This window comes from Saccopteryx bilineata, chromosome 1, assembly GCF_036850765.1.
Source record: "Saccopteryx bilineata isolate mSacBil1 chromosome 1, mSacBil1_pri_phased_curated, whole genome shotgun sequence".
NCBI classification, from domain to species: Eukaryota; Metazoa; Chordata; class Mammalia; order Chiroptera; family Emballonuridae; genus Saccopteryx; species Saccopteryx bilineata.
In genome coordinates, this window is record NC_089490.1 from 79429076 (window position 1) to 79568798 (window position 139723).

At 50.4% G+C, this 139723-nt stretch overlaps 3 protein-coding genes and 1 non-coding gene across 20 annotated transcripts; 3 read left to right on the forward strand and 1 right to left on the reverse strand.

The window, feature by feature from the left end:
* Positions 1-1248: 1248 nt before the first annotated feature.
* On the reverse strand, positions 1249-75871 carry PPP6R2 (protein phosphatase 6 regulatory subunit 2). Of its 5 annotated transcripts, XM_066254701.1 has the most exons (25): positions 75635-75871; positions 52740-52817; positions 49679-49807; positions 34926-35168; positions 29258-29444; positions 21157-21294; positions 19064-19129; positions 17484-17596; positions 17009-17122; positions 15302-15428; positions 14206-14358; positions 10617-10820; positions 10136-10200; positions 8409-8524; positions 7193-7278; positions 6818-6898; positions 6399-6496; positions 5683-5740; positions 5389-5513; positions 5111-5265; positions 4578-4740; positions 4403-4491; positions 3407-3569; positions 1672-1899; positions 1249-1583 (listed from the first exon to the last, which is right to left on the reverse strand). In XM_066254701.1, exons 4-25 carry the CDS (start codon positions 35150-35152, stop codon positions 1532-1534), a joined length of 2808 nt encoding a protein of 935 aa, XP_066110798.1. In that variant the 5' UTR covers positions 35153-35168; positions 49679-49807; positions 52740-52817; positions 75635-75871; the 3' UTR covers positions 1249-1531. The 5 variants fall into 5 exon arrangements, with proteins under 5 accessions (XP_066110798.1, XP_066110791.1, XP_066110801.1 ...); XM_066254694.1 differs by lacking the exon at positions 52740-52817; XM_066254704.1 differs by lacking the exons at positions 6818-6898; positions 52740-52817.
* On the forward strand, positions 31419-31494 carry TRNAT-GGU (transfer RNA threonine (anticodon GGU)). The gene has a single exon. It is a non-coding gene; the product is annotated as a tRNA-Thr (tRNA).
* Positions 75872-90521: 14650 nt separating the features above from the next.
* On the forward strand, positions 90522-102688 carry DENND6B (DENN domain containing 6B). 5 transcript variants are annotated; one of them, XM_066254726.1, is made up of 19 exons: positions 90523-90756; positions 95260-95298; positions 95373-95415; positions 95987-96099; positions 96539-96619; positions 97282-97387; positions 97506-97585; positions 97673-97735; positions 98034-98089; positions 98619-98741; positions 98827-98922; positions 99004-99098; positions 99242-99307; positions 99504-99658; positions 99729-99782; positions 100151-100230; positions 100343-100445; positions 100526-100600; positions 100681-102688. In XM_066254726.1, the coding sequence occupies exons 1-19, from the start codon at positions 90535-90537 to the stop codon at positions 100801-100803; spliced, it is 1773 nt and encodes a 590-aa protein (XP_066110823.1). In that variant the 5' UTR covers positions 90523-90534; the 3' UTR covers positions 100804-102688. The 5 variants fall into 5 exon arrangements, with proteins under 5 accessions (XP_066110839.1, XP_066110834.1, XP_066110823.1 ...); XM_066254722.1 differs by having other exon boundaries at positions 90524-90756; positions 100121-100230; XM_066254742.1 differs by lacking the exon at positions 98619-98741 and having other exon boundaries at positions 90522-90756; positions 100121-100230.
* Positions 102689-103759: 1071 nt separating this feature from the next.
* On the forward strand, positions 103760-134799 carry PLXNB2 (plexin B2). 9 transcript variants are annotated; one of them, XM_066254768.1, is made up of 38 exons: positions 103765-103900; positions 117627-117679; positions 121108-122197; positions 122559-122741; positions 122819-122947; positions 123573-123673; positions 123786-123912; positions 124286-124439; positions 125297-125411; positions 125499-125607; positions 125687-125788; positions 126282-126374; positions 126664-126745; positions 126855-127015; positions 127133-127281; positions 127471-127579; positions 127762-127898; positions 128093-128263; positions 128657-128789; positions 128900-129127; positions 129255-129431; positions 129553-129692; positions 129837-129937; positions 130021-130250; positions 130341-130522; positions 130849-130915; positions 131041-131187; positions 131462-131618; positions 131739-131839; positions 131929-132013; positions 132162-132316; positions 132389-132549; positions 132626-132773; positions 133190-133254; positions 133368-133443; positions 133762-133836; positions 133917-134056; positions 134234-134799. In XM_066254768.1, exons 3-37 carry the CDS (start codon positions 121121-121123, stop codon positions 134019-134021), a joined length of 5532 nt encoding a protein of 1843 aa, XP_066110865.1. In that variant the 5' UTR covers positions 103765-103900; positions 117627-117679; positions 121108-121120; the 3' UTR covers positions 134022-134056; positions 134234-134799. The 9 variants fall into 9 exon arrangements, with proteins under 9 accessions (XP_066110868.1, XP_066110865.1, XP_066110845.1 ...); XM_066254754.1 differs by lacking the exon at positions 103765-103900 and adding exons at positions 112717-112853; positions 113534-113797 and having other exon boundaries at positions 133917-134799; XM_066254757.1 differs by lacking the exon at positions 103765-103900 and adding exons at positions 112730-112853; positions 113710-113797 and having other exon boundaries at positions 133917-134799.
* The last annotated feature ends 4924 nt before the right edge of the window (positions 134800-139723 follow it).

The following is a 139723-nucleotide window of genomic DNA, read 5'->3' on the forward strand; positions in this document are numbered from 1 at the left end:
AGAGAGGTTTCATGTGGAGGGCGGGCAAGGGCCTGTGTAGTAGGTGTGATGGGGAGGTTGGTGTTTCCTGATGGCCTTGCTTCTGGGAACTTCTCCACAAGCCTGCCTCTTTCCCATTCAGATATGAGTACCACTGGGCCCAAGGCCTCACATGTGTGTGTTGGGAGGGGGATGCAGCAGGTGGGTGTGGGCATCGCAGAAGCTGAGACTATCCCAGAGTGATCTGGGGTGGGGGTGGGGGGTGGCCACTGGTTCCTGGTCAGAGAGGGCCTAGCCAGTGGTGGCTCATGTTAAGTGGAAGGTAAGCAGGAGGTATGGATACAGGTGCAGGTAGGACCTCTGCTGTCATGGGAATGACACTCAGGTGGTCCACGAGGAGGAACCCAGGTCCTCTAGGCCACCGGGATGGCTGTGGGACCAAGGTTTCCAACACCCAGGAAACCCACAGGCCTGAGTACAGTGCCTGGATTTCATATGGGGGCCATAGGGCTCTTCTTGGCATGAGGAGGGTGGTGAGACTGGAAGTCACAAAGTAGAGGCCCAGGGGGATGCCTGGTAGACCCTACCTTGGCCCTGAGTAGCCAGGGATACACCCTCCTAGGAACAGTGTTACTTCCTCCCACATGACCAGGGAGGGTGGAATGGCCCTCATGTTTGACTTGAGAGCTCCAGGGCAGAGCTTGCTTCACAAGGAGAAAAAGTTCAGTACTTGCTCAGGTGTTGAGACTTGCAGCTGTGAGGCAGGTGGGCCTGGGCAGCATGGCCTGTAGCAGACAGGCTAGTTTGGGGCTCCAGAGCCTGCACCTTAACAATACACAGGTTTATCAGTAAGAATAACACAACTTTATTGGGAGATGGGGTTTTGGGTGCCCTGTCAGGTCATCAGAACATTAAAAATGGACTCAACATCACACAATCCTGGGGGCCCTCCAGGATGACAGCCCTGCCCCCGACAGATACAGATCCCACCCACCCAGTCTCTGCCCTCTGCCCCTCTCCTGCATGCCCACGGCCAGCTCCTGCCAGGTGCCCAAACGCACTGGAGTGCCAGGCCATGAGGGTCTTGGGTTTTTTTAAGGCAGTCAAATTTTGCATCCTGGCTCAAAGGCCAGCTCCTAGGGCCACTGGGCAGCTAAGACCCTGTGTGGCCAGCCCAGCTCCAGACACACATTTGTCCTGAGCTAGGGAAACCCTTCACTGCAGCTAGACACAAAGTGCAAACATGGCTCTTTCTGCATTTGTTAAAAAATCAGTAAAAAGAGGCTGGCAGCCTGTGGCATCTGCGCCCATCACGCCCTCAGTCATGGCACCTCAGGGTCATGGCCCCCAGCTCTGACAGGCAGAGCACACGTCTTGAAGCCTTATTGCTGTGCGTGGGGTCAGGCAGGAGTGACGCAAGCTGGGCCGTCCAACTGGGTCCAACTGCCAGCTTTACCAATGCAGCATTTATTTTAAAATTAAATTAAATTAAAAAAGACAAATTGCATCACCAGGTAGTTTTTTAAGGGTGCGCCATGGTTGGGTGGCAGCATCACACGGGGCCATTGGAGGCAGCTCCTGCAGGTGGTGGTACTTCTGTCTTCCTGTAGGAAGAGGGGTGGGGTTGGAGCCTAATGATCCAAGCATCCCTGTCTGTCCATCCAGTTAGTCCCTGTCCCCTGGCCTGCTCACCTGTCCTTTGTCACCACCCCTAGAATGCCCACCATGGAGATGGCTGGGCTGGCTGTGGCTGTAGTAGTGACAGCCACCATAGGCCCTGGTGGGACTGCTGGGCTGGCTGGGGCAGGACTGGTCTTGCTCATTGCTGTGCTGGCTGCCTCTGGTGGGATAGCTGCAGCCAGGATGGAAGTGGCTTCTGTAGGTGCAGGGCAGGTGGGATCTGGCAGTGTGCTGGCGGTCCTGTGTGGCAGGCATTGGCTTAGTTACTTGGACTGTCTCAAGTTCCCAACATGCCCGAGACAACCTGCCTGCCCACCAAGACCTCCAACCTCTTTCTGGGCAGCACCCATACCCTGTTACGGACCTGTTCCCTGGGACCCTCATTATTGTGGATAACACCTGGCCCCTCTTGCTGTAGCCCAGGAAGGTGAGCACAGGTCTCCCTGACTTGGCCCACACCTGCCCAGGGCTTGCTTCCACTGCATGATGTCAGCTCCAGCCTTATAAGGACCCCTGGGAGCCTACAAGGGCAGGGTCAGGAAGAGGGTCCTAAGGGGTCTTGGGAGGCTTAGGTGTGGTCCAGGCAGCATAAGAAACAGATGACACTGGAGCCTGCAACAACTTGGGAAGGTACAAGCCTAGGTCGGCCAAACAGACCCATGCAGACAGCTCCACAGAAACTAACATGCTTTCAGAATGACATAACCAGCTTTTCAAAGCAGAGTTGGTTTTTAGGAGGGGAGATTAGAAAAAGGTTTAAGAATTGTATCGATTCTTTAAGAACTGAACCCATTCAGAAATCCCAGGTGCCTGACTGGCCCTTGCTTTTCATCATGGCAAAGTGCCCCTCTTTCTACAACCCTGGCCCATGTCATCTGAGGTCTCAGGAATGAGCAAGTTGCAAACCAGAGCTGAACCCCCACCAATGGGATGTACAGAGCTCCACAATCACGTGGAAACTGGGAATGCGTGGGGCCTTGCCAAGTGCCAGCATGCCCCACCTATGGGAGGAAAACTTGGAAGGCTCCATGTTAGAGAACACTGGCCTCCTGTGAGCACTGTCCTGTATCTTCTCCCTGTTCCTTCCTCATGGGGTCTGGCCCTGGCAAGCCTCAGATCCAGCAGCACCTTCTCCCTCATATCCCCACCAGGCCACCTGCCACTCCTTCCCCAGTTTCCAAAACACAGCTCCTGATGCCATCGTCCCCACCCAGCTCAGCCAGAAGGGGTCTATCAATGGATCCCAAAGACCTGGACTTTCTTCCTGAGTGTGGAGATAGGACATATGGGGGTTGAGCTTGCAGGGAGCATACCCCATTGGGGTTCAGTTGCAAAGTCCTAACACACACCCATCCTACTGTATGAGCATGACAGGAATTTCCAAGGTGCCTTGTTTAGGTGGGCATATGTCTGGGTCTTGGCACACTCCCTCCCCACCACCTGGGGCAATCCCAGAGCCTGGGGTGGTGGCTCAGCTGGGCTGGAACTCCACAAACCTGGCCATTTTCTCCAAGGTCGGTCAAAGGTAGGGCAGCCCCATTCCCAGTTGTTGGAGTAGGACATTCAGACCCTCTGCTCTGGCTCAACACCCCTCACCTCAGGGCATCCCCCCTCATAGAGCCCAGCTCCACAGGGCCATCAGGGCCATCAGGGCAGCAAGGTTCAACTGCTCCTGGGTAAGCAGAGTGCAGTAGACAACCAGACCCCTTGTGTGCCTGGGAGCCTACACCCACCCCATCCTGCACACCTGGGGACTGACGTGGGCAGTGAGGGGGCCTCCCAGCTGGGACCCATACTGACAGCCTCTGAGACGACAGCCACCTTCTGCTGGTCCTTATCAGTGTCGGAGGCCACCAAAGGGGAGTCCCTGGAGACACATACATTCCAGGCACAGGGGGAGGCAGGGCCAACTGTAAGATAAGAACCAAGTTACAGGCACTGGCCGGATGGCTCAGTGGTAGAGCGTTGGCCTGGCGTGTGGGGGACCAGGGTTCAATTCCCGGCCAGGGCACATAGGAGAAGCGCCCATTTGCTTCTCCACCCCCCGTCCTCCTTCCTCCCTGTCTCTCTCTTCCCCTCCCGCAGCCAAGGCTCCATTGGAGCAAAGATGGTCCGGGCGCTGGGGATGGCTCCTTGGCCTCTGCCCCAGGCGCTAGAGTGGCTCTGGTCGCGGCAGAGCGATGCCCCGAAGGGGCAGAGCATCGCCCCCTGGTGGACAGAGCGTCGCCCCTGGTGGGCGTGCCGGGTGGATCCCGGTCGGGCGCATGCGGGAGTCTGTCTGACTGTCTCCCCGTTTCCAGCTTCAGAAAAATACAAAATAAAAAAAAAAGAACCAGGTTACACTGGTGAGGGCAAAGGGTCCCCCAAACTCGTGGGCATGCAAGAACTTGAGCCTGAAAAACTGGAACAGAGCATGTCCCTACACTGCCTACCATGGGGGTGTCTGCCCATGAAAGAACTGCCTCCCCTATGGGTTCAAGTTCAATCCCCCACCCCCTGCGTGGTCCTGACACTCTGACTTCCAAGCCTATCTGATGGGCTCAGGGCCAGAGGCTCTGGACAGGCCTCACAACTGCCACTGAGGTGGCATGATACATGTGGCACTAGGAAGGTAGCCAGTGTCCTGGCAGCACAGATGGTGCAGGGGCAGACCTGCACTCCAAGGATGGCTCAAAGGCCTTGCCACCCATCCTAGGCCTGGGCCTCCTCCCGCTTCCCTGCCATCTGAGCTGCTCCGACTCACGGATTCTCTCCGGGCCCTGGCTCAGGCCATCTTGGGCATCACCGTGTCCTGTGTCCACTGGGGAGCTGCACCTGGGCCCCGACTCAGAGCTGTGGACAAAACCAAGGCTGAGGCTGTGCCAAGGAGATGCTGCCCCAGGTAGACAGGGTTGTTCCAGCCTTCCCTGCCTTCTTACCAGCAGAAAGGCTGGAAGTCAGTAAACTTGGCCCAACCTTTCTCCTCCAGAGCCGAGCCACTGGGGGTGCTGGCCGCCCACACACTGGAACCCACATCCATTGCTACTCCTGGGGCTGGAACAGTCAGGTTCACTGGCTCTTCAAACACTGTCCATGTGGCACCTGCCAGGGGAAGGCACAGTGGTCCCAGACCCTTCCTTGATCAGGAATTTGGCTCCATTTGCCCTCAGCGCTCCCTGATACAACCAGGGAGGCTCCATGGAAGTGGTCCAGGGAGGCTCCTCCCCGACGAGACTGATGGAAGATGCTGAGAGTGGCTGCAGAGAATTGAGCCACAGCATCTGCCACCAACCCTGTGTCCTTGCAGTCAGGGGTATGGGGAAGCCACTGCCTTCAGGACCATGTGTTCCAAACAGTGTGCAGACAGGTCAGTGGGTGTCAGACCTGGGAGCACCTGCCAACCATAGGCCAGGGCATCTGATCCTGTCACCCACGTCCCCTGCTGAGCCTCGACTCTGCCTCAAGCACCTACCTTCTGAGCCACCCTCCACATGGGAACCATCCTTCTGGGCGGCAGCTGGAGGAGCTCCTGCCCAAGCTACATCCCTGTCAGCTTCCTTCCCATCCTGTCCTCCACGAGCCAGGCCATTCTGTGGGCAGCTCTCTGAGGCAGGAGGGCCCCCAAACCTGGAGGTGAATTCATAGTCAGACAAGTGGGGCAACACAGCTGGGGCAGGGCTGGGGTGCACATGTGTCCAGATGCCTCTCTGTTCCTTGGAAAAGCTCAGGGAGGGTGGGCGGACCACACACCTGGCTCTGGCCATGCCCCGGGCAGCACAGTGAGTCTCCTTGTCCTCCCAGATGTCATCATCCTCATCGTCATCAAAGGGCTGGATGTGGTCACCACAGCAGGCCTCAAACAGAGCCGCACTGGGCTGCGAGAGCCCACGTGTTCCACACGGCTCCCAAAGGCATGGCCCACAGCCTCACAAGACAGGCGCCCAGCTGGGGAGGGACAGGGCTCCCATGGAGCAGCCCTTCTCAGCTGCCCACCCACTGCCATGTCCCCATCCACCTCCAACAAGCACCAAGCTAGGGACTCACGCTGTCCTCATCGGCATCGATATTGAAGTTTATCTCTGCAATCCTGTCAAATGGAGCACTGAAAGAACAATGCACAGAAGCTCAGCACTCTGATGCATGCAGGGCCACCACCTCAGGAGGGCATGGTGTGCTAGAACATGCCAAGAGGGTCTGAGCTGGAGGCCTGACTGAGACTGTCACCCAGAGCAGATAGAGGTCAATTGAAAGTGCAAGGCCAGGGCTCTGTGGCCAGTCTAGGAGTGTGGCAGTCACCCGGGGTGGGAACCCATTCCCTGTGCTCACTTGCTTTCTCTCTAGCTCTGGGGGGAGTAGCCTGGGGTGACTCTAGCTGGCTGCTGTCCAGCCTGGACAAGTGACAATCAACCTTCCCTGAGGACCTCTGGGGGCTGCAAGGGTCACATTCAACCTAGCTCCTCCCACATGAGGTCCCATCTGGCTCTCAGCTGAGGAAATGGGGGAACAGCCTCTTAGAGCCAGGCAGGGCTGAGCCACAGGCCTGGGACCTGGTGACAATGAGCAGAGTCCAACTCCTTCCTTCCAAAGGGGACTGAGAAATGGGGGGGGGAGGGAGGTGATGGTCTGAATCAGGGTCATGATGTGCAAAGGAGGCAGCCCCAAGTGAAGCAGGATGCCTGCCAAAGACAGGTTGGTGAGGCAAACAGCCAGGTCGCAGTAAAGGTGTGGCCATAGCCCCAGGCATGGCCTGGTGGGCTCACTTGACGCTGTCATCCTGGTCTGCAAACTCCTCGTCATTGAAGCCAAACTGATCCACAAAGGTGGCCGTCATCTGCTGGACCTGATACTCGGAGAAAGCCTGGGAGAGACAGGCATCGCAGAGCAGGCCTCAGACTCGGGCTTTTCCCCACTCCTGACCACTCAGGGTGCATGCTCACAGGTGATCACATCCAAACAGCCTATCTGACTTTTAATTTACCCACCATGTCCCCAAGGGTCCCATCAATATTAGTAGTTCTGGGAGGCCCCTCATCACAGGGTGAGTGAGCAGGGCCAAGTGTGTGGGAGGAGCAGCTCTCCCCTGAGCCATTTCCCATGGCAGTTTTGTGAGACGACACCTAGGACGCCCTTGAGGCCTAACCACTGCCAAGACTGCAGGGAAGAGCCTGGCCACACGCACCTGCTGAAGGGATAGCTCATTAGGGAAAACGCCCTCCATGTCCTCATCCTCACTCGAGGGGTGTAGGTGGTGGGTGCTTACCTGCAACAGCAGAGGGGTGGCCGTGAGCCTGTACCCTGGGGCTAATGCCCAGCCTGCCCCATTTGGTGCAGCCCACATTGGGTCTGGGCACAAGAAGGCCTCCAAGACCACAATAAGGCTCACGACATGACAGGGACGGGACTGAGGGGCCACAGCAGCTTTGCTCAGGGCCTTAGAGGCCTTCGCTCAGAACAGCATAGGCCTGAGGCAGGAGGGTCTGTGTCTGGACAGGGAGCAGAGGCTGCAGCACGCACCCGGCATGCCCACATGCGCACCACTGACAAGCCCCCTCACCAGGTCCACTGCATTCCTGCGGTTGGTCTCCTTCAGAGTCTCCTCCACAAAGCTCTCCCAGCGCCCGCGGCAATCTGCAGGGAGACCTGCAAGGGAAGTGTTGCCTGTCCCAAGTGCCACTATGAAGGATCCTGGAGGGCCCTTGGGGTTACATCTGAGAGCTGCTGGGAGTCCTGCAGGGCCTCGAGTGATTGTGAGGGCATCAGAGCCCTAAGTTTACTTGATACACCCAGACACAGACAAGCCAATGTAGGCTTCTGTGACAAAGCAGTTGATGACATGGCCTCAGCACAAACCCACAGGCCTGTGTCTGTTTTTCTGGGAAGGTCAGAGCCTCTGAAAGAGTCGCACCCTGGAAACAGTGAGGAAGAACACAGCAAAGAGCTTCCCACTTGCCTGTCACCTCCCAACCTTGGCCTTTCTGGAGAGCCTTCCCTGGGCCACCAGCCCTCGTCACGAGTGCCAACGGACAAGGAGGCCTGACCCCAGCCTGGAAGCCATTGACTGAGAATACTCTGCTTCCACCAGGACTTTCTCGGCTCACACTCGCCCTGCAGCCATGTGGGTGCCACAGCTGAGACCACCCGAGGGCAGGACTAGGCAGCCATTCCAGCGAGCCCAGCCCTGCTGTACCTGCTGTATGACTGACTCGACCACCTGCAAGGCTGCTTCCTCAGTAGCAAAACAGGACAAACACCATCACATGCCCTGGACCTGCTTGGGGCTCACAGCACCTGCACCTCAGATAGGACCCTTGTCCACCCCCACGACAGTAGGACTGTCCCGTCACATACCCTCTGTGGGGGCCTTTCCAGACAGTGCTGCTTTGTGCCACACTGTTCACTGAGCATAGCGCCCATCTCACTCTTAGCCAGCTCTGTCCCAAGACCCCCACACGGGGCTAGAATAAGACTGACCTCTAGAGATCAGGTCATCATCGTCCATCTCCCCTCATCACTTTCTGTTAAACCCAGGACCTCCTTGACCCAGGCACACTCCACTTCCTGGCCTTCTCCCAGCTCACCTGCCTGTCTGCCTCTTGCTGTGAACAGATGTTTGCCCAACAGAACAGGTGCTGGGGCACAGGCCCATCCCGAAGGGGAGACCTTTCCTTGTGGGAAGACAGGCTGACTGTCCCAGTACCCACGCAGCTACCACCTCCAGAGGGACAGAAGACAAGGCAGCCTCAGGCAGCCAGACCTGGAATAGGACTCACCTTGGATGACCTCACTGACGGGGGTCTGCATGGGGCCCCTCTCCAGGTTCTGCACCACCGCGTTGGCAATCCGGGTGAGGTGGCCCATGTTCCCACGTCTCATGCCGCCTGCTGCCCTGAAAGTAAAGAGCAGTATAGGGCTGCTCTGGCCCTGGGCCTGCCCCACCATCCTATGCGTCCCTCCTCAAGGCCACGCCTGTAGGACACTGGTGTTGGGAGAGCACCTGCCAATGCTAACCAAAGATGCTGCTCCCACCCCCAATGTACAGACCAGAAGACCAAGGCAGCAAAAAGTGCTTGCACTCCCTACACACCATGCAGCCCTTCACACCAAGGGACCTACTTAGCCTCTGCTGCCGGGCAGCTGTCCAGTACCGCACCCCCTCGCCTGCATTCTGACACCTCTGGCTGTCCTGGCTCCCAGAGTACCTCCCCAGACAGCCTTGAGCCCACTGCACAGGGGAACACACAGTCCAGCAGCAGAAGACATGGCTAGTTAAAATACAAACACACCCCTGAGGCAAGTGCTGACTGAGCACCTCCCAGGCTCTAGGGAAGGGAAAAACGGCTACAGGACCCAGAGTTAGCCTTTCACGGGCTCTCTAGCTCCATAAGCTGCTTTCACTGAGTCCTAAGCACAGGACACTCGTCCATGCTTCTGTCCCCCTTTACATCCCATGCTGCTATGAACACATGGCTTTGCCACACATGACCCAACAGCAGAACCGGTCCTAATGACCCCGCCGATCAAGAGCTTCAGCTGTGGAACACTCACATCCACAAACACAGCCCTTGAATCAGCTTAACAGAGGCTGTTTTGCCCATACTCTCTCCTAAAAGCCGGATGACGCTCAGAAGAAGAAACCAAGATGAGCGAGGGCCTGAGCTGGGAAGCTAGGCTTGGTGGAGAAAGGGGTTAGGAGAGAACAGGAAGGGGACACTGGCCACAGGAAAGCTAAGCCGGGCCTGGAGGCTTGCTGTGCATCCTAGACCCACAGTGACAGCAGGGAGCCCTCCTGACCACAGCGCACATATGCACAAATACATCAACTGTATGAGAGTAGGCTCGGTGCAGTGTCTCACTTGGCACCACATGCACTGGGCCCAGGGAAGGCTGCTGGCCCTGTGCAGTGTGCTGACATTCAAGACCAGACACAAACAGGAATGTTCAGTAAGAGCAGGAGTGAAGGATGAACTCTGGAGGTGAGGCACTGCCCCCAGAAGCACAGTCAGGGCAGGGAGAGGGCACAGCAGTGGGAAGGGGCTGCCCACACTGGACTCTGCAGGCCACTCTGGGGACTTGAGTGTCAAGATGTTCAAACAGGAGTAACACCATCTGTGTGTTTCAGAAAGAGCCCAGCTATTCACACAAGAGGCCAGGTGGGGCAGGGAGGAAACAAGAAGTGTCCCAGACAACTCTAAGGGTTTGAGGGCTCAGAGAGAGAAGTGGCTGGTGCTGGGACAGGGAGACAGGGGATTTGGGACACAATGTAAGAACGGGACAGGCGAGGGTGAGAAAGGACCAGGGAGCTAAGGGTGGGGTGAGGGGCTGAAAGAAGCAGGAGTACAGCCCAGGCCCAGTGACTCTGCTGGTCAGCTCCCTGTGCCCTAGCCTCTCTAGCAGCTGTTTCCTTTAAGTAGGAGGACCCCTTTCTGGAAAGCAAAACTTCCATAGCAGCCCCACTGAGACCTTGGGCACACTTCCTCGAATACACAGGGGTTCTTACTGTGTATGGTCATTGGCTTCCCAGGCCTCCAGGATCCTCTGGACCAGGCAACACTTCTGAAACAGCTGGAAGGGACAGGAAGATTGGTCATGGTCCAAGGGACTGCATGTTCCCCTCCACCCTTCTTGGACCAAGTGAGTTTAGCAGGCAAGCGAGCAGGTGGCCTGGAGGTGAGTAACATGCAAAGAGCTCACAGGTGAATAGGAGAGATGAGAGAAACATCACGTTGAGGATTCACTGCTGTGAATTCAAAAGGTCCAAAATCCCAGAAAGTTTTCTCATGCCCTTTTCCTGTGAATTCCTCTGTCACAGGTGAAAGGAGGGCCGCTCACCCATGCTATGAGGGTTAGAAAAGAAAATGCACAGGGAGGGAGCAGGGCTGGCCTCAGACTGCCCACATCAATATGAATGTCCACATGGTCTGGATGGGGCTTAGCACGCAGCGATACACAGTGACACACCAGACTCTGGCTGCACTTACGTGGGTCACCATGGTATTCTCAGGGTGGTCGGCATCAGGCTGGGAGGTCTCTGGGTCCCCATTACCAGGCAAAGGCTCCACCCCATTCTTGGGTCCACTGGCTTCTGTCCTGTCCTCCCAGGTGGCATGGGAGAGGATAGCGGCTATGCATAGTTCCACTTGGAAGTGCAAAAAGTTATTCCAGGTGTACTTGAAAAACAGGTCCTGGGGAAACAGAGGAAAGTCCTGGCATTGGTTTCTTCCTGATAGGGGAACCACTGGGGTCAGCACACCATTTGTACAGGCAGTGGATAGCTGGGCAGGTGCTGAGGGCATTTGCTTGAGATTGTCCCTCTGTGAGAAACCTTTGCAAATAGCCTAATCTCTGCTCTCGTCTAAACACTAAGGGTCATGCTTTTGTCTCCAAGTTAGAAGCTGAACTCATTTTTAGCCTCTCTCCTTATCCAATGTATTTTTTTAAATTTATTGATTTGAGAGAGAAAGAAAAGGAGGGAAGAAAGGGAAAGGAGGGAGGAAGGGAGAAGGAGGGAAGAAGAGAAAGAGACAGCAACATTCATCTGCTCCTGTATGTGCCCTGACCAGGGGTCAAACCAGCAACCTCTGTACTTTAGGATGATGCTCTAACCAACCTAGCTATCTTGGCAGAAATCCAATGTATTTTTTTTTTTTTTACAGAGACAGAGTCAGACAGAGGGACAGAGGACAGATAGGGAGATAGGAAGGGAGAGAGATGAGAAGCATCAATTCTTCGTTGTGGCACCTTAGTTGTTCATTGATTGCTTTCTCATATGTGCCTTGACTGGGGGGGGGGGTACAGCAAAGCGAGTGACCCCTTGCTCAAGCCAGTGACCTTGGGCTCAAGCCAGTGACCATGGGGTCATGTCTATGATCTCACACTCAAGCCTGCAACTCTGTGCTCAAGGCAGATGAGCCTGCACTTAAGCCAGCAACCTTGGGGTTTCGAACATGGGTTCTCGGTGGCTCAGTCCAACACTCTATCCACTGCACCACCGTCTGGTCAGGCTCTAATGTATTTTTAAAAGGCTGTGTATGTCCTAGTAAAATCCACTTTAGCTATATTCTGTACATTCTACTATGTGAGAATTTTTTTCCCTCTTTGATTCTGTCTTGATCACTGAGTCACTGCAAGTGTGTTAAATTCTTGAACACCCACGACGGATATGAAATTAAAAGGTGCACACGTAGACACTCCCCATAGGAACCCAGAGGGGCCCAAACCTAATCTGTACCAGCTAAAGCCCAGAGGAAGCTGAATGAAGACTTGGTACCCCCTCTCTCACAGCTACTTCCAGATGGGGGTGGGGGGGGCATTAACAGCCTGTCCTGAATCTTTGACCCCTTAAGTTGGTAGAAGGGCGCTGGCAGGGAGAGGTGACACAGGCACACCTAACTGCATCCCCATGGCCACCTCACACAGAAGCAACAGCAGCCTGCAGATATACAGACCAATGAAGAGAACTGAAAGTCAAGAATAAACTTTCACACCTATGGTCAACTGACTTTCAACAGGGTGCCAAATCCATTCAACGGGGAATGGGCAGTCTTTTTGACAGTGTGCTGGTAATACTGGATATCCACAAGCAAAAGAATGACGTTGGACCCCTACAACACACCATGCATACAAATTGAGTAAAAGGATTAAAGACCTGCTAGAGCTCAAATTATAAAACTCTTAGAAGAAAACATGGGTAAATTTCACAATCATGGATTTGGCAATTATTTTTTTGGTTATGACACCAATAGACAAATTGGACTTCATTAAAATTAAAACCTTTTATGTGTCAAAGGACATTATAAACACAGTGAAAAGATAACCCACAGAATGAGAGAAGTTAATTTATCTGATAAAAAATCCAGAATGTGTAAGTAACTCCTATAAATTAATAACCAAAAAAGCCAAACAAATTGATTCAAAATGGACAAAAGACTTGGACAGCTAGCTGTCCAAAGAAGATATCCAGATGGCCAACAAAAACACATGTAAAATGCTCAATATCACTAATCATTAGGGAAATGCAAATCAAAACCACCACGAGATACCACTTCACAATCATTATGATGGCTATTATTTTTAAAAAATGAAAAACATTTTTTGAAAAAAAACCACAAAAAAACATTTTTTAGTGAGGATGTGGAGAAACCGGAACCCTCACACATTGCTAGCAGGAATGTAAAAGAGTGTAGCCACTGTGAGAAACAGTTGGTTTCTCAAAAAGTTAAACACAGAATTACTATATGACCACCCATTTCACTTCCTGGTATATACACCAAAGTAGTGAAAGCAAGGACTCAGATATCTGTGCATCCATGATCAAAGCAATGTTATTCAGAACAGACAAAAGGAGAAAGCAACCTACTTATCTATCACCTAATGAATAAATAAACAAAGCATGGTCCATCTACACAATGGAAGATTATTCAGCTTAAAAAGGAAGAAAATTCTGACACCTGCTAAAACATGGATGGACCTTGAGGACATTATGCTCAGTAAAATAAGGTACTCACAAAAGGACAGATACTTTATGATTCTACTTATATGAGGTCCCTAGAGTAGCCAAACTCAGACAAAAAATGGGATGATGGGTGTCAGGAGCTGGAGAAACAGCATGGGGATTGACTGCTTAATTAATGGTCAGTGTTTCTGTTTGAGAAGATAAAGTTCTGTAAATAGATAGTGGGGATGGTTAATGTACTTAATGTCACTGAATTAATTTTAAACTTTTATTAAGCTGGTAAATTTTATATTACATACTTTTTACAATAAAAGTAAGGGGAGTGAAAAAGAGAAAAAAGGAAAGGAGGTCTTTAATAGCCCCTCTGGGGTTTTCAAATGCTGGAAGAACTTGTAGGGGTCAGCACTCCAGGCCCAGTTTTAAGGCCGAATCCTTCTGGAATTACGATTTAAATGTAAAGAGATTTCAGCTTCCTGGGAGCAGAGGCCCAATGGCAAGGCTGAAAAGCAGCCTAGGAACTGCATCTGCCCATGGTGCACACTCAAAGCAATGCCCCCCTCCAATCAGCACCCCCTTTTTCTTGCCTAACTCTCTCCTCAGACACCTAGGGCATCCTCAGATATCTGATGTCTGCTGAATGGAGGAGCATTCCCACTGACTTTGACAAGAAGTGTGAGGGTGGCCTTGTTGTGGCAAATGACTGTTGCTCCTTTAGGATATTTTATGTCGAATAGCTAAAATCAAAGTTCTCCTATAAAGGCAGAATGTCAGAAAGGAGATGGACATAGTACCCCATTCCCTCAACAGATCAGAAATCTGCCCTCTGCTTTTAGGTCAGTTCTCTGTGAACCCACACAGAGAAATGCCTCACTGTCGCTTGGGGTGTGGTCAAGCCTGTGGTGGGTCCAGAAAAGTTTCTCTAAACAGACTGTGTCTGTTCCAGGACCAAACCAGAGCCTCCCCTCGCATAGACCCACATCCAGATACTGAGGTGAGCTGCCTGCCCCATGGACCCTGCTGGACAGCATTGGCCTAGTCTGTCCACCACTGCAGACCCTGCAAGTTACGTGGACAGACATGCAGGGGAGGGGAGGCTGGCAGCAGTCCCCACTCACCAGCAGTAAGCCCATGGTGTTGAGCCGGCAAAGTTCCTGGTTGATGCTGGGCGTGTTTGTGTGCAGCAGCGCAGCCATGAGGCGGGCGCCATGCAGACGGGCATTCCCTAGGGGCTCCTCCAGCACACCAATGGTGGTCAGGATTGCTTTTTTCTGCAAAAACAGAAGCACCACCCACTGGTACCTTGCAGCCCGGGTGGCCACTGCTCAAAGGGCAAGGGATGCTGCTCCATAATGTGGCACAGCTCAGGGGAAGAGTAGGGGAGTGTGGGGTCTTCTTCAAGGCAGCACTGCCTGCAAGAGGACATGAGCGATCACAGAAAGTAAGTAAAGGGAGTCTACTGTGCCCAGAAGCCTGGGACACTGACTCAGTCTGCCAGCCACAGGAGTGTGTACCTTGGTATATGAGATGTGTGTGCAAGATGGGGCCAGTGCTCTTCAGGGATCCCCATGAACACTCCCAGAAGAAACTAACGACAGAGCAGCCTTGTCAGACTGCGTGTGGGTCTGTTTCTGCACATGCGGCATAACATGTCCACTTTTCATTAAAGAATGTTCCAGGATCCCTGTCCTTGAAAAGCTTACTTTCTAGTGATGAAGGCAGAGGCAGACAATAAGTGAGTTGATAAAATAGTACAGTACATCATGGTGGGTCCTAAGGAGAAGCACCAAGGAGAGAAAAGGGCTGAGACTGGGGGAAGGGCTAAGCTGAGCTGGGGGGGAGGCAGACCTGGGTGGCAGTGAGGGAGAGGGCCTTCAGCGTGATCCAAACACCACTCAGATCTGCTGAGGGCCTCCTCTGGGACGCCTGACCCTTGGCTGGGTGACCCTGGATCAGAGGACAGGCCCATGATGAACTTGGGCTCTCAGAAGATCCTTATTTCAGAACACAGGAGTTATCTGGGGGGCTGAGAAATGTCCAACCCTCAGGCTCCCTCTAAGAGAACTGGCAGACATTCAGCAGAAGGAGGTCTGAAAACAGGCCTTTGGCATCTGCCTGGTAGTTCTCAAGTTAGGATCAGGAATAGCAGTGCTTGGGTGAGTTCACTTGTCCTGGGTAAACCATGGAGTGCTTTGCTTGTCCAAGGTCCCGTACCTTTGGTGGGTGGAGCAGCAGCTGATGGAAGTCCTTCAGACGCGGCTTAATACCATGCAGAATGCTGCCGCTGACAGTGCACAGCCTCTCCAGTCCCTGAGAAAAGGAGTCCACCAAGCCCTCTGTCCTGTGGATGAGGAAGCAAATGGAGACAGGGACACATCCCAGGCCTCTGTTGCATCTCATGCCCCTTCCCAGCATCCCCACTCATCAATGCATGAGTGGTTTGGTGACTGGTCCACAAAGGTACCCAAGGTCCTTAAAAAACTTTGCCAGGTAACAGCCCAGAGTGCCACCACTCAGCCCGAACACTGACGAGTTGGTGGTATCACACTCAGGGAAACCATCTCTGCTTCCTTCCTGCTTTAAAAATATCCACAGTAGCCTGACCAGGCGGTGGCGCAGTGGATAGAGCGTCGGACTAGGATGTCGAGGACCCAGGTTCGAGACCCCGAGGTCACCAGCTTGAATGCAGGCTCATCTGGTTTGAGCAAAGCTCACCAGCTTGTACCCAAGGTCACTGGCTCCAGCAAGGGGTTACTCAGTCTGCTAAAGCCCCACGGTCAAGGCACATATGAGAAAGCCATCAATGAATAACTAAGGTGTCACAACGAGAAACTGATGATTGATGCTTCTCATGTCTCTCTGTTCCTCTCCATCTGTCTGTCCCTATCTATCCCTCTCTCTGATTCTCTGTCTCGGTAAATAAATAAATAAATAAATAAAGGGAATAGAAACTCACTTAAAAAAATATATATCCACAGTTGTCCCCACCTCTCAGTTGAGAAATAGGAGATAAGACCAGCCCACCCGGTCCCTCTGGCTCTTTCAAGATGATTCTTCTGAGATCTTTATTTAAATACTTTTTCCAATTATAAAATAAACAACCATTATAGGAGAAACTTAAATACATGACAGGATAAAAAGCAAAAAGAATCCGCCGGTTCATCAGTCTCCCTCATTTTTATGCTGCCCCTTTATCACATGCAAGGGTGGGCCAGGCCTAGAGCAGCCTGCACTTCCTGTGTTCGTGAAGGTGAAAAACTCAGTATTCTGGTTGCTTAGGTAGAACAAACAATAATAACATCATAATTCTCCTTTTGGGTAAAAAACTAATAAATATGTATTGGGTACCAGAGAAAGAGAGAGAGAGACTGCTAATAATCTCACTATCGAGATTAAGCCAATTTGTCATTTTCTTGTTCTTCTTTTCTTTCCCTTTCTCTCTCTCTCTCTCTCTCTCTCTCTCTCTCTCTCTCTCTTTATAAAAATGTACAGGCTCTCAGTGCTGGGCTATACTGAAGTTCCCTCCAGCACAAGGAAACGAGGGAACTATAGTCACCTTGGGAGAGTCAGACCACTCTCACCACCCATGACGGAACAAAGCAGGCAGCGGCAGCATTTCCCCCTCATCGGACAATCCTTAGGAAACCCACCAGCCACACTTCCTCCACAGATACATCTATAAACACTCTGTCCACAGGTGACAGCAGCACCTTCAGAATGAGGTGGGAAGTGAACGATAGCAAAGGTCAATGGGGTCTTGGCTACAGCCACAGATTTAGCTTTCAACAAGGAGAGTCTATATGATTAGCTGAACAACTGAAAATCAGTTAAGAACACACCAGACTGCTCATTTGAGCCATCTGCCACTAAAGTGTTACACTCAGCTGTCAAGCTATGCTTCCCCTCACGAGAGGCACTCACCCAGCCCGCCTTGCTTCCAACAAAGTCAGTAACACCTGAGTCCCACTGACGAGGCAGCTCTCGGTCTGGTCACCGTCAAACATGTTCCTCAGAAGCTGTTCCACACAGTCCTGCCTGTCAGACACACATGGGGTCATGCCTGGTGGAGCAGACGCACACACAGAAGGGATAGTCTCCCCTCCCCTGGAAGGGCAAGATGCTCAAGCTTCAGGCCAGGTGCCCAGGGTTCTTAGGATGCAACTGCCCCTGCTGGCCTGGACTCGTTGGACCTGCCTGGAGACCCCTCCCATGAGAAACAGGCCCATCAACTGAGTCCAGATTGGAGTGAGCATTTCACATCCAGCTCATCAGAATCTGCATCAGAGGAGGTGGCAATGTTTGTCGGTGTTCAGAGCAGGGCTTGCAGATATCCTCATGACTCAGAAAGATCCCAGCACCCACACACCCGCCAACCAGCACCACGGCCAGCACTCACGACTCTAGCACTGTGAGGAGGGGGTCCGGCTCCAGAGCCTCTGGCAGCTGGCTGCCCTGCTCTCTGCCCAGCCGGATGATGTCACAGAGCGTCTGAGAAGCATTGGACTGCCTCTGGAAAGACAAGGGAAGCAGGGCCAGGAGAAACATCAGCAGAGCCAGCCTGCCGGACAATTGGAGCCAGTTCACTTCTGAGAGCCTGGTCTGCTTTTCCACTGTCACGATGCAGATCTGCCCAGACTTTTGGGAGCACTGAACTTCCTGAGTTCAAAGGGGCTCTCAGTGGTCAAACGATTCTCGCACATATGGCTGCACCCCTCAGGCCCATGTTGAGCTACATTACTGATACTGTATTTTAAATTAACAAGCTACTAATATTCAGAATAAGTCCTGTAAGCTCATGAAAATATAAAAGTTGCTACAGAGAAATCAAGAAACACAACTTTTCAGGGAACCATGAACCCCATGAAAATTTGGAATCTGATTCAGTGTGCTTGCTGACCAGTGAGGGTTTTCTGCAAGGCAGGTGAACAGAGGACATGCAGCCTTGATGTGCATGTTATGGGAATACTGGGCTAAATTTAGGAAGTGCTTGCACCAACCATTTTAGGGAAAAATGAAGCAACCAGGTTGGCTTGTTTGCCTCACACCTGCTGGTGGGACTGGGGACGGGTCAGTCAGCCCACGCTCACACTCGTGGGCAGCATCAGGGGCATAGACACTCTCTCAGGGAATGACAAGAACAAAGAACAGAGTGGCCTGGAAGCAGTTAAGGCTCAGACACTGCTCTCAAAACTGCTGAGGACAGCATGTATCTCTTTTGTCATGTGGAGAAAAGGCCTGTCAGGAAATACCCTAATTGTTCCACAGTGGCTACCACAGGAAGGGCTGGCAGAGGAAACCTAACACCACTCCCATGCTTCTCCACTGGCAGTGGGGCTTCCTCCCAGAGCTCTCTGCCTTGCCACCCATGTCCTCAAGCAAAGCTGGAACTAGCCACTCCCTCCTAGGGAGCAGAACACACCAGAATGAGGACTTTCACTCCTAGATGAGTGTGCAAGAGAAGGATTCTGTCCTGCCCTACTGCAGGGAAGCCAGGAGCCATACTGTGTGAGCTGCCTGTAGAGAGGCCCCTGGGCATGGGGCTGAGAGTGATCCCAGCCAACAGCCCTTAAGGAACCGAGTCCTGCTGAGGCCCAGCGACCCTAGAAGCGAACCCTCCCTCTTCTGAGTCCTGAGATGCCCTGAGTGTTCCTGGACAGAGGACCTACTAAGCTGTGTCCCAATCCCTGACCCACAGAAACTAAGATAAAAACACTTGTTGTTATGAGCAAGTAAGTTTCAGGGTGATATTTTACTCAACTATAGAAAACTAATACAACTGTGTTCAAACTGTTTTTTATAATATGTATGTATTATTTTTTAGTAAAAAAAAAAGTCTAAAAATCAGCACTTGATTAAAGGAAGATGTTTCTGATCTGAGGAAAGGACTGACTTGACTCTCAGACAACAGCAGAGGGCACTATCCCAAAGCCCAAGAGCTGCCTTCTACAGAAGGCGGGTTGTAAGCACTGTACTCACGTCTTCATCTTCACTCGGATGGATCAGCTCCACAAGTCTCTGGATGACTTTTTCTTCATTAAGCCACTGAAAAAGAAGAAGGCCTGTTGATGACGGCTCACATCTAACCACATGGAGAAAAGTCCTTGGTGCAGAAGATTCACGTACCGGGCTCTACGACAGAGACTCTGCCCAATACGTATGCCCACCCAGACCCAGAAAGAACAGCAGTGCTGAATTCTGGAGTGGCCCAAGATTTATAAAGGAGGGAATTACCATTTGTATATCCCAATGGCAAAGAATCTTAAACATATGCCAGCTGTCTTTAAAAAACCACCTGAAGGCCCTGGTTGGTTTGCTTAGTGGTAGAACATCGGCCCAGCGTGTAGATGTGCCAGGTTCGATTCCCGATCAGGGCATACAGGAGAAGCACTCATCTGTTTCTTCACTCCTCCCCCTCTTGCTTCTCTCTCTCTCTCTCTCTCTCCACCTCCTGCAGCCATGGCTCAATTGGAACAAGTTGGCCCTGGGTGCTGAGAATGGCTCCATGGCCTCCACCTCAGGCACTAAGAAAAGCTCAGTTGGAGAAATGGAGCAATGGTCCCAGGGCAGAGCATTACCCCCCAGTAGGCTTGCCAGGTAGATCTTGGTCGGGGTACATGCAGAAGTCTGTCTCTGCCTGACCAGGTGGTGGCGCAGTGGATAGAGCATCAGCCTGGGATGCGGAAGGACCCAGGTTCAAGACCCCAAGGTTGCCAGCTTGAGCGCAGGCTCATCTGGCTTGAGCAAAGAGCTCACCAGCTTAGACCCAAGGTTGCTGGCTCCAGCAGGAGGTTACTCGGTCTGCTGAAGACCCGCGGTCACGGCACATGTGAGAAAGCAATCAATGAACAACTAAGAAGTCTCAACGCGCAATGAGAAAAAAAAGAAGAAGAAGTCTGTCTCTGCCTCCCCTCCTCTCACTAAATTAAAAAAAATTTTTTTTAATTAAAAACAAAACAAAAATAAACACCTGAGCACCTGTGGGATTCTCCCAGTGCTGGCCCAACTCAGCCTCTGCTCCTGAGGTTATCAAGACCTTTCAAAGGTCTGGAGCAAAGGACCCTAGTGAGACTATAGGAGCACCAGGAGGACAAACATGCTGGATACTGCAGGAGGTCCAAAGTGAGGTGGCCCAGGCAGACCTGGGTCACACTCAGCTGCCCACGCCCAGTGCATTCCTCATGCAGAAACGGGACGGCCTGTTTCCAGGAAAGTGCAGTGCAAGGCAATGCAGGCTCCCACTAACTCTGAAGAACAGCTGATGTCTACGCTGCACTAGCTTTGGGATACTGACTGTTGTGACTGATGCAAGTGGGAGGTTCTCCAGAGTGACATGAGTTTCCTAAGACTGAGCACTGCCACCTTGATGACAACTGTCACCTGGTTCAAGGAGCTGGAAAATGGGCAAGAAGGACCAATGGTTTACTTTACTTCATTTTAAATTGCATGGCAAACAAAAAAAACCATGAAACATCAGTGAACGGGTTGCCCAGCATTGCTTTCCTGAACTTGTCTGGGTTGAGAACCCCCACTTTTCTGGGAAAGGCCAGGGGGCACTGTGAACACCAGTCAGAACAGACATGTATGTGCACATGCTCCTGGACAAACCACAGGCCACCACGGTCTCCACCGTTTCCCTGCATGGGGTTTTTGTCAGCGCCTGCTTTCCTCATGACACAGGTCTGTGCCAGGCCACAATGCCACAGCCTTGGGGGAAGGGGCTGGATGGTGAGGGAAGCTCACTTCTGCTTCCTCACAGAGCAGAGGCTGGGAGAGAGAGGTCTGGCATGGAGGGAGGAACCATTCTGCTCTTTGCTTCTGAATGGACTGAGGCAGGACAATGGAAAAGTGCAGAGTCCAATCCCTGCCTTGAGTATAAGCCTTGACAAGGGCCCCAATGATCCCAGAGGAAGAAAAACATGTGGAGTGGGAAGCTGGGAGTGCCAAGCATGCCAGTGCTTTGAGCTCTCGCTCAAGTCCAGCCTCCTTATGTAGGCCGGTACCAGCACTCACAGAATCTGCACACACATGAGACAGGGACAGGACACAGAGGGCAGGGCCCACACACTCACCCGCAGGACTTCCTGCCGGAGCCCAGCTGGCTCCACGCAGCTGACCAAGCGAAGCAGCAAGTCCATGAGGGCCGAGGTGCCAATATGCTTCAGGACCAGGCTGATGAATCTGTCTTTCTTCTTCAGGAACACAATCACCTGAAGTCAAACACCCTGGGGTAAGAAAGTGGGGCAGATCCTAACACCCTGAAACGTTCCCTGAAGAATGTTCATGAGAAAGACTAATCTTCAATTATGTTGAGCAGAAATAATAGGAAGACCTTAGAGAGCTATAAGAAAGACGTCTCCAAGGACAGGCCGAGATTGAACACAGGAAAGTCCTAGGGACAGTGGCAGGGTGGGTGGCAGGCTGACAGAGGTCTGCTTGCAGGTGAGCCTCCGTGAGAACATGACATAAATGGCCCAGTGACACCACACAGGCTACTGTGCACAGCAAATATTTGGGACACACTGATTCAAGTTTTTTCAACAGAAATGACTGGCCTAGACAGAGCTGAGCCAGGAGATGACAGTCACTGCTGACAGCCCTGGACCTCGGGCACCAACCTACAGAACACAGAGCATACAAGACAGCAGTCACTGATAGGTCCTGTAAGTGGTTGAAGGGAACTGGGACTGAGGTTTTAGAAAAGAAGAGGCAGAGGTGTTGGGCTGGCCGGTGGCCAGCATCAACAAGATGAGAGCACCTAAGTATGTTGTATGAAGCCACCAGACAGAGTGGGGCACAGCAACCAGAACTGTGAAATGGGCTGCTCAGGAGATGACTATAGGTGAGCATGCAGGTGGACAACACAGTGTGGGCAGAGTCCTTCTGGGCTGCGAGTCTGCATGTTTAGCTCAGCTCAACCAGGGATGAAGTCCTTGAATATCCAGGTCACTGTGCTAGGCAGACCCAGGATTCCACTGGGAACAACGAGGACATGCAGAAGAACCACCCAGCTAGGGGATGTCAGCCACACTCACACTGAGCCAGAAGGAAGGGGAGGAGGAGGACAAAGGAGGAACAGAAAGGGAACACTAGGAGGAGGAGGAAAGCAAAAGATGTAGGAGGATGGTTCTCTGGAAGGATTAAGCTCCTAGAGAGAAAGATTATTAGGAATAAAACAAGGACATCACTACAGATCCTACAGATATAAACACTATTGTGAAAGGTTATTGGGGATAATTTTATGCCAATTTATATAAATTTAGAAAAAAATTTCCTTGCGCCTGACCAGGCGGTGGCGCAGTGGATAGAGCATCAGACTGGGATGCAGAAGACCCAGGTTCGAGACCCCAAGGTCGCTGGCTTGAACAAGGGGTTGCTCGGTCAAGGCACATATGAGAAAGCAATCAAAGAATAACTAAGGTGTTGCAACGAAAAACTGATGATTGATGCTTCTCATCTCTCTCTGTTCCTGTCTGTCTGTACCTATCTATCCCTCTCTCTGACTCTCTCTCTCTGTCCCCGTAAAAAATAAAAATAAAAAATAAAAATTTCCTTGCAAAATATACTCAACTGACAAGAAAAATGTAAAAATCTGAATAACTCTAGAGCATTGAAAGATACAAAATCTTTTATCTGTTAAGAAAACTCCAGGCTCTAATGGCCTTAGTGAATTCTACCAAATATTTAAAGAGAAACAACCCCAATCCTACATATAGTCTTCCAGGAACATAAAATATGAGAGTATGCCCCATGTCATTATATATGGACATAAAACCTTCATTCTGAAAACCTGGTAAGGGCATTATAAGAAAGGGAAATTATAGCCTGACCAGGCAGTGGCACAGTGGATAGAGTATCGGACTGGGATGCAGAAGACCCAGGTTCGAGACCCCGAAGTTGCCAGCTTGAGCGTGGGCTCATCTGGTTTTGAGCGAAAATTCACCTTGGACCCAAGGTCGCTGGCTCAAGCAAGGGGTTACTCAGTCTGCTGAAGGCCCATGGTCAAGGCACATATGAGAAAGCAATCAATGAACAACTAAAGTGTCGCAATGCACAATGAAAAACTAATGATTGATGCTTCTCATCTCTCCATTCCTGTCTGTCTGTCCCTGTCTATCCTTCACTCTGACTTTCTCTCTGTCTCTGTAAAAAAATAAAATTAAAAAAAAAATTTTTTTTTTAAAGAAAGGGAAATTATAAGCCACTCTCACTAATGATCATAGATGCAAAAATTCAGCACTATGAAAGAAAGCATATCACAATAAAGTTGGGTGTATTCTAAGAAATCAAGGTTGGTTTAACATCAGAAAAGCATTCAGTGAAATTTACCTATTAACAGAATAGAGGAGAAAAATCATACAATCAACTTAATACAGTAAAAAAATTCAATAAATTTGAACAACCATTCATGTTATAAACTAAAAAGACTTAGGAATTAAGAAAATTCCCTTACTCTGATAAAAAAAAAATCTACAAAAACCCCACAACAAACATCATACTTAACAGTAAAATGAAAGCTTTTCCTCCAAGGTAATAGAGCTTTACTGATAATTGCCAAAACCAAAAATCAGCCTAGACAAACAAACTGGGATACTCATATGCCATAAAATACTACCCTGCAATAAAAGGAATGTACTGCCTGGCCTACGGTGGCACAGGGGATAAAGTGTCAACCTGGAATGCTGAGGTTGCGATTCAAAATCCTGGGCTTGCCAGTCAAGGCACATATGGGAGTTGATGCTTCCTGCTACTGCCCCCTTTTCTCTCTCTCTCTCTGTCTCTCACTCCTTTCTCATTAAAATTAAAAAATAAAAAATTATGAAAATATCAACTACCTAACAATAAACCTAATGAAAATGAAAGGTGTGCTAGATCGCCAGCTACCCAAGCCCTGACAACACAGCTGTGTCACTGCAGCACAAAGTCAGCCACAGACAGTAAATAAATAAATGGGAGTGACTGTGTTCTGGTAAATTTCTTTTATAGAAACAAGTAACGGCCCTGGCCGGTTGGCTCAGCGGTAGAGCGTCGGCCTAGCGTGCGGAGGACCCGGGTTCAATTCCCAGCCAGGGCACACAGGAGAAGCGCCCATTTGCTTCTCCACCCCTCCGCCGCGCTTTCTTCTCTGTCTCTCTCTTCCCCTCCCGCAGCCAAGGCTCCATTGGAGCAAAGATGGCCCGGGCACTGGGGATGGCTCCTTGCCTCTGCCTCAGGCGCTAGAGTGGCTCTGGTCGCAACATGGCAACGCCCAGGATGGGCAAAGCATTGCCCCCTGGTGGGCAGAGCGTCGCCCCTGGTGGGCGTGCCGGGTGGATCCCGGTCGGGCGCATGCGGGAGTCTGTCAGACTGTCTCTCCCTGTTTCCAGCTTCAGAAAAATGAAAAAAAAAAAGAAAAAAAAAAAGAAACAAGTAACACGCTGGGTTTGGCCTGTGGGCCATAATTTGCCAACCCTGATCTATAGCCAATACAAGCCTAATCAAAATATCAGCAATTTTGGCCCTGGCCAGGTAGCTCAGTTGGTTAGAGCATTGTTCTGATATGCCAAGGTTGTAGGTTTAATTCCTAGTCAGGGCACATACAAAAATCAACCAATGAATACATAGATAAGTAGAACAACAAATCAGAGTTTCTCTTTCAACTTCCTCTCTCTAAAATCAATAAAGAAATAAAAATTTAAAGAAATATATCAGCAGCTTTTGGGGGGGGAGGGATAGGAGAGAACGTGGAAACTGACAAACATCCTAAAATCTGCTAATTCTAAATTAATGTAAAAAAGCAAAAAATAGTAAAAACAATGTCGAAGAAAAAAACCTGAGAGGACTGTACTGGTGCAACTGTAAATAGAATAACAGTGCCCTGGCCAGTTGGCTCAGTGGTAGAGCGTCGGCCTGGTGTGCAGGAGTCCCGGGTTCAGTTCCCGGCCAGGGCACACAGGAGAAGCGCTCATCTGCTTCTCCACCTCTCCACCTCTCCTTCCTCTCTGTCTCTCTCTTCCCCTCCCACAGCCAAGGCTCCACTGGAGCAAAGTTGGCCCGGGCGCTAAGGATGGCTCCATGGCCTCTGCCTCAGGCGCTAGAATGGCTCTGGTTGCAACAGAGCAACGCCCCAGATGGGCAGAGCATCGCCCCCTGGTGGGCATGCCGGGTGGATTCCGGTCGGGCACATGCGGGAGTCTGTCTGACTGCCTCCCCGTTTCCAACTTCAGGGGGAAAAAAAAAAAGAATAACAGTGCAGAATGAAGTCCAGAAGTGGACACATATATATGTAATTGTATGACTTTTTTTTTTAAGATTTTGTTTTATTGATTTTAGAGGTAGGGAGTAGGGAAGAGGAGCAGGAAACAACGTATTAGTTGCTTGTCATATGTGCCTTGACCAGGCAAGCCCAGGTTTTTGAACCAGCAACCTGAGCATTCCAGGTCTACACTTTACCCAGGTCTAATCTTTACCACAGGTCAGGCTGACGGGTTTTTTTTGAATGAAAGAAAAGAAAGAGAGTGAAAAAGAAGGGAGAGAGAGATAGGAAAGGAGGGAGAGAGGGAGATAGATAGAAGCATCAACTCATTGCTCTACTTAGTTGTATAATGATTGCTTCTTATATGTGCCTTAACCAGGCAACAAACCAGTGACTTTGGATTCAAGTGGAGCCAGCAACCCTTTGCTCAAGCTGGCAACCTTGTGCTCAAGCCAGTGAGCGACCCTGAGATCCTGTCAACAACCCACACTGGACACTCAAGCCAGCAATCTCAGCTTTCTGGGTAAATGCTCTACCCACTATGCCACCATCAGTCAGGCATAATCACTTGATTTATGACAATGGGGGCACTGTAAAGCAATTGAGAAAGAATGGCCTTATCAATAAATGGTGCTGGGTCAACTAGATATGCATATTTTTAAAAAATACTTCCAGGCCCTGGCCGGTTGGCTCAGTGGTAGAGTGTTGGCCCAGTGTGTAGAAGTCCTGGGTTCGACTCCCAGCCAGGGCACAGAGGAGAAGTGCCCATCTGCTTCTCCACCCTTCCCCCTTGCCTCTCTCTCTGTCTCTCTCTTCCCCTCCTGCAGCCAAGGCTCCACTGGAGCAAAGTTGGCCCAGGCGCTGCGGATGGCTCCATAGTGTTGCAAACCAGTCAAGACAAGTATTATTCTGGGGTCTTGAGCGGGAAAAAGTATGAAATTGAATTAAAGATAGACAGAGACTTAAAGATATATATTATACATATAGGATGGGTTTCGGAGGACACCATGGCTTGCCAACAGTCACTACTGTTCCTGAGCCGCAACATGGCTCCCCCAGAAAGACATCCATCTTTATTCCTAGCTAAATGTGAGCAATTAGCAATTCAATTAAGTTTCCAAGGCAACTCAAAGACAACCCCCACCATACTAGTCAAATCTAACTTTACACCAATAAGAAACTAGCTTCCAGCCCTCCTGGGGAATATGGGCTGGATGAGCGAGAATCAAGCACAGACTCCTGTAACTCAATCAGGTAGGTGAGGTAGGGCGTTAGGCCCAACACCTCTGTCCCCTAGATATCTAGACCTCAAAATACTCTGTTTATTTTTCGGTCCCCAACACCACTGCCTCTGCCTCAGGCGCTAGAATGGCTCCGGTTGCAACAATGGAGCCGCAGCTCAAATGAGCAGAGCATCGCCCCCTGGTGGGCATGCCGAGTGGATTCCAGTAGGGCACATGCAGGAGTCTCTCTGCCTCTCCGCTTCTCACTTCAGAAAAATACCAAAAAACAAAACAAAACAAAACTTCCATCATATACCATTTACAAGAATCAATTCCAGGTGGATTGTAAGTTAGCAAAATGAAAGGTAAAACAAAGCTTCTAGAAGATAATATAGAAAAGTATCTACATGACTTTGAGTTAGGCAAAGGTTTCTTAACAGAACAACAACAAAATCCCTACCATAAATAAAAAGAATGATGAAATTGGACTACATGAAAATAAGAATCTCTTGCCTGACCTGTGGTGGCGCAGTGGATAAAGCGTCGACCTGGAATGCTGAGGTCGCTGGTTCAAAACCCTGGGCTTGCCTGGTCAAGGCACATATGGGAGTTGATGCTTCCTGTTCCTCCCCCTGTTCTCTCTCTATCTCTCCCTCCCTCTCTAATAAAAATGAATAAATAAAATCTAAAAAAAGTAAATAAAAATAAAAAAAAAAAGAATCTCTGCTCATTAAAAGAGTAAAGAAAAATAAAAAAGGCAAGCCAGAGTGAAGATGCAGCTTTTATGTGGGTGCAGGATGGCAGTAAGAAAGGCAAACTTTAGATTCTGATACAATTTGAAAAAAAGCAGTCATACAACAAAGCAAAAGAAACACAACAAAGCAAAAGGAAAGTGAAGGGGCCTGGCCAGCGGCTCAGTGGATAGAGTGTAGGCTCAGCATATGGACGTCCTGGGTCCAATTCCCAGATAGGGCACACAGGAGGACCAATCATCTGCTTCTCTTCCCCTCCCTTTCTCCCTTCTTTCCCTCTTCTCCCACAATCAATGGCTCAACTGGTTCGAGACTAGCCCCAAGTGCTGAGTGAGGATGGCTCTGTTGGTCTGAGCACATCAGCCTCACAGTTTGCTAAAAATAGCTTGGTACTCAAGCATTGGCCCCAGATGGGGTTGCCAGGTAGATCTCGGTCAGGGCGCGTGCAAGTAGTCTGCCTCACTATCTACACTACTCTCACCTTTAAAAAAAAAAAAAAAAAAAAAAAAGGAAAGCTGAAATTAATAACAGTAAAGGATGGTTTGATCATTTTAGAAAGAGGTTTAGCTTAAAAAAAAAAGAATAAGAGGAGAAGCAGTTTCTGCTGACCAAGAGGCAACAAATTCTTGTTTAAATTCATATACATGTGTTACATTTGTCACTAAAAAAGTAGTTTTTAAGAGTACAGTTCATATTTTGGGGCACAGGAAGAAGAGGGATGCATTATTCAGACACTGTCTGAAAGGAGCAGAGGAGCACGGTGAACACATGCATTCAGTCACTGGGCTGGAAGGGGGCCCAGGTCAGTTTCTGGAACCCAGCACTACCCTCAGCAGCAATGCTTCTCCTGGGACGGCAACTCCCACTCTTACACCAGAAGCACCACCACTGCTGATACTCTTCATTCATACTCCGCCAATTTCCAGAAAATATTTGCAGTGAGTGAAACAGCCCCTTAGGCCCGCTGAAAATCTAAGATGAATCTATGAAAGGTGACAGTCCACTGAAAATTTACAACATGCCAACAACATCTCCTAATATCAACAATGCTCTGCCCTAGTGCTATACCATGTCAGAGCTCCAGACACACACACAAAGTACTGGTTTGTCCTCTGTCTGGATACTTGATGATACCGAACAATCACAGTTAATATCTTGTGGGTATGATAACGTAATCTGCTCAGCAAAATCCTGCTGTCCCCTCCTAATCTATAGTTATATTTAAAAGAAAAACATCCTTATATTTTAGAGATATGTACTGAAATATTTACAGAAATGATAGGCTATCTGGAAACTGTTCTGAAATAATACACTGGGGATGGTGGGCAGGGAGCTAAAGAGGAAAGACGCTCTGAAGCTGGTGCTGGACATGGGTGTCATTTATCTCTTGCCCTGTTCTGTGTATCTACTGAGTGGGTGGTGCTGAAGCATGTGTCATGAAGAATGAGAGACAGAAGCAAAACGACAGGGACTCGAGGACAATGCTTAGCTCAATGAAATGAAATCGCTCACTACTTTCAGAGAAGTCTATTACTAGAAGTTTTCTTTTACTGGTTTTGAAACAGTAAGTGCCCTAGACACAGACACCTGCCATACACACAGATGGAACAATGGGCTAAGAGGGGTGGATATCCTATAATCCTGCCATGATGGAGGCGTGTCCCTAGACCTCATTACTGTGACTGAAGTCAGGACACACTAGCCTAGTTTAGGGTCCTGCACAGTTCCCAGGGATGGCAGGAAGAGCTATTTATTCCAGAGCCAGCAGCAGAAATACCTCTTGGGAAGCCACTTTCTTACTCACATATCAGTAGCCCACACCACTCCACTGAGTCCCATGACACCACCAGGAACCCTGTCCCCACAGTTTGCTGACATGGTTGCACCATGATGGCTCACGGTAAGCTGTGTGGGCATCTTCCAGGCCGCCAACCCAAACCCACAGTCTTGGCAGATGTTTTACCTGTTCCGTCTTTCTTGCAATGAGATTGCCAATGGTCTTGCTAAAAAAACTGGCGAGCAGAGGATTGAGAGGTGGCTCGTGGTCCAGGAAGTCATAGAGAAGATTTAGCAGAGTCTCGTCCCCACCCAGTCTGTCATTGATCTGCGGCACATCACATGTCAGCAGCTCACAGGCCGTGTTTGGGTACCTAAAAGGCACAACACCAGCAACTGGAGGTGAAATTAGACTTCTCCAACTCTTAGGAAGCTGCTTAAGTAACCTGCCCCTTAGGAAGCAGATCCATGGGTGAGACTGAAATGTTAACAGACTTTGGAACAAAATAAATGTGCTAAGTCTGTGACAAAATGGCATGTCTAACCACTAGAAGGTCAACATTTTTAACCCACCGTCCTCTGGTCACTTGTAACCTGCATCTCTCCAGGCCTCTGTCCTCATGCTCACCTGTCACTCTCTCACCTCCTGTCACCACCACAGTTACTGAGGCCAGGTTCTCCATCATGGTTGTCTTTTCTTCCTCTCCATGCCCTTCCTGTCCCTACATATAAACAAGCACAGGTCCCTAGATGGAAGCTTACAATGCAGTAGTGGTTATGAGGTGTGATGGAGGAGAGTTATTATGTAATACAAACACGTTTAAACAAAGTACTATTCATCTGATAAAAATCACCAGAGCCTGACCAGGTGGTGGCACTGTGGATAGAGCATCAGACTGGGATGTGGAAGACCCAGGTTTGAAACCCCAAGGCCGCTGGCTTGAGCGCGGGCTCATCCAGCTTGAGCACAGGGTCGCTGGCTTGAGACCAAAGGTTGCTGGCTTAAAACCCAAGGTCACTCACTCTGCTGTAGCCCCCCCAGTCAAGGCACATATGAGAAAGCAATCAATGAACAATTAAGGAGCTCCAACAAAGAATTGATGCTTATCATCTCTCTCCCTTCCTGTCTGTCCCTATTTGTCTCTCTGTCTCTGAAAAAAAAAAAAAAAAAAAAAAAAACCACCACCAGATACAAAATAACCCTCACCTCATTATGAGTGTTCCCATGATATTACTGAGCTCTCCTTCCTATGTGACACCAGGGGGCTCACTGCCACCACCCTGGGACACACAAGCCTACCCAAAAACCTGCGGTGTCCAGGCCAGAGCTTGTGAATGCAGTGCCAGTAACAGACAGTAACAATGCCCAGGTATGTGGGTACCTACCTGGGAACACAGGTGAGGGTGCAAGGCCCAGAGAAGGCAGGGTCCCAGTGGGAGCATCCTGTGGGGTTTACTGGTGCAAAACTGGCACGACATGAGACAAGCTGTACAGCCTTAGGCACATAACCCAGCCTCTCTGTGCCTGGGCTCCCTCATCTGAACATGGGAGGTATGAGCACCCACCTCCCACAAGGCTATATATAAAGCCACACAATGTCAAGATCAGTCACTATGACCTCCTGCTCCTGGAATCCATTAACATGGGTCCCAGATGGGCCTGAGCCCAGGTGGTCACCGTGGATCAGCTAGAGAGGCCTGGGTCTGAAACTCTAGAGGAAACAATTGGTGAAGTGTGGAGGGGAACAGGGAAGGACCTTAGTCTGGCTATAGAATGGTATTCCTCATCAGCCTAGATACAGCACCTCCTAGAGCTCAAAGGAAACAGTCTATGTCGCAGCTGGTGTGAGGGACCTGCAGATTCACAGGAGGATATCCAGCAGTGGGCAGTTAACAAGCAGGTCCTGGCTTGAGAGCTTGTCCAGACAGAGGTGTGGTCAGCCTCAAAGGAGGGGTGACCAGTGCTCACCTCAAGGACTGTGACAAGGATCAGATGAAGTGGCTTAGCACTGTGGACATACACTGTGATAATCAGCATGGCGAGGAGTACGTGGCCACCAGGAGCAGAAGGCCAGAGAGAGTGTGGTCGAAGTTCAGGGCAGGAAAGCCACATGAGCAGCACTGAAGGCCAGAGCAAAGCCCCATGTTACTCAGGCAGAGAGGTGTCCACCAGCATCAAAACAAGAAAATATGCACCAAGCACAGAGAAGAGCACAAGTCTCTCCCTCCAGGAAGCTCTTCCAGAGCCAATGGGAAGAACCCAGTTCTATCTGCACACACAAACCAACATGTGCACACATGGGACACTCTCTCAAAGTGACTCAAAAGATGCAAAGAAAAAAAGACAAGCCCTGGCCGGTTGGCTCAGTGGTAGAGCGTCGGCCTGGTGTGCGGAAGTCCCGGGTTCGATTCCCGGCCAGGGCACACAGGAGAGGCGCCCACCCCTCCCCTTCTCCTTCCTCTCTGTATCTCTCTTCCCTCCTGCAGCCGAGGCTCCATTGGAGCAAAAGATGGCCCGGGTGCTGGGGATGGCTCCTTGGCCTCTGCCCCAGGCGCTAGAGTGGCTCTGGTCACAACAGAGCGATGCCCCAGATGGGCAGAGCATCGCCCCCTGGTGGGCATGCCGGGTGGATCCTGGTTGGGCGCATGTGGGAGTCTGTCTGACTGCCTCCCTGTTTCCAGCTTCAGAAAAATACAAAAAAAAAAAAAAAAGAAAAAAAGACAAGAAGTGGCTATGACCCAATGCCTCAAGATGGAAAGTGTTGGCTCAGTGAGTACAGCCTGAAGCCCAGGGAAGTCCAAGCCTCAGCTGGTCACAGAGAGAGAGAGAGCGACAACCAGAACACAAAGCCTGAACAGGGGCAAGGTGGAGGGGCTGCCTGGAAACTTTCAAGAGCAGTACTGCCCTCACATAGGACTCAGAGGTTTATATTCCCTGGAAAAAGTGGACCAGAGCAGTTCCTGACTCAGGCCATCGGGTACAGCTGAAGGAAAATTAGGACACTGTCCAGAAACAGGGCCTGGTACACACAACACGGGGGTGCCCAGCCCCAATTCCTGACTCAGTGTGCTAACAGGCTGACATCCCACAAGGAGGAGCTGGAAAGACTCTTTTCTGGAGAAACCAATGAGATAAAGAGAAAAGTGAACTAGCTGTCATCTAACCAAACAGTAAGCAACCCCACTCAGATGCCACACTCAGTGCAGGCTTTAGTGCCTCCCTCGAAAGGAACACAGCGCTAATCAAACAACCAGAAAACAAGGCACATAGAACAGAGAAAGTGTGTGGAGAACAGAAGGAAACTGCCTAAAAGACTACACATAAGATAGTATCCATGAACACGAACTGGAGACTTATATTTAAAATATCTCCATGTCAGAGCCTTGGCTAACGGTCCACACAAAAAAATAAAAATAAAATATCTGAGAATAAGAAAGACCTCTTAGAGCCTGACCAGGCAGTGGTGCAGTGGATAGAGCATTGGCCTGGGATGCTGAGGACCCAGGTTCAAAACCCCAAGGTTGCTGGCTTGAGTGTGGGGTCACTGGCTTGAATACAAAGGTCAGTGGCTTGAGCCCAAAGGTCTCTGGCTTGAGCCCAAGGTTGCTGGCTTGAGCAAGAAGTCGCCAGCTTGATCCCAAAGGTTGCTGGCTTGAGTAAGGGGTCACTGGCTCAGCTGGAGCCCCAGTCAAGGCACATATAAGAAGCAATCAATGAACAACTAAGGTGCCGCAACTACGAACTGCTGCTTCTCATCTCCCTCCCTTCCTGTCTGTCTGTCCCTGTTTAAATCTCTCTCCCTAAAAAAAAAAAAAAAAAAAAAAAAAACCCTCTTAAAAATTAAAAATGACAGTAGAAATTTTTTAAATCAACAAAAAGCTAGGAAGATAAAATTTGAAGAAACCTCTCAGATGTAGAACACAGAGGCAAAGACAAGTCATAAAGAGTAAAAATAAGAAAAAAATATTAATCTGGGTGGTCTAATACCAATTAGATGTCCTAGGGAAAACTGGAGGAAAAAAAATTATCAAAGAAATAATACCAGTTTCCTGTGCAGAAGGCTACAAATTTACAGACTGAAAGCACCCATGGGGTACCCTAGCACACTGAGTGAGAAACCCAATATCCAGTGTTTACCTTAGCGTGAATAGGTAGTGCATCTACAGCTGGGTTGATCTATTTACTCTGTTTATGTTTGATTACCTACATATTTCTTTCCCTTAGAATTAAGTTTCTCCTTGCTTTGTCTGCTTACCTTTGTACCTACCTATTAGTAATTTCTCCCAGACTCTCAAACTAGAAAACTTTCCTAGCTCACCAATGCCACTCCAGGATCCCTTTGCCTGACCCTGTTCTCCTCCCATCACACCTGTCACCAATGCCCTCTAGACAGAGAGACCACAGAAGTTGTCACCAAAAGGACACATTTGGGAGTGAGAGGGTGAAAAAGATGGGGGCTATAAATGGTGATGCTGAGACCACACACATTGACCAGGAGTATCCTACACACAGTGGTCTCTCTGACCTTCCACAGACTATCATAATGGCTTAAACTCCTTGACTATCCCACCACAGGCACTTCCTGCCACCCTCTCAACTTTACTTAACCATATTTCCCCATGTATAAGACGCTCCCATGTATAAGACACAACTTAATTTTGGGGCCTGAAATTTGGGGAAAAAAATGTATTAAGTAAAGTCATTGAAAAGTTTTATTCATCATAAAATTCATACAACTCATCCGCACAAAAAAGCAGGGAATGTAAGTAAAAAAAAAAACCTACAACCACTGTATAAGACGCACTGTTTTTAGACCTCAAATTTTTCAAAAAAAGAGTATGTCTTATACATGAGAAAATACGGTATCTACACACTTCCTATAAAGGCCAGAGGGTGACAACTTTATGTGGTCTTTGCTACAGCTACCAGGTCTGCCCTCAAAATCACAAATGGCTTAAGTGTACTTTGTGCTCCAACAAAACCAATTCATGAATGTGAATTGGTGTCATTTTCATGTGTAACAACCTTTTAAAAATGCAGACCCTGCCCTTGCTGGATAACTTGGTTGGCTGGAGCATCATTCTGAAGTGCAGAGGTTGCTGGTTCAATCCCAGATCAGGGCACATACAGAAACAGATGTTTGTGTCTCTTTCCTGCTCTTTCCCTTCCTCTCTCTAAGATCAGTAAAATAAACACGCACAAAAAATTAAAACCACAGACCCTTTCTTAGCTTGCAAGTCACACAAAAACAGGATGTGACCTGCAGGCTGTGTTCTGCTGACTCTGTTCTGAGACTTTCCAACACTCACTGTCCAGCTGCCTGTCTGTCCTGAGGAGCCTTTTCAGACCCCAGTGGGTACCTTCAGAACTGGAAGCTGGGTCTGCTCTGTCCCTTCTTGTCACCCAAAGTCCCTTGTCCCCACACTCCTCAGGCCTCACCTCAAGCCCTTGCCACACCACCTTTTCCCTTCTGTCATCTACTAACATCCTAGTCATATGTTGAATGAAACATGTTAGTAAAAACTGAGAATGGTCACTAATAACATGATATTATTTCTGCTGAGCCCAGGACCCCAGAGTGAAGCATTTCCCACGGTCTCTCCTGAGTGGCCACTTTACCAGATAGGAACCAGCCTCCTGCTGGAGATGCAACCACAGTCAGGCCTCATGCTGCAACCCAGTTCTACTGTGGGGTCTGTCTTTCAGCACATTTTCCCTCAAAAGACTCTAACACACTATATAACTCACTATAACTCAGAATGAAAAGTCACCCCACTCCCACAGGAGTGGCCTTGTCACTTGTCCATCAGAAAGCCCTGCCCACTGCATTCCTGCAGCCCTGCCCAGTACATACTTGAAGCGGACCTTCTCTTCCATGTCCAGGGGCGGGTCCTGTGTGATGAGGCTCACCAGCTCCTCCATACACTGTGGCCGGCACAGGAAGTCCAACAGCTTCCGGTTCTGAGCTTTGCACTCCTGCAAGATGTCATCTTCATCCATTAGCTCCCGCAATGTCACATCCTCCTTATCCAACAGCTTGTCAACATGGGACGTGGTGTTCAAGTCAAACTTCCAGAACATGGTGATGGCCACAGAGCTGCAAGCAAAGACAAGAGGGTCACTTCCATCCAGCAATGCTATACCAAATCCAAGAAGTCCATCCCAACATGGGCCTGTGCTAGAGAGGGAGCTCTTCCCAGCAACTGCTCTATGGGTCAGGCTCCCAAGTCAGCAGAGACATTCTAAGTTTGGTTCCCCACTGACTGACCCGCCTGCCTTACTCTCCTTTTGCACCACTGAGTGCTCTCACTCACTCCCTGGCTCCCTTAGGAAATATGTCTCCCGTGTGTCAGACCAAGGTGCCCCTCTACCCCAACCAAGAAAGTTAATGATTCACATTCCCCATCCCCAACGCCTGGTTCCTCCTAAGTGAACTCCGGACATCTCTCCCCAGACATCTCTGTATCATATATACTTTTAATTTTCTGCATATAATGCTTTGAGACTTTACAACATCTTTCTGGCTGAAGAGAGACAGCCACTCTTGGGGTAGATCAATTCTTAGAACGAGCAAAGGGCCCAGCAAGGAGGAGCCCTGTGATCTATCTGCACACTTCCATCCAGAGTGGCTCCTCCCCTACATCCAGTCCTTCCTTCCTCCCCCCTAGGCAATACTCCTGCCTTCATCCCAGAGCCAGGGTCCAGAAAACTAGGGACCAGCCCTGTGGCTTAGAGCCTGTCAAAATTGTTCAAACTAGCCAACCCTACCCTGTTCATGGGCCCTGCCTCTCCTTCCAGTGGAAACAACCATAAGGGCTGTGCCAAAGCACTGCAACATCTGTCCTCTGCCCCCGACACACCTGGGCTCCCCCATGTGGCCCTGCACAAGGACCAGGCCTCCTGACTCTAGGTCCTGTGAGGGTAACAACTGTTTCCCTGAGCCTCTCCTGTGTCTCCTCTCATGGCCGTATCCAACTGACCATCTCATAAAAGAACACAAAACATTTCATAAAATGCAACTTTAGATCCTGGCCCAGTAGCTCAGTTGGTTATAACGTCAACCCGATACAGCAAGGTTGCAGGTTCGGTCAGAGTACATATAAGAATCAACTAATGAATGCATAAATAAGTGGAACAACAATATTTCTCTCTCTTTCTAAAACAAATCAATAAATTAAAAAAAAAAAAAAGAACGCAAGAACGCAACCTCAGCAAGCCAAACTCAAGATAGCTTCTTTAGCTTGACCCTCTGCTCCTCCATCCCCCACCCACACACCAGGCCACTTCTTTCACTGTCCCCATCTTGCTGAATAACACATCCTTGAAGCTACCATGTCCCTCACATACCACTAGACCCTGAGACACTGCTACTGACCCAGTCCTTCCCCTGCATCCCACACTCCTCTCCAGGCTCTTGTCTTTGCCTGGATAATATGAGGTTTGTCCTGCTGAGTGGGCCTCACATGTCAGTCTGTGGGCCTAAGCCCCTGTTCAACACAAAATGAAAAACATAAAGCCTGGATCTTTAACAAAGTAAACATATATATATTTTTAGTAAGCCTGTATTTTGAGATTATAAATCTTTGCAATGTTATAAAAATCATTACTTGCAAAATTATGGTAATAGCAAAAGGACTTCACTACATTTGATTTAGAAGAGTAAAGCCTGCCCACACAATGTGAACCCCGATGGCTGTGTGACAGGCTCCTTGCTGTCTAGCCATCCCCCTGGCAGCCTCTTGTCCCTTCTGCATGATTCTCTTTCCCAAACCATGGCATCTTCCCATTCTTCTCATCTCGCTTCAAAAACTCCAGAACCCAGACACCCTCCACTCACAATACTGCTTGAGCATGGGGTCAACATGATCCCAAGGTCACTAGCTTGAGCTCAAAGGTTGCTGGCTTGAAGCCCAAAGTCACTGGCTTAAGCAAGGGGCCACTGCTCAACTGGAGCCCCCAGTCAAGGCACGTATGAAAGGTAATCAAAGAACTAAAGTGCTGCAACTACGAGTTGATGCTTCCTTCTCATCTCTCTCCAATCCCTCTGCAAAAAATAAAAATAATAAAAAAGGCCCTGGCTGGTTGGCTCAGCGGCAGAGCATCGGCCTGGCATGTGGAAGTCCCAGGTTCGATTCCTGGCTAGGGTACACAGGAGAAGTGCCCATCTACTTCTCCACCCTTCCCCCTCTCCTTTTTTCTCTCTCTCTTCCCCTCCTGCAGCCAAGGCTCCATGGGAGCAAAGTTGGCCCGGGCGCTGAGGATGGCTCCATGGCCTCCGCCTCAGGTGCTAGAATGGATCTGGCTGCAATGGAGAAACACCTCAGATGGGCTGAGCATTGCCCCCTGGTGGGCACGCCGGGTGGATCCTGGTCAGGTGCATGTGGCAGTCTGTCTGCCACCCCCCACTTCTCACTTCGGAAAAATACAAAAATAAAAAAAGTACTGATCATATCTATGGCATCCTTTATAAAGTTCATTACAATGGTACTGCTTTAGCTGTAGCTAATTTTAATGTCAAAAGAACTACTCAGAAAATACTGCTTAGTTCTTTTCTGAACGTTCTTCATATCCCAGCACCCACATACTGCCCTACAGAAATGCTAGCATCTTCTTAGCTGGCCCCACCCACAGGGAAGGCTCATCTCTTTCCCTAGATGACCCAGAGGCCCAGCAATGACACTTGAGAAGGAGTCCTGCCACACCCTGACAGTGCCCCCGGCAGCCCAGTCTCTCTGAATGCCAAGCAAAGTATCACCAACATCTTCTAATCGCTTATCCAACAGCCAACTTGCTGTTTTTCTTCTCTATTTACTTTTTCCAGTTAGCATGATCATCAGACAGAAGGTAGGTTCCAAAGAGAAATGCTGCCACATGATCAGACAGATCCAAATGGACCCTTCACAAAAGAACACTCAGATACAGACTGTTGCTAAGAGAAATTAGAATCTGAAAAGTTTATGATCAAAGTCCTGGATTGTATAATCTGAGGCCAGTTACATGAGCTCTTGTACTTTGGTATCCTCACCTGTAAACTGGGCATAGTGAGCAACCCTGTCCCACAGAGCTGCTGTGAGAATTAAATGAGTTACCCACTTAAAGAGCCTAGAACAGTGGCCCACACCTGTTATCCTCAAAGATCCTGACTGCAAAAGGAGAGAAGAAAAGAGACAGTCACCCTGCTGCGGAGAAAAGGTTTGTGGGGGGTGGAGCAGCACTCATGCTCACAAGAGCTGAGTGTATGCCTCTCCCAAGCTTACCTTCAGTGACATCACACTGATAACTTAAATCAAACATGACAGAAATATTTGCACTAGAAATCAACAAATGTTACAAACCAGGAGAATTTCTTACTCTCTCAAAGAGCCAGTGGTCAAATTTTTACCAACACATCACTGGAATTCTATTTGGCCTGAAAAAAATGATGATGCATGTTTGTGGAGAGCAGTGAATATCTGTACAATCAACTAGTCAACTAACAAGACCACATCTACACTGGAGGAAAAAAGACTTTTTTACAAATGGCCTCTAACCAGGCTCTGGCCATTTTGCTCAGTGGATAGAGCATCAGCCTGGCATATAGACATCCTGGGTTCAATCCCCGGTCAGTGCACACATGAGAAGTGACCCTCTGCTTCTCTCCTTCCCCTCCCACAGCTAGTGGATCCATTGGTTCAAGCGATGGCCACGGATGCTAAGGATAGCTCAGTTAGTCCATGTATTGGCCTCAGGCACTGAGCATAGCTTGGTTGATTCAAGCACTGGTCCCAGATGGGGGCTGTCAGGTAGATCCTGATCAGTGTGCATGCGGGAGTCTGCTTCTATATCTCCCCGCCTCTCACTTAAAAAAAAAAATAATGGCCTAACTGAAACAGATGTATAAAAATCCAAAATCAGAAGTGAAAAATAACCACTAACACAGGTATATTAAAATGATTATAAAACAATAATTTATAATTTACACAAGTCTATGCTTATGCATCCAAAGCAAACCTGAACCATCTAGACCACTGAAAACACACCATCCAAGCCCTGTGCAGAGGCAGAACCAAGCTCTAGAACAAGGCCTGGGCTCCACCTGGATGTCTCCAGCACAGACTGTGAACTCCTTTAGGACAAGGGCTGTTTCTCACAGCTCCTTATAACCCTGGGTCATAGCTTCTGGCTGGACATGTAGCTGACATCCTCTGTGGGTTCGTCCAATCAACCAGTAAATGAACTTGATACAAGTTCTTTTTTTTTTTTTTAATTTTTTTTTTATTTATTCATTTTAGAGAGGGGAGAGAGAGAGAGGGAGAGAGAGAGACAGAGAGAGAGAGAGAGAGAGAGAGACAGGGGGGTGGAGCAGGAAGCATCAACTCCCATATGTGCCTTGACCAGGCAAGCCCAGAGTTTCGAACCGACGACCTCAGCATTTCCAGGTCGACGCTTTATCCACTGCGCCACCACAGGTCAGGCTTGATACAAGTTCTTAAAGGCTGACTCTTTTTCAGACAGTATTGGGGTATAGTGGATGAGCAGGGCAAGGAACCAAGCAGATGGGAGCATAGGACCAGGTTTCACAGCTCCCATCTGAGTGACACAACAGTTGTGAGAGACCCTAGCTGTGCTGAGTTTTCGTTGCCCCTTCAACAGCAACAGAGATTTAGATGGGTACTTGGCCACCTCCTTAAACCTGACTTTCCCAGCCTCCCATTGCAGCCAACTGCAGTCAGGTGACTAAGCTCTGGGCAAAGGGATGGACATGGAGTGACAATGGGACCTCGAGGCCTTACTAGCTATGAATTCCTGGGTCTTTCTGGCCCTTCTATCTCTTGGGAGATGACTAGAAGCAGAGCGACTTTTCTGATTTCACAAGAGAAAGCCAACGGCCAATGCAGGTAGCTACCAGATCACTGCTAGTGAGAGAAAAATGCAGTCCTACCTAGTTTAAGCCACTGCTCTTTGGAGCCTTTTTGTTGTACAACTCAGTCTGCACCTCAATATAATTTGAGCAAGTTTCTTAACCTAAGTGTTAGCTTTTTCTTTTTTTCTTTTTCTTTTTTTTCTGAAGTTGGAAACGGGGAGGCAGTCAGACTCCTGCATGCGCCCGACTGGGATCCACCCAGCATGCCCACCAGGGGGCGATACTCGCCCATCTGGGATGTTGCTCTGTTGCAGCCAGAGCCATTCTAGTGCCTGAGGCAGAGGCCATGGAGCCATCCTCAGCGCCTGGGGCCAACTTTGCTTCAATGGAGCCTTGGCTGCGGGAGGAGAAGAGAGAGACAGAGAGGAAGGAGGGGGGAGGGGTGGAGAAGCAGATGGGCGCTTCTCCTGTATGCCCTGGCCGGGAACCGAACCCAGGACTCCTGCACACCAGGCCGACGCTCTACCACTGAGCCAACCGGCCAGGGCTGCAGCTTTTTCACTTACAAAATGATCACACTTTCTTCAAAAGGTAACAGAAGAGTTAAGTAATACACCTGGCATATAAGTGCTCAACCAATACTTGAATCTACTGAATGAATGAAAAAAGAGAGGTGATATCACTGACGTATTATAAGTTTAATGCGTGTTTGGTTATTCCCTCCCCCAGTCTTTAAAATTTATTTAGAAAGAAGGGAGAAAGAGAAAGAAGAAAGGCGAGACAGAGAGAGAAACATCTGTTTCTGTATGTGCCCTGACTAGGAACTAAACTGGCAACCCTTGTGCATAATGCTCCAACCAAGTGAGTCATCTGGCTAGGGCTCATTCCCTCCTCTTTTAACATGAGGTTTTTGTTTTTTGTGTTGTTATTTTGTGTGTGTGTGTGTGTGTGTGTGTGTGAGAGAGAGAGAGAGAGAGAGAGAGAGAGAGAGAGAGAGTGTCAAGAAGCATCAACTTGTAGTTATGGCAATTTAGTTGTTCACTGATTACTTCCCACACGTGCCTTGACCGGGGACTTTAGCTGAGCCAGTGACCATTAGCTCAAGCCAGCAACCACGGGATCCTGTCAATGATTCTACACTCAAGCTGGCGACCTTGGAGTTTGAACCTAGGACCTCAGCATCCCAGGTCAATGCCCTATCCACCACACCACACCAGTCAGGTTTATTTTAGATTTTTTTAATTTATTGACTTTTAGAGAGAGAAGACAGAGAGAGGAGAGAGAAAGAGTGGGGAGAAGTGGGAAGCATCAACTCGTAGTAGTTGCTTCCCATGCCTTGATCTGGCAAGCCCGGGTTTCAAACCTGCCACCCCATTGTTCCAGGTTGACGCTCTACCCACTGTGCACCACAGGTCAGGATAGTCAGGCTTAACATGAGATTTAATACGTGGTGGAGGACAAGAGCCACCGCTCACCTTAAGCACAGCAAGAGGGGAGGAGATTAAGAAGGCTACATGTTGTGACACCACTGCACAAAGAGCCCCCCACTGCAGGCAGGCTTGGGCTTGGTGCTACCTCGCGCTCCTTCCTGACCACCATTTACTTAACATAAACAGATGCTATTCTTTGGTTTGGAGCTGTATATTTGGGAAAATGTTAGCAACTCAAACAACAAAAAAAACCACACACACACAAAAAGTAAACAAGAGTGGTCAATCCTTTCCAGAAACAGCCGAATGAGACTTCCAAAAGGACTCATGACGAAAGGGCATGCTATTAATAATGAAACCAGCACCACAGGCAAAACCCAGGACTGACCTGGGCAAACCAGGACTGATGGGCACCCTACCAAAACTAAGTACACCAGCAGTCCAAGCTTTTGAAATAACGTCTCAACAAGATCTTTTACCCATAGAATGAAATGGAATTCTTCAAAAATGTCTTGAGTTTTCATGGACCCTTTCATTTTATTTTTTTTTAATGATTTTTTTTTAATTTATTTATTTTATATTTTTATTTATTCATTTTAGAGAGGAGAGGGGGAGAGAGAGAGAGAGAGAGAGAGAGAGAGAGAGAGAGGAGAGACAGAGAGAGAGAGAAGGGGGGGAGGAGCTGGAAGCATCAACTCCCCTATGTGCCTTGACCAGGCAAGCCCAGGGTTTCGAACCGGCAACTTCAGCATTTCCAGGTCGACGCTTTATCCACTGCGCCACCACAGGTCAGGCAACCCTTTCATTTTAAAGTCAGCTTGTCAATTCCAGCCTCTCAAATCCCAAACCCACACACCCCTCTTGGGTTTTTTTATTGAAATAATGATAAATTTCTAGATCAGTTTTGGGAGAACTGGCGCATTTACAACACCGAGTTTTCTGATCCAAAACCAGGGTATATCTGTCTATTTACTCAAGTCTCCTTTAATTTGCAGTATTCTACACAGAGGTTTCCCCTTTTATTAGATTTATTTCTAGGTACTTTTAATTTATAGTGCTACTATATGCACAACTTGTTAACTATAATGTGTTTGTTGATGGTATATGATAATTAATATTTTTATAAGCTGACTTTGTATCCAGCAACTTCCTAAGTGATTTAAGTTATCTGTAGATTGTTTGGGGCTTTCTACATATACAATCATATCATCTATGAATAACAGTTTTGTTTTTTCCATTCAAATTCTTTTATCTTTCTTTCCCATTTTTCCGATTTATTGGTCTGGCTAAAACCTCTTTTATGATTCTCAAAAGAAGTGGTCAGAGCAAACAGCCCCGTCTTCCTCCCACTTTCAGAGGGAGAGCTTTCAATGTATCACCAAGCATAAAGTTGCTAAATGTTTCTTTTGTCAGATTAAAGAAAGTTCTACTCCCTTACCCACTACTTTGGAAGTTGTATCTTGTTTCTATTCTATAGTGGCTTTTTAGAAATTGTAGGTTGTACACTTATTAAAATCTGCAGTGAATCAATGCCTCTCCCCAACCCCAGCTGGTAGAAAGCCCTTGGAGAGCTTTGATCTCTGTTTACCCTCCTCTTTACATGCTATTGCCACATTTTATATTACCCTACCTTGATTTCACTCCATAAGACACTGCTATTATCATTATTATAAACAATTAATGTTCATTTATATTTGCTTCTCATTCCCTTTTGAACCTCAGTTCTTCTACTTGGGGTCACTTTTTCCGCAGATTCTTTAGAACTATCTTTAATAAATGACTGCCAATGACAAACTCTTCAGTTTTTGTTTTTCTAAAAATGTATTTCTTTCTCATTCTTTTCTTTTTTAGAGAGAGAGAGAGAGAAAAGAGAGGAGAGAAAAGAGAGCGCGTGAGAAATACCAACTTGTAACTGCATCACTTTAGCTGCTCACTGATTGTTTCTCATACATGCCTTGATGGGGGGAGGGTATGGGGGGGCTTAAGCAGAGCCAGTGACCCTGCACTCAAGATGGTGTGTCAGCGAGGTTTCAAACCAAGGACCTCAGCGTCCCAGGTCGACACTCTATCCACTGCGCCACCACCAGGTCAGGCTCCTTCTCATTCTTGAAAGACATTTTTGCCTGAGAACCAAAAAGAATGTCTAGAAATAAAGAATACAATACATGAGTTTAATATCAAATCATTTACAGTGAGGAGGAAATCAGTGAACCAAAAAACAGGAAATCACCCAGGATGAAGCCTAGAGATCTGATGGAAACATAGAGCAGAGGTCAGGCAGACTGAAGGGCAGGAGTGAGTTCACAACTGTTTACCCCCAGGGCAGTGAAGAGAGGATCCCACAGCTATTCACTTCTACTGCAGCACTGAAGGAATCAGCATCAATTTCACTGCTGTGCAGATGACAATAATCCATCTTATTTCCTGTTTTTCTTTTTTCTTTTTCTTTTTTTTTATAGAGACAGAAAGAGTCAGAGAGAGGGACAGATAGAAACAGACAGACAGGAATGAAGAGAGATGAGAAGCATCAATCATCAGTTTTTCGTTGCGACACCTTAGTTGTTCATTGATTGCTTTCTCATATGTGCCTTGACCGTGGGCCCTCAGCAGACTGAGTAACCCCTTGCTCGAGCCAGCGACCTTGGGTCCAAGCTGGTGAGTTTTGCTCAAACCAGATGAGCCCACACTCAAGCTGGCGACCTCAGGGTCTCGAACCTGGGTCCTCCACATCCCAGTCCGATGCTCTATCCATTGTGCCACTGCATGGTCAGGCTGCATCTTATTTCTTTGGCTTATTTTCAGATCCATTTTTGTCCTTGGTGCTCTGCATGTTTACTACCTCCTATTATAAATTATCATTTTTACTTATTCTGTTTACGGTTTATTTGTCTCTTTGAATCTGCAGGCTGGGTTTTTTCATCAATTCTTGAAAATCTTTAGCCTTTATCTTTTCAAATAATAAATCTGTTCCAATCCTCACTTCTCCTTATAAAACACCAATTAAACACACATCAGAGACTCTCCCTCCATCCTCCACACTGCCCATCCTCTGCTCTGTGTTTCCATCAGATCTCCAGGCTTCATCCTGGGTGATTTCCCATTTCCTGGCTCACTGATTTCCTCTTCACTGAAAATGATTCGATATTAAACCCACATATAGAAGGGAGCAAAAGGAGGTTTACAGATATTCATACAAAAAATAATACAAGACGTCGGCCTAGCGTGCGGAGGACCCGGGTTCGATTCCCGGCCAGGGCACACAGGAGAAGCGCCCATTTGCTTCTCCACCCCTCCGTCGCGCTTTCCTCTCTGTCTCTCTCTTCCCCTCCCGCAGCCAAGGCTCCATTGGAGCAAAGATGGCCAGGGCGCTGGGGATGGCTCTGTGGCCTCTACCTCAGGCGCTAGAGTGGCTCTGGTCGCAACATGGCGACGCCCAGGATGGGCAGAGCATCGCCCCCTGCTGGGCAGAGCGTCGCCCCTGGTGGGCGTGCCGGGTGGATCCCAGTCGGGCGCATGCGGGAGTCTGTCTGACTGTCTCTCCCCGTTTCCAGCTTCAGAAAAATGAAAAAAAAAAAAAATAATAATACAAGAGGCCCTGGCCGGTTGGCTCAGCGGTAGAGCGTCGGCCTGGCGTGCGGGGGACTTGGGTTCGATTCCTGGCCAGGGCACATAGGAGAAGCGCCCATTTGCTTCTCCACCCCCCCTCCTTCCTCTCTGTCTCTCTCTTCCCCTCCCGCAGCCAAGGCTCCATTGGAGCAAAGATGGCCTGGGCTCTGGTTATGGCAGAGCAATGCCCTGGAGGGGCAGAGCATCGCCCCCTGGTGGGCAGAACGTTGCCCCTGGTGGGCGAGCCGGGTGGATCCCGGTCAGGTGCATGTGGGAGTCTGACTGTCTCTCCCCGTTTCCAGCTTCAGAAAAATACAAAAAAAAAAAAATACAAGAATAAACTCTGTGTTTGCATATTCACGATTATAAACCTACTTTTTGCCCACCTGTACTGTATTCTTTAGACACCTATTTGGTCCTTTGTCAAATATTATAAATCACTTTTTATAGTTTCCTATTGATATTTTATTTCTTTTTTAAATATTAATTGATTTTAGAGAGAGGGAGGAGAAAGAGAAAAGAGAGACAGAGACAGAGAGAAAAAGACATCAATTTGTTTTTCCACTTATTCATGCATTCATTGGTTGATTCTTGTATGTGCCCTGACCAAGGATCAAACCTGCAACCTTGGCATATCAGGACAATGCTCTAACCAACTGAGCTCCCAACCAGGTATTTATTTAAATATTTTATAAGAATAAAAAAATTTTTGCAAGAATAAAAAGCATGCTTGTATTAATAGTCTATAACTGATAACTCCAAAATCTGAAGTATTAGAGGTTCTTTTCTATTGGTTTTCACTCATGGTGCCTTATTTCTTCATGTGCTTGGTCAGTTTTATCTGTATACTAATCAATATCCTTAAAAATATCTGTAAGGGCATGACCAGGCCGTAGCATAGTGGATAGAGCCTCGGACTGGGATGCGGAGGACCAGGTTCGAAACCTGAGGTCTCCAGCTTGAGCATGGGCTCATCTGATTTGAGAAAGGGGTCATTCGCACTGCTGTAGACCCCCGGTAAAAAAGGCACATATGAGAAAACAATCAATAAACTACTAAGGTACCGCAATGAAAAATTGATGCTTCTCATCTCTCTCCCTTCCCGTCTGTCTGTCCCTATCTGTCCCTCTTTCTATCTCTGTCACACACACACACAAAATAAAATCAAAATGCATCTTAGGATGATGGTAACTTCCTGCAGAGAGGCTTTGGTTGTAGGATTCCTAAAAGGCATTATCAAACCAGAAAACTTAAAGTCATGTTTAATTACCCTGAACTACCCAGGCAGTATAAACCTTGGCTATAGAGCTTTATAAAAGCTAACCCAGACTCCTAAGATTTTTCCCCTTTTTCCTATATTTTTCCTGCTACATTTAGTAAAAATATAACTAGGTGGGGGCAGGGATGGAGTGAAGCAGGCATGCCTCTAGTTCACCATAACCTGAGGATACATACTGCTCACAAAAATTAGGGGATATTTCAAAAATGAATAGGAAGCGATAAAAAAAAGCAGCATTTGAATTTTTTTATTAAACAAGAACATCAGAAAAGCAAACAACAAGTCAAAGACAGTTGTTTGATTATGCAAATGAGATGCAAAACCAACTTCTATTTCATTGGTGAAAATGTACTACACAAAAGGCTGAAAGTACTAGAGGAGTATCTGCATGCCCCTGATCCCCTAATTTTTTTTTTTTTTTTTTTTTTTACAGAGGCAGAGATAGACAGGGACAGACAGACAGGAACGGAGAGAGAGATGAGAAGCATCAATCATTAGTTTCTCGTTGTGCGTTGTGACTTCTTAGTTGTTCATTGATTGCTTTCTCATATGTGCCTTGACCGTGGGCCTTCAGCAGACCGAGTAACCCCTTGCTGGAGCCAGAGACCTTGGGTCCAAGCTGGTGAGCTTTTTTGCTCAAGCCAGATGAGCCCGCACTCAAGCTGGTGACCTCGGGGTCTCGAACCTGGGTCCTTCCGCATCCCAGTCTGACGCTCTATCCACTGCGCCACCACCTGGTCAGGCTGATCTCCTAATTTTTGTGAGCAATGTACATACAACCTTTCAGAGCCCTGTTCAGTATAGGATAGTTCCCTTTAGGCTCTCTCACCTTGAGATTTTCTTAAAATTTTTATTGACTTTAGAGAGGAAGGGAGAGAGACAGGAACATCAATCTGTATGTGCCATGACTGGGGCTCTAACTGGAAACCTCTGTGCTTCAGGATGATGCTTTAAAGCAACTGAACTAACTGTCCAGGGCTCACCTTGAGATCTCTTTTTATTTTTAATAGATTTGAGAGAGACAGACAGACCTAGGAAGCAAGAGAGAAAGGGAGGAGAAAGCTCAGAAGCATCAACTCATAGTTGGATCACTTTAGTTGTTCACTGATTGCTTTTCATACATGCCTTGGGGGGAGGGGGGCTCCAGCAGAGCCAGTGACACCTTGTTCAAGCAAGTGACCTTGGGAGCATGTTGATGACACCATGCCCAAGCCAGCGACCCTGTGCTCAAGCCGGCAACCTCAGGGTTTTGAACTGGGGACCTCAGCAATTCTTGTCAACACTATAGACCATTTCCACTGATCAGGCTTGAGACTTTTTTTTTTTTTGGACAGAGAGTCAGAGAGAGGGATAGACAGGGACAGAGAGACAGGAAAAGAGAGAGATGAGAAGCATCAGCTCATAGTTGCATCACTTCAGTTGTTCAATGATTCTTCTCAAACATGCCTTGACCATGGGGCTTCAGCCAAGCCAACGATCCCCTGTTCAAGGCAGAGATCTTGGGCTCAAGCCAGTGACCTTGGGCTTCAAGCCAGTGACCTTTGGGCTCAAGCCAGTGACCATCGGATCATGACAATAATCCCACGCTCAAGCCAGCAAACTTGCACTCAAGCTGGTGAGCCTGTGCTCAAGCTGGTAACCTAGGGATTTTGAACCTGGGTCCTCAGCGTCCCAAGTTGACATTCTCTATCCACAGCACCACCACTGGTCAGGATGAATCCAACAAATTTTTTTTTTTCCGTTTTTCCGAAGCTGGAAACGGGCAGGCAGTCAGACAGACTCCCGCATGCGCCCGACTGGGATCCACCCGGCATGCCCACCAGGGGGCAATGTTCTGCCCCTCTGGGGCGCCGTTCTGTTGCATCCAGAGCCATTGTAGCATCTGAGGCAGAGGCCACAGAGCCATCCCCAGCGCCCGGGCCATCTTTGCTCCAATGGAGCCTTGGCTGCGGGAGGGGAAGAGAGAAACAGAGAGGAAGGAGAGGGGGAGGGGTGGAGAAGCAGATGGGCGCTTCTCCTGTGTGCCCTGGCTGGGAATTGAATCCAGGACTCCTGCACGCCAGGCCGACGCTCTACCACTGAGCCAACCAGCCAGGGCAAATCTAACAATTTTTGTTGCTTTCCATAGTATAGGGCTGAAAGGATAGAGGGTAGTCCAAACAACCTAGCCTAACATTTATCAAGAACATGATATTGCTGTTTTTCTTGCAAACTATAACTGATACACAATTCTATATACTGAAATTTATACTCTCTTATCACTTTGAAGAATTATTCCACTTTCTGTTGGCTTCTATTCATGCAAATGAGACACCTGTTGTCAACAGATGTTCCTTTGTAGGTAATCTACCTTTTACCACTAGCTGAAGATCATTTTGTTTTTCACCCTATACAATTCCAATGGATGAGTGTTTCTTTTTGTTAATACTGCTTTTGACACAGGTGCTTCTATTCTGGGATCCCAACTACACATTTATTACACATTTTTATTCTAACTTCCACTTTCTCCTAATCTCATTTCCATCTCCCGTCTCTCAGGGCTGCATGTTGTGTAACTTCTTCAGATACTTATTCCAGGTCACAATTCTGTCTTCAGCCATGTTTCCTCTTCTAATCCACATACACTGAGTTTTTAATGGCAACCCTGTTTTCATTTCTGAAAGCTGCACTAGGATCATATTGATACGTTGCATTACTAATTTTTATTCTATACATATTTCTTCAAAAGCTTCATATATTATCCACAAACAGCATCTGATTATTCAATATCTACAGGGCTTAGGGCACCTAACTTTGCTAACTCTGCCTCACAATGGTGTGTTTGTTTTCTGATTGTAAATTCAAGTTTCCTTAAATTTTATCTTTAAAGCCCCAAGGGCCTAAATTGTATGTGCTTTCCTCTGAAGAGGATTGATATTTTCTTCAGCAAGGAGCAAAGGAGTGCTGTCATAATGCTCACTATTCCTTTGTTTTTCTCTTTGGCCTTTAGAGCAATATATTATTTTCCATGAACTGAAGTGACCATAAGAAACTATATTTAATGTAACTTATCCAATATCTAATCAGAATGCAATGTGAGCACTTTTCAAGAGCGCCCAACACTGCTGGACGCACAAGTTCTTCCTCACCTTTTTCATCCTCTATGTGAATAGTGTGTTCTGGCACCCATGACAGTACAGAGGCTCTATCACAGGTCCCTCACTACACATGCATGACATGACTGGCCTCATTTTATTTGGATTATACTTTGGCTTGGAGAGACCACGTAACTTTTCCACAACAAAGCAACTCAAACCTAGATTCAGAAGGATCAAAAAACGACCAAAAGACAATAGACTACACCCTTTAAACCTAAATTTCTGTTGTCATCCATTCTTGACCTTCCACTTATACAGTATATTTGCACAAATTACCAGTAAAAAAGAATCAAAAAAGGAAAACCATCTTACCTTCTGTGGAAACTTCCTGTTAAATTTTGTATTCAGGCAAAATACAAAAGCATTTGGGGCTTTTTCTTGGAGTATATGCAACTTTAAGAAAAAATTTTTCATTCAGTAGAAGATTTACAATCTCTTCACCTGAAAAACAAAAGTGAAAAAACTTATTTTAAGTTTTATTTTTGAAAATTAACAAAATGGTAGGAAAAAGGAACATAAAAATCAGTATCCTTACCTAGTAATCATATTATCAGAACATTTCATGATGAAGGAACTAAAAACTCCCTTGTCTGCTTGTTCTAGAGAGCTTGGCACCAATGATACACACTCATCCTATGTCTGGTTAACTAGCTCAATGGTTGGAATGTCACACACAGACTTCAAGGATGTGTGAAGGAACTCTATGAAGTAGTTCAGTTTTGAAACTTTATCACCTCAAGAAACACATATTCCTGGTCACAAAGTGACTGATACCTCATCAAAATGACTAGAAGAAAAGCATCTAACAGTGCTCCAACTGTGACTTCTATCATTTCTAATCAAGTGGTCAGTACTACTTAGTGAAATGACTGGCTCCAAGCTTTACTGCAAAAACATGGACACGTGGAGCCTGGAGCTACTACTCTACTCTGTATTTGCATAAAAGTCATGATTTTATACTTTGGAAATTAGACCTTAGCAATAGAGAGGGGTACTAGTCTAGAACATAAGAGACAATCATCAAAAATAATATTTAGCCCTGGCTGTCTGGCTCAGTGGTAGAGCATCGGCCTGGCGTGCGGGAGTCCCGGGTTTGATTCAAGGCCAGGGCACACAGGAGAAGCGCCCATCTGCTTCTCCACCCTTCCCCCTCTCCTTCCTCTCTGTCTCTCTCTTCCCCTCCTGCAGCCAAGACTCCACTGGAGCAAAGTTGTCCCGGGTGCTGAGGATGGCTCTGTGGCCTCTGCCTCAGGCGCTAGAATGGCTCTGGTTGCAGCAGAGCGAAGCCTCAGATGGGCAGAGCATCGCGCCCTGGTGGGCATGCCGGGTGGATCCCAGTCGGGTGCATGCAGGAGTCTGTCTGACTGCCTCCCCGTTTCCAACTTCAAAAAGATACAAAAAAAAATTAGATCTTTTTGGCTCCAATTAAAACCAATCAAATAGGAAAAGATATTTTTGAAACTACTGGGGAAATCTAAATATGGATTGGTATTAGATGATATTAAGAAATCTCACACACACAAAAAGAAATCACTGTGAATGTCCTTAGTTGTAATAATGGCATGATAGCTAGGTTTTTAAAAATAAAAACTGCCCTTGTCTAACCTGTGGTGGCACAGTGCATAAACTGACCTGGAACACTGAGGTTGCTGGTTGGAATCCCCACACTTGCCTGGTCAAGGCACATAAAAGAAGCAAATACTAGGAGTTGGTGCTTCCGGCCCCTCCCTTCTGGCTCTCTCCCTTTCTCTTTCTCTCTCTCTTTCTGTCTCTCTCTCTCTCTCTCTCCCCTCTGTCCAAAAATAAATAAAATCTTTAAAAATAAAAAGTGTACTTATTAGAAAAAGTAAAATGTTGGTTGGAGCACTATCCCAAAGCACAGAAATTGCCACTTTCATCTATAGTCAGGCACATACAGGAACAGCTGCATGTTCCTGTTTCTGTCTCTCTCTCCCTGCCTCTCTCTCACTAAAAAAGAAAAGAAAAAGTAAAATGACATTATTTCTGGGATTTGTTTTTTAAAAACTCCACCAAAAAACAAGAGCCAAACAAATTTTAAGAGTGTGAGAGGGAAAGGGATGGATGAAAAAAAGAATTGGCAAGATGTTGACCACTGCTGAAGCTGGGTGGTAAATACATGGGTGTTCATTATAATGTGTCCTTTACTTTTGTTTTTAATCTTTATTGAATGTATTGGGGTGACATTGGTATATAAAATTATATAGGTTTCAGGTGTATATTTGTGTGTTTTTAAATTTTATATAAAAATTAAACAAAAAAAGGCAATCAAAATTGTGCTAGTAAACCAGGGATAAGTCAACATTACCATCTAAAATAGGCAAGTCTTCTTACATCTAACACTTTATAATTCAAATTATTAAACTAAATAATTCAAAAACTTGGTTTTTCAGCACTCAATACAGTTTTCAAAATAAGGAAGTATTTCTATATGGTTGGCTTTAGGCCTATGTAGTCTAACTTTCAACCAAGGCTTTTTGGGCTTTTTTTAAGATTTTTTTTTTTTTTTAAGAGAGAGAGAGAAAGGCAGAAAAGAGGAGCAGGAAGCAACTTCAAGTTTCTCCTAACATGAGCCTTGACTGGGCAAGCCCAGGGCTTTGAACCAACAAGCTCAGCATTCCAGGTTGATGCTCCATCTACTGCACCACCACAGGCCAGGCTGAAACAATGCTTTTATAACATACATTATCTTGACAAATTCTACTTAGCATGAGCTAGAACCCTGGTCAGCAAACTGCAGTTCACGAGCCACATGCAGCTCTTTGGCTCCTTAAATGTGGCTCTTCCACAAAACACCATGTGCGGGCACTACCTCAATAAGGAATGTACCTACCTATATAGTTTAAGTTTAAAAAATTTGGCTCTCAAAAGAAATTTCAATCATTGCACTGTTGATATTTGGCCCTGTTGACTAATGAGTTTGCCGACCACTGAGCTAGAAGAATGGGCACCTTGAGCCGCAAACTGCTGGGACATCAGGAGGGACATATAGCCAGGGAATAAGTGTACCTTCACAGTAATGGGCACATATTCTGAGTGTCATCACCCTCTCCCACATCCTCCCACTGTACAGTACAAGCCTTCTGTCACCTGTGTCCTCCAGCCCAGACTCAGTCATCACTAACTGCAGGTTTGTGTTCCTACTGTGCCCTCAGGATCTCACTCTTTAGCCCTGGGTTTTCCTATGAAACCGTTCTTCTAAGCACTATCCCCATCTCCTTCCCTACTACACACATGAATTCCCCTATGGCCACTCGGGAAAAGCCCACCTCTGCTCTCCCTCCCAAGCATCCCAACCAGAAACGGAGACAGCATTCTTGTAGGTTCCATGACTATTTTAAAGACCACCTTATACCTTCCGTTATAAAGCCTGTTTCTGATCCTTTTGCTTCTGGCCAAGATGAAACAACAGGGAGCAGATTTACCTTCCCACCTGAAGCAACAAAAAAAATGAAAGAGTAAAACATATAAAATGGTTTTCAAGACACTAGACAACAGGCAATGAAGAACAGTGGTCTCTGACAGAAAGGAAACAAGAGGTGCCCTTTCACTGCCCAGTTTTGTGCCTGAAGAGTAGTTCTGGGCCACAGGAGAAGAGCCAGGTGGAGTCCAGCAATCTCCTGAGGCCAAGGCGCTGGCATTCACAAGCAGAACATTGGAGGGGACAGAGTGGCACAGAGATATGCAGGCTCCAGCTAAGTGCTGATCAGTGCACGAGTGAGGTAAACATCCAAGCCAGGCAAAGTGACTTTAAAAGTTTAACAGGAACAATTCTCAGAGTTCACATGAAGCCAGGGGACAGTCACTCTTCCAGTCACAGTAGAAACTTCCTAATTCTCAGGGTACTGGACAAAGTACTCAAAAGACTTTTGCCTCAGAGGTAAAATTAGCCCCAGACTAAACATTACTCTGTGGTTTCACCTAACAAGGCTTAAAAGTAAGAGACCACCAGAATCAAACTGTTGCCAAGTAATTTAACCACATTCCATAAAGAAGGTCAAGAATATATTTATAGAAATGCAAAAATACCCAGCATTAAACAAGATAAATTCACAGTGCCTTGACATCTAATCCAAAATTACCTGGCATGCAAGGAAGCAGGAAAACATGAACAATAATGAAGAGAAAAATCTATCAAAACCAACCCAGAAATGACAAAGATAACAGAATCAGTAGACATTTCAACAGTTGTTATAACTGTATCCCATATCTTCAAAAACCTAGACATGAAAGATACATAAAGACACAAATAGTCCCAAAAAAGGAAGAAAAAGAGGAGAAGGGAACAAAGAACATACTGTACTTTTCCTGTAACCCTCTACTCGAGGGCACCTTAAGTGAAACCACCACACAATACAATTTAGGTTCTTTCCTTCTCCCCATCCTTGACTCTCTAATCACACTGACACTTACCACTTCCTAAATACGCTGAGGGTCTCGTATAGCCTGCAATGCCCCTTCTCCTGCCTTCCCTACCTGACAAAAGTCCTGCTGGCTCTTCAATTCAAAACTCAACAACTACTACTCACTTCAAGCTTTCCTGAGCCCTTCCTCCGCACTCACACAAAAGTCTCTTTACACCTCTTTTAGAGTATCACATTATAATAACCTAGTTTAAATATTTTTATTCATTTTAAATTATGAAAAAATATAAAAAGGTCTACAGAAGAGTATGACAAATACTTATATACTGAGATTTAATAAATGTTAACAATTGTTCATGCCTTCAACTTAAAAATAAAATTCTAATACATCGAGGAACATACAACCCATTCCACTCCCTTTCTCCTCAAAGATCATTAACTTGCAGTATCCATAACTGCATCATTTCACTACTAATGTATCTATAAGTAATGCACTGTTTTAAGAATATATTGAGGCCCTGGCCTATTAGCTCAGTTGGTTAGAACATCCTCCCAAAATGCTAAGGTTGAGGGTTCGATCCCTTATCAGGGTGCATAGAGGAAGCAATCAATGAATGAATGCACAACTAAGTGAAACAACAAATAAATGCTTCTCTCTCTCTTCCCTTCCCTTGCTGTCTCTGTTTCTCTAAAACCAAGCAATTAAAAAAAAGAACATATTGAAATATTTCTATAACATATACATGTACTCTCCAATTGTCTTAAGCTTAATTCTATATTTTAGACAATTATCTATATTAATACAGGTAGTTTTAATTCTTTCATTTAAAATATGGTGGGCATTATTCCATTACATAAAAAGGTAATTTCTGCCCTTTCAGGGTGTTTCTGATTTTTTTTTTACAGGGAGAGAGAGAGAGTCAGAGAGAGGGACAGACAGGGACAGACAGACAGGAATGGAGAGAGATGAGAAGCATCAATCATCAGTTTTTCGTTGCGACACCTTAGTTGTTCATTGATTGCCTTCTCATATGTGCCTTGAGTGGGGACCTTCAGCAGATCAAGTAACTCCTTGCTGGAGCCAGCGACCTTGGGTCCAAGCTGGTGTGCTTTTTGCTCAAGCCAGATGAGCCCGCACTCAAGCTGGCGACCTCGGGGTCTCAAACCTGGGTCCTTCCGCATCCCAGTCCGACGCTCTATCCACTGCGCCACCGCCTGGTCAGGCCAGGGTGTTTCTGATTTATCATTATCACTAACAAGACTGCCTGGACATTCTAAACATGCATGTTTGTGCAGTGGGTGTTTCTCTGATTTTATTCTCCTGGATGTAGAACTGCTGGGTCACAGGGCAAACAGCTTCCAGGTCAGCAGTCACGAGCCAATCACCTCCAGAGTGCTTTACTACATCCATGCCCCTGTCCAGTGCAGCTCAGTGAACAAGCAGCTCACCAAAACCCCAGTTCACAGGGGAAAATCACAGGACCAGCCCAGACCAGGTTAGCAAATGTCAGTTCTAGAACTTGAACCCAGGTTGCCTAACAGCAAAGTCCATGTTTTCCATCTCCAAGTGATGCCAGATTCTCCCCCAGTTGATAAAGAGGAAATGGAAGTATCCAAGTAGGTACAGCAGTGGTGAGGGTAGAGGGAGATAACATGAAGGTACTACATAGGGCTGCACAGTCCAGGGAGGGCTACCAGCAGAGCCAAGGGACAGAGCAGGATCTCATAGTCTGGAGGGAAAATGAGGTCCTGGAGAGACAGGTGCAAGTCTTCAAAATGGAGCAACAGTTTCTTTGTGGATGACAACATGTTCTAGAGCAGCGGTTCTCAACCTGTGGGTCGCGACCCCGGCAGGGATCGAACGACCAAAACACAGGGGTCGGAAAATACATATTTATTATACAATACATTTTTAAATAAAATATGTATTTCCGATGGTTTTCTGATGGCTTTAGGCGACCCCTGTGTTTTGGTCGTTCGACCCCCGCCAGGGTCGCGACCCACAGGTTGAGACCGCTGCTCTAGAGTTAGTAGTGATGGCTGCACAAACTTGTATATACACTAGACATCACTGAATTTTACACTTTAAAAACGTGAGTTTTAGGGTATGTGAATTATATCCCAATGAGAAAAAATGAAGCAGTCGATGGGCTGATTGGTGGGAGTCAAATTCCTGAAGAGGATCTCTAAAAGGCTTGACTATCCACAGCAGCCCAGATAGAGACAACCAGGAATGAAGAAAGAATGACAGGAACAGAGCCCCACCCCCAAACTCTTTATCTCTAGCAGAGAAGACAGACCCCCAAAGGACTCCACCAGGGCCACTGTGAGGGAGGTGGCAGGGCAGGCACATAGACCCCGAGCATTCTATCTTCCAACCCCAAGGACAGAACCACCAGTTTCCTATGCCATGGGGCATCCCTGTAGCTAGGGATAAAATACTGAGATCCAAGGGTGGGTAGAAGGGTTAACTAGGGCAAACTTCAGTGCTTGGATCCAGGCCTGCTGCAAGAGTGCCTGGCGTACATTAGCTCTCAAAATGCTTGTGCAATGGAAGGCATGACTTCTACAAAGGTGGTATGCCTGGTGGTTGAAACCTCAATACCAGATGCACTTGCCTGGCCAGAAACTCAGCCCTACCACTTACTGACCTAAATCTATTAAACTCTGTCTCAATCTCCCTGACTATATAAAATATAGATGCATTACATACCTCAAAGGGTCAGTGTGAATATAAAATAAGATAATCTGTATAAAATGCGCTCAATACACACCTGGCAAACAATAAGTGCCTAAATGTTAGTGATTGTTATTAGGGAGCAGGAGGTTGTTGGTCAAAGAAGGCTTCCCTGAGAAAACCTTGCTTGAGTTTCACTCATTTTAAATTAACGACCACAAACCTCAAGTGAACATTAAATATAGCCTAGCAATCCTCTCCAGGAAGCTAGTTCCCCTCTCTTAAGACAAATGTGACAAATTTCAGATGAGCACAAATTCTGTATAGCGCCTTACATCAAGAAGTGAATGAGGGCCTGACCTGTGGTGGCGCAGTGGGATAAAGCGTCGACCTGGAACACTGAGGTTGCCGGTTCGAAACCCTGGGCTTGCCTGGTCAAGGCACATATGGGAGTTGATGCTTCCTGCTCCTCCCCCTTCTCTCTCTCTCCCCTCTCTCTAAAAATCAATTAAAAAATCAATAAATAAAAAATAAAAATAAATAAAAAAGAAGTGAATGAAGCCTGACCTGTGGTAGCGCAGTGGATAAAGCGTCGACCTGGAAATGCTGAGGTCGCCAGTTTGAAACCCTGGGCTTGCCTGGTCAAGGCACATATGGGAGTTGATGCTTCCAGCTCCTCCCCCCTTCTCTCTCTCTGTCTCTCCTCTCTCTCTCTCTGTCTCTGTCTCTCTCTTCTCTAAAATGAATAAATAAAAATTGAAAGAAAAAAAAAGAAGTGAATGAAGTCTATCTGCCCATCCTGTGACCTGCTTAACCACCAGAAGGTGGCAAAATGGGGAGAGAGGGACAGGTGCAGTTCTGAGGCTTAGCTTCAAGTGGCCTCAGCTTCTACCCTCAGCCTGTTGGAATCCTGTGACCAGTGAGTGAAGACCTGTCTAGCCTCCCTAAGGTGACAGGACCCTGCAGAGAGGCCTGAACATCCAGCCAAGGTCCCAGTCATATAAGGAAACAGGAGTCATCCGGCTGAGCCCAACCAGAACTGGGCTCAAACCACAAACTCACACCAGAAACAAAGATTGTTGTTTAAAGCCACTAATCATTGGGATGGTCTGTTGCGATAGATATCTAATAGAACCACCATTTTAGTTCTTTTATTCTTTCCTCCACCCTCCAGGATCCTTACCCCCTGAATTCAAAGAAAGAGCAAAAGGTCTTAACTGGGACCTCTCCCATTCCCTGCCTTCCCTCCTGTTATGATGGAAAAGTATCCTGCTCCCAAATGCCAACCCCCCTCATTCTCTAGTCCCCACCCCTCACATCTTCCCAAGGCTGGTCCTCTGTACTTCTCCCCCCTCTGGAATCTCCAGTGCCCTCCTGTCAGTGTGCACACACACACACACACACACACACACACTCCCTGCCCCAGACATTTCTCCAATCCCTATTTACAGCAAAGCTTCTTCAAGGAACTGTCTGCTCTTACTGTCCCCAATCCCTCTTCTATCTGGCTTCTTTCCCCATCCTGCCACTACAATGTTTTAGTCAAAGAAGCCAGTGAGCAAGGACTACCTCTCAGACCTCACCTCATTCAATATCTCACAGCCTGACATGGTGGAAGTAACAGCTTCTCTTAAGCTCCCTGACACCACACTCTCCTAATATCCTCAGCCCCCATGGCTACCCTTGTCAGCTTTCATTTCCTCTACAAGCAGGCGTGTCTCTACATTCAATCCCAGTCTCTCCCTTCCCTCTGTTAAGCAACTATGATGCAGGCGATAAAAGTCTAGTCTGAGATCTCTGGTTCCAGAAATGGTGGTACAGCTTGCTGATAATAATTATAAACTCTGGACAAAAGATTAAAAACAGCTATTTGAAGGTACTGGAGACCTACTGAAGACATGCAGATATTGGAGGGAACAGAAACATGGGAAGATGAGAACAGAAGCACCAGCTCCACACTAAGGGCACCTATGCTGCTCACAGAGCTAGGCAACAGTGCTTAGATCAGATATTGCTATGCAGTCTTACTGCCTGAGAAATAAGAGGTCAGGGCTAGAGAATGGCTGAAAACTTAAGAGGAAATCCAACAAAGAAGGGGAAATCCCCAAAATCTGCATTAAAATTCCTCTAGAATCCTTGGCTGACTCCTAACCCTAATGGGATGAAATGCCGAGAAACCAAACCAAAAAGAAAGTCGAGCTCATAGAAACAGAGTAGAAAGTAGCTGCCAGGTGGAGGCAGGGGCATAAAGAGGTTAGTGAAAGGCGCAAATGTTCAGCTATGAGATGAATACAGTCTGAGGACCAAATGTGAAGCACGGGGACTGCAGCTGATCACACTGTGCTGTGTAACTGAAAGCTACTAAGCAGGTACAACCTAAATGTCCCCACAAAACAAAATAAACAAATATGTGAGGTGATGGATATGACAATTAACTAGATAGGGAGAATCCTTTCACAATATATACACACATAAAAATACAATGTACTTTGAGTATCTTACAATTTTATTGGTCAGTTACACCTGAATGAAGCTGAGAGAGTGAGTGACCAAGCAGAAAGCAGCTGCTCTGAGGTGAAAGAGATAAGCAAATATTACAGCAGTTGTTCAACACTGGGAGACAGGATTTGGAGTTTAAGTTCTGCCAACTTAGCCTGACCAGGCGGTGGCGCAGTGGATAGAGCGTCAGACTGGGATGCCAAGGACCCAGGTTCGAGACCCTGAGATCGCCAGCTTGAGTGCGGGCTCATCTGGTTTGCTCACCAGCTTGGACCCAAGGTCGCTGGCTCGAGCAAGGGGTTACTCGGTCTGAAGACCCGCGGTCAAGGCATGTATGAGAAAGCAATCAGTGAACAACTAAGGTGTCGCAATGCGCAACGAAAAACTAATGATTGATGCTTCTCATCTCTCCGTTCCTGAGTGTCTGTCCCTGTCTATTCCTCTCTCTGACTCTCTGTCTCTGTAAAAAAAAAAAAAAAAAAAGTTCTGCCAACTTAGAAGGGTCATTCATTAAAACCCCAGAAGGACAATTCCTTAGGAGTAAAAACCATGTCCAGAACTAAGGGCTGAGCCATAAAACTTAAGGCAAAAAAACAAATCCACTCTTGAAAAACTTCTACAGGATCAGGATGCTCTCCAGTACCTTAACAGCCAGCCCTAACAAAACTTAATACAGTGGTACCTTGAGATACGAGCGGACCAACATACATTTTTTTAAAGATATGAGCTGCGACTCGGTCTGTAGTTTTGTTCAAGATCCGAGCAAAATTCCGAGATATGAGTCGTGATTCAGGAAGCTGCCGCTAGTTGGCGCCCGGGTCCAGTATCGGCAGCACAACACCAGCATCTCGTTTTTTCTCACGTTACCCGCAGAATCAAGTTGAATCTTGTGCGCTGTACTCCTTCTTGCATCATTTTTGCATTTTTTTCCCACAGAGATAGAGTCAGAGAGAGGGATAGACAGGGACAAACAGACAGGAACGGAGAGATGAGAAGCATCAATCATTAGTTTTTCGTTGCACGTTGCAACACCTTAATTGTTCATTGATTGCTTTCTCATACGTGCCTTGACCGCAGGCCTTCAGCAGACGGAGTAACCCCTTGCTGGAGCCAGAGACCTTGGGCTCAAGCTGGTGAGCTTTTGCTCATACCAGATGAACCCTTGCTCAAGCTGGTGACCTTGGGGTCTCGAACCTGGATCTTCCGCATCCCAGTCCAACGCTCTATCCACTGCGCCACTGCCCAGTCAGGCCATTTTTGCATTTTTTACTAACGTTTTTGTGTGCTATCATGGAGCCGAAGAAAGTGAGTGTAAAGGACAGTGGTGAGAAGAAGAGAATGATGTCGAGAGAAGTAAAGCAAGAAATGATAGAAAAACATGACCGTGTTGTACGAGTGATTGAACTGGCAAGGCTGTACAACCGCAATACATCTACAATTTGTACCATCCTTAAACAAAAGGATGCCATCAAAAGCACAAATCCAGTGAAAGGAACTACAATTCTGTCCCAATTAAGGACAAATATCCATGAAGAAATGGAGAAGCTTCTGCTGGTGTGGGTGAAAGAGAAAGAGCTGGCAGGAGATACAGTGATGAAGACTGTAATATGCAAAAAGGCACATATTATTTATGGCGACTTGAAGAAGAAAGAACCATCAACTTCAAAAGAGGCAGCAGAAGATACGTTTAAGGAAAGTCATGGCTGGTTTGAAAATTTCAAGAAAAGATCTGGCATCCACTGGGTGGTGAGGCATGGTGAAGCTGCAAGTGCTGATATTAAAGCAGCTAAAGAGCACATTGCACATTTTGCTGCACTTATCACAAAGGAGGCTACATCCCCCAACAAGTGTTCAACTGTGACAAAACAGGATTGTTTTGGGAAGAAATGCCCCGGAGGAGCATTTTTAATCACTGCAGAGGAGAAGAAGCTGCCAGGCCGTAAAAAACCATGAAGGACGTAAAAAACCATGAAGGACCGTCTGACCCTTGCATTGTGTACAAATGCTATCTAGTGGTGACTGTAAAGTAAAGCCACTGCTAGTGTATCATTCCGAAAATCAAGCCTTTAAGACTCATAAGATTCTTGCCTGACCTGTGGTGGCGCAGTGGATAAAGCGTCAACCTGGAAACGCTGAGGTTGCCGGTTCAAAACCCTGGGCTTGCCTGGTCAAGGCATATATGGGAGTTGATGCTTCCTGCTCCTCCCCCCTTCTCTCTCTCTCTCCCCCCTCTCTATAATGAATAAATAAAATCTTAAGAAAAATGGAAAAAAAAAAAGACTCCTAAGATTCTTAAAGAAAAACTGTAGGTTATGTGATGCGCCAATGTTAAGACATGGGTTATGCGGCAGTTTTTTATTGAATGGGTAAATCTCATCTTTGGTCCTGCAGTGAAGAAATATATTCAAGAAAATAAACTCCCAATGAAAGCATTACTAATCCTTGATAATGCTCCAGCCCACCCACCTGGTCTTGAAGATGACATTCTCGATGAGTTCAAATTCGTGAAAGTCCTCTACCTCCCAACCCAACACGACTTCAATCTTGCAATCTATGGATCAGCAGATCATTTCCAACTTTAAAAAGCTTTACACAGCCTGACCAGGTGGTGGCGCAGTGGATAGAGCGTCGGACTGGGATGCGGAAGGACCCAGGTTCGAGACCCCGAGGTGGCCAGCTTGAGCACGGGCTCATATGGCTTGAGCAAAGAGCTCACCAGCTTGGACCCAAGGTCGCTGGCTCCAGCAGGGGGTTAATCAGTCTGCTGAAGGCCCGCGGTCAAGGCACATGTGAGAAAGCAATCAATGAACAACTAAGAAGTCGCAACGCGCAACGAGAAACTGATGATTGATGCTTCTCATCTCTCTCTGTTCCTGTCTGTCTGTCCCTGTCTATCTCTGCCTCTGTAAAAATAAATAAAAAATAAAAAATTTTAAAAAAATAAAAAAATTAAAAAAAAAAAGCTTTACACAAAGCACTTGTTCCACTGCTGCTTTGAGGTGACTGAGAATACAAATCTAACCCTTCGAGAGTTTTGGAAAGATCACTACAACATCGTGATATGTTTACGCATTATTGACTTGGCATGGCAAGAGGTTACAAGAATAACCTTGAACTCGGCATGGAAAAAGTTATGGCCTGATGTTGTTGCAGACAGGGACTTCGAAGGACTCAAACCAGAAACTGAGACCAAAGTAGAAGCGTTACAGGAAATTGTGTCCCTCAGAAAGTCGATGGGTCTGGAGGTAGATGAGGGTGACGTAAACAAGCTCATCGAGGAACATGAGGAGGAACTCTCAACTGAGGAGTTGAAGGAACTACAGATGATGCAACATACAGAGCTTCTGCAAGAGATTAGTAGTGAGGAGGAGGTAGAGGCGGAGGAAGTGATTTCCACAAGTGAAATTAAAGACATGCTGGCAATGTGGGAGAAGCTTTTACATTTCATTGAAAAGAAACACCCAGAAACAGTTTCAACTGGTCCTGCTTCAGCACTTTTTAATGACACTTGTCACATTTCTGTAACATTTTAAAAGGCAGGCAAAAGCAAACCTCTTTGGATAAATTTTTATTCAAAAGTTCTGCAAGTGAAAGTGCTGAAAGTGCAGCCAAAAAGGCAAAAACAGGTGATGATTAAATGAAAAATACGTAATGTTAAGCTTAGGTTAAGTTTAAAGTTAAGAAAGTGCATTTTTTGCCTAACCAGGCGGTGGTGCAGTGGATAGAGCATCGGACTGGGATGTAGAGGACCCAGGTTCGGGACCCCGAGGTTGCCAGCTTGAGTGCGGGCTCACCTGGTTTGAGCAAAGCTCACCAGCTTGGACCCAAGGTCGCTGGCTCGAGCAAGGGGTTACTCGGTCTGCTGAAGGCCCGCAGTCAAGGCACATATGAGAAAGCAATCAATGAACAACTAAGGTGTCGCAATGAGAAACTGATGATTGATGCTTCTCATCTCTCTTCGTTCCTGTGTGTCTGTCCCTGTCTATCCCTCTCTCTGACTCTTTCTGTCTCTGTAAAAAAAAAAGTACATTTTGTACAATTAAGTTTTTGTGGTTTCATTTTAAGTAAAGAAAATGCAGTTTTAGTTTACATTTAGTGTTAAGAAAGTGCAGCTTTAGTTTATGGGTTTACAGAGTCTGCATCCCTTCCTCCCTCCCTCCTCCTCCACCATTTACCTCCGTTAGCCACACTTGTCTGTCTCCAAGGTAAGAATACAGTTACTAAATAACATTTTTTTCTTTTATTTCATATATTTTGTTATACATTGGTAAAGTATACATGTGTTTCTTTTTTTTCTTTTTTTTTTTACAGGAACAGAGATAGAGTCAGAGAGAGGGATAGACAGGGACAGACAGAAAGGAACAAAGAGAGATGAGAAGCATCAACCATCAGTTTTTCACTGCGACACCTTAGTTGCTCATTGACTGCTCTCTCATATGTGCCTTGACCGCGGGCCTCCAGCAGACCAAATAACCCCTTGCTCCAGCCGGCAACCTTGGGTTCAAGCTGGTGAGCTTTTTTCTTTTTTTTTTTTTAACTCAAGCCAGATGAGCCCGCACTCAAGCTGGCAACCTCGGGATCTCGAACCTGGGTCCTCCACATCCCAGTCCGACGCTCCATCCACTGCGCCACCACCTGGTCAGGCCATGTATGTTTCTTAATTAAAAACATGTCTTTTTTCATAATTTAGGATGGTTTGGGGATGCTTCACAGGGCTGGAACGGATTAAATCTATTTCAGTTATTTTAAATAGGAGTAATTTGTTTGATATACGAGTTGACTGACTTACGAGCTCAGTTACAAAACGAATTAAACTAGTATCTCAAGGTACCACTGTATTCTCTAAGACGACCTAAAACAAAGTCTTTACTGTCCACAATGTCCAATATACAGCAATAAATTACTAGACATGCAAAAAAGAAAAATGTGACCCATATCAAGAGAAAAAACAATCTGCAGAACCCACAAATAACCATGTTAGTACTGGCAGATGAGAACTTCAAAACAGCAATTATAAATACGATAAAGAATTTTGGGAAAGGAGAGCAGAAGGGACGAACAGGTGGGAAATTAGCAGAAACTGGCAAACTTAGAAGAAAAACCAAAAGGAAATACTAGAAGTAAAAACACAGTACCTGGAATTAAATGTAACTGAATGGAAATAATAACAGAATGAACACAAAGAAAAGCAATGAATTTACAAAACATACTCATGTAAACAGTGAGAGAAAATAGTTTTTAAAATGCCATGATCAGCACTTGTGGGACAATATCAAACAATCTAAAATAGATGTTACTGGAGTGCCAAGAGGAAAGGAGAATGAGGCAACAGCCAAAAAGTTTCCAAAGTTGATTAAATATGTGAACCCAGAAAGCCAATGGACTAAGTAAATCCTAGGAAGAATAAATATAAAAACATTAAACTTAGAAAATTATCATCAAACTGTAAAAATCTTTTAATAGAAACAGAGAATTGCCTGGCCTGTGTTGGCGCAGTGGATACAGCACTGACTGGAATGTTGAGGTTGCAGGTTTGAAACCCTGGGCTTCCGGGTTCAAGGCACACACAACAAGCAACTAATGAACAGCTGGAGTGAAGCAGCAACTTCTCGTCACCCCCTCCCGCCTCTGTAAAGTCAATAAATAAAATCTTTTTTAAAAGAAAGAGAATTTATTCACTTAATAAATGTTAGTCAAAGAAGTTTATAAATATGATATATATGTTTGCTCGCTTATAGTTTGCATTGGGTGTGGGAGACAGGCTGTAAGCTGGCAAGGTCCTTACAGCCTACGGCTTAGTTTTAAGATTAAGCCTTTCCCAACCTTTTAATACTAAGATCTTTTCAAAACTAAGCTTTTCCCCACACCCTTGATTGTTGCATGATGTGGGGCGGTGCACTGTTATAAGGAATCCCATTTATGCCTCAGATAAGTGGCTTTGTATCAGAGACTTCCTTTTTTGTATATTGACTTAAAGGCTTTAATTTCTACCCTATAAAATAAGGGAGATGGGGGCTCTCTCACTCAGATCCAGCCATTAGCATTGCAGAGGAGAGGCCAGTTTATGCAGAGTTTGTGCAGAGAGAAGATGGGGAACAGAGGTAAATAAGGCTGATGGGGCCTCTGATTCTAGGAATACTCAGATGAGTCGGTGGCTTTGGGAGCCCTGAATGGAAAGGAAAGTGTTTTCCCACTGTGTGTATTTCTCACTCACCATGTGCGAGCTAGGATTAAAGGAAATGGCCCACCAGTTCTTGGCTCTGTTGTTTCATTACCGTCTGTCCGAATCAAATGCAAACCTGCACGGGCCAGGCAGCTGTGATGGTGGCCGTGGCTATTGGCTTTACAATAAAAATAAATAAAATATCTTAAAGATAACAGGAAAAGGTATCAGTGAATAATTAGAGCTGAGCCTGACCAGGTGGTGGTGCAGTGGATAGAGCATCAGCCTGGAATGCTGAGGACCCAGGTTCAAAACCTCAAGGTGGCCTGGCTGGTTGGTGGCGCAGTGGATGGAGTATCAGACTGGAATGCGGAGGACCCAGGTTTGAGACCCCGAGGTCACCAGGTTGAGCACGAGCTCAGCTGGTTTGAGCAAAGCTCACCAGCTGGGACTCAAGGTCGCTGGCTTGAGCAAGGTGTTACTCGGTCTGCTGAAGTCCCATGGTCAAGACACATATGGGAAAGCAATCAATGAACAACTAAGGTGTCGCAACGAAAAACCGATGATTGATGTTTCTCATCTCTGTGCATTCCTGTCTGTCTATCCCTCTCTCTGACTCTGTAAAAAAAAAAAAAAAAGGCAAAACCTCAAGGTGACAGGCTTGAGCCTGGGCTCATCAGGCTTGAACATGGGGTTGCCAGCTTGCGATGGGTTCATAGACATGACCCCATGGTCTCTGGCTTGAGCCCAAAGGTCACTGGCTTGAGCAAGGAGTCACTGGCTTTGGCTGGAGCCCCCTCCTCCCCATCAAGGCACATATGAGAAAGTAATCAATGAACAACTAAGGTGCCACAATGAAGAATTTATGCTTCTCATCTCCCTCCCTTCCTCTGTCTGTTTGTGTGTGTGTGTCTCTCTCTCTTGCAAATAAATTAATTTAATTAAATAAAAAATAAAGGGCAGAAAGAAAAAACTGTCAACCTAGAATTCTATTTCCAGCAAAAATATCCTTCAACACTGAAGGAAAAATAAAAGACCTTTTCAGGCAAACAAAAGCTGAGGGACTCTGTCCCCAACACACCCACAACAGAAGAAATACTGAAGGAAGAGCTTAAAGCTGAGGACAATGATCCCATCTAGAAATGTAATCTGCAAAAACAATAATGTTCCCAATTCATTCTACAGGGTCTGATACCAAAACCAATGATATCATCTGAAAAGAAAGTAATATGCAAGTATCTCTTACAAATATAGATGTAAAAATCCTCAACAAAACACTAGCAAACCAAACCCACCACACATAAAGAAGGATTATACTACACCATGGGGATTTATCCTAAGAATACAAGGTTGCTTTAACATCTGAAAATCAATTAATACAACACATTTTATGGGATAGAAGGACAAAAACCAAATGATTATCTCAATAGATGTAGAAGAGGCTTTAGACAAAATCCAACACCTTTCATGGTAAAAATATTCCACACAACAGGATTAGAATGCAACTTCCTCAACCACTAAAGGCCCCCTATCACATCACCACTCCACCACTCCTATTCAACACTGGATTAAAGGTGCCAGTAAAATAGTGCAAGAAAAAGAAGTAAGAGACATAACAATTTGGGGAGTGGGACTGTCTTTATTTGTAGATAATATGATTATGTAAATAGAAAATCCAAAGGAATATACAAACACACTATGAGAACTGATAAGTGAACTGAGCAAAGTTGCAGAATACATGATCACTACACATAATTGTTTTTGTATATTAACAAATAATTGAAAAACAATATAAAACTATTTTAAATAACAGCAGAAATGTCAAATATCTGAAAAAAGTGTACCATCATCCTGAAAACTACAAAAAATTGCTGTGAGCGTAACAAGTGGTAGTGCAGTGGACCAAGTGTTAAACAGGAAAGTTGAGGTTGCTGATTGGAAACCTGAGGTGGCCAGCTTCAGCACATGGTCACTGCTTTGAGCACAGGATCACTGACATAATCCCAAGGTTGCCAGCTTGAGTAAGGGGTTGCTGGCTCAACCTGAGCCCGAGGTCATAGGTCTGATCCCTGGTTGGAAGCACGTATGGGAAGCAATCAATGCTAAACTAAAGTGAAGCAACAAGTTGATGCTTTTCTCTTTCTCTCTCCCACCTTCCCTCTCTTAAAAACCAAAATTGCACCTGACCTTTGGTGGCGCAGTGGATAAAGCGTCGACCTGGAAATGCTGAGGTCGCCGGTTCGAAACCCTGGGCTTGCCTGGTCAAGGCACATATGGGAATTGATGCTTCCAGCTCCTCCCCCTTCTCTCTCACTGTCTCTCTCTCCTCTCTCTCTCTCTCTCTCTCTCTCCTCTCTAAAAATGATGAATAAATAAATAAAAAATAAAAAAATTAAAAAAAAAAAATTGCTGAGAAAAATTAAAGATTTAAATAAATGGAAAGCCTGACTTATGGTGACGCAATGGATAAAGCCAGTGGTAGTCAACCTGGTCCCTACTGCCCACTAGTGGGCGTTCAGCTTTCATGGTAGGCGGTAGCGGAGCAACCAAAGTATAAATAGAGAGATAGATTTAACTATAGTAAGTTTTTTTTATAAAGATTTATTCTGCCAGGCCTGACCTGTGGTGGCGCAGTGGGATAAAGCGTCGACCTGAAACACTGAGGTTGCCGGTTCAAAACCTTAGGCTTGCCTGGTCAAGGCACATATGAGAGTTGATGCTTCCTGCTCCTCCCCCTTCTCTCTCCCTCTCCCCTCTCTCTAAAAATCAATAAATAAAATATTAAAAAAATATATTCTGCCAAACTCAGCGAAAATCCGACATAAAGTACTTGGTAAGTTATAATTATTATATGCTTTAACTTGCTATAACTCTGCTTTATAAATTTTATAAAATTGCCTGACCAGGCGGTGGCACAGTGGATAGAGCGTCGGACTGGGACGCAGAAGACCCAGGTTCGAGACCCCGAGGTCGCCAGCTTGAGCAAGGGCTCATCTCGTGAGCAAAGCTCACCAGCTTGGACCCAAGGTCGCTGGCTTGAGCAAGGGGTTACTCTGTCTGCTGAAGGCCCACGGTCAAGGCACATATGAGAAAACAATCAATGAACAACTAAGGTGTCGCAATGAAAAACTGATGATTGATGCTTCTCATCTCTCTCCATTCCTGTCTGTCTGTCCCTATCGATCCCTTTCTCTGACTCTCTCTCTGTCTCTGTAAAAAAAAAAAAAAAAGAAATTAAAATCAATAAATAAAATATTTAAAAAGTAAAATAAAATAAGAGAGATATGCCAATGTGCACATATCAGGAAACTCAAAATTAATTCAATTCTAAAATTGATCTATACATTCAATGTAATCCCAAACTCCCAGCAAAAATTCTCGTATGAATAGAAAAGTGTCTTCTAAAACTGGCAAAAAATCTGTAGAGAAATACAAATGAAGGTCTTATACTACCTGATTTCAAGAATTACCATTGTTATACTAATTCAAACAGTGTGGTATTGGCACAGGACAGAAAAACAGCCGGCTTGAGCAAGGCGTCACTGGCTCAGCTTGATGCCCCCGGGTCAAGGCACATATGAGAAAGCAATCAATGAACAACTAAGGTCCTACAACTATGAGTTGATGTTTGTCATCTCTCCACCTATCTGTCCCTCAATCTCTTTCACTCTTTCACTTAAAAAAACAACGCAATTGTCAACAGTTTGGCTCAAATAAACTCATAAAAATCCTTACAGGTTTGAATGTTGTTGGTCAAATAAGTTTAAAAAAAAAACACACACACAACAGAACATAACAGAAAGCCCAGAAATAAGCCTGCACACAAGTCTTCAAGTAATTTATAACAAAGTCTCCAATGCAACTTAATGGAGAAAAGTCTTTTCAACAAACGAGGTTAGAATGATTATATAATCCATATGGAGGAAAAAGTACCCTGATTTCACCTCACCCAAAAAATAAAGCATGATGGGTCATTAGAAGGTAGATCAGTGTTTGCTTGGAGGTGAAGAGGCAGGAAAGGGTGGAAGGGAGGGATACCAAAGGGACACGAGGAAATCTGGACGGTGATGGATATGTACACTATCTCAACTGTGATGACTTTACATGTGTATACATGTATCAAAACTTATCAAACTTTACACTTTAAGTATGTAGTTTAGGCCCTGGCCAGGTAGCTCAGTTGGTTAGAGCATTGTCCTGATACACCAAGGTTGTAGATTCTATTCATGGTCAGGACACATACAAGAATCAACCAATGAACGCATAAATAAGTGGAACAGCAAATTGATATTTCTCTCTCTCAAATCAATTTTAAAACCTTAGAAGAGGCCCTGGCCGGTTGGCTCAGCGGTAGAGCATCGGCCTGGCGTGTGGGGGACCCAGGTTCGATTCCCGGCCAGGGAACATAGGAGAAGCGTCCATTTGCTTCTCCACCCCACCCCTCCTTCCTCTCTGTCTCTCTCTTCCCCTCCCGCAGCCAAGGCTCCACTGGAGCAAAGATGGCCCGGGCGCTGGGGATGGCTCCGTGGCCTCTGCCTCAGGTGCTAGAATGGCTCTGGTCGCAACAGAGCGATGCCCCGGATGGGCAGAGCATCGCCCCCTGGTGGGCGTGCCGGGTGGATCCCGGTCGGGGGCATGCAGGAGTCTGTCTGACTGCCTCCCCGTTTCCAGCTTCAGAAAAATACCAAAAAAAAAAAAAAAAGAATATAGCCCTGGCTGACCTGACCAGGTGGTGGCACAGTGGGACACTGAAGACCGAGGTTCAAAACCCCAAGGTTGGCCTTGGCCGGTTGGCTCAGCGGTAGAGCGTCGGCCTGGTGTGCGGGGGACTGGGGTTCGATTCCTGGCCAGGGCACATAGGAGAGGCGCCCATTTGCTTCTCCACTCCCCCCTTCTCTCTGTCTCTCTCTTCCCCTCCCGCAGCCGAGGCTCCATTGGAGCAAGGATGGCCCAGGCGCTGGGGATGGCTCCTTGGCCTCTGCCCCAGGCGCTGGAGTGGCTCTGGTCACGGCAGAGCGACGCCCCGGAGGGGCAGAGCGTGGCCCCTGGTGGGCGTGCCGGGTGGATCCCAGTTGGGTGCATGCGGGAGTCTGTCTGACTGTCTCTCCCTGTTTCCAGCTTCAGAAAAATACAAAAAAAAAAAAAACACCCCAAGGTCGCCAGCTTGAGGGCAGGCTCATCTGACTTGAGCGCAGGGTCTCCAGCTTGAGCATGGGGTCATAGACTTTAGCATGCTCACCAATTGAGCCCAAAGGTTACTGGCTTGAGTCCAAGGTCTCTGGCTTGAGCAAGGGGTCACTGGCTCAGCTGGAGCCCCCCAGTCAAGACATGTATGAAAAAGCAACTAATGAACAACTAAAGTGCCACAACTACAAGTTGAAGCTTTTCATCTCTCTCTCCTCCTGTCTGTCTGTGCCTCTCCTACAAGAAAAAGAAAACTTACCATGAGATACCACTACAACCTGAATGGCTTTTAAAACACTGACAATACCACATGCTGATGTGGATGTGGAGAAACTGAAACTCTGAATTACTGGCAGGAGTATAAAATGGTACCAGTCTGGAAAACTGGCAGTTTCTAAAGAAGTTAAACATAAATCTAAACTGTAACCCAGCAATCCCACAAAATATTTACCCAAAAGAAGTAAGATTTGTCCACAAAAGATGTGCACAAGAATTTCCGGCCTGACCTGTGGTGGCGCAGTGGATAAAGCGTCGACCTGGAAATGCTGAGGTCGCCGGTTCAAAACCCTGGGCTTGCCTGGTCAAGGCACATATGGGAGTTGATGCTTCCAGCTCCTCCCCCCCTTCTCTCTCTCTGTCTCTCTCTCTGTCTTTCTCTCTCTCTCTGTCTGTCTCTCCCTCTCCTCTCTAAAATGAATAAATAAAAATAAAAAAAATAATAAAAAAAAAAGGCCCTGGCCAGTTGGCTCAGTGGTAGAGCGTCGGCCTGGCGTGCGGGGGACCCGGGTTCGATTCCCGGCCAGGGCACATAGGAGAAGCGCCCATTTGCTTCTCCGCCCCCACCCCCTCCTTCCTCTCTGTCTCTCTCTTCCCCTCCCGCAGCCAAGGCTCCATTGGAGCAAAGATGGCCCAGACGCTGGGGATGGCTCCTTGGCCTCTGCCCCAGGCGCTAGAGTGGCTCTGGTCGCGGCAGAGCGACGCCCCAGAGGGGCAGAGCATCGCCCCCTGGTGGGCAGAGCATCGCCCCTGGTGGGCGTGCCGGGTGGATCCCGGTTGGGCGCATGCGGGAGTCTGTCTGACTGTCTCTCCCTGTTTCCAGCTTCAGAAAAAAAATACAAACAAAAAAAAAACTAAAAAAAAAACAAAAAAAAAGAATTTCCAGTGACTTTAGTCATAAAAGCCAAATGTCCGTCAACAGAAAAAGAGATAAATGATATTTTCATACAAGAAATACTATTGAAATAAAAAGCATAAACTACAGACACAGGCATAAAAATCATTAAATCATGAAAACATTACACTAAGCAAAAGAAGACAGACACAAATGAGCATGTGCTTTACGACTCCATTTACATGAAGTTCAAAAACCTGCAAAATTAGCCTATACCAATAGAAATCAGAAATACAGTTGCCTTGGGATTTTGGGGGCTGAAGTAGTATCTGACAATGGACACAAGGAAACTTTTTAGAGGTGATAGAAATGTTCTATATCTTAGCATGATGATAGATACAATAGTGTACACATTTGTTGTAATTCATCAAGTTTACATACTTAAGATCTGTACAGTACATTGTATAAAATATTCAGTAATTTTTAAATGGTGGAATATTTAAAAAAAAATAAGACTATACAATTGTATATTATATGCTAAAAGGAAGAAGGATGCTTGCTGTATATGGATATGACATGATTCCATAATGAAGCAGATCGCTGAGGGACAGGGTGAGAATGAGACTAACTTCCCAATACAAACTTCCAATCTTTTGAATTGTATTCTGCATTCAAATCACCATGTGCATGACCCACCCATTTATTTACTGTGACCTTGGATTATGTTACTTGTTTTGTGCCTCGGTGTTCTCTTATGAATATTAACATGAATATTAAGAACAACAACATTATATTGTTTTCAGAATTAAATAATTAGAATTTAACAATGGTTTTCTCTCTGGTTTATAATAAATTCTGCACAAGTCACATACCCAATTTATGACAAAATGTTACATCTAGCCTGACCAGTGCTGGCACAGCAGATAAAGCATCAACCTGGGACCCTGAGGCCCAGGTTCAAACCCTGAGGTCACCGGCTTAAGCACGGGCTCATTTGGTTTGAGTGTGGGGTCATTAGCTTGAGCGTGGGATCATAGACATGATTCCATGGTTGCTGGCTTGAGCCCAAAGGTCACTGGCTTAAAAAAAGGTCACTGGCTCAGCTTGAACCCCCCAGTCAAGAACCACATGGTAAGTAATCAATAAACAACTAAAGTGATGCGCCTAACCTGTGGTGGTGCAGTGGATAAAGTGTCAACCTGGACTGCTGAGGTCGCTGGTCTGAAACTCTGGACTTGCCTGGTCAAGGCACATACAGGAAGCACAGTACTATAAGTTAATGCTTCTTGCTTCTCCTACCACCCCCCTTTTTCTCCTCTCTCTCAAAATATCAATAAGTAAAATTTTTAAAAAATTAAAAAACAGCCTGACCAGGCGGTGGCGCTGTGGATAGAGCATCAGACTGGGATGTGGAAGACCCAGGTTCGAGACCCCGAGGTCACCAGCTTGAGCACGGGCTCATCTGGTTTGAGCAAAAGCTCACCAGCTTGGACCCAAGGTTGCTGGCTCGAGCAAGGGGTTACTCAGTCTGCTGAAGGCCTGAGGTCAAGGCATATATGAGAAAGCAATCAATGAACAATTAAGGTGTTGCAATGTGCAATAAAAAACTAATGATTGATGCTTCTCATCTCTTTGTTCCTGTCTGTCTATCCCTGTTTATCCCTCTCTCTGACTCTCTCTCTGTAAAAAAAATAAAAAAACATTAAAGTGACGCAACTACAAATTGATGTTTCTCATCTTTCTCCCTTTCTGTCTTTGTCTGCCCCCCTCTCTCTTTCTAAAAAAAAAAAAAAAAAAAAAAAAAAAAAAAAGTTAAATGAGATGGTATAGGTAATACACTTCAAAAAGTGTCTGGGCCCTGGCCAGGTGGCACAGTGAATAAGTGTTATCCTGGCTCATCGAGGTTATTAGGCTCAACCCGTGTAAGGGATGATTTGAAAAGCAACCAATGAATGCACAACTAAATGGAACAACTAACTGGAATGACTTAATGCTTCTTTCTCTCTCTCACTCTTTCTCTGTTCCCTCCTCTCTTCCTCTCTCTTTCAATCAATGGAAAAATAATAAAAAATAAATAAAGCTTGACTGGAACATGTGAGGATACACACAAAAGTGTCTGGTACATAATCGGCGAATATTATTTAAAAATTTAAAACACGTGCTCACTTCGGCAGCACATATACTAAAAATTTAAAACATCATTTTTTTTTTCTTTTTCATTTTTCTGAAGCTGGAAACAGGGAGAGACAGTCAGACAGACTCCCGCATGCGCCCGACCGGGATCCACCCGGTACACCCACCAGGGGCGACGCTCTGCCCACCAGGGGGCGATGCTCTGCCCATCCTGGGCATCGCCATATTGCGACCAGAGCCACTCTAGCGCCTGGGGCAGAGGCCAAGGAGCCATCCCCAGCGCCCGGGCCATCTTTGCTCCAATGGAGCCTCGGCTGCGGGAGGGGAAGAGAGAGACAGAGAGGAAAGTGCGGCGGAGGGGTGGAGAAGCAAATGGGCGCTTCTCCTGTGTGCCCTGGCCGGGAATCGAACCCGGGTCCTCCGCACGCTAGGCCGACGCTCTACCGCTGAGCCAACCGGCCAGGGCTTAAAACATCATTTTTAAAGTTAGCCTCTTCCTTAACCAAAGTAAGGGAGGGTGCAGGAGGGAAAGCTTTAGTCAACCTGCACAGGGTGCAAATCCTGGCTGTTTGCTGTGGAGCTCCATTTCTTCATCCGTAACGTGGGGCAGTTGTGAGGACTAGGTGAAGTAAGTCACACAAAACACACAATAAATGGTTGATGTCGTGCCCTGTGTTTGTGAGTGAACAGCCATTCCCAGGCTTTCACCACCAGCCCCTACTAGGGTTATGCATGCAGCGTGGTCTCCTGGCCCAGGTTCTTATTCCAGATACCCACTACTGCCAGCCATGAGAAAGCCTGACTTCCCACCTCCCATTGGCAGCACTCCCCTGTACCGGCCACCACCCCAGTGGACAGTGACGTAGCCCACCTACCTGTTCCCTCACCTGAGTCCTCCTCCCCTCAGATCAGCAAGTTCACAGCTCTATCTCCAAAACCTCCCCCAAGTCAACCACCCAGGTCTAAACCTCAGCATACCCACTCCCAGCCCCTCTCTCTCCTGCCTTGTGCTCCTCCCACATGGGCTTGCTGGCACCCCCAACTCCATCTGTGGCCCAGTGCCCCTCAGCACCCAGGGAGGATGGAGGGACATGCAGGCAACAGCACAGAGGGGAGGCCAGTGATCTCACCCTGGCCACAGGCCCTATCTGGGTCCTGGGGGAGGGCCATTGCAAGGCCTTTGCACGTGCTGTCCCCACAACCGGGAAGGCTCTGTCCCCAGCTCCTCTCATCGCAAGCTGCTTCTCAACTTCCAGAGCTTAGCTTACCTGAGTCAGAGAAGCCAACAGGGAAGAGCCACCAGAAAGGAAGGGAGGTAGAGGACAGGGAACAGCTGACAGGGCTGCTGATGCCCAGGAACTGGGAGGCCAAGGGCATGGCAGGAAGAGGCCATGGGGAAGGAGGCAGGTGGGGTGAGAGAGAGCGTTGGGCTAGAAAAGGCCACAGGGACAAGGCAGGTCGGTTCAGGAACAAAGTGGGGAGGGCGTAGTGGCAGGTGACACTTGCCGGGAGTGACAAGATGGGTGAGGGCAAGGGGTCACACACAGCCAGCTGGGAGCCAGTGTTCAGAAACAAGTGGTGGGCAGGGCAGCGCAGGAAGTTAGGGAGCCGGGGAGGGGAGGCAGAGGTGTGTGGGGGACACCCAACGAAGCCAGGAAGGTGCCTGAGGGAAGGTGACAATATGAAAGAAGGGATGAGCGGGGTGGCAGTGACGGGAACAAAGGTAACAGAGCAGGGGCAGGTGACTGGACACTCTCGGAGCCCCACAGGACAGAAAGTGGGGTCGCTGAGCAGGGGAGACGGGAGTGACCCCCTAGGCGGGCCGGGGCCAGGGCGCTGACAGGAAGGGTTTAACAGGGGTGATGGCTGGGCAAGGGGGTGGGCCTGACAGGGCCGGCAGGTACTGGCAAGGGGACGCCGTGAGGGGACACTGAGGGGGCGGAGCTGTGGGGTCACTGACGGGGCGGACAGGACGGGGTGGACACAAACGGCATGTCACTGGAGGAAGGTCACTGACGGGGAGCGGGGTGGGCAATGACAGGGCGCACTGACATAGAGGCGGACACGCCCGGGGCAGTTCAGCGCGGGCGCTGAGGAGCCTGCGAGCGGCCACACTCACCTGCCCCGCGGGCCGGGCGTCGCGGCGGCTCCTCCGAGGCCCAGGAGGAGGCCAGGGTTCTGGCGGAGGTGAAGCCCAGGCGGCCTGGGGCGGGCCGCACGCACATGGGCCCGGCCCGGCGCGGCGCCTACGGACACAGCGCCCACGGACACTGCGCGGGCCGGCCGGCGGCTCGGGACCGGCTGGGGCCGCGGTTGGCTCTAGGGTCGGTCCAAAATGGCGGCTGCGGCGGCCGGGGGGCGCGCACGCCTGGGGGCGTGGTCTCACGGGCGCGCTCGTTTGCGCCTGGGGCGGGCCGCACGGGATGAGCCGCACGCGGCGCGAGCTCACCGGAACGCGCCCGGCGGCTGAGAGGCTTTCAGCGCCTTGGCGGGAGCGCGAGGTTGCGGGGCAGGGATGGGTGACCTTCTCCTTTGCTTTTCCTTCTGAGGTATTGCTAAGTTTCTGTAAAATCGTAATTAACTTGTTATGGGACCCTGCATTTGCAAGAATAAGTTTTCTAATGCGACGTCCGCAATATAACCCCTCCAGAGAGCCACCCACCTGGGCAGGTGTCTCCCTGTTGGGGGGCCTTTGGCTCTGGCTGAAGTCCTCTCCCACTGGGGAAGCTGGGTGTCCTCTGAACTCCGTGGGCGCGTGGCCCGGACACAGCCAAAGCAAGAGTGAATTTGGTCTCCGTCTACGTTTGTTTCCTAACTGGATTGGAGCGCCTGAGCAGCAGCCACCACAGGTGCCCCACAGGTTTAGTGTGTTTTGCACATTAAAATATGTACCCATTTGCCTGACCTGTGGTAGCGCAGTGGATAAAGCATCGACCTGGAAATGCTGAGGTCGCTGGTTCGAAACCCTGGGCTTGCCTGGTCAAGGCACATATGGGAGTTGATGCTTCCAGCTCCTCCCCCCTGTCTCTGTCTCTCTCTGTCCCTCTCTGTCTCCTCTCTAAAATGAATAAATAAAATAAAAAATAAAAAAAATTAAAAAAAATATATGTACCCATTTAACATTTGCTGGAATTTTATAATTCAGTTAAACTAACTGATCTCTAAAATGAGAATTATTATTTCCGGTGTCAGCGTGAACCGTGGGGAAAATGTTGGAAACTGAAATCGAACACTTAAGGAATATCTACCACCCTGGCCCTCCCTGCGAAGGCGGACCTGGACTTCCCTCTGCTGAGCTTGGTCACGAGGGGGCGCGAAAGGGTTTGCTCTGGGCCTCGCTCTGCCGGCTGCAGGCAGCGGCTTGGGTTGCCTGACTTCCAGCGTCCAGCGCCTGCGGCGGGCGCTCCCTGGCACGCCCTCGGGCAGCTAGATAACAGAGTGCCTCTCCCTGAACAGCTTTCCCTAGTATCCTGCAGATTAGATCTCTGGCAGGTGTCTTATGGCGATCTTCCAGGAAGCCGGGGTAAAAAAAAAGCATCAGCTCTACAAATGATAAAGAGAAAAGCCCGCAGAGGCTGAGAGCGCTGTGGTTGAGCGGCATAATGGGGGTTTAGGACCTGGAGGTCCCTTCCTCTGGCAGTGACCCTCCAGCACTCTCTACTGGCAAAGCTTAACATCGTGCCAACTGCTAAAGAGAAGCGCTTAGGGATCATGCTCCGTTATCGCTGGGCGGGCAAAGAGAAGTGGATTTGGAGCTGAGGCAGTAAGTGCACAACAGGAGGAGTCCAGTCCTCTGGATAGTCTGTCTGTATGCCTTCTTTCAAACACACTTGAACTTCCATGACAACGAAACAACCTGTATTTTCACCTAACAAGATACAGCCATCATTATTGCAATTGAAGAAATAAATTATTATTCTTTCTCCAAAATCAGTATATGCACAGTCCCAACAGTCGTCATGTCTACTGCTGGCTACATTAATTATTCCCCAAATTCTGTCACTGTGACACTGAATATTCTTATGTTCTTCTGTTAAAACTAAATAGTGAAGTCAACTTCTAACAACTTACACATTTTAAAAAATGTAAAGGAGAAAGAATAAATGGTTAGTTACTATATACAAACATGTTTATAACATGCACAGCTACTACAAAGCTCGTTTCTGTAATTGGTGACAAGATGTGGGCACTTTTAACAGATTTCCCTTCTAAACTGCCTTGTAGTATGCATTGATACAGACTGTTGCCCTGGCAGGGTAGCTCAGTTGGTTAGGACATCATCCCCTTATACCCCTGGTCGGCTAACTGTGGCTCCACATGCAGCTCTTTGGCCCCTTGAGTGTGGCTCTTCCACAAAATACCACGAGCAGGCGCTGCCTCGATAAGGAATCTATCTACCTATATAGTAGTTTAAGTTTAAAAAAATTTGACTCTCAAAAGAAATTTCAATCATTGTACTGTTGATATTTGACTCTGTTCTCTAATGAGTTTGCTGACCACTGCCATATACCAACATTGAGAGTTTGATCTCTGGTCAGGGCACAGAAAAGAACCAATGAAAAAAAAAAAAAGAATTAACCAATGAATGCATAAATAAGTGGAACAGTAATTGATGTTTCTCTCTCTCTCTCTCTCTCTAAAATTAATAAATTAAAAAAATTTAAAGAAAGAATACCTGCAACTTGATGCAAATGTAATCAGTCAAGAGGCTCTGTAGCAGGAGCTAGGGCTTAATGCAAGTTCTCATACCTCACGTGTAATGGCAAGAACCCTACAGAAAGAACTCTGTGTTTATAATAAAGCTCGATGAAGAAAAAAAAAAGCTCGATGGTTCTAAATTCTACTTCCCTTATCTTCCTTTCCCCTTCTATAAATACCCTTCCATCTTGGCATGCAGGCCAACCAGAGTGTGCATGTGGCTTGCTGAGTCAGTATGCTCTGGGTCGCAACCCTTACTTTTTCTTGAATAAATTCTTTTCAGTGATGAAACACCCAGTCAATATTATTTTTCAGTAAACAACAGAACAGCTAAAAACAAAGCCAAGCCGAATTCAGTGTTTCTGATACAGAAGGACCAAATAAAATTAATGCTATCACTAAGAATACCAGATGCAACACTATTCAGCAATAATAACTGAGGTGAAATGAGTGCTGCCTCTGGAGTGCTGTCAGAGCAGAAGGAACTGTGGCACTCTCCTGTTCTTCTGACTTGAGCCCCCACAGTGCAGCAGGACACAGGCCAGCACAACAGAAGACCACTGCTCCATAAATTCTGGTACAAACACAGGGAGAGCCACACCTGTGTGCACTGTAACCAATCTCCTGGATGTCAGAGACAAAAAGAAAACCATGATAGCAGCAAGAAAAACATGACCCATCACATAAGGTGAACAAGGATACAAGCCAATGGCTGACTTCTTGTCAGAGACAATGGAAGCCGTAATACAGTAACATGGCATATTTTCAGAGCAGAAGAAAAAGTGAAATCGGTCAATAAAAAATTCAGTATCCAGCAATAATATCCTTCAAAAATGGAGGTGGGGGCAGGGGGAAATGAAGGTGAAATAAAGGTGTTCCCAGATAAACAAAACAGAAAGTTATTGCTAGCAGATCTGCCTTACCAGAAATCCTGAAGGCAGTTCTTCAAGCTGAAAGGATATGACTCAGATGTTCATTCAAATCAACAAGAATGAGCCTGACCAGGCAGTGGCACAGTGGATAGAGTATTGGCCTGGGATGCAGAGGACTCCAGCTCAAAACCTCGAATTTGCCAGCTTGAGCGCAGGCTCACTAGATTGAGCGTGGGGTTGCCAGCTTGAGCGTGGGATCATAGATCATGACCCCTGTGGTTGCTGGCTTGAGCCCAAAGGTCGCTGGCTTGAGCAAGGGTCACTCACTCTGCTGTAGTCCCCCCCCCCAGTCAAGGCACAGATGAAAAAGCAATCAATGAACAACTAAGGTGCCATAACAAATAATGCTTCTCATCTCTCTCCCTTCCTGTCTTTCCCTATCTGTCCCTCTCTCTGTCTCTGTCATACACATACAAAAAGAAAACAGGAATAAATTAAGAACGCCTGACCAGGTGATGGCATAGTAGATAGAGCATCGGACTGGGATGCTGAGGCCCAGGTTCGAGACCCTGAGGTCGCCAGCTTGAGCGCGGGCTCATCTGGTTTAAGCAAAAGCTCACCAGCTTGGACCCAAGATCACTGGCTCAAGCAAGGGGTTACTCGGTCTGCTGAAGGCCCGTGGTCAAGGCACATATGAGAAAGCAATCAATGAACAACTAAGGTGTCGCAATACGCAACGAAAAACTAATAATTGATGCTTCTCATCTCTCCTTCCTGTCTGTCTGTCCCTGTCTATCCCTCACTCTGACTCTCTCTCTGTCTCTGTAAAATAAAATTTAAAATAAATAAATAAATGAAGAACAAAATGCAACAATATATAAAAAAGATCATCTACCAAAATTGATGGGGTTTTACCCCAAGAATGCAACTCAATTCAATTACCTCATACACTATATTAACAGAATAGAGGATAAAAACCCCAGGAATGTTACAATAATTGCAGAAAAGGCATCTGATTAAACTTAATGCCTATTAATGATAAATACTCTTGACAAATTAGAAATAGATGGAAAACCTCAAACTTTATAAAAAATATCTAAGAAAAATCTATAGCTAAAATAAAATTTAATGGTGAAAGATTTAATGCTTTTCCACTAAAATTGGAAATGAGGGAAGAATGTCTGCTTTTACCACTTCAGTTCTACAATGTAAGGTTCCTCATGTAAGGACCTTGGAATTCAGCACTGCATATTAACAAGGAAAAAGCAGAACAGCCCTGGCTGGTGGGACAGTGGATTGAGCATTGACTCAGAGCATCAGGATTGCCAGCTCAATCCCAGGGTCACCGGTTTGATTGTGAGGGTGCTGTCTTGATCTTGAGGATGCTAGCTCAACCCTGAGGTTACTGGTTCAAGCACTGGTCAGGGAACATAGGAGAAACAATCAATGGCTCACTGGCACAACTAAATGGAACAATGAGTTGATGCTTCTTTCTCTCTCTTTCTCACTTTCTCAAAAAAAAAAAAAAAGGCAGAACAAATTGAAAAGTCAACAACTCTTATGGAATCTGTAAGAGAAAGGAGGACATAGTGCCAATCCCTGCTCCCAAGACTGGAGAAATAAACAAGTGAACACAAGCCAACACGGGTTCAAAACCCCAGGCTTGCCTGGTCAAGACACATATGGGAGTTGATGCTTCCTGCTGCTCCTCCCCCCTCCTCTCTCTCTCTCTCTCTCTCTCTCTCCCCCTTTTCTCTCTAAAATAAATAAAATATTTAAAAAAGAAAAACTCCGCCCTGGCCAGTTGGCTCAGTGGTGGAGTGTCGGCCTGGCATGCAGGAGTCCCGGGTTTGATTCCCGGCCAGGGCACACAGGACAAGTGCCCATCTGCTTCTCCACCCCTCCCCCTCTCCTTCCTCTCTGTCTCTCTCTTCCCCTCCCGCAGCCAAGGCTCCATTGGAGCAAAGTTGGCCCGGGCTCTGAGGATGGCTCTGTGGCCTCTGCCTCAGGCGCTAGAATGGCTCTGATTGTGGCAGAGCGACACCCCAAGAGGGGCAGAGCATCGCCCCCTGGTGGGCGTGCCGGGTGGATCCCGGTCGGGCGCATGCGGGAGTCTGTCTGACTGCCTCCCTGTTTCCAACTTCGGAAAAATACAAAAAAAAAATACAAAAAACCCACCCCCAAAACAGAGACTATCTAAGGACTATGGATATTCAGTACAGAAAGTTGTGACAGACATGTAATGGGAACACCAGAAAGAGAAGAAAGACAGAAACAGAAGCAATGTTTGAAATGACCCAACATTGTACTGAAGGTTCTAACCTGCCCGATAAGGCAAGAAAACAAAGTCACAAAGATTAGAAACGAAGAAACAAAATCATCTCTGTTTACAAATGACATGATTATCTATTTAGAAATCCTCAAAAAAAAAAAACAAAACCTACTAGAAATAATAAGCTAGTTTAATATGGTCACAGGATACAATATTAACATATAAAATCATCTGGGCTTCCAACAGTTACAGTTCTATGTGCAAACAACAAACAATCCGAAAGTGGAATTAAGAAAAATTTCACTTACAATTTCATCAAAATGAATAGAAGACTTGGGATTCAATGAAACAAAGAAGTGTGTACAGAAAAGGGTTGATACATCAGGGTTACAGCTTACCCTGAAAAACCTGCCTGCAAGGTTAGCCCTTAGAAGCCTGAGTTCAGGATGGTTGCCACCAGTCCCAGAAGTGACCAGAGTGGCTCATTGTGTCTACACTATACAAAAAGTATGATTTATGCTCAACATTTGCTTTCTTTCTGGGTGTCTAGAATTTTGGCAGGCACTGTAGTGGGTTGAATGGCAGTTCCCTTCAAAATGTATACATCTACCCCAAACCTGTGAATGTGACTTTTGGAAAAAGGGTCTTTGCAAATGTATTAAATTAAGGATCTTGGATAGATCTTAAATCCAATGACAAGTGTCCTAATAAAAGGAGAGAAGACACAGAAGAGAGGGTGATGTGAAGACAGAATCAGGGATTGGAATGATACAGTAACCAGCCCTGAAATGCCAAGGATAGTTGGCACAATCACAAGTTTAGCAGAGAGGCTTGGAACAGAGTCTCCCTCAGAGCTACTGGAAGGAACCAACCTTGCTGACACTCATGATTTCGGACTCCTGGTCTCCTGAACTATGAGAGAATAAATGTCTGTTGTTTTAAGCTGCCCAGTTTACACCAATTTGTTACAGCAGGCTTAGGAAAAAACCATAAACTCCTGATAAAAACCATGGGTACTAAGTCTCTAAGGAACTTTCCTGGTTGGCAACATTTCACACATTTGTTACATCTCACCGGGACAATTAAGCATCTCCTATCTGACTCCATTGAGGAAGGATCTTGGAAGGTGGTACCTGGTCTCCCCCAAACTCTTCCAGATGAGTCTTTTCCCTTTGTTGATTTTACTTTGTAGTCTATTATTGTAATAAGTCATGGCCAAAAGAATGACTGTCTGACTAATCCTATGAGCCCTCCTAGCAAATTTAGGAATGGTCTTGCAATTCCCACTCAGTAAAAACTACAAAACAGCCTTGTCCAGATAGCTTGGTTGGTTAGAGCATTATCCCAAAGCGCAAAGGTTGCCAGTTTCCTTTGCGCATCACTGGTCAAGGCACATTCAGGAACAGCTCAATGTTCTTGTCTCTCTCTCTCTCTCTCTCTCTCTCCCTCTCTCTCTTGCTGAAATTAATAAATAAATTTTAAACCTACGAAACAGCCTGACATGTGATGGTGCACTGGATAAAGCATCACCCTGGAATGCTGAGGTTGCCAGTTCAAAACCCCAGGCTTGCCTGGTCAGAGCACAAACAAGAAGCAACTACTAGTTGATTCTTCCTGCTCCTCTCCCCAACCTTTATCTCTCTCTCTCATCTCTCTGCAATGAATAAATAAAATCTTTTTTAAAAAACCTACAAAACATTGCTGAGAAAAATTAGAGAAGACCTAAATAAATGGAGAGACATGACATATTTATGAATTAGAAGATTCAATATTGTGAGGGTGATCAATATATTCAATGCAATACCTGGGAAATTTTCAACAAGAGATCTTGCTTTGGTCAGAGAACATACAAGAATCAATTAACCAATGAATGCATGAATGAGTGGAGAGCAACAAATAGATCTCTCTCTCTCTCATTCTCCCTTCCTCTCTAAAAAGCAATAAAAAATAATACTGGAGCCTGACCTGTGGTGGCGCAGTGGATAAAGTGTCGACCTGGAAATGCTGAGGTTGCCGGTTCGAAACCCTGGGCTTGCCTGGTCAAGGCACATATGGGAGTTGATGCTTCCAGCTCCTCCCCTCTTCTCTCTATCTCTCTCTCCTCTCTCTCCCTCTCTGTCTCTCTTCTCTCTCTCCTCTCTAAAATGAATAAATAAAATTAAAAAAAATTAATAATTAAAAAAAATAATAATAATACTGGAAAAATTGGTTATCCATATGCAAAAATTAAAATGAAAACCCTTATTTCACACCACTCACACAAATTAATTCAAAATGGATAGATCTATATGTGAGAGCTGAAACACTTCTAGAAAAAACACACAAGAGAAATTATTTGAGTTGGGCCTTCGGTTAGAAAAAGATATCTTAGGCCCTGGCCAGTTGGCTCAGTGGTAGAGCGTCGGCCTGGCTTGCAGAAGTTCTGGGTTCGATTCCCGGCCAGGGCATACAGCAGAAGTGCCCATCTGCTTCTCCACCCTTCCCCCTCTCCTTCCTCTCTGTCTCTCTATCTCCCCTCTTCTCACTTAAAAAGGGGGGAAGGTTAATTAAGAAAAATAAAAGACCCTGACTGGTGGTAGCACAGTGGATAGAGCATAGACCTGGGACACTGAGGACTCAGGTTCCAAACCCCAAGGTTGCTGACTTGAACACAGTTCATCTGGCTTGAGTGCCTGCTCACCAGATTGAGCACGGGTCACTAGCTTGAGCATGGAATCATAGACATGACCCCACGGTCACTGGCTTGAGCCCAAAAGTTGCTGGTTTAAGCCCAAGGTTGCTGGCTTGAGTGAAGGGTCACTGGCTTGGCTGGACCCCCCTGGGCAAGGCATGTATGAGAAGCAATCAATGAACAACTAAAGTGCCGCAACTATCAGTTGATGCTTCTCATCTCTCTCCCTTCCTGTCTGTCTGCCTCACTCCCTAAAAAAAAAAAAATTAGGCTACTAAACAATACATTTATTTTCTTACATTTCTAGAAGTCAGAGACCTGTAGTAAGTCTTATGTGGCTGAAGTCAAAGTGTTAGGAGAACTGTTTTCTCAGGAGGCTCTAGGGGACAATCTGTTTCTTTGTGGGGTGCAGCTGTGGAGGTGCTTATATGCCTTGGCTTGTGGTCCCTGCCTCTATCTTCAAAGCCAGCAATGCAGCATCTTCCAATTTCTCTCTCTGTGATTCTGTCATCACATGGCCTTCTCTGACTCTGATCCTGCTGTCTCTTCAAAGGACCCTTACATTGGGCCCACTGGGAGAATCCAGGATAATCTCCCTATCTGCTTCTCTTCTCCTCCCTCTCCTCATTCTCTTTCTCCTCCTCCCTCACAGCCAGATTAAGGATAATCTCCTTAATCACATGTGCAAAGTTCCTTTCCCCTCATGTAAACTAACATGTGTTCACAAGTTCCAGGGATTAGGATGTGAACATCTTTGGAGATCATTATTCAGCCTACTAGTAATACATTGTACATTCCATTTGTAGAGAAATTCTGAAAAAAGGCAAAACTAGAGACAGCTTGCAGGTCAGTAGATGCTAGGACAGCCAGTGTGACAAGGGATTGACTGTAAAGAGGCACAAAGGAACTAGGGGGTTATTATAATTCATTGATTTTAAGATGCACACTTTTTCCACAATTTAACATCTGAAATCAGACTATATCTCACAATTGATGGTATGCAATATACACATGAAAAAAAATACTCAACACCATTATCAAGGAAATTCAAATGAAAGCAACAATTAGATATTACTACCCACCCACTGGACTGGCTAAAATTAGGAAGATTGGCAACACTAAATGTTGGCAAGGATGTGAGGCAAATACACTGCTGTTGGTGGAATAAAAAATGTATGATTTGGCCCTGGCTGGTTGGCTCAGTAGTAGAATGTCAGCCCAGCATGTGGAAATCCTGGGTTCGATTCCTGGCCAGGGCACACAGTAGAAGCGCCCATCTGCTTCTCCACCCTTCCTCCACTCCTTTCTCTCTAACTCTCTCTTCCCCTCCCAAAGCCAAGTCTCCATTGGAGCAAAATTGGCCAGGGTACTGAGGATGGCTCCATGGCGTCCGCCTCAGGCTCTAGAATGGCTCTGGTTGCAATGGAGCAACGCCCCAGATGGGCAGAGCATCGCCCCCCTATTGGGGTTGCTAGGTGGATCCTGGTCGTGCGCATGCGGTAGTTTGTCTCTCTGCCTCCCCGCTTCTCACATCAGAAAAAAAAAAAAGTGTGATTGCTGTAAGTCTGTCAGTTTCTTTAGAAAGTTAAATATATTTCTTTATAAGTATTGCTATGACTCAAGAATTCAGTTCCTAGGTATTTCCCCCCAAGAGAAATAAAAATGTACTTCCCTTCCACAAAGAGTCTGTGCAGGAATCTTCACAGCAATCTTATTTTAATTTTAAAAATTTATTTATTGATTTGAGAAAGAAGAAGAGAGGCAGGGAGAGAGAGAGAAACACTGACTTCTTGTCCCACTTATTTATGCATTCATTGGTTGATTCCTGTATGTGCTCTGACCAGGGATCAAACCTGCAATCCTGGTGTATCAGAACAACACTCTAACCAACTGAGATACCTGGCCAGAGCCATAGCAGTTTTATTTATCCTAACCCAAAACTGGAAAGAGTCCAGATGTCCATTAACAGGATAATGAATAAACAAATTGTGGTATAGTCACAATGTAGAAGAGTCCACAGCAGTAAGAAGAGATAAATTAATGAAACACACCACAAAACAAATCCATATCTCAAAAACAGTATGTGAGAGCCCTGGCCAGATAACTTGGTTGGTTAGAGCATTGTCTGGATATGCAGAGGATGCAGGTTTGATCCTGGGTCAGAGCACATACAAGAACAGATTGAAGTTTGTCACTCTCTCTCCCTCCTCCTTAAAAATCAATAAATAAATTTAAAAAAACATTATGTGAGTAAAAGAAGCCAGATACAAAAGATTACCTATTTTATTTTATTTATTCATTTTAGAGAGGAGAGAGAGAGAAGAGAGAGACAGAGAGAGAGAAGGGGGGGAGGAGCTGGAAGCATCAACTCCCATATGTGCCTTGACCAGGCAAGCCCAGGGTTTCGAACCGGTGACCTCAGCATTTCCAGGTCGACGCTTTATCCACTGCACCACCACAGGTCAGGTCAAAAGATTACCTATTCTATGATTCTATTTTTATGACGTTCTAGAATAGGGTAATCTATGGTGCAAAGAATCAGAATAGTGGGGTATTAGTGTGATGAGTAACTGGATGGAAGTATGAGAGAACTTTCTGGGGTGATGTTCCATACCCTGCTGGTGCTTTTGGGTAACAATTCTGTCCATTCAAGATTCATACATTCCAGGGCCTGGCCAGGTTGGCTCAATGAACACAGCATCAGCCCAGCATGCAGGCATCCCGGGTTCGATTCCCAGTCAGGGCACACATGAGAAGCGACCATCTTCTCTTCTCCTCCCTCTTCCTCTTCTCTCTCTCCTCCTCTCACAGTCAGTGGCTTGAATGGTTTGAGCCTCAGTGTCTAGTGCTTAAGATAGCTCCATTGATTTGAAGATCGGTAACAGAGGGGGGTTGCTGGATGGATTCCAGTGGGGGTGCACGCAAGAGTCTGTCTCACTATCTTCCATTTTCTCACTTAAAAAAAAATCATGGCCTGACCTGTGGTGGCGCAGTGGATAAAGCGTTGACCTGGAAACGCTGAGGTCGCCGGTTCGAAACCCTGGGCTTGCCTGGTCAAGGCACATATGGGAGTTGATGCTTCCAGCTCCTCCCCCCTTCTCTCTCTCTGTCTCTCCTCTCTCTCTCTCTCTCTCTCTCTCTCTCTCTCTCTCTGTCTCTCCCTCTTCTCTCTAAAATGAATAAATAAAAAAATAAATAAATGAACTTTGAAAAAAATTATAAAAAAATGCATTTTAAATAGAGAAAAAATAAAAAGAATTCATATATTTTACTATATATGTTTTACCCCGACAAAAAGAAAAAACTAAAAAAAGTACAGTACTAGCTAATGGTCCACATACTGAAGTATTTAAGGGTGAGCGCATTGATATCTGCAACTGTTTTTGAAGTTAATTAAAAAATAAGATGGCCTGACTAGGCAGTGGCACAGTGGATAGAGCATCGGACTGAGATGCAGAGGACCCAGGTTTGAAACCCCAAGGTTGCCGGCTTGAGCACGGGCTTATCCGGCTTGAGTATGGGCTCATTCGGCTTGAGCATGGGCTCACCAGCTTGAGTGTGGGGTCTCTGGGTTGAGCGTGGGATCATAGGCATGACCCCATGGTCGCTGGCTTGAAGCCCACAGTCGCTGGCTTGAGCAAGGGGTCATTCACTCTGCTGTAGCCCCCAGGTCAAGGCACATACCAGAAAGCAATCAGTGAACAACTAAGGTGCCACAATGAAGAATGGATGCTTCTCATTTTTCTCCCTTCCTGTCTGTCTGTCCCTATCTGTCCCTCTTTCTTTCTCTCTGTCACATACACACACACACACAAAGATAAATTCATGAATGGATAGAAAAAAGGACAAACACAGAGGTAAAAGTTAAAGTAGCCCTCGCTAGATAGCTCGGTTGGTTAGAGCACTGTCTGGGTATGCAGAGGTTGCTGGTTCGATCCTTGGTCAGAGCATGTACAGGAACAGATCAATGTTCCTGTCACTGTCTCTCTCCCTTACTCTCTCTAAAATCAACAAAATAAACATTTAAGAAAACATAACAAAATATTAATTACTGATGTGGATTCTAGGTACTAGGTAAACGGATAATCATTGTATCGTTCATTTATCTTTTCTGTATATTTGGCATTTCATAATAGAATCTTTGAAAACATTTTATTGCTCATCACTGTGTAATTGGTAGCAATTTCTCTACCTTGGTAATTTGTAAAATAATGGAATCTTAAGTTCAATGACACATGGTCATTATAAAGGGTAATAATTTCATGGCTCCCCAAACATCCATGTTCATTTCCCAGGCTTCCTTGAAGTTAGGTTGGGGCCATGTGAATAGTTTTGGCCCACAGGCTGTGACACATACACCATCTATAAGCCAGGGCAATTAAGAGCTAGAAGACCTCATTAATCTCTTTCCCACTGTCAGTGACTCAGGAGGCCCTGAGCTAGTGAAGCAGGCACCTGGCTCTCCCAACTGCCATGGTGACACAGGTTGTTACTGCAACCTAGCCTAGTCCAACTTTCTTGGAGGGGAACGAGGGCTTTCATTTAAATGTTTCCTTTATTTATTTATTTATTTATTTATTTATTTATTTACAGAGACAGAGAGAGGGATAGACAGGGACAGACAGGAACAAAGAGATGAGAAGCATCAATTATCAGTTTTTCGTTGTGACACCTTAGTTGTTCATCGATTGCTTTCTCATATGTGCCTTGACTGCAGGCCTTTAGCAGACTGAGTAACCCCTTGCTCGAGCCAGCGACCTTGGGTCCAAGCTGGTGAGCTGTTTGCTCAAACCAGGTGAGCCTGCGCTCAAGCTGGCGAGCTCGGGGTCTCGAACCTGGGTCCTTGGCATCCCAGTTCGACGCTCTATCCACTGTGCCAGTGCCTGGTCAGGCACGAGGGCTTTCATTTAAAACAAACAAAAGAAAACAACAACAACAAAAAACAGCAGCCCTGGCTGGTTGGCTTAGCAGTAGAGTGTTAGCTCGTGTGTGGAAGTCTTTGGTTCCATTCCCCATCAGGGTACACAAGCAACCACCTGCTTCTCCACCCCCTCCCTTTCTCTCTCTCTCCCTCTCCTGCAGCCATGGCTTGAATGGTTCCAGCAAGTTGGCTCAGATGCCGAGGATGGCTCCATGGCCTCCACCTCAGGTTCTGAAATAGCTCAATTGCCAAGCAATGGAGATGCAGCCCCAGATGCACAGAGCATCCCCCTATAGGGAGGGGGCTTGCTGGGTGGATCCTGGGCAGGGTGCATGCAGGAATCTGTCTCTCTGCCTCTCACTTAATAATAAAAAAAATTTTAAGTAAAATATAGTGTTGGGAAAATAGCTGTTATTAGGCTTGCTCACTTGCACTTTGCATGATTAAGTGCATGAGTACCTGTGTGTATAGCCTATGTAAGGCTACAGGTACTCTCCCTTGACACGGATTTGTTTGTCAGCCACTCAAGGGGCCATTTGGCAGATTGCTTGTCCTCCACTGTGAGAAGCAGTTTTTCCCTGCCTATTCACTCACAGGGTGTTGTGAAAACCTAATATGTAAAGGGAATGGCCCAACGCTTTCTAGCTCTGCTACCATCTGCCTGAATCCAATGTGAACTTGCTTGGGCTCGGCCTCCCGCATTACATATAGCCTGTCAGGTAAGTTACTGTTTCAGTTCCAAATTCGCCCTTTTTCGCAGGTTGTGACACCTGTGGGGTCATGCTTCTCCGCGGTAGAAACTGCAGAGGAGGCTCTCCAGACGCGTGTTTGCGTCCTGGCTGATTTCCGAGGTCGCGCCTGGGAATCAGAGACAAACAGCAGCCTGACTGGCCAGGTACAGAAATAATCGGGGGCGCGGACCAAGGCGCCAGAGGATGGCGTGGGCACGGTCATATGCACGGAGGACCAGGACATGGGAGACTAGGACGGCCCGTGAGCAGGCGCGAAACCAAGCCTGTACAGCTCTACATGACCCATACCCTATGGACGACACCAGGGAGCAGATATGACGGAGACTGGAAGTAGCCAGACTTCGTGTCTAGTGGAATGGGAACACAGGAATGATAAAATCTGGTTGTGGCCCTGGCCAGATGGCTTGGTTGGTTAGAGCATCGTCCTAAAGCACAGAGGTTGCTGGTTCAATCCCTGGTCAGGGCACATACAGGAACAGCTTGATGTTCCTGTCTCTCTTCTGCCCTCTCCTTTCCTCTTTCTAAAATCAATAAAATAAATATTTTTTTAAAAAAATCTGGTTGTGAAAGCAGCCTGGTGGACTCCATATTCGCCACCAAACAGCCGCAGCTCCAACCTCAGCCCGAACCAACTCTCGGTACCCCACACGGGCCCGCAGGAAATCTCGCCGCCGTGTTCCGGGGGCCGCTCTGGCCCTCGTAAGGCCTTCTCGCTGGTGGGCTCGGCGCTTCTCTGATGCACCGCGCTCCTCCAACCGCCAGGAGCGAGCGAGACCACAGAAGGGCCGCTCTGGTCGCTTGACTGCTCCGCGGCGCTGTCTTTACGTGCGCGGATGCCACAGCATCCCGGCTGTTCCCCTGGCAACGCGCGGCCGGCTGCTGCATTCTCCGCCATGGACTCGCTGTCGGGCGTCGGGCCCCGCCAGGCTCGCGAGCGCCTCGGTGCGCGGTCATCCGGAGCGCGGGCTCCGGCGACGCCCTGGGCGCGCTTCTCGGCCTGGCTGGAGTGCGTGTGTGTGGTCACCTTCGACCTGGAGCTGGGCCAGGCGCTGGAGGTGAGCGTGTGGGGGTGTGGGGTGGTGCTGGTGGTGATGAGGCGGGTGTCATCGCGCGGCCGCAAGCCCTCTCCGCGTCGGGTGAAGTCGGGCAGACATCCAGGCGGTCTGTCCCTCCTCCGAAACTCTGCGCCTGTCACCTCAAGAAAGGGGCGCTCTCCAGCAAAGGAACCAAAGGCAGACTTCCCATTGGGTTGGAGGAGATAGGGATCTTGCACTGTGGATAACCAAAACGATACCCTTGACTTTTTTCTCAAGAAAAATATGTCGTTTCCCCTTTCCCCGCACTAGCTGGGGCACCTTGTGTCCTCCGTTGCTGCAGCTAGAATCTCAGGGGTCACCCTGGACTCCTCCCCTCCCCCCACTCTACACCCCATCCGTGGATAAGGCTGACAGTTCCACCGTTAGCAAGGATATCAGATTATTATCTCTGCTGCTGCAACCCCCTCCTTTGTGGCTGTCCTGCTTAAATCCTTCAGCACTTCTTTGTTCACTTAGATTCTAAGTCTTAGAATCAGATCAAGACGCCTGTGGGTGCCATTCCAGCCATACTGGCCATTTTTCTGTTCTCCAGCTGCACCCAGCTGAGGGGCCTGGGGGGTGTTCCCACTGCCTGCAGTGGTCCTCCCCATCCCCAGGGGCAGCTCCTCTTTCTCCAAGTGTAGATGCATCTATGGCAGACTCAGGGAGGGAGGACTTCCTCAAGACTACAGGCCATGACGCAGACCAGGGAGGTGATGATGCAGGGGAGGCTGGATCTAAAACTTCACACTGTCAGGGGGACTTCCTGAAAGCCAGAGAGGCAGTGTACTCTGGGACGGCAGTTGGCCAAGATGAAGCTGCACTGCCATCCTGTGAAGCCGATGGGGTTGAGGGATGTTTTGATGTCAGACTTGGCTGAACTCCACAAGGCCAAGGGAAGCTCAGGTCTTTGAGATGGAAAGTTACTGACTCTTAGTGAGGACTCTTGGGTCGTGGCACTGTGCCCAGCTCTGTTGAGCTCCCATCCACCATACCCATTTCCACCAGGCTGGCATTATTGGGACAGCCTCACCTGATGGAGGGGCCTAAGCACAGAGAGATGAGGTGATTTGTCCAACATCACAGAGCCCACATTTTTACTGTTGCCCAAGTTAAGGCATTCTTATGTATAATTTTCTGGAATGTAACCATTTAAGAAGCTAATTCTAAGCAAGTAGTCTTAAGGGCTCCATGTGCTTGCTGAGCCTGTTGATGAGGCTGCATAGCTCAGGGAGTGTGTGTTGGGAACCCAGGGCCTCTTGGAATCATCAAGTCTGCAGAGATTGGGCCATAGATCCATCGGGCCATGCGACTTCATGACTCTCATCAGGTTTGCCTCTTGTCCTTTCTCACTCTCCTGGAAATTGTGCAGAAGATCAAGGGTCATTTCAGTTGAACCCACAGACTTTCAAGGATCACCTGCCCTGTGCTCAGTTGTTCACAGCTTGGCCTGGTTGAACATTACAAAGGCCCTGGCACTGTGCTGCTGCTTCTGTCACAGACAGAAGACCCAGGGGCTGCCTTCTAGAAGCTCCATGAATAGAAGGAGCCCTGACGAAGGGATGAAGCATGGCCAGATCTTTGCAGATGGGAAGAAGACAGTTGAACCAGGGAGAAGGGTCTGTTTCAGGTAAACCCTCCCCCCAAAAAGCCAGCAAAGGCAAGAAGCTGTCATTCATCCATTCCATAAATCAAGTATTCACCATTGCCACCAGCCAAACCCTGTGGTATGTGTGCCAGACATGGTGACACAGAGTAAATGAGAAGACAAGACCCTGCTCTCCAGGAGTTTATATTCTGTGCCTGAGACAGAGTGAGTAGTTCAGGGACACCCTATTGCACAGCAATGTGTGGGGTTCCTATGCAGATGGGTGCACTAAGCCTGTGGACAAGTCAGTTGTGGGAAGGGCCTGACTCCATTGTCTCTGCTGTTGGAAACACCTCTCAGGATCACCTAACCCAGGAAGCCCATGGAGTGAACTGTGCCTGGAGGTTTGAAGCAGCTCCTTCTCCACTGTGGTGTCCATACCCTCCCAGGCCACAGCTCCAATGCCGAGCCTACTCAGGACTCTGGACAGTCTTTGTAATTACTGAGGACCCCAAAGAACTTTCTGTGTGGATCATATCTATCCATGTTTACTAAACTAGAAATTAAAACTAGTCCTGTCCAGGTGGCTCAATGGAGAAAGCATCGACCCAGCACACCAGAGGTTGCAAGTTTGAACCCCAGTCAGGGCACGTACAAGAAGCAATCGATGAGTACAAAACTAAATGGAACAACTAAGTGAAACAATGATTTAATGCTTTTCTTTCTCCCTTCCCCTCCCCCTCCCCTCCCCCTCCCTCTCTCCCTCTCCCTCTCCTCTTGCATTCCTCAAATCAATGCAAAAAAACCATGTTTTTAAAGAGGAAAAATTTAAAGATTTATTAATCCATTGTAAGATACAAACACCCTATGTATAAGTCTTAATGTTTTCATGAAGACAACCATATTTTCCAAATTAAAATTTGGTGAAAAGACTGGCATTATTTGATACTTGTATAAGTCTTTTTTAATATCTGTCCAATTAGAAAGCAGCTGGATTCTTACATCAGCTTCTGCAGTCAGTGTCCCACAACAGTCTGTGTCTTTTTCAGGGATGACTAGGTTACAAGAGCAGCACTTCATGTGGGCTGGCTCAGGAGGAAAGGATGGGACCCTCCTGGGGTTTGTGGGAGGGGGGTGTCATTGTGCAGCACAGCTCCTCGCTCTCTGCCTCTCTCTGAGGGTCCACTGCATTTCTCCTCTCATCGAGGCATGGATCAGCTTGGTCACCTTATATCTGGCCCCTGTGCCTGGGAGAGGATGCGCCAGCCCCTGAAGGTGGGTCACCTATCAGGTGTTCTGATGGGGTCCCTGGGCATGGATATGGAACCTTCAGGTCAAGATGGCCTTCTCAGAGGCTTCAAGACTCCCAGGGCTATTAGCCCAGATTCAGACTGCTGACCTTAGCACAGAGGGTCCGTCATGGCTTCATCAACTTCTTGGCCTCTACCTCTCCTCAGCCCTGCTGGACACAGACACAAGGGTATATCCTGAATGGTCCGATGGCCCCTCCTATTCATGGAGCCATCCCAAGATGCCTGCCTCTGTGGGACTGTTGGCTTCCCCTCCCTCTTGACCTTTCTTCTTGGTGCCTCCTTAGCTGACAACATCTGGAGGTTTTCATATGACCCCCCTCCCCATTCTATCATATTTCTCAGATGGCACCCTGTACAAATACATATTTGAGGATGTCTGCTCCCTGGCAGGGGCTGGGAGTCAAGAGTGCCTGGGATGCAGTGCCTATCCTCAGGACAGGAGCAGGAGAGGACCACGGCAACAAGTCCAGAGCAAAGGCAGACAAGAAGCTACGTCGTTCCTATAGCTGGAGTTCCAAGGCACAGCACCTCACCCCATCTGGGGACCTGGGGCACACCCAGAAGAAGCACATTTTCAGCCAAAACCCGACTCCTCCTCAGCACAAAACTTGGGCAGATGAAGCAAGGAGGGGACTTGCACATGTAGGCCCTCGACTCCTGGCCTAATGGGTCACAGCCACTTTCTGGGAGAAGTATCCAGGGCATCTGAGAACAAGCAAAGGCAACATTGGAACCCAGGGCATACCAGGTCCCCAGGAGCCACTTCGGGGGCCTGGTGGGAGTGGAGTCTCTGAGGGCTCCTTACGTCATTGGTACTCTATAAGGAAATCGATTCTGGCCTGTGCACAGAGCTTTGGCCTGAGGTCCAGCTGTGACCTGCTGCCTGTCCCAGAGTGTGGCCTGTCTCCAAGGTTAAAGTTGGTCCCAGGGGCTGTATGGCTCATCTAGCTGGACACACTTGACACTGTGGAGCCCAGGGCGAGCTCCTGGACCCCTAACTAATGGGGGTTGGGGTGAAGACACTCAGGTGCTATGGAGAGGCAGTAATGCCACTGTGACGAGTGACTTCTGCATAAAGACAAAATGAGGGGGCTGGCTAGCCCAATCTGAGAGAGCATCCTGGGGGAATGGCATAGTCCAAGACCCTCCAGCTGGGTGGGGTGGGGCTCAGGAAGTAGGGAAGATAGGGAAGGCAAGGCCAGCAGGCCGGGCCCTGTAACTGCTCCAGGTGGGAGAGGAGGCCAAGAGCAGGCTCTGAGACACCTGAAGCTGTGGGGACAGAGGTTTAGGATGGTGGAGGCAAGGAGACCTAACTATAATCTAGGCGAGTGATCTCGAGGACAAGGGGCAAAGAAAGGGAATTAGGGAGTTTACTCAGGTGTGTGCTGGCTAAGACAAGGGGAGTCCATAGTGGCCTTGTGCTGAGAGGGGCCTGGGGAAATTGGGGGAGCCAAAGGTGGAGGAAGGCAGGAATCATCTGAGCCAGTGAGGATGTGCTCTGGGAGGGGTGGAGAGCAACATACCTGCAGCCCAGCACTGTACCTGCCCAGCCGCCACTTGAGTGCTCTGTGTCCCCTGCAGCTGGTGTATCCCAGCGACTTCCGGCTCACAGATAAGGAGGTGGGTCCGGGCCACCTGGGGAGCAGATGTCGCCCAGGAGTGAGCCAGCCCTCACTGGGTTTCATGTGTTTCAGAAAAGCAGCATCTGCTACCTGTCTTTTCCTGACTCCCACTCAGGTAAGTGACTCCAATCTCCCTACCTCTGAGACTGATGGGTGAGAGGAAGAAGGTGGGCAGGTAAGGCTGTCCAGGAGCCTCTGTGGCCCAGGTCAGAGGCATCACAGTCTGTAAGCACCAGCACTACTTCCCTGAGCCCCACAGTGCAGCAGAGGCAGCCAGGTTTCCCTTATTTTTGTAGGAAGAGGGACTGGCGGGGTCTGGTCTTCTTCACCCCACCACTTTGTCTACCAGGAGCTGGCTCTGCTCCTGCCTGAGTCCTAGGTGCTGGGCAGGCTGAACCCACCACACTGCAGTCTTCTTACTGCCCACCTGTGCTTGGATGGTGGGCTGCTGCTAGTGCATCTATGTTTGGACTTTACTCTGAAACTCAGGTGCAGGAGTTAAGAACTTCCTAACACAGGGACTTCCATTAGGAGAACCAGACCCAGCAAGTGGGGCTTTCTCTCTGGGGCCTTCATAGCCCATCAGAAGCCAGACTCACAGCCCTTGCCTCTGTCTCCACCTATGCATGGTGGCAGGAGGGGATCCAACCCTGACATTGAAGTTTTGGGGCTTCCTCCCTTCCCAGGCTGCCTTGGGGACACACAGTTCAGCTTCCGAATTCGTCAGTGTGGAGGGCAGAGGAGCCCCTGGTCCACAGACAACAGGCACTATGACAGCGAGGCTCCCGTGTCATTGCAGGTGAGAGTGGGCTGCCTCTCCAGCCTGCTCCGGCCTCCTCTGCCCACAGGTCAAGTTCAGGCTGGTGTGACAGTCCCTTCAAGATACCTGGGCCCTGTGCATCAGGAGAGGCACTTGCCATCTCCAGCCTCACTGGAGCTGGGCCAACTCTTCTGGGCACTCCCCAGGTCACTGGAGTTCTTTCTGTGTACCATGTCTGCAGCAGAGTAGCTTGGTATGCAGAGGCCAACATAAGCCCTCAGGGGCTCTAGGCCTGTGGGCTGTTCCCCATTGTGTCTGCAGAGATGCTCCTTCTAGAGGTATTGCCCACCTTCTGAGCTGAGGACACCCAGGCCTGACCCTACAACCAGGAAGAACGTGGAGCAGCCTTTGCAGGGCGGTCTGGGTGGGCAGGAGGAGTATGATCAGTGGGCGTAGCCTGGCTGATCACTCCTTCCAGAGGGAGTCGGCACACTACTTTGGCTACGTGTACTTCAGGCAGGTGAAGGACAGCTCCGTGAAGAGGGGCTACTTCCAGAAGGTGAGCCTGTGGCTGCTCTGGGGTGGCACCGCTGTGAGATGGAGGCCAGCAGTCATGGGAGGAGCCGAAGGGTCAGGGGTTTTGAGCCTCCAAGAGTGCTCCTCCTGCAGCCACTTGGCACCAGGTGGAGCATACTGCTGTTGGCCATGTTGGCTGTCTCACCTGGGCAGGGGGTGGGGGTGCCCCTGTGCCCAGCTCTCACTGCAGCCCATCAAGGGAGCGGGCCCCACTGCCCCTTCCTCACCTAACAGCACCCATGGCCTTTCTGTCTCTGAGCCCCAGACATCCCTGCTTCTTACTGCTGGCTAGAGGGGGGCCTGGTCACACTTTCAGGATTAGGACAACTTTGGCCTTAAACTCAGATACCCAAAGCAAAAGCTACTTGACTACTGGGAGATCATCGCAGTTTTGGCCTCATTTGTGTCCTTCTGAAGGCCCAGGGTCCAGCCCCACCCTTATGTCATTCCCTCCCTGTCTGAGGTGGCTTTGGTTTTCTCATCTAATAGCCCTGGGGTCTGAGTTGGGCCATCCTGGGGACAGCTGTCCTTTGGAGTTTGTGGGACGCGTGGCCTTGGGTGGACTCTGGATGAGCCAGGCCTCAGGGGTTCCTGCAGACCCGTGGGAGGCTGAGTGACATCTCACTGGCCCTGTGGGCCCTGCAGTCTCTGGTGCTGGTATCCCGCCTGCCCTTTGTCCGGCTGTTCCAGGCACTGCTGAGCCTGATTGCCCCTGAATACTTTGAAAAGCTCGTGCCCTGCCTGGAAGCAGGTGAGTGGCTGTTAGGCACGGCCTGAAAAGTCTCATCATCTGGTTGTTGAACCCAGTAGCTTTGGTAGGCAGCTTTCACATGGGGCAGACTCCTGACACTGACTGCCTGTATCCACAGTGTGTAATGAGATTGACCAGTGGTCAGCCCCTGTGCCTGGGAAAACTCTGAACCTGCCTGTTATGGGAGTTGTCCTCCAGGTAAGGACTAGCTGGCTGGGGCGGGAAGGCTTCCAAGTACATGGAGGTGCCTATTGCCAGCTGGCAGCTGCTCCCTCCATCCCCCAGGTGCACATCCCATCCAGGATGGACAAGCCTGAATCCAGTCCTCTGAAACAATGTGGCCAAGAGGTAGAGCCCCCTCCTGGGCCAGTGGTATTGCACCTGCATCAACCTTGCCACCTGCCTGGGCCTCCCCATCCCACCTGCTGGAGGCCCTGTGGCATGGGCAGACACCAGGCAAAGCCAAAGGCTTGCTTTGTGTAGAGCTGGTTACCGACCCCTGCCATCCTGTGCTATGGGGTTGGTGGGGGGAGGTATGTGGGCAGGGGCTGCAGTCCCCAGGGCTCTCCTGGGGTGAGAGGTGCTGCTTGGAGCATTCAGGATGGTAGCCTCGCCCTTAGCCTGATGTCATCCACTCTTCTTTCAGGCTCTGATGCCAGCCCCACTTGTCCTCACCAGTGTCCATGAGCTGGACCTGTTCAGGTGAGCACTATAAACCACTGCTCGCTGCCTGTGTAGACAATGAGCAAGCCCACAAGGCTCAGGCCTGGGCCACCAGGGATACGGCCCATCAGGAGTTAACCCTTGGCTACTTCCATGAGGTAGAATGGTATAGAAGAGGAATCCAGTGCCCAGAATCTGCACTCAGAGGAAACAGGCACATTGGGCAGGAAGGTTTCAGAAGGCGGGTGTCAGGAGGGGAAGGCTGTGTTGAGAGGCTTGCTACCTGAGGCTGCCCCACCCTGGGCTAGTCTTCAAGCAAGCCAGGCTTTGGAGACTGTTCGGCCCTAGCTGGGCCCCTTGGGAGCTAGAGCTGCCAGCTCAGGCATGTGGGTGCAGGGTCAGACCAATGTGGGTGGACTTGCAGCGTGTTGGTCGGCCTTGCACACCCTCAACATCTCCAAACCATCTTCCCACTGGGGTGTGCATTCACCCTGTCCCACCTGTGGGTAGAAGCCTCTGCACCTAACCAGCCTCCCTGACCTCCCCAACCTCCCCTGTCCTGCACAAGGTGCTTGCAGCCTGTTCTGACCCATATGCAGATGCTGTGGGAGCTCATGCTCCTTGGGGAGCCCCTGGTGGTGCTGGCACCCTCACCAACCGTGTCCTCTGAGATAGTGCTGGCCTTGACTAGGTAGGCCAGGTTGCGGTGGGAGGGGCGGGGCACACAGTGGGCCCGCCCTGTGCTGCTCACCCGCCTGCTGTGCCCACCCTGGCAGCTGCCTGCAGCCTCTCAAGTTCTGCTGTGACTACCGCCCCTACTTCACCATCCATGACAGCGAGTTCAAGGAGTTCACCACGCGCACGCAGGCCCCGTAAGTGCTGCCCTCTCCCTGCCCCCTCCCTGGTGCTGCCTCCTGGGCCTGCTGCTGCCTCTTCTCTTCCTCTCTCTCTAGACCAAACGTGGTCCTGGGAGTCACAAACCCTTTCTTTATCAAAACACTCCAGCACTGGCCCCACATTCTCCGCGTTGGGGAGCCCAAGATGTCAGGTGAGGCTGGCCTGGCCTCTGCCTGGGGAATCATGGGGAGGTAGGGTGAGGGCTCAGAGCCCCCCCCCCGGGAGGTCCTCAGGTCTGAGCCTGTGGACACTAAGACTGGGCCACCAGTGTTTCCTGTGTTTCCTGTTTCGTAGGGGGCCTTCCTAAACAGGTGAAGCTGAAAAAGCCCTCAAGGCTGAAGACCCTTGACACCAAGCCAGGTGTGTGCCCTTGGGGCAGGAACCCCTCCTCTACTTATAGGACCCAGGCATGGGCTCTATGTCCTGTGGGAGGAGGTTGGGCTAGGACCCAGGTGGGGGTAGGGGCAGGTGTGCTGGCTTAACAAAGGGGGTGAGGCTGTGGGAATGTTCTGGGGAGGCCCCTCAGGACTGGACCTCAGCCCCGCCTTCTCGCCAGGCCTCTACACCGCGTACACCGCACACCTCCGCCGGGACAAGGCACTGCTCAAACGGCTGCTCAAGGGCCTGCAGAAGAAGCGGCCAGCAGGTGTGCTGACTGCGCTGCTGAGGCGGCACCTCCTGGAGCTCACGCAGAGCTTCATCATCCCCCTGGTGAGGCTTAGGGCAGGAGGGTGCTGGGCCACAGTGCTGAGACCCCAGGCTCACTCCCTTTCCCCCACAGGAGCACTATATGGCCAGCCTCATGCCCCTGCAGAAGAGCATCACGCCCTGGAAGGTAGGAGTCCAGGTCCAGCTGGTGGTCCAGGGAGGGGTGGGGAGTGTGGGCTCCTGTCCTAATTCTGAGGAGGGAAGATCTGGGAATAGAGGCAGGGATGAGGTTGTGGATATGCAGAAACCCCTTGGCCTCTGGGCCGTCCCCGTATCTACAAGACAGGGAAAAGGGACCACTCAGAGAGGCTCGAGACCCTGCTATCTGGGATCTGTCCCAGGCAGGGTGGGGGCTCAGGAATGTGCCTGGGAAGTGTCCTGGAGGAGGGTCCTCATAGCCCAGGTGCAGGGCCTGTGGGGCTTATGCCTGCCTAGGCACCAGGGCTCACCTGGCCCCTGTCTCAGACTCCTCCCCAGATCCGCCCCTTTCACCAGGATGACTTCCTATGCAGCCTGGAGCATGCTGGGCCCCAGCTCACCTGTATCCTCAAGGGTGACTGGTTAGGCCTCTACAGGTGGGTATGCCAGTAGGGGACCTCAGACTCCTGCTGCTGGGGGTCAGGGTGCCCATGCCCACCCCATGCCACTCAGGGTGGTGTCCTAGCTACTGCCTCTCATCATCCACAGGCGGTTTTTTAAGTCCCCCAACTTTGATGGCTGGTATCGGCAGCGACGCAAAGAGATGGCCCATAAACTGGAGGCCCTGCACCTGGAGGCCATTTGTGAGGCGGTAAGGGGGAACAGGGGCTGGGGGGGTCTGGCGGCTTGAGAAAGGCCTTGGTGATGGGTGGCCCCATCTTTTCACGGCAGAATATTGAGACCTGGATGCAGGGCAAGTCTGAGGTAGAGGTTGTGGACCTGGTCCTGAAACTTCGAGAGAAGCTGGTGAGATGCCTCCTGCCCTGCCCAGTCTGGGCCAGCTGGACATGGAGGCTGCCTGCCCCTGACCAGAGCTGTCCCTGCAGGTGCGGGCACAGAGCCACCACCTCCCTGTGAAGGAGGAGACGCTTCAGCGGGCCCAGCTATACATCGAGACAGTCATCGGCTCCCTGCCCAAGGACCTGCAGGCTGTACTGCATCCCCCCTAGGACAGGGACAGGGCATGGTCCAGGGACCTTTGTGCCCTTGGTGGCCTGGGTCTGTCAGAGCTCCCTACTCCCCAGTGAGAGGTGGCCCCAGCCAAGCATAAACTCCCCGACCCAGGCTCCCTGCTGTTCCCTGGCCTTGGCCTCCTGCCCAGCACCACTGTTGTCCCAGCAGTAAAGGTTGCTTTTGGAACCACAGCCTGGCCCCTCACTGTTGCAAGATCATGATTGGCCAGAGCCTCACCTCCCCCTGGGCCCCACCTGCCCACTGTTGGGCTGCAAGCTTGGGAGGGCTGTGCTGGCTGTGAGTCCTTGCTGCTCTGGGCCTGAAGCCACCGTCCCCTCCATGCACCCATCTGTCTAAGCCCTGCAGGGGCCCCAGGCATTGCATTTGATGTGTGCTTTAGCTCCACTAGGCTGCCTAGCCAAGGATGGAAAGAGGCAGCTGACAAGCAGACAGCTCTCCTCACACAGCCCACCCACCATCCTACCTGGGGCTGGGGATACCCCACCTATAATCATTGGCTTGGGAGGGGTAAGGAGCTGGGTGGTATAGTTCCTGGTTCCTTGGGTGGCCACAAAGGGGCAGTGTGGGGCTCCACTATTGGCCCCCACCCTCTAGCACATTGTCCCAGGTCTCAGCTCTGGAGCTCCCACAGGGACTATCTTTGTTCCATCTGTCCACCCACCCCACCCATGGCTACTCAGCTGATGGGTGCTCAAGTTACCCTGTGTCCATCCACTCCCATGCATAGCCTGTGAGCCCCCAGCCTAAATCTTCCACAGCTGCAGCAGCCTCTGGGCACTGTGCTCAGAAGTCTCACTGCCCAGCAAGGCCTGGTACTGTCACCAGCACCATCACAACTTAACACAGGGTGACAGGAGCGTCAGCCAGTGAAAGGGTGGGTGTGAGGAGGCATGGACCTCGAGCTGTGGGCCTGTGGGTAAGTTTCCCAACCTGCTACCCTCAGACCCCTTACCCGAGAGCCTGGACAGGACTGCATGGGGCTCTGCCACTCTTGAGTGGGTCCTGGCAGAGTGAGTGGGTGCAGGCCGGGTGGGGGGTTTCTGTCCATTCGGAAGCCTCCACTCAGTCTGTGTCCCTGGATGGAGCCATCACTGACACTTCCACTCCACGACAGCCATGCTGGTCTCCGAGCTTCTGGTGTCAACTAGGCTGGCTCTGACCACAGCCTAGAATAGCCTGTCACTGTCCCCCTTCTATATACACCTGAGCCCAGAATGCAGGAGAGGCAGTAAATCCATTTTTGCAGCAAGAACAAGCTGGAGGCCCTGGAGTGAGAAAGGTTCCACATTAGCCCTAAATACCACTCTGAGAGCCTGCCCCTTCCTGTCTGGTCTTGAGGGGTGGCCTTCTCACTGAGGGTATGGTTTCTAAGGGGTCTGCAAGGACACCAGCACTTTCCTTATGGCTGGCTTTCTGACTGCCACAGGAAAGGGCTGAGGGTGTGGTGGAGGCCCTACCATCAAACCTAATTCTATTCTCTAACCCTAACTCCACTGGCTGGAGACAGTGCCAATCCTGGGCCTAGGCCCCTCACTATAACCTGCAGAGGGTAGGGAGGGTTGAGGGGGTAGATGGGTCAAATGAAGCAGGTCTTCCCCGAGCAAAGCCCCAAAAGCAGAAAGGCTTGGATAAGCAGGAGCCAGTTGGTCCAGTGGGGTGCTGTGCTTGGCCCACAGAGGCCTCCTGAGGTTGAACGGCCTGGTATAGTGGCCTGGGTGGGGGTGGAGCAGATGCAGTCTGCTGGCTGCTCCAGGGACAAGAAGGACAGACGGTTCACCCCCAAGCTTCCTGTGCTCTATTTAAAGATATTCCTTCAGTCTGGGACAGTGCCCTTCCCACAGTTTTGGTATTAAAACGTCTTGTGACCACATGCTTGTGTTTTAACTTCCTTTTTAGATAAAGAGTTGGCATCCCTGTCAGACACTGGTAATTTTGGGGTCTCCTGCAGTGGGGGCTGAGTGAGCATGGTGTGGATGTGGTTCAGAGCTGAAGGAGTGAAGGTCTGGCCTGGTTGGTTGGGGTGGGAGGCAGAGTGACACCGTCCTGTTCTAAACACTTCATCTGGGGGTCAGTCCCAGGGGCTCAGAGCACACAGGAAAGTGATGATTTAGCGTGTGGAGGGGACAGAAGAAAGCAGACTGGCTGCAAGGAGTGGCCTAGTCTGGGTGGAGGGTAAGTCCACAAGGAGGGGAGGAGGTGCCCCAGTGTAGGAGTGCAGGTTAGGGTTTGGAGACTGCCTGTGAGGGGCTAAAAGGAGCATGCACGGTCCCCACCTCTTCTCAAGTCCAGGAGGTCCCAAGCCAGAAGTGGTGCCAGCTTAAGCACTGAGCTGGGAGCCCCAGAAAGGCTCATGCTCACCACCTACTTCTGGGCATTGAAAGACCCTCTGGTGGGTCCTGGGTGTGTGTCTCCAGAGGCTCACTGTGGTGGGGGAAGCAGCTGGGAGCCACAGATTAGTTTGTGAGGACACTTACATGCCCTTTCTTCCCCTGGAGATTTGCGGTGCTGAGACTTTTAGGAGGAACCTCTTAAGGCCCAACAGTCTCCATCCCCAGAAAAGGCAGGGGTATGGCTGGCTTGTTCCCATTCTGAGGGTAGGGGTGTTAAGGGAGAACCGCGAGGGCACTGGGGTCCTTGTTCTGGCCCAGTTCCCTCCCCTAGCGCCTAGACCTGGGCTCCCTGGTGACCCAGGCGCTATCGGGGTGGTGGCCAAGCCAAGGGGTGCTGGCTCCTTGGAGACAACTTGGGCCGGAACCAAGCCAAACTTGCCCTGCGGTGCCACGCACCTACGCACCTACTGCTGTCAGGCAGTGAGAGGGACACGCGCGGATCGGCCAGCCCACGCCACCATCCCCCGCCCTTTCCCCCTCCCTCGCCCCTCTCTCCCCTCCCTCCCACGCTGCGCCCTCTCCCCTTGCTCCCTCCCTCCCCATTGGGGGCGGGGCCGCTGCTCCCGCGCGCTTCGGCCCCTCCTCGGCCACACAAAGGCCCGTCTCCATGGCAGCCGGGCAGGCCGGAGCGCAGCGCCGATCGTGGCCCGGGGGCCATCGAGCCTTGGCGGGGGACGTGCAGGTACCGAGATCGGGGTACAGGGCCCGGGGGCGGGGCGGCCGCGCTGGTCGGGGGACTTCGCCATTGGCGCCGCTGCGCCCAGGCTGCTGCGCTCGGGGCGCAAGGACCCGGGCAGCTGCTGCTCGATGTAGAGCGACTCAGGCCTTGACCCAGGTCCGTGTGTTCATCTGGTTGAGATGGGCCTCTTTCAGGTGGCAGGCCGGAGCTGCGGTGTCCGGGGGAGTGGGCCTGGCTCAGCCCAGGATCCCGGGTGGGGTGCAGCGATCCCTCCTGTCGCTGCGTACATCTGGAGTCTCTCGCTCCCATTCTGGTTCCAGAACCTCCCTCCCTGCCCCTGCCCCCCATCTTTCCAGCCACCAAGATCCGGGCCCAGGGCAGAGGTCGGCCCTGTTGTGCCAGAGCTCCTCTACCCGTCCACCCAGGTTGGACCTGTTGGCAGGCCTTGGAGGCCCCCACACCCTTTGGGACTCCTGTGAGGAGACCTGGGCCAGGCTGGAAGGTGGTGCAGGGTTCTGGGTTGAGACTAGGGTCAGCCCAGCGAGGAGCCTGGAAATCCTGGTGGCCCTGGGCCTGCTTCTTTCCAGGGCCTGCCTGGTTGGACAGTTCCTGTTGTGGTTTGTTGGTGTGGTGCTTGGATGGACATCCTGGGATCCAGAACTAGGCAGGGGTGGGGGGTATGCTCAGTGCTTGGGCCCTGTACCTCTGCATGCCTCTTACTGCAGGAAGCCTTCTCGGATAGGCCCTTCCCACCCCTCTGTGCTCAGGCTGCTTGGCTGATGTGGGGTGTCCCTAAGCTTAAGAGCCTCAGAGCTTCCTGCTATGTCATGGAGTTCCTCTTTCCAGCAACTTGGAAAATGAATGAAGGGGTTTCTCTGTGCCCACCATGGCTTGTAGTGTGGGTCAGGACTGGGGGGTGAAGCTGGGCCTCAAAGCTAGTAGAATATTTTGAGACTTGAGCTGCTCTCTGGGGAGCTCCCCTTTCATGTCTAACTTCAGCTCCTGTGATCCCCCCTCAGGGCTATTTCCTGTGGAGAGTGGAATAGTGTGCAAGCACAGAGGTGGGGGTCTCAGCTCGCCCCCTTTTCCCAGATGTTACCCTAGCTTGGAAGGGAGGGGCATCTGAGGGTCCGAGAGTTGGACAGTGGGTGGGAGGGGCCCCAGGAGGGCGGGGTCAGCATGGGCTAGGCCTGGCCTGCTGGGTATTTTTGTGGTGTAACAGCTTTTAGGAATTCCCAGAGAAGATTGAGCACAAGCAGGTGGACTTGGCAGATCCGAGCCTCCCACCATACCTACCAGGGGCCCAGTCTGAGGGTGGGGGGATGCCTGAGGTCTGGCCAGGGGTTTCTCATCCTGGCAGGGGAGGGAACTTACTGAGAAAAACAGAGTTTGGAATTCGAGTACCCCTCCCCCGCAGGCCGCCTGCCAAGAAGGAATTATTTTGGATTATCCAGCCGTGTCCAGCTACCCAAGGGGGAGGCTGCAGCCTGGGAGAGGGATCTATTTCCTGGGCGATGGGTTGAGAGCCCCAGAAGGAAGAGACCAGCAAGTCTGGGCTGCTCCCTCCGCCCCCAGGCTGTTCAGAGGCTGCTCAGACCGGTCGGGGGCGGGTGGGAGGGGATGCGTCACCCTCTGATTGGAGAGGGTTGGAGAACGCCCAAGGTTGGCCCTAGCAGGGCCTGCTGAGCCTGCCTGGGGGAGGCAGTATGGCAGGAGAAGCCCTGGACCCTGTCCAAAGGGCCCAGTTGGAGGACCCCCTTGATCCCCAGAGGCCCTTGAACCATGGACTTGAGCTGGGCTCAGGGACACACCTTGGATCAGTTACTTGCACTCTGCTACCAAAGTTGATAGGTAGTGGTGCAACTGAGGCTGCTTAGACTGGAGCACTAGGGTCTCCCGTGGGCTCAGGCCACCCACCTGTTCCCTGACTGAATCACTGACCAGCAGCTCACATGCACAGCCTCCCTCCAAGCCCATCTAACAGCCTAGCTCTCAACCCCCTACATATGGCCCCACTTGGATGTGGTACCTGTCAGCCCCTCCCACAGGTGAGGGGGACAGAGGCCATTATGGGTCTCTGCCAGGTGGGCTTCTTGAGTCCGTACTCCCATCAGCCCCTATAGGGACCCCATTGAAGAGTCAGAGCCAGCAGCTGGGGAGAGTGCAGGAAGCCTAGGGGCTGGCCCCAGCCCAGGCGAGTGGAGCAGAAAAGATGGGATTGGAAGGCACTGGGGTGGGCTGGCAGCCTAGGGTGGGTCCATATGGCATAGGCCCCTTTCCCCCAGGACCCAGGCACCTGGAGAGTCATGATGCTTTTGTTCTCTGCCTTGTGATCACATTCTAAGCCCTGAGCCAATGGTCCCCCAAGGACATGGGTGTGGCAGGGATGCCTTGCTGAGGAGAGGCCTAGATCCCAGGTCCTCTGCCACCTGAGTTGTCTTCCTGTGAGCAGGAAGTTCTTACTCATGTCCTGCTTCAGTCCTTCTTGCTGTAGCAACAAGCTCCTGGCTTCCTGGGCTGGGAATGATCTTGTTTTCATTCCTGGGCCAAGAAGCTGCCTTGGAGTAGTGCCAGGAAAGCTGGGGGCCAGCAGAGGGGTAGGGGAGATGGGAGCTGGCTTAGGCCTGGCCCATCAAAAGGGGGAGCAGTCCCCTAGCCTCATCTCCCTCTGAGATGGAGGCAGGTTCAGGGCAAGGCAGGTTGAGCCACTAGCCAGTTGGGGGTGGAGGATGGACAGAGTCCTTCTCTCTGAGGCTAATGGCTCTTTTCATTTGAGGTGGGGCCTCTAACTGTCTTTGGTCTCAAATCACAGGCTGGGGAAGGTGGGACCAGTGGCCTATAACTGAGTGGTGGGAGGCTCAAGGGGAGGTTGCTTCTGTGCTTCCTTTTTCTCTCCAGTTCTTCCCCACAGTGGTTTCATATCCCCTGACAAGCTCCTGGTCATCTGCCTTGGGGGCAATGAGGCAAGAACCCAGCCCTGTCCTAGGTCCCTCTCACCCACAGGTGCAGCTGCCTTCCAGCTCTCCCACACCTCAGCACACCTCAGCAGCACCTGAAGGGTTGGCCATGCCCAGCCTCTGCGGTTCTGCCCCAGGGCCCATCCCAGAGCTCACCTGTATTCAGTCTGCATTACTCTGCTCTGCTTTCACCAGCCAGGTGGCCGAGGATGATGGCCAGGCTGCTCCTGGGGACACCTGCAAGTCTGCCCTGCCCCAGGTGCAACCCCACCTCAATGTCTGTATCAAGGAAGGAGCCCAGACGGACCTGGACCTGGTGTTTCCGTTTTCCCTCGTTGTCACCCTCTCAGCCACCCTTTCCACACACAGATGGCCCACCTACCGCTGCCCTCCATGTGGCTTCCACCCATGTGCCTGGTATCCAGTGTACTGGGCTGGGAATAAGGCTGTCATCCCCTGAGATTGTGTGACTTCCCCACCTGGTCTGGGTGAGGGCTTGGTCCTTTCGGGTGCAGCTTGGGTTTTGACCACAGCTCTGCCATCAGCCCTGCCCCAGACATTTCACTTCTGAGTCCCCGCTGCTTCCCCACACCTGCCGTCCAGTCAGCAGTTCCCACATGGTCTCGCTCTGGGCTGAGAGGCACAGTGGTGTGGCGAGCTCAGATCTCTGTGCCTCAGCTGGGCCCCCTCCTCGGAAAGAGCAAGAAAGAGGAAAAGGGTTTGATGTGGGCCTTACAGGAGGCACCTGTGTCAACACAGCAGTCAGGCAGGGGCTTCTGTTCCCCTGGCAGGGACAGTTCTGGCCACTGGCCCTGTGTAGGGCCTGGGCTCTCTCCCCAGCTGGCCTTGGGCTCTGGTCTGGGGCTGCTGAGCCAGCACGCAGTCTGTGCAGGGCATGGACCATGGGTGGGTTTGGGGCCTTGCTGGGGGTTGCCATTGGAGTTGTCTTTGAGTGCTGGAGAAGGGGTGCTGTGCAGAGGCTTGGGAACAGCCCCGAGAAGCCAGGAGTGTGTCTCTGTCTTGGGTTCTAAGGGGGCCTTTGGCATGTGTAGTGTAGAGGCTGCAGGATGGCAGCTTGGCAGAATGGGATGATCTGGGCAATGTGGAGGCCCAGCTATGGAAATGTGGGTTTAAGGACCAATTAAAGGGGGTACTGGGCCCCTGTTGGTTCTAGCCCCCCCTTACCCTCCGCAAGGTGTTTTTAGAATTGGGGGCCTGCTTTGAAGGAGCACCAGGGCCCAGGACATTGTAGAGGTGAAGCCAGTGGCCTCTGCAGGGAGGGGGAAGAATAAGTCCAGCAAGTAGAAGAAGCCATTTTCAGCCCAGACAGCTAGTTGGCAGGGAGAAAGGCAAGGGTGAGGGCAGGTTGTGGGAGGAGGGGCTCCAGCTTGGCCCCTCCCCCTTTCCTCTCAGCCTTGCAGAGGCTCCCCAGACTGGCCAGGAGACTTGAGGGGCTTGGTCTCCTTTAAATGTTCTAGGCATCTGGCCTGCTTTAGGGGTTACCCTCGTGTACCTCAGGACCCATAGAAAGATGTCAGGATGGGGTTTAGATGACCAAGGAGAAGAGGGGAGAAGAGGGGAAGAGCCAGGCAGGCCTATTCCCCAAGCCCAGCAGTGCTTCCTGAAGGTGGCCCCTGGCCCCACCCATATGTGTGGCAGTTTCTTATTCAACCCTTTAAATGAGGAAGCGGGTGGTGGGCCTGACCCTATGGAGCTAGGGCTCCTTCCTGGATACACTGCAGGGAGACCAGGCACCCACCTCCTCCCATGCAATCCAGGCCACACATTCCCCCTCCAATTACATCCCACAGAGGACCCTGCCCCACTCCAAGCTGGGGCATTTCCTCACCCGGAATTCCCAGTCTCTGCCCTCCCAAAGCCCTGAGTGTTTGTCCTGTGTGTCCCGGGCTTCCAAACCCTGCCTAGCACCCCAAGCACTGTGCACTGCACCAGGTCCCCCAACTTACCTGGACAGGAGACGTTTAGAGTTCCCTGTGCTTTTCCCTCTGCCCCTGTCGTTCCCGAATATGGCCACTCCCTACAGGTCAGCTCCAGCCCTGCCCACCTCTGCCAGGCCTCTCAGCCCCTCTGGGCATCCTGGCTGACCCAGCGCTGAAGCTGGATAGTCCCCTTCCACCCACAGCATCTCACAGCCTAAGTGCCTGGATCTGGGATACCTCCCTTGGGCTGTCTGACCTGGGGACACAGTTGGGGATAGACAGGACCTTTGTTGGCAGGGCCCCTGCTGACATCACAGACATGTGCCTGCACATGTGTGATCACGTGGATGTGAGTGGGGGCTGGCATGCCAGTTTGGCACATTGCCCTAGGCTAATGGTGGGGTTCGGCTGTGATGGAGGAGGCAGGGCCACGCTGACCTCTGAGACGCTGACAACTGACAGACAGGGAGATTACAGGCCTCACTTGCTCCTTGCTTGCACCCTTAACCGTCAGCCCCTCATGCCCACCCCCGCCTCCTGCACATGGCCCAGGAAGGGGGCTCTGGGTAGGGGCTGTTCCTGGGCCAGCTGCAGCCATCTGGAGCCTCAGGCTGCCCTGGCCAGCAACATCCAGCCAGCTGTGGCAAGTGTGCCTGCAAAAGAGGAGATGAGTGTGGGCAGCTCAGAGGTGGGATGGGTGCTGGTGGGCAGGGAGACCAACACCAGTGGGCCATGCCTGTCATTGAGCCCTGAATACCCACAGGAGCTGCCTCCAGCCTCTCCCAGCTTAGAAGTGGGGGTAGGGTGCTCAGCTAGACACAGAGGAGCCCATCTGTGGCTGGGCAGCTGTGTGAAGTGCTTCTTTCCCAGCAGTGGCCAGTGGCCTCATCTGTGCTTTAGACACCCTGCAGTGCCCACCCCTCCCCCAGCTGGCCCCAGCCCAAATCTGACCCCTTCTAACTTTTCATTCTTTCTTATCTGACCACTGGTGAGGTTATCTCAGAAAGAAGGTCCACATCTGCCTATGTGCTAGACATATCCTTCCCATATGTCAGTGGTTCTCAAACTGTTTTTAAAATTTTTTTTAAAGATTTTATTTATTCATTTTAGAGAGGAAAGAGAGAGAGAGAAAGAGAGAGAGAAGGGGGAGGAGCAGGAAGCATCAACTCCCATATGTGCCTTGACCAGGCAAGCCCAGGGTTTCAAATCATTAACCTCAGCATTTCAGGTTGATGCTCTATCCACTGCCCAACCACAGGTCAGGCTCTCAAACTTTTTGAAGTCAGGGCGCATTTAAAATCCTACAAATAATTGTAGACGCACTATATACACATTTCTGAGAAATATGTTATAATAATTAAGTCAAATATTAAAGAAAAATATATAAAGTCCAAGCGTGCTTTAATAGTAATTAAATGAAATAAATACGACAAAGTTAAATTTATTCGGACATTAAAAAACATTTTTATGTTACATTTTTTGAGTTATGCTTTTTAGAATTTGTAAAAAAAAAGAGGGGTTAAAAATGTTTTTTTGTTTTGTTTTTGTTTTTTTTTTCATTTTTCCGAAGCTGGAAATGGGGAGGCAGTCAGACAAACTCCCGCATGCGCCTGACAGGGATCCACCCGGCATGCCCACCAGGGGGCGATGCTCTGCCCCTCTAGGGCGTCACTCTGTTGCATCCAGAGCCATTCTAGCACTTGAGGCAGAGGCCACAGAGCCATCCTCAGCGCCCAGGCAATCTTTGCTCCAATGGAGCCTTGGCTGGGGGAGGGGAAGAGGGAGACAGAGAGAAGGAGAGGGGGAGGGATGGAGAAGCAGATGGGTGCTTCTCCTGTGTGCCCTGGCCGGGAATCAAACCTGGGACTCTTGCACGCCAGGCTGACGCTCTATCGCTGAGCCAACTGGCCAAGGCCAAAAATGTTTTAAAAAGACAAAAAAAGTTATCTTTATATATATAGATACATTCTTAGTAAGATTTAGTAAATTCAGCAGGTCCCGGGGCGAATGTGTTAAGTTTTTTCATTCCTGTGTGTATGAGAAACATGAGCCTGATGTGTCCTAGCGATTTCTTCAATGTTTGGGCATATATCTGAAAGTCAAACTCTCATTTCCTCATCAATACATTGAAGAATTCCTCTTTTTACTCTTAATTGTGTTGAGTGCAGAAAACCCCCACCATACATATCATCTTAACCTTACACCAAACAAAGGATAGAGAAAACTTGCCTCAAGTCTTTCCGGGGAACATAGGGGTAGTGTAAACAATCCAGCACCACAGCTTAATAGCGTTTTGCAACCTAATTAGGCAAGTGAGGTGGGGGATTGGGCAGACTGTCAGTTTACAGCCAATTCCCCACACTTCTGTCCCCAAAAAATCTAAACTCCAAAAACCCTGTTGGTTTTTTGGTCCCCAATAGGCACATATTTCTCTGGAATATAATAGGGTGCACCTGGAAATCTTCTAGGGTGTACCAGTGTGCCCTGGTGCACACTTTGAGAACCACTACCATATGTTAATCAAGTATGTATGTATATATTTGAGGCAGCTGCATGCCAGGGCTACTGGCTGTGTGCCAGGGTCACTCAAGCTAATGGGGGCCCCACAGGAGCTCCTGGACACTGAAGGATAAGGACTCATCCCCATGTCCAATACACAGAACGTTTGGTGTGGCACACAAGAAGTTCTCAGGAGCTTTGGGCTGAGCAGATGGGACAGGTCATCAGCCCCCAGCCTGGGTGCTCCCCACAAGAGGGGAAAGTCAGTGGAAGCATTCAGCCACAGAATGTTCTGATCCAGGGGTGGACCATGTGAAGGAGGGACATGGGGTGGGCTGAAGTGGGGAGACCAGGGAGGGGGCCTCACCATGTCCAGGTGGGACACTATGGTGGTTGGGACTTGGGAGGGGCACTTAGGAGAGAGATGAGTCTCCAGCACGGTGGTGGTGGTGGTGGTGGTGGGCGGAAGGCATCAGAGCCTGTTAAATTTGCCTGTTCTGAGAAGGAAGTCTGCAGGCAGTGGGTGGGGCTCACATGGTTATTCTTGACTAACAATAATTGACTGAAATTGTGTTCTCAGGTTTTTCTAAGCCACCTTGCCACAGTTAGACAATTACGGAGACAGAAAAGTGGCCCAATTGCTAGTGGCCTGGGGTCCTAGTCTGGGTGGGCACCCCCAACTACAGAGGCTGCAGTCACAGAGGGAGGGAGGGGCAGAGCAAGCGCCCCCTGGCTTTGCCAAGTGAGTTCTTGAGACATCTGGGGGGGGGTACACAACACGAGGATGACATAGACACAAGCTAGGTGCAGATATCCTGGTGACAGTGACCTCAGGCAGGAAAGGGTCCTGGATACACTACACTTCCAGAGGCAGTGTCAACATTTGAAGCTGGAGGGGTGGGACTGTCCAGCCCAGGCTGAGGCCCCGATGGGATGGGAGCAGCTGGGGTTTCTCTGGGCACACTCCCCTTGGCCTCGGATCTTGGGCCTGCGACCTTCTCACTGCCAGCCACCTGGAGTGACTTTTCTTGCTGGGACCCAGAGCCCAGAATGTAGGGAAAGGCTGACCAGTCCTCCCCAACCCAGGCTGGGGTGGATATCTAGCCCCAGAAGCCAGAGCTGGTGGGAGGGGGTAGTGACACCCTATACCTGGGAGGGGTCCTGTGGGAGGCTCTGGTGGCGCTGATGCAAGACACAGGCTACAACGTTAGTCTGTCCTTAGAGCCCCGCCCAGCCCCACCTGGCTCCTAGGTGGTTGTACTGGGAGACCTTGGCCTTCCCCCCAGGTGAGTCAGGTCGCACATACCCAGCCCTGGGTAGTCGGTCTTGCAGGCGGATGCGGGGCCAAAGTGCGTGATTAGCCGGCAGCGCAGTTGGGGCCGAGCCCTGGGACTGACCCTGGAACCCGGGGCGGAGTTGAGAGGCCTAAGGCAGGTAATGGCGTGGGGCGCTCGGAGTTGCCTGTCTCCAGGTGAGCGCTCCGCGGAGACGGTGCCCCGTGGCCACGTGGCCGCCGCCGCAGTCATTCTTACTGGAGATCCGCCGCGCTCCGGATCGCGGGTGAGGCGGGCGCGGTGCCCACGTGCTCCCCTCTGATTGTGCGGGGGTGGCGCCCCAAGATAAGCCGCTGCCCCAAGTCTTTCCCCTGGGAATCTAGTGGCGCCGGGAAAGGCTCTGCCACTGGGCCTATTTGGGAGGGGCGCGCAGGACAGGCTTCACAGACTGGGGGCGGGGGGTACCGGCTCCCGGCGTTGAGCTTTGACCCGGGCCGCTACCCTATTCCGGCAGCTAGCCCCTTGCCCCCCTCCTTACGCTTGTTTGGAAAACAGCCTAGGCCCAAGGTGCGGGCTGCCTGGCTGTTTTGTTTCCTCTGATTTGCTTAACGCTGCCGGCTAATTGCCGATTTGCATTTTCGTCTGGGGAGTGGAGGCCCTGTTTCCCAGGCTGCCAGCTGCCCGGTGGGGGAGGGGTGGCTCCGCCTTCTCTGGGCCTGGCGGGCCCAGGCGCAGACAGCCTGTCCGCCTTGACTAACCTGGCTCCCACGTCTCTGTCCCTCACCACCAACCACCGCCCCATACATACACAGAGAGTCTGCGGGGGTGGGCTGTAGCTGTCCTTACCTGGGCCTGTCCCTACCTGGCTGAGCCTTCACCTGGGTTCCTCTGTTGGACCCCTCCTTCACTGGGCCTGCTGCTTTATGTTGTTGTGGTATTATTGTTTTTTCCTTTATCTTTTTTAAGGTTAAGGAATTGCTCCATTTGTATTTGCTTGACAATAGTGGCTTGGGAAGGACCCCCAGCTGTAGCCTACTCCCCAGAGCTCTGTCCAGGTTGTGTTGAGACCTGGGGAAGGAGGAACTGACAGCCCTCAGCCCTGGATTCTGGTCTGGAGTGAGGACTCTGCCCTTCCTTCTTAGGCACCTCCTGTCCATCTTTGCCTGTTGGGGTGGAGGCAGAACCCATCTGTACAAGGGGCCTGGCAGCTGCTGGTTAGAGGAACCTGAGGTGAGAGCCACAGGGGACCCAACTGGCAAAGGCTCATACTACTTCCCACACGGTCTGGGGAGTGGAGGAGAGGTCTTGAGTCCCTGGGCCGGTGCTGTCCCTCTAGTGCTCTTGCTTGGGGAGAAAACATTACTGTGTGTGTGAGATTTGGGGGCCAACTGCAAGGGGCACATGTGGTTTTGGTTCCCTCTACTATATCTCACTCCCTACCTGGTCCATTGGGCTCAGTTCCACAATGCCCACCCAACCATATTCTGTGTTTAGACCTTGCTCACAGAGTGCCCATCACTGAAGACCATAGACCCTAAAGGATAAGTGACAATCTGCAGAACTGAGCCAGGATGATTGTCTCAGGGATTTGGGAGATGGGTAGTTTCCTGGGGAGTGGGGAGCAGCAAAAACAGAGACATATGATCTCATGAATACCTTTCTTCCACTGCAGGTACAGCCATAAGGATTTCCACACATGGGTTCACTCACCCTGCATGGTAGCTCACTGAGGCCCACGCTGTTACCACCCCCATGTTACATAAGCGAAAACTGAGGCACTGCATAGCTTTGTAAATAACCCAGAAACCCAGGTAGAAAGTGACAGAGCTGGGATTTGAGCCCAATAGTCTGGCTCCAGAGTTTTCTTTGAGGCCCCTCTGGGCTGCTGCAGTGGGTGTGTGTGGCTGTACAGTGGGGGCCAGCTGTGGACTCGGGGACCAGTGGGCACTCATGAGAGAGCAGCTTTCTTCTGAGGGTAACAGGAGTGACCCTTCTGAGAGCTGGAGACAAAGGCTGGCTATTGGAGTCAGGGTAGTTGAGAGCAGGGGCACCTTTGAGTTAGGAAAGACTCTAGGACTTGGTGGTTGAGAAAGGAGAGGGTCCAGGTGTCATTCTGTAGGAAGTATTGGCTGGAGGAGCTTGGTGTTGGGAAGAGAAATCCATGGGCTGCCCCTGGGAGGGTCTGAGAGGTGGGTCCAGCCTGGTCAGGTCCCTGGTAGGGGTGGCTTGTAGGGGGTGGGTGGATGTGCGTGGACTCAGGAAAGTGTCCTTTGGAAGAGGCCAGCCTCCCTTGGCCTTGCCTGTAGCAGACATACTGCCAGGGACATGCCATGGGGCAAGTTCTGGAGCCGGAGGAGCTCGCTGGTGTGCATGGTCTGTGCCATTCCTGTGCTGTGGGCTCAAGTGTAGCCTCCACCTGCACCTGCAGCAGCCCTGAGGCCAGTGTGGTCTTAGCTTTCTCATGAAACTACCTGCCCTGACACCCTGTGGTTTGGCTCCTGACTGCCTGTGGAATGACCTTTGCTCCTTTCACAAAGGCTGCCTACTCTGAGTATAACACCTCTCAGCCCTAACTCCCAAGGTCCCTCTTGGGTTGCTCCAGCCAAGAGATAAATACAAATAAAAATTTGTATTTATTTATTTTAGAAAAGAGAGAGAGAAAGAGGGGAGGAACAGGAAGCATCAACTTCCATATGTGCCTTGGCTATATGTGCCTAAGCCAGCCCAGGGTTTTGAACCGGTGACCTCAGTTTTTTTCACTGTGCCACCACAGGTCAGACAGGTTAATCTTTCTTGCTCAGCTAGAGGTTGAGGACACCAAAGGGATTTCCTATCACAGGGAAGTGCTGCTGTCACTGTGCACAAATGCCCATCTCCCTGCCCTCCTTGTCCCCTTTGTTCCCCGTTGGACTCATCACAGGTCGTGGAGTGTGCTGCATCGGGCAGGTAGAGCTGGGAGTGGAGGCAGGGACTGAACCTGGTTAAGGAGGTGAAGGCAGCGTGCTGGGTTCAGAGGCTTAAGCCTGGATGTGGGGGACTGCAATGTGCCAGGAGAGACTGAGGAGGGGGGAGTCCCTGAGGGCCTGGAAGGTGGAGTCACTAAGGTTTGAGTGGAGCTGGAGGGGACCGGGGCATGTGCAATCATTATTATTATGTATCTTCTCTCTTTTTTTTTTAAGTAATCATTCCTGAATATACTCATATAATATTTCATAAAGCAAATAAAGTTACTTTACTGTCCCAACCCCCTCCTTCCTGCCCCTTAGTTATACTACTATATTCAACTTGGAGGAAGGCTTCTAGAACACCTCAGCAATTAAACCCTTGTGTGCCCACATTGATACCTGTGGAAATACCTAGAATCCTGGACCACAGCCATCCTGGGCTCCATGGGGTCAATACAGATCACCCACCTGCATCCGTTACTTGGTTTTTCAGGGTTCTCTGATTGGATGTTGGGTGGTTGCCAGACTTTCACTATAATAAAATATGCTAAGAAGTATCCTTGGACAGGTCCTCCCTGTGGATATACTTGAGTGTTTATCCAGGAGAGGCTACAATAGCTAAGCATTGCTGAGTTGTGCTACAGTGTAACAAGCTCTCCTGAGGCTTTTTTTGGAATGAATCATTAGTCCTTACAAACCCCTGGGGAGCTCACTATGGCTGTCTCCATTTCACAGATGGGAAAATGAGACACAGAGAAGTTAAGTAATTTGCCCAAGGTCACACAGCTAGTAAGTAGAATTGCATTTTTTTTTTAAGTGAGACAGAGATAGGGAGAGAGATGAGAAGCTTCAACTCATAATTGTGGCACTTTAATTTTTCATTGATTGCTTTCTCATATGTGCCTTGACTGGGGTGGGGAGGCTGCAGCTGAGTCAGTGACCCCTTGCTCAAGCCAGTGACCAGTGGGCTAAAGCTCGCAACTTCAGGGTTTTGAACGTGGGACCTCAGCATCCCAGGTTGACGCTCTATCCACTGTGCCTTCACCGGTCAGGTGGGTATACACATTTTTTCTTTTTTGTGTGTGACAGAGAAAGAGAGAGGGACAGATAGGGGCAGACAGACAGGAAGGAGAGAGAAGCATCAATTTTTCGTTGTGGCACCTTAGTTGTTCATTGATTACTTTCTCATATGTGCCTTGACTGGTGGGCTACAGCAGAGCAAGTGACCCCTTGCTCAAGCCAGCGACCTTGGGCTCAAGCTGGTGAGCTTTGCTCAAACCAGATGAGCCCACGCTCAAGCTGGTGACCTCAGGGTTTGGACCTTAGGTTCTCCGTGTCCTAGTCCGATGCTCTATCCACTGCGCCAATGCCTGGTCAGGCCATAAACATATTTTTAAAGCAATTTTTATTTTAATCAGAGTGATATATGTACCTAGTTTTAAAACACAGGCAGTGCTAATAGACATAATGATAAGCGGTTCCTTCCCCTTTTTCTTCTGCCCTTTTTTTTTTTTTTTTGTATTTTTCCGAAGCTGGAAACGGGGAGGCAGTCAGACAGACTCCCGCATGCGCACGACCGGAATCCACCCGGCATGCCCACCAGGGGGCGATGCTCTGCTGCAATCAGAGCCATTCTAGCACCTGAGGCAGAGGCCACAGAGCCATCCTCAGCGCCCGGGCAAATTTTGCTCCAGTGGAGCCTTGGCTGCGGGAGGAGAAGAGAGAGACAGAGAGGAAGGAGAGGGAGAGGGGTGGAGAAGCAGATGGGCGCTTCTGTGTGCCCTGGCCGGGAATTGAACCCGAGTCTCCTGCACACCAGGCTGACGCTCTACCAATGAGCCAACCGGCCAGGGCCTCTTCTGCCTTTTTTGGGTAAAGGAGGGAATGTCAGGCTTGTATTCTGGGAAGACCAAGTAGGTATGTATGTGCTTCGATAGGGTGCTGGGTTAGGGACATGGAAGAGGCAGAGGAGATTGAGAGTCTCCTGCTTCCAGGATAGCAGAAGCCAATGAGATCCCCTGGGCTGCTCCCCACCCCTCAGACATGGAGCAGAGGAGACAGGTGGAAGCAAGCCAGGCTTGTGGTGAGACCACTGTCTCTCCTTTGCTTTCTAGAGACTTTTGATGCCAGCTGGGAGCAGAGACTGAGCTGAACTACTGGAGCCTTGGTGAGTGGGGGCTGAGCAGTGGAGAATACAGCCATGCAGTGAAGCTAGAGGTGCCCTTCACTGACTATGTGGTGGTGAGACTGGTCCTGCTAGAACCCTTGTGTACATGTCTGTTCAAACACAAGTGCCTTGCCCACGGAGGCCACTGCCAGGTCCCACTTTTCTAGTTCCCTGAGCCAGATTTTGCTTGAGGGGAGGTCTGCAGGGAGACTGAGCTGGGAATTTGGGCTTGGTGGGAAGGGATGCCTGTCCAGTTGCTTTCTGGGCCAGCAGCAGGCTGGAGTTGGTGTGACTTCTTGGAAGTGCACCTCCGGCCTTCAGCCAGGAAGGCCATCTATGCCCCTGAGGAAATCCCCGCTGCCCGTTGCCCGGTAAGCAGGGGTCCTGGCAGCCTTCAAAACAGGAAGAGCCCATTCCAGGAATGCCAGAGGCAGGAAGTTTTGCTGGCTGTGCCTGACACTTCCTGCACAGCCTGCCTTCAGCCTGAGCTCTGCCACTGGTCAGGTAGGTTACCCTTTGCTTCTGGGCCTGGCCAGGCAGATCACCTGAGTCTTTGTTTGTTCAGGAAGTAGAGGAGAACTGCTGCCTGTGGAGTGTGACCCTGGTTTCTCCTGCCAGCCTGAATGGCCTGGGCTCAGCGTGGGAGATTTCAGCCTCATTCTGCCCTCTTGTTCACCACCTAGAGAGTTCCTGGGCAGGGAACCTGGGTTTGACCCTGGCTTGCTCTCCCAGGGTAGCCAGGACAACAGCTTGGTGTCTGGGCCAGCTCCTTGAACACACACAAGGTATTCATTGAGCACTTAGGTTAGCCAGCCCTGGGGTAGAACCCAAGCTGGGCTCCTTCCTGCCCTAGGGGACTCAATTAAGTGGAAGGTTAACCAGAGAAAACCCACGGCATTTTTTTTCATGCACTGTGACCTCAAAGGTGTGTGAGCTGGCAGGGTTGAGGGAGGGCCGAGGATCAGAGCTGAGAGCTTTTTTAAAAGAGAGGTGCCCCAAGTGTTGTCCCACTTGGTTGGATCTAGGTTCAAATCCTTGCCAGGTGCTTTGGTTGGCATGGGTCCATCTGGAACCATCCTGACTGCTCAGGATGGCCTGGGTTCTGGCTGCTTTGGCTCCGCCCTAACCCCCCCCCACCGCCCGCCTGCCTGCCCGCCCCATCCTCACCCCGCCCCTGCCATCTGAGTTCCTTCCCAGGCTGGGGAACATTCCATTCATTCCCGGCTCCTTTGGCCACAGCCGCAACCAGCAGCCAAGCTGCCGGGTCTCCATAGAGACTGGGGCACTCGGGTGAGTGGGGCCGGGTGTGTGGGGCTGGACGGGAAGGGCCAACCTAGTCTTGAGGCTGAGGGGCTAGGTCGGCGCCACAGAGTGGACTTTGGTCTCAGGCAAGCATACACGGAGGTGGGGCTGTGTGCTCTCTCTGGCCCAGGCCTTTTGCGTCCCGGCTGGGCCCATAGGAGTGACTACCAGCTGGTGCCCCAGAGTCCAGGGCCGCTTCCACTGTGCCCAGTTTTGCATAGAGTCAGAGTCATGGGCATCCCAGCTCCACATCTGAGGGTCTCCCCAACTGTGTCTTCCTTTCTAGGGACCCCAGGACTAGCCATCCTTCTGCATAGTCCTGAGGAGCTTGTGAAATCTTCCTGTTCTGACCAAAACCACCACCTTCTCTCTACCCAGGTTCCTTCTCTAACAGCCCTCCTTCAGGCCCCCTTCACCTCTCCCTGCCCAGCCTCTGCCCCTAGGCATCCCCTGGCTCCTTCCCAGGTCGCTGCTGTGCCCCTTCCTAGATACTCTCCCGCTGGTCTGGGCATGTCTTCTCTCCCAGTAGCTGAGTAAGAACTGAGCTCTCTAAGGCAGGTTTGGGGTCCTGTGCAGAGGCAGGAGCTGCCGAGCTGAGGGGACTTCCTAGTGGCCCAAGCAAAGAAGGAAGCTGGCTTGATATGAGACTCACAGAGACCATGAGAAAAAGCTAACCCATTCCAGTAAACACAGCTTTGTCCAAAGCTAGTGCCCCAGAGAAACATCTCCCATGGCCTTGGAGCAGAGCAGGTGCCTCTCTGCTTTCCTGGAGGAGAAGGGCACACGGTGAGGGGTGAAGTCATCAAAGGGAGTAGAAAAGTTAATTGTTTCTTGAGAGAGGTGATGTCTAAGGTGGCTGCAAAGGGCATACCAGCTATTCTGGAGGTGCAGGGTGGGGTGTGCAGGAACTCTGGGAGACCAGGGCCTGGGTCCCTCATTACCATCCTTTGGGTTCTAGCCCCTCTCGGACACATGGTACGGGCAGGGCTGCCCGACGTGTCATGCCTAGTACAGGTGTCCTCCGGAAAGTTTATAATCCAGGGATGGGGGTTCATGCATGCATCAGGAGAAGGCAGCCTGTGGGGGTGGCGGTGGGGTCTGGTGTGGGGGGTTCTGACCAGGAAAGAGGTCCCGAGGGTGACCTCTGTTACAGGACTACCCCATGGTGGAAGAGGCATGGAGGCAGATCGGCCCTGCCTGAGTTGGGGAAAGAGAACCGTGTATGTTCTGGGACTATCTGTTGGCCTTTGGATCTCTCCTCCAATTTGGGGACCCTTAGCCCAATCTGGGCCCTCATATACTTGGACACCTGTGTGGACCTCAGTACATACAAGGACATGTGACCACACACAGGGCCCTCCCAAGCTCTGTAGGCATGCCCCCACCACATACTCCAGGGTCTCCCATCTCAGACCTGGTATACTTGGGCAGCTTGCAGTGGACCATTGCTGGCTGCTCTGCTGGTTCACCAATGGGTAAAGGTCCTGGAGGGAAGGTCAAGGAGGCTCGGGGAGGCAGTGCTGGGCATTGGGCTAAGCGGCTCCGACAGGCACTTATTAACAGCATAAGCTCACCTCCCTGTCAACTACAGCTTTGGTATCATCTGTTTCCTGCCATATTGCACCATGTGCTGAGAGTCAGGTGTAGGACAGGTGTGTGGTCCACCTGTTTGCATGTCCAGGGCCATTGGTCACCCTGGCTCTCTGATAGAGCTTATACTCTGAGGACGGTGGCCCTCATATCAACTGGAGCTCTTGGGGACATGGCACATACATGATGCCTGGGAAACTTCTGGAGGAGGTGCTCTGTTGCCTTGGAAATGGGCCTGCTGGTGCTGTGGTGGCCTGGCCCCAGTCATAGGTTAGACTGCCAGGTGAACTTCTTGTGAAGGGCTGGAAAATAGTATCTTCGAGATGAGGGTGGGTGTGTCTGGCCACACATTGAAATGCAGGGAAGGGACTGAGCACTCAGAACACACTGGGCAGTCATGCCCCTCCCCGGCCTAGGTTCTGGTCATTCAGGTAGGGACCAGAATGGGAGGGTCTGGATTGAGCTGTGAAGGGGGGCTTCCTGAGTGGATGGGCCCTCCAGGCTAGGGCTGCCCTGACCTTTCTCTCTTCCCACAGGGTGCCGGAGGTGATGGCACTGCAGCTCTGGGTGCTGACCCTCCTGGGCCTGGTGGGCACAAGTGTGGGCCTGAGGCCCCGGAAGCTAGACTTCTTCCACAGCAAGACGGAGCTGAACCACCTAATCGTGGATGAGGCATCGGGCATGGTTTACTTGGGGGCAGTGAACACGCTCTACCAGCTGAGCGCCGACCTGTACCTGGAGCAGCAGGCAACCACAGGCCCAGCCCTGGACAACAAGAAGTGCACACCGCCCATTGAGACCAGCCAATGCCATGAGGCTGTGCTGACTGACAACGTCAACCAGCTACTGCTGCTGGACCCGCCAGGGAAGCGCCTTATCGAGTGTGGCAGCCTCTTCAAGGGCATCTGCGCCCTGCGTGCCCTCAGCAACATCTCCACGCGCCTCTTCTACGAGGATGGTAGTGGTGAGAGGTCCTTCGTGGCCAGCAATGATGAGAATGTGGCCACAGTAGGGCTGGTGAGCGCCACCCACCCTGAGGGTGAGCGTGTGCTGTTTGTGGGCAAAGGCAACGGGCCGTATGACAACGGTGTCATCGTGAGCACCCGCCTGCTGGACCGGACCGGGAGCAGGGAGGCCTTTGAGGCCTATACAGACCATGCCACATACAAGGCCGGGTACCTCTCCACCAATACACAGCAGTTCGTGGCAGCCTTTGAGGACGGCCTCTATGTCTTCTTCATCTTCAACCAGCAGGACAAGCACCCACCCCAGAATCGCACACTGCTGGCTCGCATGTGCAAGAAGGACCCCTACTACTACTCCTACTTGGAAATGGACCTACAGTGCCTCGATTCCGGGGACACCCTGTCCCCTGCCTTTAGCACCTGCCTGGCAGCTTCTCTGGCCACATCTGCCAATGGCAGCAAGGTTCTCTACACCGTCTTCACCAGGGATGACCGGAAAAGTGGGAGACCTCGTGCAGGCCTCTGTCTGTTCCCATTGCATGAGGTCCATGCCAAGATGCAGGCCAACCGCAACACTTGCTACACGGGCACTGGGAACATTGGCCATGACACCTTTTACAAGCCCTTCCATGGCGAGATCCAGTGTGGTGGCCACGGTCTGGTACGTGGCCTCAGCAGTTTCTCCCCACAGCATGGACCACACACGTTGCCATAGGCCTGAGAGTTGCTTCTATTTGCTGGCTTGTCTAAATCCTTGCCTGCTTTAAAGGCCCTGTGAAAGGGTATGCATGTGTGGTGTCTCTGTAGTTCGGTCAGCGTGTGTGCCTGTACACCTGTGGTGGCACCTCCAGGGCCAGGCCCAGGTACCATTCAGCAGTGAGCACATGGATGGCCTCCCCACCTGCATGGCCCTTGTTCTTAGGGACATGTATAAGGCCACAAGTGCTAGGAGCCCTAGTTGGGGGAGGCCTCCTCGGCAGGTCAGGGGTGTCTGTGCTGACTGTTAATGCCATGGTTCACAGGGTGCCAGCGAGAGTTTCCTGTGTGGCTCGGAGCACCTGCCTTACCCACTGGGCAGCCGAGAGGGACTCACAGCCATGGCTGTGCTACAGCGTGGAGGCCTAAACCTGACAGCTGTGACCGTGACCACTGAGAACGGTCACACCATTGCCTTCCTGGGTACTTCAGATGGCCAGATCCTTAAGGTGAGGCCACGGGCAGGGGCAGGAAAGGCCATCTGTACCATACCACCACCCTTACATGCCTGCCTTCATGCCCAAAGGTATACCTGGCCCCAAACGGCAGCTCTGTGCAGTATGGCTCCATCCCTGTGGAGATCAACAAGAGAATCAAGCAAGACCTGGTGCTGTCTGCAGATCGAGCCAATCTGTACGCCATGACCCAGGATAAGGTAGGCCTGCAGAAAACCGGGAGGGGGCCTAGAGCCAGACCACTGTGATAGTCCTAGAAGGGTACAGATAAGGACTTGAAGGGACCAACTCCATCCCTGTCTCTAGCACCTTCCCTATCTCTGCAGCTCTGTTCCTGTATGTCCTGTGTCTCTGGTCCAGCCTCAGACCCTTTCTGATGGAAAGGATGAGGCATTGCTCAGAGTGGGCTTCCTCCAAGGATGGCCAGGGCAACAAGAGGCCATGTGCAACCTCTGTGAGCTTGGACAGTGAGGCACAGGACGGGCCCCCTTATCAGAGGGCTGGTGTAGGAGGCTCTTGAGCCAGCCTTGGGAGCACTGAGGTATCCAAGGGTTTCTTCCAGGGAGTAGGGTTAGAAGGCCTGGGCTGGCATAGGGCCCTGGGCAGGTGCAGTCACAGGGCCAGGGCCATATGGAGCCTGTTGCACAGCCTGTGCCTGGATCATTTGTCAGTGCACCTAAAGTTGCCATCTGAGGCTCTTACAGCACAGATACAAGTGGTCAAGCCAGTGTCCCTAAGAAAATCTGGGGTCAAGGGGGGATCCTTGTGGCTTCTGGCCTGTTGCCCTGGAGGCTATAATCCTGTTCATTGCCCTGTTGCCCTCAGGTGTTCCGGCTTCCCGTGCAGGAGTGTCTGAGCTACCCAACCTGTGCACAGTGCCTCGGGTCCCAGGACCCCTACTGCGGCTGGTGCATCGTTGAGGGCCGGTGAGCCTCTGGGGCCTGGCAGTCTTGGCTCATGCTGGGGATCCAGGGATCAGCCCCACCCCACCCTGAGGCTGACAAGTGCCAGGACTGAGGCTGCCCCCTGTCCCTGCAGATGCACCAGGAGGGCCGAGTGCCTGCGGGCTGAGGAGAGCGGACACTGGCTGTGGAGCCGCGGGGAGTCCTGTGTGACCATCACTGCAGCCCAGCCACAGAACATGAGCCGGCGGGCACAGGGGGAGGTGTGTGACTGGGTGGGGCAGAGGGCAAAGCAGGGCTACTGCCCCACTATTGGGCCAGGTAGCAGATCCTCACAGCATCTCATTCCCAGCCTGGGCTCTGGACGCTGAGCCTGAGGCCCCGGAGGCCCCGGGCCCTGACCTGGTAGGCTCTTGTGTATTCATGGAAGACGATGGTGAGGGTGATGTAGTCAGGTTCTAGTGTCTTCTCCAGGGGGTAAACCTGTACATGCGCAGGGGCCTGCTGGAGAATGAGTAATAGGTCAGGTGCTCTGGTGGGGGGCGGTTCTCCTATTGACAGCCCAGCCCTGATGCCCCACCTACCCCCAAAGCTGAACAGAGGGGTCCATTGTGACCTGTGCGACCTCCTCCCCAGGTACAGCTGACCGTCAGTCCCCTCCCAGCCCTGAGTGTGGAAGATAAGCTGCTGTGCCTCTTTGGTGACTCTCTGCCACACCCTGCCCGCGTGAAGGGAGACATCATTGTCTGCAACTCCCCAAGTAAAATTCCCAGCACGCCTTCTGGCCAGGGTGAGGCTCCATCCTCCCACCACCAGGCACTTCTCCCTCCTTCCTCTACATCTTGGCGTCATTCACCCTACCCACTGAGCCCCTCCTGTGACCCAGTCCCAGGAGTGTGGGCTGAAGTGGAAGGGGAGGCAGGCAGCACCTGCTAGGGTGGAGCAGGGCAGAGGCCCACAGTTGGGTTTCTGGGTGCCCGGAGCTGTGTGGGCTATGCACCGTGATCACCTACCCCACCCCATGGCTGTGAACAAGAGAGACTCCTGAGCTCTTCCATGCGCTTCTTTGTCACATCTTTTTAGCACTGCCTGGGTGGTGGGCCCTGGGCTCTGGTGTCTGAGCAGAACCTCTCCCCCCCATCTTGTCCAGCTTTAGAGTGGTGGGGCTGTCCCCAGTGGCCAGGCTGTGAGTATGGGCCAGGGCAGGCGCCAAGCCTTTGTTCCTGAGTATTCAGGGCCAATGGAGGGCAGCTTGCTAGCGCAAGCAGGAGCTGAGCAGTGACGTGCAGGGACCTGGCTGGCGCTCTGTCCCAGACACCGAGGAACCCTGCAGGGACAGAGAGGATGACAGCACAGAGCCTGGGAGCTGACATCTGAGCCGAGATCTGATGGCGGGTGGCAGGCCTGCAGAGCCTGAGTACACGTCAGTGGGGCGCCCCATGGGACCCTACCCACAGTAAGGCTCTCCATAGTCGGGCTCAGATTCTGTGCTTGATGGCCTTTTGGGAGCTATGACAGGACAAGGACAAGGACTTGGGGCTGGCAGAGGCCCAATTCCAGGCCTTCCTGTCCCCCACCCCTTCCGTGCCAGCGGTGCCCTGCACTCTGTGGCCTCTGCCTGACACCATCCCCATATGCCATCTGTAGACCATGTGGCCGTGAACATTCAGCTCCTTTTCAAAAACAGCAACATCTTCCTCACCTCCCACCTGTATCCCTTCTATGACTGCCGCGAAGCCATGAGCCTGTCAGAGAACCTGCCGTGAGTGCCAGGCTTGCCCAGCCCCCCTGCTCCTGCTGCCCTGTCCCCGCTGCAGACCCCACACTCCTTGGAACCCTCTCCCTACAGGTGCATCTCTTGTGCCAGCAACCGATGGACCTGCCAATGGGACCTGCGTTACCATGAGTGTCGGGAAGCCTCACCCAATCCCGAGGACGGCATTGTCCGAGCTCACATGGTGAGGGGACGTGGGGGCCTCAGCGGAGCAGGGCTGCTTGGTCATGGCCAGGTGGCACCTGACCAGTCTTAATCTGCAGGAGGACAGCTGCCCCCAGTTCCTGAATCCCAACCCGCTGGTCATCCCCATGAACCATGAGACGGATGTGACCTTCCAGGGCAAGAACTTGGACACAGTGACGGTAGGGGCTCAGGGGACACTGCCCTGGGGACTGAGCTGACCAGTGCAGATAGACCTGGAAGAGTTTCTGTGAGGCTTTTGCAGAGCCATCCTGCAAACTGGAAATTGGAGTGCCAGCCACCCCACTGCGGGGCTCAGCATATGAGATTGCTCAGCGGACACAGTATTGGGGACAGCAGGAGGCAGAGGGGTCTGGGGGATGTGTGGGCTTTCTGACAGGCCTTGAAAACTTAGAGAAAAGGAGGCAAGGGAGTTTGTTGAGGAGCTGGACAGTAGGATGCCACTTAGCAAAAAAGCAGGGTCATTTGCTCAGGTTTATGTCATGGTAGCGGTACGTCTAGGAGTGGCCAAGTGGGCAATTGGGATGAGAGTGCCTAAACTGGCCCAGGGGGTGTGGGGTATAGACAGGACGTAAACACTGAGCAGTAGGGTTCGGGGTGGTGAGACAGGAAAGGCTGGTCTGTGTAGGGTATTCTGACTGCAGTGCCTTGCAGGGCTCCTCCCTACACGTGGGCAGTGACCTGCTCAAGTTTGAGGAGCCAGTGAACATGCGGGAGCCAGGAACCTTCTTCTTTCGGACCCCAAAGGTACAGCTCCGGGGATGGGCAGGCTGGTCTGCTGGGCCCTGTGGGCAGGTCCTGTGAGGAGCAGTTCGGTTACCTCGGGAGATGAGGAAATAGGGGTGGCCAGCCAGGCAGGATGTCTGTGTCCCCCTGTCTTCTGGGAGCAGAGTGACTGCTCATATCTCTGAGGCTCTAGCACCTCCTCTGCTGCCCCTCAGCTATGAGGGGACCACATGGACCCTTGTGGGCACAGCGGTCACCCTATACAGTTTGTGTGGGAGCAGAGTGCAATGTGTCCCTGTGTGTCCCCCAGCTGTCCTATGATGGGAACGAGACGCTGCCCTTGCACCTGTATGTCAAGTCCTATGGCAAGAACATCGACAGCAAGCTCCAAGGTGGGTGGGGAAGAGTCACGGGCCAGGTGGGGCACGGAGGGTGGGTGGGGAGCAAGGGTCAGGCTGGGAGAGGGGTGGCACTGCTGACTGCTGGCTTCTCCCTCCACAGTGACCCTCTATAACTGCTCCTTCGGCCGCAGTGACTGCAGCCTGTGCCTGGCCGCCGACCCTGCCTACAAGTGCGTGTGGTGTAGTGGGCAGAGCAGGTGTGTGTATGAGGCCCTGTGCAGTAACGCCACCTCTGAGTGTCCGCCGCCTGTCATCACCAGGGTGAGCCCCCTAAGGCCTCCCCAGCAGGGAGGGGAGGGACTCCAGCTTGAGCCCAGCCCAGACACATGGCCCCAGCCCACCCAAGCTTTCGGGTCAGCCAGGCTCTGCCAATTTCAGATCCAGCCGGAGACGGGCCCCCTGGGTGGGGGCATTCGTGTCACCATCCTCGGGTCAAATTTGGGGGTCAGAGCGGACGACGTCAAGAGGGTCACTGTGGCTGGTCAGAACTGCGCCTTTGAGCCAGAACAGTACTCCGTGTCCACCCGGTGAGTGGACAGCCCATGGCCTGGCTCCATTAGCAGGGTCAGTCCCCACCCTGGGGGGCCGGGTGACCAAGCGGATGGAGAGGAAGGACACAGGTGTGTGTGGGTACCCAGGATTTCCCACAGACATGCCAGACAGGTGGAGTATGGGGTGGGCCTTGAGAGTGTCCCCACCCTGCCTGTTGCCCCCAGGATCGTGTGTGCTGTTGAAGCTTCAAGGGAGCCCTTCACAGGGGAAGTCGAGGTGGATGTAAATGGGAAGTTTGGCCACTCGCCACCCCACGTCCAGTTCACCTTCCAAGTGAGTACCTGACCACCCTGGGACTGGATAGGTTTTGCAGATAGGGACGGACATGGGTGGGTCTGGCCATTGCTGCTGACTCCTGGGGCTATGCCCCTGCCACCTTCTGACAATAGTTAAGGTCTAGGAGGTAAGGAGGGCCGCCGCCTCAGCCCTAAACCAGATGGACTCATCTCTCCTAGGAGCCTCAGCCCCTCAGTGTGGAGCCGAAGCAGGGGCCACGGGCAGGTGGCACCATGCTGACCATCAACGGCACTCACCTGGACACCGGCTCTCAGGAAGATGTGCGGGTGACCATCAATGATGTCCCTTGTAATGTGTGGGTATTATCAGAGGCCAGTGAAGCCCTGATCTGCTCTGGTTTTAGGGACAGGGTGGGGGTTTTGTGGACATGACCCTGAGTGTGTCCTGGAGGGACCAGTGCAATCAACCTGACCCACTGACCTTTAGCCCAGGGCTGGGGTTGGTCCCAGCATAGAGTGGACAATTACTGGCAACTGTCCTCCTTTCCAGGATGCAGTTTGGGGCACAACTCCAATGTGTCACTGGCCCCCAGCTGACTCCAGGGGAGCACCTCCTGGAAATCTACTATGGGGGCTCCCAAGTGCCCAACCCTGGAATTACATTCACCTACCGTGAGAATCCAGTGCTACAGGCCTTCGAGCCAACGCGAAGCTTTGTCAGGTGTGGCCTCTCCCTCCATCCCCGTCCCTTGTTGGTCACTGCCTCCCTGATGTGTGGGGCTGGTCTAGGTGGTAGTAGCAAGCATCTGGAAAACCCCACTGTACCCCCAAATCAGCTTCCTCCTAGGAAGCCTGATGGGCAAGCCCCATGACCCCTTAGCCCTGTGATGCTCGAGGATGGCAGTGCTCATGGTCACATGTACTCACAGAGACCTATCTGCATGGCACCCAAAATCAGAGTGGGGTCAGGTCAGGGACTCCAACCCTGCCCTCCCCGAGCCTGCCACATGGCCAACATGGGGTGGGGGACATGGCCTCATGGGCTGCTCTGGAGCTGTCTGGGCTCCCTTGCCCAGACCTGCCCACTCACATGCCCCACCTCTCCCATCCCCAGTGGCGGCCGCAGCATCAACGTGACAGGACAGGGCTTCAGCCTGATCCAGAAGTTTGCCATGGTGGTCATAGCTGAGCCTCTGGAGTCCTGGAGGCGCAGGCGGCGGGAGGCCGGACCCCTGCAGCCCACAATGGTCAGTCCTGCTGCTGGCAGGGAACTCAGATCCAGTGTCGGCTGCTGGTCCCAACTGGGGAGGGATGGGGCCTTTGCCAAGTGGCCTGATGGCCTGGCCTCAACCTGCAGGTTGTGGGTACGGAATATGAGTTCCACAATGACTCCAGGGTCGTGTTCTCGTCCCCGGCCGTCCCCGAGGAGCCTGAGGCCTATAACCTCACAGCACTCATTCAGATGGATGGGCATCGAGTCTTGCTCAGGACCGAGGCTGGGGCATTCGAGTATGTAGCTGATCCCACCTTCAAGAACTTCACAGGGGGCGTCAAGAAACAGGTCAACAAACTCATCCATGCCCAGGTGAGGACTGGCCACAGTCCCGAGGTCAGAATCCTGACCAGGCGCCGTGTGTGAGGGATGCTACTCAATGAGGTCTGGGCTGAGCTGGTCCAGGTGACTCCTTCCTGCTACCACCCCCTACCCACAGGGCACCAACCTGAACAAGGCCATGACGCTCCATGAGGCTGAGGCCTTTGTGGGTGCCGAGCGCTGCATCATGAAGACACTGACTGAGACCGACCTGTACTGCGAGCCCCCAGAGGTGCAGCCACCCCCTAAGCGTCGGCAGAAGCGAGACACGACACTCAACCTGCCTGAGTTCATTGTGCGTGTGGGGCAGTGGGCTGGAGGGCCAGGTGGGGAGGTAGCACCAGGCTGTGCCTGATGGTGCTGGGCACTCGCTTTAGCCCCACACCTGTCTTTGCTGCATCCTCCCCTCCACACAGGTGAAGTTCGGCTCCCGGGAGTGGGTGCTGGGCCGCGTGGAGTATGACAGTCGTGTGAGTGAAGTGCCTCTCAGCCTCATCCTGCCGCTGGTCATAGGGCCCATGGTGGTCATCATCATTGTGTCTGTCTACTGCTACTGGTAAGCCCCTCCCACAGCCCTGGCCCTGCCCCTTCCACAGCCCTGGCCCTGCCCCTCCGATGCCTGCCTCAGCCCTCTGGCCACACTTACTGCCCAGCATGGGCAGGGGTCCAGGCCAGGTCCCAGAAGCCTCCCCGTGCGCAGGAGGAAGAGCCAGCAGGCCGAGCGCGAGTATGAGAAGATCAAGTCCCAGCTAGAGGGCCTGGAGGAGAGTGTGCGTGACCGCTGCAAGAAGGAGTTCACGGGTGCGGCTGTGGGGCTCACGGGTAGGGGGGCGCCCTTGGTAGTGGCAGAAGAGGGCAAGGTGTCAGTGCCGTTGTCCCCATAGACCTGATGATTGAGATGGAGGACCAGGCGAGCGACGTACATGAGGCAGGCATCCCTGTGTTGGACTACAAGACTTACACCGACCGCGTCTTCTTCCTGCCCTCCAAGGATGGCGACAAGGATGTGATGATCACAGGCAAGCTGGACATTCCTGAGTCGCGGCGGCCCGTGGTGGAGCAGGCTCTCTACCAGTTCTCCAACCTGCTCAACAGCAAGTCCTTCCTCATCAATGTAAGCAAGCGGGCAGGTGGGGTGGTGCGGGGGGGTGGGGTGGGCAGGCTCGGTGTGAGTGAGCTCTGACCAGACCAGCTGTCTCCACAGTTCATTCACACCCTGGAGAACCAGCGGGAGTTCTCCGCCCGTGCCAAGGTCTACTTTGCGTCCCTGCTGACGGTGGCTCTGCACGGGAAGCTGGAGTACTACACAGACATCATGCGCACGCTCTTCCTGGAGCTCATGGAACAGTATGTGGTGGCCAAGAACCCCAAGCTGATGCTGCGCAGGTGCGTGTGGGCGGGGCACGGGAGTGGAGGCTGTGGTGGCACAAGCTTACTTGGGCACCTGGTTTCCCAGCAGGGGAAGCCAGTGCTGAGGAGTAGGGAGGAGACATGGCAGGGTGGCGTCCCTGGCAGCCGCTAGCCTCTGCTGGTCACTTAGCTGCTCCCCCTCAGCATCAGCCCTCTGCAGGATGGGTTGATATGTCCACCCTCAAAGGGGCCGGGCATCCTGGTGGGGGCCAGGCTGGGGTGGCTGATCTGGGTGCTTGAAGAACCAGCTGGGCCTAAGGACACTGAGGGGACCTTGGTATGAGGCCTATCTGCACCTCCAGGTCTGAGACAGTGGTGGAGAGAATGCTATCCAACTGGATGTCTATCTGCCTGTACCAGTACCTCAAGGTGGGCTCCATGTGGCAGGCTGGGGTGGGCAAGCTGGCATCCCCTAAACATCCACCTGCCCGGGCAGCACCTCAAGCTGGGCATGGTCAGCCTATCTGAGGCTGAGCCTGCCCACGTTGCTCCAGGACAGTGCTGGCGAGCCTCTGTACAAGCTCTTCAAGGCCATCAAGCACCAGGTGGAGAAGGGCCCAGTGGACGCCGTGCAGAAGAAGGCCAAATACACCCTCAACGACACAGGGCTATTGGGGGACGATGTGGAGTACACACCCCTGGTGAGTCCTAGGGCCGGGTACTGGGCCAGTCCCAGGACCAGAGCAGAATATTGTTTACCTCCCTGTGCTGGAGAGACCCTCTAAATGCAATGACCCCAGGAGGGCATGGGCACCCAAGTGTGAGTGATGGTGAGTTTGTGTGCACTCCCGTTAGACTTGCTGTGAACTGTGAAGGAGTGCCCTCTGTTCCTCCATTCTGTCCTGCTGAGCCAGAGCTGCAGGGCAGGCAAGGCTGGGCCACCTACTGGCCCTTCATCCCATATCCTTCCGGCAGACGGTGAGCGTGATCGTCCAGGATGAAGGGGTCGACGCCATCCCTGTCAAAGTGCTCAACTGCGACACTATCTCCCAGGTTAAGGAGAAAATCATTGACCAGGTGTACCGCACACAGCCTTGCTCCCGCTGGCCCAAGGCGGACAGTGTGGTCCTCGGTGAGCGTCATCCTCGCATGCCCATCTCGGTTGGGCAGGCAAAGTGAGGGAACAGACAGCAGGGCTCCCTGCAGGGTGATCTGTGGTTGAGTTCCAGGAGCTGGGCTGTGTCGTCCACAGAGTGGCGTCCTGGATCCACAGCCCAGATACTGTCCGACCTGGACTTGACATCCCAGCGGGAGGGCCGGTGGAAACGCATCAACACTCTGATGCACTACAACGTGAGTACGGGCGGCTCAGGGAGGCCGTGTTCCCCACAGGTAGGGGGGGCCTGGAGAGTGAGGCCTGCCCTCATGACCATGTTTCCCAGGTCCGGGACGGAGCCACTCTCATCCTGTCCAAGGTGGGGGTCTCACAGCAGCCTGAGGACAGCCAGCAGGATCTGCCTGGGGAGCGTGAGTTCCTTCTTTCCTGTTTTATTCTGGCCCCTGGAAGTCAGCATGGACCAGTGTCCACCTCAGGGTACCGTCTGGGGACTGCTGAGCCTAGTGTGATAACCGGCCCTGAGCTCTAGCCTTATCCCTTGGCACACCCTCCCCATAGGCCACGCCCTCCTGGAGGACGAGAACCGAGTATGGCACCTGGTGCGTCCCACGGACGAGGTAGAGGAGGGCAAGCCCAAGCGTGGCAGCATGAAGGAGAAGGAGCGCACCAAGGCCATCACTGAGATCTATCTGACCCGACTACTGTCAGTCAAGGTGGGTGTGGGGCAGGCAGATGGGCATGGGGTGGGCAGTGGGCAGAACGCTGAGTCCTCCTTCACCTGACAGGGCACGCTGCAGCAGTTTGTGGACAACTTCTTCCAGAGTGTGCTGGCACCCGGCCTCGCCGTTCCGCCTGCAGTCAAGTACTTCTTCGACTTCCTGGACGAACAGGCTGAGAAGCATGACATCAAGGACGAGGACACCATCCACATCTGGAAGACAAACAGGTAAGGGCTCCTCCATCCCTCCACCCACCTGCTCCCTGATTTCAGCAGCCCCTCACACACTGTTGCTCTGTCTCAGTTTACCACTCCGATTCTGGGTCAACATTCTCAAGAACCCCCACTTCATCTTTGACGTGCACGTCCATGAGGTGGTGGACGCCTCCCTGTCCGTCATTGCTCAGACCTTCATGGATGCCTGCACACGCACAGAGCACAAGCTGAGCCGTGTGAGTGACCCTGCGGCAGCCTCTGGTGGGGGGAGGGCAAGGTGGGGCCTCACCCAGGAAGCCTGGGGGATTTTAACGGGGCAGTGTCCACGGGGGAAGTCGTGGCTGTGACAGGGTGTGCCAGGAGGTTTGGGATGTAGGTTTGCACATTTCGAGCTGGAGCTCAGCAGAAGGCAGGTGCGAGGTAATAAGGTGTTGAGGGACAGAGCCTGAGACCCCATCCTTCCCCTCCATGGTGACTTTTACTACAAATTACAATCTGATGTCAGCATGGGGATGCCCATCAGTTCTAGCTGGGCGGGAGCACTTCCCCTCCTTTTCCTGAGTGGGCCAAGCCTGGCTCCAGCAGAGCCCAAGGTCAGAGACAGCAGCCAGCCTACCTTGGCCTGGGCGTCACTTGGCTCTGACCCCCACAGGACTCTCCCAGCAACAAGCTGCTGTACGCCAAGGAGATCTCGACTTATAAGAAGATGGTGGAGGAGTAAGTAATCCCACCCTTGACCCCCACCTGGTGGGACCCCTGGGAGGAGCATTCTGGTACGCAGCTTTGGGTCCAGCATTCGGGACCCACTGTGCCCCCCCCCTTTCCCACAGTTACTACAAGGGGATCAGACAGATGGTGCAAGTCAGTGACCAGGACATGAACACGCATTTGGCAGAGATTTCTCGGGTAAGGGGAGGGTCTCAGGGAACACACTCAAGGACCCTCCCTGGTTGTGGTGTGCTGTGCTCCCAGGAGAGAGGCAGAGGGTGAGGCCTGTTGGGCTGGCATCCATGTGTGACCACATGTGGGCTAGGGGTTGTATAAGCTCCAAGTTGGCTATGTCTGCCATACACCTGCATGAATGGGGAGCTGTGTCTGTCTGTGGCTGCCCACATATCCGAGTGCTGTGAGGCTGCGACATGTCACAGCCCGCTGCTTGCTCTACTGGGTGACAGCTTCCTGCCCTCCCTTGCCCTGGATCACACTGTGCCCTCTCATCCCCAGGCACACACAGACTCCCTGAATACCCTTGTGGCCCTCCACCAGCTCTACCAGTATACACAGAAATACTATGACAAGGTAGGAAGTCCCATCCTCCTGGGGTGGTAGTGCGTGGGCAGCCCCCTCCCTGCCTGTGGTCTGACGTGACCCACCCTCAGATCATCAACGCCCTGGAGGAGGACCCTGCTGCCCAGAAGATGCAGCTGGCCTTCCGCCTGCAGCAGATTGCAGCTGCTCTCGAGAACAAGGTCACAGACCTCTGATTTCGGGTCTCTGCCACCATGGTCTCGGGGCACAGGTGCGTGATGCCCAGTGCCGGCACTGGGCAGCCCCTGGGGAACGAGGTCGAGGTGGTAGGCTCAGCCCTTTTCTCTCACTGGCAGAGGAACAGCGCCCCAGGGCGTGCGAGTGTGGGTACAGCGGGGACCCCACCTCAGTGTTGGTAGCCACGTAGCATCTTTCTCCCGAGCAATAGTGCCTGGCGCCCTCCAGCACCAGCCCCTCCTGAAGAACCAGCATCGAGCGTTGTCTCCAAGTGGAGTCTCCTGAGCTATTCTCAAACGTGCCTTTCGTCCCTGGCGTCACCTCGTGTCGCTTGGGGCAGTCGGGCCTCAGCCCCCCCCCCCCCAAGCACCAGCAGCCGCCTCAGATACCTGGGTTTGGCCCCTTTGGGTGGGGTCTGAGTGCCTGCAGCCCCTGGGGCATCAAGCCTGGACTGTCTGCTCGCCTGGACCGGAGGAGAAAAGCGGTACAATACCTTCCTGACCTCACCTGGCCTGCTCTGTGGAGCACCAGCACTCTGGGTGGACTCCGTGCTGCAGGCCCCACCTCAAAGGTCAAGCTGGACGTCAGACGTCGAGGCCCAGGCAGCCAGAGGGGATCCAGCAGACTTTGGGGGGGTCCTAGCTTCAGCCTGTCAGACAGGCTGTTCTGGAGGCTCTGCCCAGTCTGGGAGGCCAGGAGCAGCTCAGCTAGGACCCCCTCACCCCTTTTGTAAATCTTGTTCATTGTAAATCAAATAAAACTGTCTTTTTCACTCTACTGGTTGGCTAGGTTCCTACTGGGACTGCAGGTGTGCAGTCCCTTCTCACCTGCTCTCATTTCTGGGCCTGTCCTGCTCATGGTCTACCTTCCCAGACACTGGCTCTAGGTGGGCCTGTGTGGCTCACGTACCCCATCTCCCTGGTTCCTGTGGATCAGGCCCATGGGGGAGTGTTCAGAGGCCATAGCTCACCCACAACCATTAGCTGAGCTGAATCCACCCCGAAGAAGAGAATGGTCAAGGGCAGTGAGGCCTCAGGCTTGGAGAGGCACTGTGGCAGCTCAGGCCTGAAAGTGATCCTGGGGTGGATTATGGGGGTTCAGGTGGTGAAGTCTCTGATCTTGGGCTAAGCCACCAGGAGCCATAGAGTAGTGGGGGTGGCAGTGGTGAGGGCAGCCTGCTGTCTGGACCTCGAGCTCACAGTGACCTTCCTTCCTGAGGTGGAGGTACCTTACAGGCATGGTCCACTCAGTCCACCCAGTGCATATTTAGTAAGGCCTTACTGTATGTAGACCATACTGGACACTGAGGTTGGCTCTGGGATAGAGGGCCCTGTCACCCCCTGCTTGAGGCTGTGGGGCCATTGGGGTGGGCTCTGTCCCATGAATCATTCCAGGATGTCTCAGGACATAAGTAGGGGTCAAAACCCAGTACCTGAGAGCAAGTGGTACCTTTGCTGGTGCCAGAGGAAGGGGGTTCTCTGGGGTTCTGGTTGGGGGGGGAGGGGATTGCTTTCAACCCCCGAGTCCTGTGCAGGGCAGGAGCTATGAGATATGTCGCCTTGTGGCTGTTAGTTACACATGCATGTGTGCACATACAGCAGTGTGTCAGGCTCCTTACTCAACACACATGGTGCTGGGCACTAGGGACTCTGCAGTAAATGGGGCAGACAGATCCTGCTCTGAGGGAGCCTTTGTGTTTCAAGAATACCTTGTGCTTTACCAAAAGGGATTTGGTGGCTCTATAATAAGGGAGTAGAGGTGGTCTAGTTTTAGATATGGCTGGATCCAGGTGCTCACATGTCTGGATTACACCAGTCTGAACTTCTTCCCAACACATGCTGGCTTATCCTTGGGCAGCAGAGATACTGGTGGCAGGCAGCCCCAGCCTGTGTTCTCTCCACTTGGGGCACATCACTGTGACTGTTTTTTTTTTTTTTTCCAGAGACAGAGTCAGAGAGAGGGATAGATAGGGACAGACAGACAGGAATGCAGAGAGATGAGAAACATCAATCATTAGTTTTTCGTTGCAACACCTTAGTTGTTCATTGATTGCTTTCCATATGTTCCTTGACTGTAGGGCTACAGCAGACCAAGTAACCCCTTGCTCAAGCCAGCGACCTTGGGTCCAAGCTGGTGAGCTTTGCTCAAACCAGATGAGCCCACACTCAAGCTGGCGACCTCAAGGTCTCGAACCTGAGTCCTTTGCTCTCAGTCCAACGCTCTATCCACTGCGCCACCGCCTGGTCAGGCTATGACTGTTCATTATAAATCAAATAAAACTGTCTTTTTCACTCTGCTGGTTGGCTGGGTTTCTACTGTGGCTGCAGGTCTGTAGTCCCTGGGGAGTCTCCCCAGGTGAGGCCACTCTGCCTGGGGGCAGCCCTGTTTAAGCCATTTGGAACAAAGGTGGGTGCAAACAACCAACATCCCTACCCAGGTACCCCTGAAATGGCAATGCTATGGTCCATACTAGGTTCCTCCTTTACAGAGACCCAACTAGTCAGGAATCTAAAAACATTACTGCCAAACCAGAGCAGGGGAGCAGTCTGGGAGTGCTGAGCTTGAAGTGGGGGGTGGGCACTGGAGGCCTGGCTTCCAGACTGGATCCCTACAGGCCACTTCTGCCCCTTCACCCCTGGGCAGCCAGGCAAGAAGATGGGAAAGTCAGTGACTTCCCCCCCACACACACACACACCCAACTTCTACTCTAAAGCTTGGAGATTGGGAAGGGCTGCAGGTCCATCAGCTGGGCCCACTTGGAGGAAGGAATGTGAAGGGATCCAGGGGCTGTCCTTTCATGGGGCCTGGGAAGGGTAGAAATGGCATGGATGTTGGGAAGCATGGAGTAGGCAGCCCAGCCATGAGTGGTCAGAATGTTCTCCAGGAGGGAGCCACCTACAACCTCCACCTTTCCTTCCAAGTGGCAGGCCACATCTTGTTTCCTTGCTTATTAGAACCATGAATCCTATCTTGGACACACCCAGATTAGCATTTTAGGAAGTTCATTGTGACCTCATAGAGGAGGGCAACCAGACTGGTGAGGGGCTGAAAAGGAGGGGGTGACCTGGACCAGGGAAACAGTGGACACAGAGATAAGGGCTGGGCTCTTGGCATTCAGAGGTGACAGTGAGTCACAGTAGAGGGTGAAGGGAGACCAGGACTCAGATGTGGCAGCCCCCCATCCTCACACCTATGTTCCTACTCTGGGCTGCTGCCCCTGCCTCACACCACCCACCGCTTCAGGCTCAGTCCTCTCACCTATACATGGCAGCCTTGGTCTGGTGGCCTGGATGACACTGAGAATGTCCAGCAGAGCTCCCTGAAAACAAAAATCTGAAATTGGACCCTGCTCCACCCTGTCTGCCACAACCTTCCACCATGGCCACCAACCTCTTTTCTCTTCCTTAAATCAAGGCCAGTCCTTGGGAGGCAGGGCTGTTTGGTATCGCCTCTCCAGGGGATGTTCCCTGTCTTCCCTCCCCCCGCCCACCCCCGCCCCCGCCGCGCCCGCCGCGCCCGCCCCTGCCGGGAGAAACTCTCCCTGGCCACTCCCCTGTACTGTTACCACCACCGGAACCTTCCCCTGAAGGAAGCATGGAGGGGGGGACCTGTCTCTGGGCCAGTGTCACAGGCTGTGTTGTGTGTGTCCACAGCTGGTTTGCTGAACGAGGAGGGTCTCCATCCACTCTGTGTGACCCGCTGAGCCCGGCAGGGAGGCCTCTCCACTCTCGTCATTTCTGACCACTCACCCCCCGGATTCCAAGGAAGGCTGGGAGGGGGCTCCCTTGGGTGAGCAGACTCTGTCTTGGAGAGCACGGGGTTGTCCAACCCCTGCGCAGGGGCGGGGTCGGTCGTCATGGGAACGGGCTCCAGCTCGCCGCTACCGCAGACAAAGGCTGGGTTCCCACAGCCAGGGCTCCGCTCCCGCCCCACCCCAGGCTTTAGCAGAGGCCTCATTAAGTCCGCACAAAACCTCAGCTACCCGAGAAAGGCGTCCCAGAGCAGGGTCCTCGAGGACACCCAGAGCAGGCTTCTGGGGAGAAGGGGGGAACAATGGCTCCTAGAAGGGAAACTGAGGCCTGTGGCTCTGGACATGGCCAAAGTGCGCTTTGCCGCTGGGACTGAGAGCCTGCTTCCCTGGGGCCGGATTATCTGGGCAGATGGGTCTGTTTGCCTGGTAATGCGTTGACATGTTTTATTTTCATTTGGTTGCCAATATTTAAAAATCAGGTGGTTTCTTGCCTGACTGGTGGTGCACAGTGGACAAAGCGTCAACTGGAACACTGAAGTCCAGGTTCGAAACCTAGAAGTCTCTGGTTTGAACACGGGTTCTCTGGCTTGAGCCCCTTGATTAGGCACTATGAGAAGCAATCAATGAACAACTAAAGTGAGGCAACTACAAGTTTATGCTTCTCATCTCTCTCCCTCTCTCTAGCTAAAAAAAGAAAGAAAAGTGGTTTCCATAAAAACTCAGGTTTTAGTTTGTTTCAAAAAAAAGCAGAACGCTGGGCAACTCAAGAGTATACCGTAATTTCCCGCTTTCCTTGGAGGGGCAGTCCCACCATCTGCTGCTCCAGGGCAGGGGTTAGGAGGCTTTTATCTTTTTTTTTTTTTTTAATTTTCTGAAGCTGGAAACCGGGAGGCAGTCAGACAGACTCCTGCATGCGCCCAACCGGGATCCACCGGGCACGCCCACCAGGGGGCGATGCTCTGCCCATCCGGGGCGTCGCTCTGTCAGGACCAGAGCCACTCGAGTGCCTGGGGCAGAAGCCAAGGAGCCATCCCCAGCGCCTGGGCCATCTTTTTGCTCCAATGGAGCCTAAGCTGCGGGAGGGGAAGAGAGAGACAGAGAGGAAGGAGGGGGGGTGGAGAAGCAGATGGGCGCTTCTCCTGTGTGCCCTGGCCGGGAATCGAACCCAGGACTTCCGCACGCCAGGCCGATGCTCTACCACTGAGCCAACCGGCCAGGGCCTAGGAGGCTTTTATCTTCACTGCAAAATGGGGCATACGAGTGTTAGGTAGATGTGGGCCATCCTGCTCCTCTAGGGGAACACCTAGCAGAGCAGCCATGGGAACTAAACCGCAAGAGCAAAATAGGAGCCCTGGCCAGTTAGTTCAGTGGGTTAGAGCCTCCTCTTGAATCCCTAAGGTTGTAGTTTGATCCCTGGTGAGGGCACATAGCCAAAGCAACCAATGAATGCACAACTCAGTGGAACAAATGAATGCTTCTCCTACCCCCTCCTTCTCGCTCTCTCTTTCTCCCCCCCCCCTTTCTGTCTCTCTAAAATCAATTAAAAAAAAAAGAGCAAAGAGCTGTAGGGAGGAGTTAGCTCCTGGAAACTGTGGTTGCAAATTACAGGGCCTCCTCCGGTACCTAGGAAAGTCAGGGTGGACTTCCTGGAAGAGATGACAGCTGAGGAGGGTTGTTCCAGAAGGGGGAAAGGTACCAGGCACAGCAGAAGATCCATTTGGGGAAAGCTTCTTACGGGTAAAATATTCAATACCCCAAATGCCCCCTGGTGCCGCCGCTGTCCCTGGTCCTGACATGGTTGGTCCTAAGGCCTGGCTGGGAGGTTATATTGATAGTTCCCCCAAGAGGCGCAGGGCTGCTCACAACAGAGGCCCGGTAAGCCTCTGTGGGGAGTGGCTTGGTTGGCCCAGAACCCAAGGCGCCATCTGCCCACCGCAGAGGGAGCCCTAT

Coding starts and splice junctions, on each gene's coding strand:
- PPP6R2 (XM_066254694.1), bottom strand. CDS start 35,152: ATGTTCTGGAAGTTTGACTTGAACACCACGTCCCATGTTGACAAGCTG. Junction 19,130..21,156: donor TCCGGCAGGAAGTCCTGCGG/GTGAGTGTGTGG, acceptor CTTCTTTTTCAG/TGGCTTAATGAAGAAAAAGT. Junction 14,359..15,301: donor TGCTGCTCCACCCACCAAAG/GTACGGGACCTT, acceptor CTGTTTTTGCAG/AAAAAAGCAATCCTGACCAC.
- DENND6B (XM_066254722.1), top strand. CDS start 90,535: ATGCCACAGCATCCCGGCTGTTCCCCTGGCAACGCGCGGCCGGCTGCT. Junction 98,923..99,003: donor ACCACGCGCACGCAGGCCCC/GTAAGTGCTGCC, acceptor CTCTCTCTCTAG/ACCAAACGTGGTCCTGGGAG. Junction 99,659..99,728: donor AGAGCTTCATCATCCCCCTG/GTGAGGCTTAGG, acceptor TTTCCCCCACAG/GAGCACTATATGGCCAGCCT.
- PLXNB2 (XM_066254771.1), top strand. CDS start 121,121: ATGGCACTGCAGCTCTGGGTGCTGACCCTCCTGGGCCTGGTGGGCACA. Junction 130,251..130,340: donor GCAAGTCCTTCCTCATCAAT/GTAAGCAAGCGG, acceptor CTGTCTCCACAG/TTCATTCACACCCTGGAGAA. Junction 132,774..133,189: donor CAGAGCACAAGCTGAGCCGT/GTGAGTGACCCT, acceptor TGACCCCCACAG/GACTCTCCCAGCAACAAGCT.